The sequence below is a fragment of the Tamandua tetradactyla genome, chromosome 24 (genome assembly GCF_023851605.1).
Source record: "Tamandua tetradactyla isolate mTamTet1 chromosome 24, mTamTet1.pri, whole genome shotgun sequence".
NCBI classification, from domain to species: domain Eukaryota; kingdom Metazoa; phylum Chordata; class Mammalia; order Pilosa; family Myrmecophagidae; genus Tamandua; species Tamandua tetradactyla.
The window spans coordinates 15,659,813-15,803,991 of NC_135350.1; the positions used below are offsets into that span (position 1 = coordinate 15,659,813).

The 144,179-nt window shown below is 37.7% G+C and overlaps 1 non-coding gene and 2 pseudogenes across 1 annotated transcript; all 3 read right to left on the reverse strand.

The window, feature by feature from the left end:
* Window positions 1–22,166: 22,166 nt before the first annotated feature.
* LOC143668588 (KAT8 regulatory NSL complex subunit 3 pseudogene) lies at window positions 22,167–104,715 on the reverse strand (annotated as a pseudogene).
* LOC143668655 (U1 spliceosomal RNA) lies at window positions 45,743–45,905 on the reverse strand. The gene has a single exon (XR_013168520.1). It is a non-coding gene; the product is annotated as a U1 spliceosomal RNA (small nuclear RNA).
* A 14,213-nt stretch (window positions 104,716–118,928) lies between the features above and the next one.
* LOC143668450 (glyceraldehyde-3-phosphate dehydrogenase pseudogene) lies at window positions 118,929–120,165 on the reverse strand (annotated as a pseudogene).
* Between the last annotated feature and the right edge of the window lie 24,014 nt (window positions 120,166–144,179).

Consider the following 144,179-nt stretch of genomic DNA (forward strand, 5'->3'; position numbering starts at 1 on the left):
TCCATGAGCATGTGCCCATTCCTGCACTTCATTTGCTGTGAAGTGTGTTCCTTGATCAGAGGCAATGCTGTGTGGAATACCATGACGATGGATAAAGCATTCTGTAAGTCCACAGATGGTTATTTTGACAGAAACATTGTGCGCAGGGAAAGCAAACACATGTCCAGAGTATGTGTCTATTCCAGTTAGAACAAATCACTGCCCCTTCCATGAAGGGACTGGTCCAATGTAATCAACCTGCACCATATAGCCGGCTGGTCACCTCGGGGAATGGTGCCATATCAGGGGCTGAGTGTGGATCGCTGCTGCTGGCAGATTGGGCACTCAGCAGTGGCTGTAGCTAGGTCAGCCTTGGGGAGTAGAAGTCCATGTCGCTGAGGCCATGCATAACCTCCATCCTTATCACCATGACCACTTTGTTCATGAGCCCATTGGGCAATGACAGGAGTTTCTGGGGCTATAGTCTGACTGGTAACCACAGAATGGGTCATCTTATCTACTTGATTATTAAAGCCTTCCTCTGCTGAAGTCACCCTCTGGTGTGCATTCACATGGGACACAAATATCTTCATGTTTTTAGCCCACTCAGAAAGGTCTATCCACATACCTCTTCCCCAGACCTCTTTGTCACCAATTTTCCAATTATGGTCTTTCCAAGTCCCTGACCATCCAGCCAAACCATTAGCAACAGCCAAAGAGTCAGTATATAAACGCACCTCTGGCCAGTTCTCCTTCCAAGCAAAGTGAACAACCAGGTGCACTACTCAAGATTCTACCCACTGGGAGGATTTCCCCTCACCACTGTCCTTCAAGAACACCCCAGAAAGGGATTGAAGTGCTGCATCTGTCCACTTTCGGGTGGTACCTGCATATCGTGCCATACTATCTGTAAACCAGGCCCAAGTTTTTTCTTCCTCAGTCAATTCACTGTAAGAAACTCCCCAGGAGGCCATAGCTCTGGTCTGGGAAAGAGAAAGTAATGTGGTAGGAGTGGAGACCATGGGCATTTGGGCTACTTCCTCATGTAACTTATTTGTGCCCTCAGGACCTGCTCTGGCCCAATCTTGTATATACCATTTCCATTTTATTATGGAGTGCTGCATATGCCCAGCTTTATGGCTTGGTGGGTCAGACAACACCCAGCTCATGATAGGCAACTCAGGTCTCATGGTAACTTGGTGGCCCATGGTTAAGTGTTCAGTCTCTACTAAGGCCCAGTAGCAGGCCAAAAGCTGTTTCTCAAAAGGAGAGTAGTTACCTGCAGTGGATAGTAAGTCTTTGCTCCAAAAACCTAAGGGTCTGCATTGTGATTCATCTACAAGGATCTGCTAAAGGCTCCAGAAAGCATCTCTATTTGCTACTGACGCTTCCAGAATTGGGTCTGCTGGATCATATTGTCCAAGTGGCAGAGCAGTTTGCACAGCAGCCTGGACCTGTCACAGAGCCTCCTCTTGCTCAGGTCCCCACTCAAAATTAGCAGCTTTCTGGTCACTCGATAAATGGGCCAGAGTAGCACACTCAAATGAGGAATATGTTGTTGCCAAAATCCAAAGAGACCAACTAGGCATTGTGCCTATCTTTTGGTCATAGGAGGAGCCAGATGCCGCAACCTATCCTTCACCTTAGAAGGGATATCTCAACATGCCCCACACCACTGGACACTTAGAAATTTCACTGAAGTGGAAGACTCCTGTATTTTTTTTTGAATTTATTTCCCATCCTCTGACATGCAAATGCCTTAACAATAAGTCTAGAGTAGTCACTACTTCTTGCTCACTAGGTCCAATCAACATGATATCATCAATATAATGGACCAGTGTGATGTCTTGTGGGAGGGAGAAACGATCAAATTCCCTGTGGACAAGATTATGACATAGGGCTGGAAGTTTATATGCCTCTGAGGTAGGACAGTGAAAGTATATTGCTGACCTTGCCAGCTGAAAGCAAACTGTTTCTGGTGGTTCTTACTAACAGCTATTGAGAAAAAAAATGATTTGCCAGATCAATAGGTGCATATCATTTACCAGGGGATGTGTTAATTTGCTCACTCAATGATACCACATCTGGAACAGCAGCTGCAATTGGAGTTACCATCTGGTTGAGCTTACGATAATCCACTATCATCCTCCAAGACCCATCTGTTTTTTGCACAGGCCAAATAGGAGAGTTGAATGGGGATGTGGTGGGACTCACCACCCCTGCATCCTTCAAGTCCTTCAGGAGTGGTAGTAATCTCTGCAATCCCTCCAGGAATCTGATATTGCTTCTGATTTACTATGATGCTAGGTAGGGCCAGTTCTAATGGCTTCCACTTGACCTTTCCCACCATAAGAGCCCTTACTCCACAATTTAGAGAGCCAATGTGGGGATTCTGCCAGTTGCTCAGTATGTCTATCCCTATATGCATTCTAGAACTGGGGAAATAACTACAGAATGGGTCCAGGGCTCCACTCGACCCACTGTGAGATAGACCTGAGCTAAAACTCCTTTGATCACCTGAACTCCATTAGCCCTCACTCTGACTGGTGGACCAGAGTGATGTTTTGGATCTCCTGGAATTAATGTCACTTCTGAACCAGTGTCTAATAATCCCTGAAGTATCTGATTATTTCCTTTTCCCCAGTGCACAGTTACCCTGGTAAAAAGCCATCAGTCTCCTTGGGGAAGGCTTGGAGGAAGAATAACAATATAAATTTTTGGTAGTGTCGCAGGGTCCTGCCCCAAAGGAACCTGGCCTCCCCCTCATTCAAGGGCTCTGGACCTGTAAACTGTCTCAAGTCTGAAAATTGATTAGGGGGTTGTGACTCTCAGTTTTTGTAATTCAAGTTAGACTTCTGTTCACTTGACCTAGAGCTCTTTTGTTTATACAGCTCAAACAATAATTTAGTAGACTGCCCTTCTATTGTACTTCTAGGTGCCCCATGATTTACTAGCCAATGCCACAAGTCTCTGCGAGTCAGATTATTTTGGCTCTTGCTTTGAGTCTCCTGTCTATTTTGATAGCCACGTCCACTTTGTCTTTGCCAGTTAAGTGCTGCTACCTGGCTTCTGCCAACTTGGGATCTGGTCATCCCTATTGTGTTTAAGGATTCCAGCTCAGTGACAGCAGTTCCCACAGTAATATCTGACCTACAGAGAAATGCAACTACAGGGCTTTTCAGGGATGATGGTGCTAGTGTCACAAATTTATTTCTCACTGTTCTGGTAAAAGGTCCATCCTCCGGACATTCCTGGGATGTAAGAACAGGCTTTTCATGATACATTCACTCTAACATTCCAATCTCTCTATGCCTTTGGATCCCCTCACCTACATTATATTGGGGAATTTCTGGCATTTCAACCTCAGGTAATGTCAGCCACCTTTTAATCCATGTTTCAGCCAACCATCCAAACAAACTGTTAATCCCTTTTTTAACCCCTTGCGCTATAACATTGAATGTAGAATCTCTACTTATAGGCCTATATCAATAAATGTAGCCTGATCCAGCCTTATATTCCTCCCACCATTATCCCACACCCTTAAAATCCATTGCCACACATATTCCCTTGATTTCTGTCTATATAAATAGGACAACTCACACAGTTCTTCTGGAGTATAACATACCTCCTCATTTGTGATATTTTGTACCTCACATTTGGGGCCTGTGGGACTTTAGTCTAGTTGTAGGTCTGGAAGAAATGAGGGGTGGTGGTGCTGGGTCATGGAAAGAATGAGAAGTATATTCCAAGCTGTTTGCTTCAGGGCATTCATTTGCAGTTTCATTTGGTGAAAGAGGATTAATCACTCTAGGGCTAATCCCTTCAGGTGGAGGTTTCATGGCCAACTCCTCAGGGCAGGCTGGAAGTGGGATGGCTATGTCCTCAGGGAAGATTCTTACAGGATTATCTAGTGAAAACTCAGTATGACCTAGGGTTTCAACCCCTCTACTGACATCATTATCAATCCATATGTCGCCATCCCATTTTTCAGGGTCTCACTCCTTTCTAATCAATGCCCTCACTTTAATGGCAGACACCATGCAAGATTGAGATTTCAGTTTACATTGTAAAGTTGCTACTATAACAATAAGATTCTGAGTCTGATTTTCAGAGGTCTCAAGTCTATGGCTACAGGAAATAAGTTTTTCCTTCAGGACACTCATAGAAACTTTTATATCTGTCAGATGGTGTGTAAGCTTCTCATTTGAAGCCTTAAGCCCATCCCTTTCACTCATTAATATATCCAGTGTATCTAACAACAACCAGCCAACATCTCTATACCTCCTATTTCCACAAAGCTCCATAAAGGTGTCAGAAACATTGTCTCCCAGAGCCTGGCTTCATACAAGTGAAGCATTAGGAGAATCGAATGATGATATTTTGAGTATCTCTTTTTCCAACTCACTCCATGGATTGGCAGTATCATTCTGATTATGAGAATCAGAATTCTTAGTGTCTTTGAGTCTAGTCAGAGTAGAAAAACAATCATAAAACCCATTTTTGAGAGTCTGTTTCTTAAGAACCACTCCTTCTCGGTACCAAGCTGTACTAGTCAGGGTTCTCTAGAGAAACAGAATCAGCAGGAAATATCTGTAGATATAAAATTTATAAAAGTGTCTCACATAACCGTGGGAACATAGTGTCCAAAATCTGCAGGGCAGGCTGTGAAGCTGATGACTGCGATGGAGGGTCTGGAGGAACTCCACTGGAGAGGCTCACCAGTGGAAGCAGGAAGAGAGCTTGTCTCTTCTGAATCCTCCTTAAAAGGCTTCCAGTGATTAGATTAAGCATCACTCGTTAAAGAAGACACTCCCCTTGGCTGATTACAAATGGAATCAGCTGTGAATGCAGCTGATGTGATCATGATTTAATTCTGTGAAATGTTCTCATAGCAACAGACAGGCCAGCACTTGCCCAACCAGACAAATGGGTATCACCACTTGGCCAAGTTGACACATGAATCTGACCATGACACTCCTTGAGGTCAGAGAGTTTGCTTATTGTTGAATTCCCAGAGCCCAGTTCAATGCTTGCTGTATAGTAGGCAGTTAATAAATATATTTTGAATGAATGAATGGTAGAACTGAGTACAGAGTTCCAATCTAATGTTGTTTTCACATATGATGTTTCATGTGAACTTTTTGAGTTCATTTTGACCTTTTTCCTTTCCCTCCATATAAACACTTTATACCTGCACCAGCATAAATGTACTCACTAATCTCTTCTTGGGATTTCCTTAATAGTGGTTTCCACACTCTGGGGGCATGTTAGAGTCAACTGGGACTCTTTTTTTTTTTTCGGTTAAAGAAGTTGTGGGTTTACAGAAGAGTCATGCATAAAATATAGGGTTCCCATACACCATCCCACCACTAACACCTTGCATTGGTGTGAAACATTTGTTGCAATTGATGATAACACATTTTTATAATTGTACTATTAATTAAAGTCTGTGGCTTAATTTAGGATTCCCTATTTATGTAGTGTAGTTGCATGTATTAAAAAAAAATTATTCTGTTACCATATATACAACCTAACATTTCCCCCTTTTAATCATATTCAGAAATATATTTCAGTGCTGTTAATTGCATTCACAGTGTTGCTACCATCACTACCATCCGTTACCTAAGCATTTTCATCATTCCAGATAGGAATCCTGCACATTTTAAGCCTTAAGTTCCCATTCCTTATCCTCACCCTGTCCCCTAGTAACCCTTATTCTAGATCTGACTCTAAGAGTTTGCTTATTCTAATGCTTTCAAATCCCAACTGGGAATCTTAAAAATGCAGATTTCCAGGTTTCATTCTGATTCTTGATTCAGTAGGTTGGGGTAGAGTCTGAGACAGTACATTTTTAAACCATATGGTAGAAGAGTCTAATACAAGTGGTTGTATAAACACATGTTGTGGTACACCTATGGAACAGTAGACCCCCTCAGGCTTTATCTTAAAGCCTTTTGTCTTAGGTTTTTATCTTGGACCATACTCTAGATGATCTGCAAGTTCTGTGGGATCTGCTTTAGAATCCCTGCAGCATTGCCACTGCCCTGGGCCATAGGCAGAGTGAAACAGAAGAAAAATGATTGGCAGTGGGGTGAGGAGAGAGAGAGAGAGATGGAGAAAATCTGAGCATGTGGGCATATGTATGCCAGTATGTTTGATGCAACATCAGAGGTCAAAACTGAAGGCAGTCTTTCTAAACTTGTAAGGAAAACATCTAATCAAGCCTAGAGTTGTCTCTATCTTTAGCTTTACCTAATGAATGCTGGAGAGTTTTTCATAGATCCATAATCACTTTGGGTCATATTTCTAAGACAGTGATGGTCATTTCAACAGTGAAAAGTAAGAGAGGAAGAGTAGGAGAAGGAATAGAAGGACAATAAGAGAGGCAGTAATAATAAAAACTTCCAGATCCATGACCATTTATCTGGGAAGAGGCAGGTAAATAGGACTTCAGAGTCAGCGGGACAATGATAACTTCTTCATAGTGTTGTTTTGTAGATCACGTGAGACCCTGTGTGTGAAACACTTAACAAAGTGCTCAGAAAGTAATAAACACTTAATAAACATTAGTTATTATTGTTGTTGGTACATGTGGTATGGTTAAACAGGGAATCTCCATGCTTCGTTCCACCTCATAGATATCCCACATTTGTTCAGCCTATGGTGAAGAAACAGTAGATAAACATATGTGAAGCATTTTGAGCTCTTCAGGAAAGAGAGAGAGAAAAAAAAAAAAGCTTACCTAAATGGCAGAGTACTTATTTTCATCACCATTGCCATTCAATAGTTCAGTATACACTTCCAGCCATTTTCCTGAAGACTTTAACGAGCAATGCCCAAAATATATTTGGCCAAATGCTTTTTTCACTTCATTTTTGAAGTTGTGTGTTTAGAAAACAACTTATTCCACCTGCTCCTAATTATTTTACACATAATTAAGCATTTCTAACCAGTTGAAAAGCATTTCCAAGATTTTCTTTTTCCTTTAGAAATTGAAGTTGCCTTTAGTTTACTTTTGGACTGAAACACTAATAATGTCTGCTCTGTTCAGGCAAAATCTTTTTGTTGTTGTTGCTTATCTATGTATTCCCAGTCACTGGCACAGGGCGTGTCAACTGGAGTATTCAGTATATGTTGATGATTGAATGGATAAGTGGCTTAAATCTTGTGAACCTAGTATGCATTTGCATTCAAGGGACCTGACTTGAGTACTTTTCACCTTACTAATCTCTTATTTATGGTGGGTATATTAGAGTTCTATAGGTGCTATAACAAATTCCCACAAACTGGGTGGCTTAAAACAATAGAAATTTGTTCTGTCACAATTCTGTTGGCTGGAAGCATGAAATCAAGATGGAGGCAGAGCCCTGTTCTCCCTGTATACTCAAGAGAAGAATCCTTCCTTGCTTCTTTCAACTTCTTGTGGTTTCAGGCATTCCTTGGCTTGTGACTTTATAAATCCATTCTCTGCCTCTATCTTTCCATCTTCTGCTCCTCTGTGTGTCTTCACCTTTCCTGTCTCTTAGAAGAATACTCATCCTTGGATTTAGGGTCCTACCAGATAATCCAGAATGTTGTCATCTTGAAATTTTTACTTTAATTACATCTGCAAAAATCCCTTTTTCCAAATAAGGTCACATTCACATATTTTGGGGGTGTGGACATATCTTTTTGGGTGAGGGGCATTACTCAACCCACTGTGTTGAAAATTTTCTACGATTATTTTCTACAATTATTTTGGGGTTATCTTTCACCCTGACCAGTCAGCTAACTATAGTGGTGAATACAGATTTTCTGAAATTTTGGTAGCTGAGAAGTTTGAGGACCTGGTTCATGTTTAGGTCTAATTTAGGATAGAAGATGGGGAAAAACAAATCAACATTTCATCTACAGAATGGAAAAATATGATGAATATTGAAAACTGGTGGGAGGAGAGAGGAAGTTAAGTGCTCAAGAAGTAATGTTACACCCAGCCTGCAATATCTGCATGATATATTATGGGTGCGTATATGATGCATGGTGATTTGAGTGATAACAAATGCAAAAGAATAGTGGTTATGATGGTATAAGGGGGACCATTTTGTAATCATCTCAGTGGTTCACCTTGTGAGAGGGAAAGGTAGTTTGTGTAGAGAGTTGATAAGTCAAACAGACAAGGCCAGAGACTCCTGGGATCAACAGTTTGAAATGAAAGTTCATGAAGAATACTGATCAGGAAAGAGACTTGAGCAGATTGTGGTTTCTACATTGAAACCATCTGCATTTGATTTGGCAGTAGTAAAATGCAAGGTCTTATATTGTATAAATATCAAAAGGAATAGTACAGCATCAATAAGTTATCCCAGTATTAAATAAGGAGCTGATGAGAACACATACAGAATTATTGTAATTCTGGCCAGCATTTTATTGAGAGGAAATTATAGAAATTGAAAATGTTCAACAGGTGGTGACAGCGATGATTTTTTTTTTTTGTCAAATGAGGGTAAAAATTTTGCTGAAAAATCCGCCAGTATTGCTTAAATGGAAGGATACTTGGGGAAAATAGAGAAGTTACGGAATGAAAAGCTCCCTGAAAGGGGAAGAACATACTGAACTTGTTAGAAATAGAGCTTGAACATCACAGAAAGACCTTGATGAACAAAACAGCATGCTGGGGAGGAACCTGGTAGCAACTGGAAGAGAGTTCCTTTTGTTCTAAGGCTTAATGGTTGAAATGAGATTTTAACCTAGACCTCTTATGAAAAATGAAATAACTAAAATTTATTTATAACAGCCAGTGGTAGACAAGTCATATGAAAATGTATTTGTAAAAATTGAAAGCACCTGCAGCTTGAAAGTTAAGAAAAACTGAATTTATATTTGGGTTCTCAAGGGAAGGTTGTAAATCTATCTTTTCCTGTCATTGGAAATTTCTTTTGGTAGATTCATTATCACACTCAGGTAGTTGAAGGCAAATAGTAAAGGGTTGAACATAATGGGGATTTATGCAGAAATGAAAGTATATACTTGTCATGTGAATATCCTTGTTCATATACATCTGAAATAGTTCCTTTCACTTATTATTTCCTTTCAAAATGGATATCCTTATAGTGTCAGTTTCTGCTTATGCCATTCATATACATTCCCCTTATTTTTCTTTTTGTCATGTATCACCAGTGTTTGCTTTCCCGTTCCCTATTTCTCCCTCTCTGGTTACATAGAGGTCTACCCAGACTGTTCTCCATTATGACTGTGTCTACATTATCAGTCGAATTGTTGCAAAATTTTTTTAAAGACATGTTTGGAATTTAATATTTAAAAAGAAATGAATTTTATATACATCATATATGTGCATTTATCCATATCGTTTGTATCTATATCGATATAATCTCCCTCTGTTCTATGTGTCTATCTCAGAAAAACATTGTTGATTCCTAAAAATCTAATCATCATATTTACTACATGACTTGTGTGTTTTCATACTTCTAATTAATAGTGTGAAAATGAGCTTCTGATTATGTTTCACTGGAGAGCAAATCAACCCACTCCTCTAATGTCCTTTTTCAATCTCAATGTTTCTGTCACCTATTTTCTGATGTAATAGCTGACCTTGAACATTTATTTATCAATTTTAAAACTCCCAGAGCAGAGGTCCACTAAGAGGGCTGCACAAAGCTTTGGGATAATCTACTTGTGAATGGGCAAAAAGCATTGGAAATTATATTTATATTTATGTTAAAAAATCAATCAATAAATTAAGATTTACTAATCTACTATATAATTTATGGATTGATAACATATGCATATACTTGAAAAATAAATATGCATATAATGTGTATGCATTTTAGAAATATTTTGAAACATGTTCCTCCTTTTATTTTGTAGCGTTAGAGTTTTGAAACTTTAAAATAACTTTTAAAAAGTAAGCAAACATTTAAAAGTCCCTCAGAGCCTTGAACTTAGGTTTTTATCACATATATTTCACTTTCTGAAGTGGTTTCCCTTTCTATCATATATGACAGAAAGTAAGCATAGTACATTCTTGAGTCTCTGAAGCTCTTTGTCATATTGCAGTATCTGGGCAGTAATTAGGAGTGCTTGGGATTTCTTGTAAAGAGACCCCTGCAATATTACTGAATACTAACATGCTGAAACAATAACTGGTTTTTACTTCTACATCTGTTTTGAAGATTTGGTCTATTATATTCCTTTCTCCTCCTTTATGCTTTTTTCCTCTGCTTAATTACTGTCTTAAAACATAGCATTAATTTAAATTTCCTTCTTGAGTACAGTGGTTTTCTGAAATCCAATAACTTGGCAAATCTTATTGTTAGCAGGACGTTACAATTTTGGGTTTTTTTTTTTTTTTTTGGTAGTGTTGAGGCAGATTTCTAGTGCTGAAGGAAGTTAGGTATTATTAAATTAGCTTCAAGATATGAAAGTTCTTTACTCTTGTCATCTCACTGGTATTTCTGCTATCATAGTTAGACTTTCTGCAGCCATTGATGAGTCTCTGCAGATAACATAAAATTTTGGTTTTAGCCCACTTAAAATCAAACACTTACTGGCTATCAAAAGGTAACATTGGTGCCATGGTCATAGTGTAAGAATTTTTTTCTTTTTCTGTGCTTGTAACTTCATGCTTTTTAGTCAAAAGAGGAAACCCTTACTCTAAAGCGTTTGGGTGCTGTTTGCCATCCCTTCATTAAAATAAGAAAAATTCAGAATGTAGTACATTCCAGCACTGTGCTGAGGCATGGAGTGCAAGGCAGTCCTCAGAACAGACCCAGTCATTGCACACAAGGAGTTTATAGTCTACCGGGCCATTCAGACACTAAAAATGTCATTGCATATATAATGAACACTATAAAAGAAGGTGATAAGAAAGTGTTTTCAAAGGCATTCTATAATCATATTTCCAGTGGAATGGGGATAAGAAGGTCTCTGGAACCAATTTCTCCTGTTCTGCTTCAGCTGACATTCTCCTACTTTACAGGTTTACACAGGAAACCAGTGATAAAGGGACCATCAAAAGCACTGATAACTTCCCTGCAGTTCTTTTTTTTAAAAAATATTATTGCAGTTTTATATATACATATATACACACACACACACAAAATTTCCCATCTGAACCATTTTAAGTGTATAATTCACTGGTATTAATTATGTTCATAAGGTTGTTAACTTCACCACCATCCATTGCCAAAACTTTTCTATTACCCTAATAGAGAAACTCTATACCCATGAAGTAATAATCCCCATTCTCTCCTCCCCCTAGTGTCTGGAAACCTTTCATCTGCTTTCTGTCTCTGAATTTATTATTCTAAGAAAGGTATTTCATGTAAGTGGACTCATACAATATTTGTCCTTTTGTATCTGGTTTATTTCATTCAAGACGATGTTCTCAAGATTCACTGATGTTTTAGTATGTATCCGAACTCCATTTCTTCTTATGGCTGATTGATTTTCCATTTTATCTCTATATTACATTTTGCTTATCCATTCATCTGTTGTTGGACACTCGGGTTGTTTCTACCTTTGGCAATTGTGAATAATTTTGCTATGAACATTGGTATACAAGATTCTGTTCAAGTCCCTGCTCTCAGTTTCTTTGGGGTATGAACAAAGAAATGGAATTGCCAGGCCATTTGATAATTCTATGTTTAACTTTTGGAGCCCTGCAGCAGTTATTTTAATTTGAAATGTATTTGGATCTAGAATTGGGATCAATTATTTTAAGCAATTTGTTGGGCAGATATCACACTTGTAGTTAGGTGTTTTCACTTGGAGTATAAACGCTTTTGATTACTTTTCTACACAGTTGTGATTCAAAAGTTTCATTGACCTGGTCTTTTTCTCACTCTCTCTGTTTTTTGTCCAATTGTCTCCTTTCAGTTGGTGATGAATGGAACATGGTTTATATAGATAAATCCTAGATAAGATCTGGGCTTTAGCAAACCAATACAAAGTTAAAACTTGATAGTTTTTGATAGCAAGGTAGTATTTACTATTGCATGTAAAATGAGTCAATGTTTTGCTGTTTCTTTTAGATGTGTAATGAACTTCCTGTAGGCATAGGCCAATTTGCCTGTGTACTCAATGGGGATGATATCAAAGCTTTCAAAAGAGAATCCCTTCATTTTAACTCACTGTACTGCCTGTGTGCTTGTATGTGCGTGCATGTGCATGGCTGTGTATAGGTTTCTGGGTATAAATGTATCCTTGCAGCATCTTGGAACTTTATTACGCTTTATTACATCTGAACAATGGGAATAGTACTAACATCAGAAATACTTGCTTTCAGAATGCACAGATAACCTTACTAGGAACAAGTTCATTTTTATTTATTTGCTTATTTTTTAGATATCCTTATAAATGAAAAAGAATGAATTAGGTAATCCTACTCGTGGACTTGCCTGTTTTGATTTATCCTTCATATGGAATTTTATATTTGCAGTGTGTTTGACAGCCATAATTATAAAATAATCTTACTGGTTATAGATAGCTGCAAAAAGATAGAAAAGTAGAGTCAGAGAAATGTCCAACAAGTTGATAGCAGAACCGGGAGAATTCAGGGTTTCATGTTCTTCAGTTTGTACTCAATTTCTAGGGTGATATTGCTTTTCTGAACTACAGAGGAGCTAGGGAAATGTCACAGATATTTGGCTACAAAAAACTAGGGAAATAATCATTTAAGAAATTTCAATGAGAAAAGTTTTACAAACTTTCTCAATTAGATTGATTTTAGACATCATCGTTCCTATGTTCTGAGGGATCTTTTTTAAAACATTTTTTATTGTGAAATATAACATATATACAGAAAAGTAACAAATTTCTAAGTATAGAGCAAATTTCAAAGTATGGTATGGGTTACAGGTCCACAATTTCTGGTATTTCCTTATGGCTGTTTTACTGTACTAGAAACTAAAAAGAAAGATCTATACAATGATTCAGTAGTCATAATCATTTGTTAAGTCCTAACTTCTCTGTTACAACTCCTCCCTCTCATTTGATCATCTTCTCAATCTTTGGTGATATTTGAGCAATGGCCATTCTAATGTCTTCATGTTAAAAAAGGGTGTTAACATTATGGGGCAGGGGAATGCAACTGGTTACTGTCCTAGGAGATATTAGTACCTCTAAGTTTCAGGTCTTATCTGGCATAGGAACAATCTGGAGGTTTTAAGTTTCTGAAAAATAAACTTAATAAGTAAAACTTTTACATATAGTCTTAGATAGAGCTCTGGGTTTTCTTTAGGGTTTTCAGGAATACTGTTGGTTGGGGTGTGGGGTACTATGGTAATTTGTAATATCTGGTTGAAACTTGCATAACAGTACCCCCCCAATGACCTTTCAACTCTATTTGAAATCTCTTAGCCACTGAAACCTTAGTTTGTTACGTTCCTTTTTCCCCTTTTGACCAAGAAGGTATTCTCAATCCCATGATACCAGGGCCAGGCTTATTCTTGGGAGTCATGTCCCACATTGTTGGGAAGACATACATCCTTGAAAGTTATGTCTCACATAGGGGGAAGGGTAATGAGTTTATTTGCTGAGTTTGGCTTAGAGAGAGAGAGCTGGGGGTTCTTTGTTCTAACAAATTTTGGAGACATTGGCTACATAAAATGAAATAGGTTTCTTTGCTGTAGGACTTTTCAAAGTTTTTATGTGCTCTGTAACTCACTAAAGGAGAAAAATAATATTTTGCATTTTCCCAATTTATTTGACCTAAAGCCATTCTTTTGAGGGTCTATTCATATCTTTTTGGACCATAGTTGAGGAAATATTTACTTAGAATGGTGTTTCTCGTGGTGTGCTTCGGTATTTGATACAACTCTTATACCCCTGAATATTGCTTCAAAATATAAAGACATGAAAGAGTCATATCTACGAGTGAGGATTCTAGCTAACATATCCAGAGAAGAGATTTCCAATTAAATAGATTATTTTTAGTACTCTAAGGCTAAAATATCACCATATTTGTCTGAAATATGGTGCGAAAAGTGCGAAAAGTTACTCTTGCTGAAATAATTTCCAGATGAGATATACTTGATTCCATAAAGGAAGCTGAACATAGACAAAGGGAGGTGCCCTCAGGTGTGAAAGAAATGGAAGTAAGAGGAAGCATGGAGAACCTCACAAGTAAGGCATTATATTTTGATCATGAAATTTTTTCTAACTCTCTTTAATATCAAGTCATTAAATATCAAGAATTAGGTGACAAGGTATTATAGTAGTTTGAGGCTGTATTTACTCCTGAAAAGCATGTTCTTACAGGTAATCATTTCCTGTGGGTGTGGATCCATTGTAATAGGTTCTTTTGGTGAGTATGACCTTAAGCTGAGATGTGACCCATCTTATTCAGGGTGGGTCTTGATCCTTTTACTGGAGTCCTTTATAAAAGGATGAAAGACAGAAAGAACACACAGAAAAAAGCCCCAGAGAAGCTAAGAGATGAAATTCAGCAAACACACATAGAAAAGGTAAAAGAGAGAAAAGTCAGAGAAGCTGAGAGACAAGGACACAGACAGACGCTCAGAGAGGAAGCCACTGAAGCTTTTGATTAACTCTCCCCTTTCCACCCCTCAGAGATTAGAAGCCTCACACTCAGACCCAATCTCATTAATTCCCATTTCTCAAATGTGCCAGTGATTGAGCTGTCTATGCAGCCACAGTGACAGACTCCAGCCTGACCACAGCTGGGCATCTGCTTCTCCTCTCAAAGGCCGTTGGGAGCTACAAAACCGGAAATAAGAAAGTAGTTCTGAAGCTTGTTTCTTTTCTTTCTCTGACACTTAACAACAGATGTGAGAGAGATCCTACAACCACCCATCTTGCAGAAGACTTATCTAGAAAACTTAAACATTATTCTCCAAAGGCAAATAGGGGTGTGTGTGAGGGTGAGTGATTCACTTATGCTAAATTTAAATATGCGACAGTTGTAGATATTTTTAATTTCATGCTTCTAGATTATATTTTATTTAGGGATCATACCAAAGAAACTTGTGGTTTAAAAATATTCATCATCAAAAGCAAAACGTTGGGCATAATAAAATAATTTGGCTTCCAGTTTGATATGGCACATGATTTCTCCAGGCGAACAAGAATGGGCATTTGAATGAGACTCAGAAGAGACCAAAGCCCAGAGAAAGATTGCTTTGACTCTCTCAAACACAGCACAGACCCGTCTTCACATTGAAGATCTAAAACTGCATGAAAGGAAAGACACAGGTGTTGACCAGGCCTGTGAACCAAGCCTGGTTGGTTTGTATTAAAAATAAAGAGCTCTTTTCCTGGGAGGTCGGATTGCAAATGGTTATTATAAGCAGTACTTTGGAAACTAGCAGGTGCTGATCTCTAGGTGATGCTCTTTCCCTTTTGGACACGCAATTGCTGCGTTTCACAAGGTCATTTCACCTGTGGGTCAAAGATATTCTGCCAGTATCTTAACTTTCATACTTAAATCTAGCAAACAAAAACAGCCCAAGAAAAGCAATTCATTGTTCTCCCCTTTTAGTAAATTCCTGTGACAATAATATTTCGGTGTCTCCAACCAATGTGACTTTCGTCTTATAATTTTAGGTTTGCTTTAATTTCTGATTGATATGAAGCCCTCTAGTGAGAATTTAATAATAAAGAAACACACTTACAAGTGTAACCCAGAGGTGTCCTATGATTCTTTTGTAATGTGAGAATCCTTTTATAATGAGAATAATTTTACTCTATATTGATTTTCTATTAAAATATTGGGAAATTTTATTGTTGCTGTGCAAGAGACATTTGTACTTCTGGTAGACAGAAGGAGAGAACACACCATAGTTTCTCACTGCTCAGTCTCTCTTGAGTGAATTTTACTCAATAGTTAGACTGCTTTTCAAGTGACTTAAGGGATTTTGCAAAAATTTTATTTGAATATCATTAACAAACAGAATTTTGACTTAAAAACATTGTAGAAAAACCCAAGGTGTACACTTAATGTGTTATATACCCAATTTTGGCATGTTAGAAATCAGTAACACATTTCTGTGTGGTTTCACTGATACTGATTGACTTTATAATAGCAAAATCATAAAAATTAAGATTAAAATAAAAAATTAACATGTACAAAGAGTATACCTGGGTATTGGAGTGGTATTAATGATATTGAATCCCCAAAAGATTGTAACATGTTGCTTACAATTAGAAAGCAAGCAAAGTGAGAAAACCCCCAAATATTGTGAACATGCTGACCACAAATAGAATGTAAATAAACTGAGAAGGACATGTTGTGAAGTAAGTGACGTTTGTGTGAAGAAATGATAAGGACTGGCATGGAACCAGCAAATGGGCTCTTCGTATGTGAACCCCAGTTTTGATTCCACTTTGGTGAGGGTCGGGTTGAGACACTCAGACTCCCAGCTTCAAAGCCTGTGCTGTGCTGCAAAGAAACCAGCCTGCTGTCAGCTTTGGCTCCTCTGCTAGATGCTCGAAGGACCTGGCTTCTGAGCCTGCTCTAAAGGTGTTCTCTTGCATCCTGGTGGCTCTTGGGCTCCATTTTTAAATGTATTATGCTCCCTGACCTGGTTATTGTGCATTGGTCATATTGGACCCTTGCAATTAAACAAGTAAATAAATTGCATTGAATGTTCGAACTAAGGTCACATGGGACCTACTTTCAAGTAATACATTTACTTTCAATTTTAGTCTGTTTGTTACAAAAACTACATTTACACAAAATCTGCATACTCACAAAATATTGCTGTTCCCTGTATTGAAGTTTATCATAAACTTCTTTTGAAAATTAAGTTGAAAATCATTAACAAAGTTTAAGCTCTGGAAAAAGAAACTTCAAAAATTATTTAAGTAGTACAGTCTCTCTAGGTTTCAGGAATGACTCGCCCTTGCTTATCTCCCTGACCCAACCCTAGACCCAATTTGCTCTACTCTACTGAGAGAAATCAGAAGAACCAAGAATGCCTTGTTTAAGCTCTCTTCTGAAGTTTGTTGCTTTGGGTAACACATCTGATCCCTAAAAGGCTTGTATTGAGAATTGGAATCTGTAATCATATAAACCATCTCTCAAATATTAAACCTGATTTTTGAAAAGATAATGTATATCTGCTTCTTTAAGCTATGTATGACATTCTACAAGATTAAAAATAAGATTACGCCTCACTAAAATTGAAAAACCTCATTTGGTAACTAGGGCTTTTCTGCACAATGTCTTATCTGCAAGAAAAAGGCATGTACAGAAAGTTGAGTAATGACTTTAAAGTTACCAGTCTTCATCTTTGGGAGACATCACTATAGCCCAAATCTTCTTCAGAACTGCCTTGAATCAGAAGGATCCAAATAAAGAGAAACATGATGAAAGCTCACCAGATCGGACCTGATGGCTTCACTTCCTTTTTGCTTTCCTCTGACATCTATGTTACAACAGTGGAAAGTATTTACTTGACATAAAGAAATTAAAAGAAGAGCACTAGACTGCTTTCCCTGCAAGAAATACTCTGAGAAAAAGAGAACATTTGGACCTTGATCAAGCTGCTGCACTGATGGAGCGAAACTGCAGACCAGTGAAAGGTTTACTCTAATGAAAAGATTATCGCCATCTGCTAAATATGCTATTCCATCACGGTGATTTAAGAAACCAAGAATGTTCTTAAAATCTGCTTTGGAAATCTTTTCCATCCCAATCGGCCTAGCAACCGACATTTATTACTGTTCTCACAGTGCAATGCGAATACAGCAAAAACACTCACGAATGCAGGTGAGAGAAAGCGTCAGTACAGTTCAGTACCAGAGACTGAAGTCACTTGAGGCTGGGGAAAGAGAGGGAGAGAGAGAGAAAAAGAAAGGGAGAGAGAGAGAGAGGGAGGGAGGGAGGGAGGGAGGGAGGGGGAGAAAGAGAGAGAGAGAGAGAGAGAGAGAGAGAGAGAGAGAGAGAAGGAGGGAGAGAGAGAGAGAGAGAGAGAGAGAGAGAGAGAGAGAGAGAGAGAGAGAGAGAATGGGGGTGAGGAGAGAGAATTAGAATAATATATAGATTTTCTGTGGAAAGCTAAAGATGCCCCACTGTGCCTCCTGTCGTTCTCACTGAAGTTGTTCAGTGAGATAAAAGGGTGATGGAACTTGATGTTGGTGGGTGTTCAGGATATGAACGCTGTCTCTGACAGGAGTAAGAACCAATGACAAATTGGCTCTCCTACTTACTGTAAAACTCAGCAATACAACACGTACTTGGTTTAATGAATTGAAGAGGCCATGTAATTAATCTTCTTGAACACTTTTCCAAACATTACATGCTCCTTCAGGTAAATCCCCCACTCATTTTTTTTTGTCTTGTTAATCACAAATGAAGGTAGAGGACTTCAGTCTCAGGGGATTTTTCTAGAAGCCAAATTGGGATTTCAACAGGGTCTCAACACATCCTCACCTACAAGAATAAAATTATCTTCCTCATATGCTCAGGTACCTTCTGTAGTACTGGGGAGGCCTTAGCATTGGGGAGAATGGAGCAGGGGTCCCAGAGAGTCAGGCTTCCCATAAATATAGAGGCTACTAAAGTAATGCCATTTTAATTTGGAGATTTCAGTGTGAAGGAAAATGTCAACATGTTAATCCTCATACCATCTTTAAAAAGATAAACAGAATGATCGTTTTCTTTTACATGGAAAGAATAGCCAAAATACTGGGTTTATTGCAAGAAAAGTTCAAGCTTGAAATTTGGGTCCCTAGCAAAGTGAAAAATAAGTTTCCCCTCAATTCTCCAACATCATCCCCATCTTACTCTCCCAATACAATTTAAAAAAGTCTAGCTACCTGTGGTAGTTAGGTTCAGGTGTCAACTTGGCCAGGTGAACATGCCTAGTTCTGTTGCTGTGGACATGAGCCAATAGTATGTGAACCTCATCTGTTGCTGATTTACATCTGTAGTCGGCTAGGAGGCGCACCTGCTGCAATGAATGACGTTTGACTTAATTGGCTGGTGCTTAAATGAGAGAGCTCAATGTAGCATAGCCCAACTAGCTCAGCATACCTCATCTCAGCACTCACAGTTCAGTCCAGGCCTTTGGAGATGCAGAAAGGAATCACCCTGGGGAAAGTTGTTGGAACCCAGAGGCCTGGAGAGAAGGCTGGCAGAGATTGCCTTGTGCCTTCCCACATAAGAAAGAACCTCAGTTGAAAGTTAACTGCCTTTCCTCTGAAGAACTAATGAAATAAATCTCCTTTTATTAAAAGCCAGTCCATCTCTGGTGTGTTGCATTCCAGCAGCTAGCAAACTAGAACACTACCAATCTTCTTATAACTTTGACCTCGTTACTGTTTGGATGTTTAGGTAATGTTGTACTTTCTAATATAGACATCACCTTCGGAGGAGAAAGAAAAGATTGAGACATTTTTAACTGTGGCTATCCCTAGTCTTTGGGAAGGATGAAGAGGCAAATACAAAATGCTGAAGAAAATATAAATGTCACCTGGGTTGGGGACTAGTGATCAGGACCTTGGGGGCTGGAAACAAAGAAAGACTGAAGAGGGAAAAAGCCTTGGTGGAAGATTCCTTTTTCTCCTTTCTAGGATATTTCTAACAAGTGGGCAGATGGAGGGGAGGGGCATGAAGAGACCATTGCAGTCGAGAGGAGTCATGGAGACATTAGGACCAGGGAGAATTTCAGGTGCCTGGGGAGACAGCAGCAGCAGTGGCGGCAGAGATGGTGGAGCAGGAGGTCGAGGCCCAGGAAGGTGAGCAAGTGCAGGTTAAAGGCTTTGCGTAGTGCCAGGCGCACAGCCAGCTCGATTGTCCAGACTATGAGGCAAGCAAAAGTAAATGTCTGGCTTAGGCTGCAGAAATAAGTTCCAGGGTCAAAATTCTCTACTTTCTTGTTTGTACAAGTGGAAGAAAACACATCTCTAACCTATGAGACTGAAAATCTCTTATTGGAACCAAGGAGGGGTGATTGATTAGAGTCACACCCAATTAAGTAAGGAATAATCATTTGCAAACATGCCCCCACCTCCTTGCTCTTTGTTTATGAGATTCAATTACTTACTATTCAAATTCCATTATACAATTAATCATGTATTTCTTCATGTTCTGATTTGATTCTCACATAACCCTCACGACCTAGGTACTACTGTTACCTATACTTTACAAATGAAAAATATGAGATGCAAGAAGTGGAAGTGACTTACCTAAGGTGGCAGTGTCAGACTTAGATTCAGTCCTGCCGGCCACCCTGCTGTATGCCTGAGTCCCCATGACTCTCCCATTAACTTTCATCAACCACCACCGAATCCTCTATTGTTGCCAAAGGGGTAGAACTGTTTTCAGGGCTGCTATGGACACCGGTGCTATGAGCCTTATTCTAAGCTTGGATGACAGAGTGCCAGAGATTTGTTAAATTAGCACTACAGGGCTTTGGATAAAGTCACATTGAAAATTCAACATAAAATATTTTTGCTTAATAAAAGTGCTTGATGACCCCCCCCCACCGCCCCCCTCCCCCAAAGTATATATTGTGGTCATTGAATGCCATGAAGGAATTGGTCTCATTGAAATGTAAGGTGGAGGGGAGTGTAATGGACTTAGTATATATTTTTGGAATATGTTCCAATTCAGATGCTGTTTTTGGAAAAAGCAAGAGACAAGTAAAATAAGAAACAAGAGCAGGTTAAAATAAATACATTATTCCTTGTGAAGTACATTCCCTTAAATCAGTATAGCTTTTTGATTCTCTGTGATTTGGCACTTCTTGCAACTTCAAGTCTCTTGCAGAATATAAAACGGAGGCTCCTTTACATTCATGGTGAGGCAGCAACCCTACACTAACACTCAGTAAAGCACATTCATTTCTGGTCTTTGTGGGTGTTTAATATGCACCAGCCCTCACTTTCTACAATGCTGACTTTTTCTTAGAGCAAAGCAGTTTATCACATGGACTTGAGTCTATTAGAATTTCAGCTTGTCACTCTGGGCACTGGCAACGTCTTGACCATATGTTCAAAAAATAAAAAAAGATCAAAGAGCTAATAAGTAGTGGTCAACACGCCTGTTAGTCAGTACAAAGGAAGAAGCAGAACAGGGCAGCAGTCTTCATTTCAGCAACAGTGCTAGAAAACACCCAAATCACTACCACACCAGGACCTGCGAGTAATGCTGGGAACAGAGTCTGTAAAGCATGCGGTAGGTTTGTTTCAAAAGACAAAAAGGAAAAGAGTTAAATCAAACAAACAAACAAACAAAAACCCACACTAAATAAAATTGTTCTTAGGCACACTAGATAGCAACATCTTATTTATTTTGCAGTTGTTGTACTAAGCTTTTACAGATTGTTTATTTTGAGCTCATGTGTGGAATGGGGCAAATCATTTGGGCTTTAAGGCATGGAAAATCACTGGACTTTGGTCCAGCTTGTTTCCTAGGAACAGAAACAGAGCTGACAATTAAACACAATATTTTATTCTCTGGGTCCCAATCTCTTTATCTATCCGAAGTTGGCCACCTACAAAGAAGTGTACAGCTTCTCCAGGCTCTCTTAATCAGGCCCGTGGGGAGTGATGCAGAAGGCCAAAATACAGACTCTCTGAGACCATGATTTTCTTGGCATCTCTTGTGTTTTTTTTGGGTACAACTGTGAATGGATCACAAAGGAGCACGACAACAATGTAATAAAGACATGCAAAGAACCAGTAATGGAAAGGTTAAATAGGACAGAGTATGATTTGAGCAGAATGCAAACCTGCATTAAATTACTCCAATTTGAAGATTCCTTAGCTGCCCAATCTTGGAGGATCAATGTTCAAAAGTAACAACTAAAAGAATGATTTTGGGTTATTGGAAGAAAGGAGAGAAGGCAAGCATGAGTTCAGATTTTAATGTATAAGTGGACGCTGGAGTCCATCTGGCAGGCAGAAGAGGTGCTGAGAGCCAGAGTTATCTGTTCACTGACTTCTGGGAAGGAAGTCAGGGCGCTCTATGCCTCAGAAATTCCTCAAGTGCCCGTGGTGATAATAAGGCCTGATAAGAATAGTGACTTGTTGCAGATGTGTGCTTCTATCTTATAATCATCCCCAAATTGATATTAGATTTCAGTTTGTATTCTTTTGGGGAAAGAGCTGCATGCGTTTATCAATTTACTCATTCATTCCACTTTTATTGATCACTTAATGAATAAATGAAGGCACTAAATCAGATGTTGGGAGGATAAGCCAGCTAAGACACATTTCTGCTTTTATCGTACTAGTGCAAGCCTCAGACCGCTTGGTCGCAGAGATACTGAGATGCACTCACAGTTCTTTCCCCCAGGTTCAGGCAGCAGTAAACCTTCCCAAGATGCTGTAGCATCTCTGTTTTTCTCTGTTCCTTCAACTTCATCATAGAGTCTTATTTCCTGAAACACTAAAAGTGAGGAAATAGGGACTTAACCGTGCTAGTTCAGCAAAGCCACCATTTCCACAAAACAAATTTAGATCTTCAGAAATGTTCCGAGGATTAGCATGAAGGAATTGGTGAGCGAGTGAGTACCAGTTAGAGGATCTTCTAATTTTGAGATGTAGACACAACTTCTTTTTCCAGAAAGATGGTAGCTTGGGGAATAATTCTGTGCTCTTTTCCCGAGGGTTCTTGATTAAGTTCTTGAAGGAGAACTTTATCTTTGAATTGGAAAGGTCACAAAAGTCCCACAAAAGTAAAAAAATGACAGGTTTTGAGAGGCTCTAAATTCTGTTTTTGAAAAAATTTTTTTAGTGATATGTATTCACATACCATGTAGTCATCCAAAGTGTACAATGGTTCACAACATCATCATATAGTTGTGCATTTATCATTGCAATTGGCTTTTTTCTCTTTTTTTTGTGAAAAATAATATATATACAGAAAAGCAATAAACTTCAAAGCACATCGCAACAATTAATTGTAGAACAGATTTCAGTGTATGGTATGGGTTACAATTCCAAAATTTTAGGTTTTTATTTCTAGCTGCTCTAAGATACTGGAGACTAAAAGAAATATCAATATCAATATTCAGCAATCATACTAATTTGTTAAAATCTATCTTCTCTCTACTACTCCACCATCACCTTTGATCTTTCTCCCATTCTTTAGGGGTATTTGGGCTATGCCCATTATACCTTGTTCATATTAGAAGGGGTTGTTGACAATATGGGATATTGGAGAGGCTGGCCCCTCTGCATTTCAGGACTTAGCTGGTCCAGGGACCCATCTGGAGGTTGTGAGTTTCTGAAAAGTTACCCTAGTGCATGATCCTTTGTAGGATCTTATATAATGCCCTAGGTATTCTTGAGGATTGGCAGGAATGGTTTTTGTTGGGGTTTGGCAAGTTATGGTAGGTAGCAATGTTTAACTGAAGCTTGCATAGGAGTGATTTCCATAAAAGCGTCTCGACTCTATTTGAATTCGCTCAGCCACTGATACCTTATTTGCTACATTTTCTACCCCTTTTTGTCAGGATGTCATTGTTGATCCCATGGTGCCAGGGCCAGGCTCATCATTGGGAGTCATCTCCCAGGCTTCCAGGGAGACTTTCACCCCTGGATGTCATGTCCCATGTAGCAGGGAGGGCAATGATTTCACCTGCAGAGTTGGGCTTAGAGAGAGAGAGATAGGCCACATCTGAGCAACAAAAGAGGTCCTTTGGAAATAACTCTTAGGCATACCTTCTTTAGGTAGGCTAAGCTTCCCTGCCACATAAATAAGCTTCACAAGAGTAAGCCTCAGGATCAAGGGCTTGGCCTATTGATTTGCGTGTTCCCAACATTTGACCCAGTATCAGGGCTTTCCCCAGTGGTAAAGTTTAATAGTTCCATATTTTTTCTTCTTCCCTCAAGGGAATTTGCCAATACTTTTTGATTATCTGCTTAATGTACTCTGGGGTTTATGCACAGGATTAAGCTATACAGGATTTAAGACAATCATTCTTATTCTGGGCTCCCTGTATTTGGATTGTTTAAATGAGCTGTCCAGACAGGTTGAGTAAGATTATGTGCAACAGAAAATTTAGGTTCTGGACAAAATTAAACTTTCTCCCTTCAGTCGCATAAAGTAGATGAGGTTCTAAAATATAGACTATGTTTTCCCTACCCCTGTATGCTAAATTACCTTAATCCCACCCTGATCGGCTTCATTCTTATTTCTAAATACCAAGTTATAAATATATAAAGCAACCTTTCTAAAGCTAGAAATAGCAATTACTGCTCCAGACTAAATGTGACTGCTGTAAGAGTTTATAAGCATCTAGGCCCCTGTTTTCTTATTAATATTTCCTAAATGAGACCATACAATATTTGCTCTTTTGTTTCTGGCTTATTTTGATTCACCAGATGTCCTGCAGGTTTATTCATGATGTTACATGCCTCACAACTTAGTTCTTTTTTGTAGCAGCACTGTATTTGATTCTATGTATACACCATCATTCACCAATCTACTTCTTAGTCTGCATCCTTCAGCCACCTCCAATCACTGGGAATCATATATAATGTCCAACGTCAATAGTCCATCAATATTCTCAATTTTAGATAATTTAATTAGTCCTAAGAGAAAGATAGCCAATAAACATACCCTGACCAAATAGAACATCCAGACTTCTCCTTGACTTTTGCTTCCCTCTTCCCAATTATTTTTCCCGGGTGTTGCTGTGGTACTGATGATGTTCCTGTTAAACATGGCCCATGGCATGCAATAGCAGTTTTCCCTTTGTGCCCCAAACTTATACACTCTTTGTACAAGGTTCATACCTTTGTAGTAGTCCACGCAAGAATGTATATTTGTATTTGTAGTGTTAATCAATGGGACACATGGGTCTATACAAGCCCTTTCAATCATGTTCACCTTCAATATGGTAATATCACTTACAGACCCACTAGTGAACCACCTTCGCTTTTATCTATTCCCTTACATTGGAGTTCAACCTCATTAGCTAACCTTTCACCCATCTCTAGCTTCCGTGTATCTCTAGGTCACCTATATCGTGTATTATAAGCCTCTAGTTCTACCTTGACCAGGGTCATGAAAGTGGAATCATACAGTATCTATCCTTTGTGTTTGGCTTATTTCACTCAGCATTATGTCCTCAAGGCTCATCCATTTTGTCATGTGCTTCAGGATGTCATTTTGTCTTACTACTGCATAATATTTCATCGTATGTATATACCACATTTTATTAATCCACTCCTCTGCTGATGGGCACTTGAATTGTTTCCATCTTTTGGCGATTGTGAAATATGCTGCTTTGAACATTGGTGTGGAAATGTCTGTGTCACTGCTTTCAGCTCTTCTGGGTATATACTGAATAGCTGTGTTGCTGGGTCACATAGCAACTCGATATTTAGTTTGCTAAGGAACCGCTGAACTGTCTTCCATGGTGGCTGCACCATTATACATTCCCACCAGCAGTACATACATGTCCCAATTTCTCCACATCCTCTCCAACATTTATAGTTTCCTGTTTGTTTAATAGCAGCCATTCTTATAGGTGTGATGTGATATCTCATTGTAGTCTTGATCTGCAGTTCCCTTATAACTAATGAGAATGAGCATCTCTTCATGGGCTTTTGAACCATCTGTGTTTGCTCTTCAGAAAAATGCTTATTCACATCTTTTGCCCATTTTGTAATTGGGCTGTTTGTTCTTTTGTTGTTGAGTTGTATGATTTCCTTATGTATTCAGGATATCAAACTTTTGTCTGATGTGTGATTTCCAAATATTTTTCTCCCATTGAGTTGGTTGTCTCTTCACCTTTTGACAATCTTCTGAGACACAAAAGCATTTGATTTTGAGGAGTTCCCAAGTATCTGGTTTTTTTCTTTTGTTGCTTGTGCTTTGGGTGTAAAGTTTAGGAAGCTACCTCTTATTACTAGGTCTTAAAGATGTTTCCCTACATTTTCTTTTAGGAGCTTTATGGTACTGATTCATATATCTAGGTGTTTGACCTAATTTTTGTATAGGGCAGAAGGTAAGACTCCTATTTTATTATTTTGGCTATTGATCCAGTTCTCCCATGCCCATTTATTGAAAAGACTATTTTGTCCCAGTTCAGTGGATTTGGGGGCCTTGTTGAAGATTAGGTAACCATAGATTTGGTGGTCTATTTTTGCACTCTTGATTTGATTCCATCGGTCATACCTCTATCTTTGTGCCAGTACCAGACTGTTTTGACCACTGTGGCTTTATAATAAGCTTTAAAATCGGGAAGTGTTAATCCTCCCACTGTGTTCTTCTTTTATTTTTAGGATGCTTTTAGCCAATCAGGGTCTCCTTCCCTTCCAGATTAATTTGGTAACTAGCTTTTCCAAGTCTTCAAACTAGGTTGTTGGAAGTTTGATTGTTACTGTGTTGTATCAGTTTTAGAATTGACATCTTAACTACATTTAACCTTCCCATGCATGAGCAGGGAAGGTCTTTCCACCTATTTAGATCTTCTTTGATTACTTTTAGCAATGTTATTTAGTTCTTAGTGTACAAGTCCTTTATATCATTGGTTAAGTTCATTCCTACGTACTTGATTCTTTTAGATGCTATTTTGAATGGAATTTTTTGCTTAATTGACTCTTCAGTTAGGTCATTGTTTGTGTATAGAAACATTACTGATTTTTGCACATTTCTGACATCTTGCTGAATTTGTTTATTAGCTCGAGTAAACTTTGTTTTAGATTTCTCAGGATTTTCCAAGTACAGTATCATGTCATCAGAAAATAATGAAAGTTTTACTTCTTCCTTTACAATTTTGATGCCTTTTATTTCTTTGTCCTGCTTGACTGCTCTAGTTAGAACTATTTGTACAATGTTGAATAATAGTGGTGAGAGAGGGCATCCTTGTCTCGTTCCTGATCTTAGGGGTAAATGTTTCAATCTCTTGTCATTGAGTAAAATGCGGGCTATGGGTTTGTCATATATGCCCTTTATTGTCTGGAGGAAAGTAACTTTGATTTCTGCATTTTGAAGTGTTTTTATCAGAAAAGCCGTTGAATTTTGTCAAATGCTTTTTCAGCTTCACCTGAGATGATCATGTGGTTTTTCCCTTTTGATATGTTAATGTGCTATACTACATTAATTGATTTTCCTATGTTGAACCATCCTTACATTCCTGGTTTAAAGCCCACTTGGTCATGGTGTATAATTTTTTTAATATGTTGTTGGATTCTATTTGCTAGTATTGTTGAGAATTTTTGCATCTATATTTATTAAGGAGATTGTCCGTAGTTTTCCTTTCTTGTAGCATCTTTACCCAGTTTTGGTTTTAATGTTATGTAACTTCATAAAATGAGTTAGTTAGTATTCCTTTTTCCTCAATTTTTTGGAAAAATTTGCGCAGTGTTGGTGTTAGTTCTTTTGTTTGATAAAATTGCCCTTTGAAGCCATCTTCCCTGGGCTTTTCTGTGTAGGAAGATTTTCTTTTGACTGATTTAATCTCTTTACTTGTGAATGGTTTGTTGAGATCTCCTGTTGCTTCTTGAGTCAGTGTAGTTGGTCATGTGTTTCTAGAAATTTTGTCCATCTCATCTAAGTTGTCTAGTTTGTTGGTATGTAGTTGCTCATAGTATCCTCTTATGATTAAAAAAAATTTTTTTTAAATAAAAAAAATTCTTTAGCATTTGTGGGAATGATCACCCTGTCATTTCTGATTTTGTTTATTTTTATCCTCTCTCTTTTTTTGTCAGTCTTGCTAATGGTCCATCGATTTTTTTGATTTTCTCAAAGAACGAACTTTTGACTTTATTGATTTTTTCCTATTGCTCTTTGTTTCTCCCATTCATTTAACTCCGCTTTAATTTTGGTTATTTCTCTTCTTCTGTTTGCTTTGGCATTAGTTTGCTGTTCTTTCTCAAGTTCCTCCAGGTGAACACTTAAGTTCTCAATTTGTGCCCTTTCTTCATTTTAAATACAGACATTTACGGCAATATATTTCCCTCTCAGCACAGCCTTTGCAGAATCCCATAAGTTCTGATATGTTGTATTTTCATTTTCATTTGTCTCCAGATAGCTACTGATTTTTCTAATAATTTCTTCCTTGACCCTCTGGTTGTTTAAGAGTGTGTTATTTAATCTCCATATATTTGGAAAAGTTCTCATTCTTTGGTAGTTATTGATTTCCAGATTCATTCCATTGTGATCAGAGAAAGTGCTTTGAATAATTGCAGTGTTTTTAAATTTATAAAGACCTGTTTTGTGCCCAAGCATATGATCTATCCTTGAGATTGTTCCATGAGCACTAGAGAAGAATGTATATCCTGGAGTTTTGGGGTGTAATGACCTGTGTGTATCTGTTAGGGCTAATTCAATTATCAAATTGGTTAAATTCTCTATTTCCTTGTTGATCCTCTGACTGGTTGTTTTATCTATACAGGAGAGTGATGTATTGAAGTTTACTACTATTAATGTTGAAACATCTATTGCTCCCTTCAGTTTTGCCAATGCTTGTCTCATGTACTTCAGAGCTCTTTGATTGGGAGTGTAAACATTTATGTTATTCTTCTTGGTGAGTTGTCCTTTTATTAATATATAGTGTCCTTCTTTGTCTCTTATTATGTCTTTACATTTAATATCTATTGTTTTCTGATATTAGTATAGCTTACTCCTGCTTGCTTTTGGTTACAGTTTGCATGTAACATCTTTTTCCATCCTTTCCCTTTCAATCTATTTTTATCCCTTCTAAGATGAATCTCTTGTAAGCAGCATATAACTGGATTATATTTCTTAATCCATTGTGCCAATTTGTATCTTTTAATTGGTAAGTTTAGCTTGTTAACAGTCAAAGTTATTACTGTAAAGGCATTTCTTGAATCCACCATCTTATATCCATTGGATTTTATTTGCCATATCTTTAGCTTCTTTTCCCTCTTCTTCTTTTTATCTTTTAACTTACCCTTACTGGTACTCTTCAATTCTGTGCCATCCTCCAGACCTCCCTCTCCTGTCTTCTTTTTTCAGCTGGCAGAAATCCCTTTAATATTTCTTGTAGGACCAGTCTCTTGTTGACATTTTTTCTCAGAATTTGTTTGTGTGTGAAAATTTTAATCTCTCCCTCAGTTTTGAAGGATAATTTGGCTGAGTAAAGAATTCTTGGCTGGAAGTCTTTCTCTTTCAGGATCTTAAACATGTCATACCACTGCCTTCTCACCACCATAATGCCAGTTGAGTAGTCTGAATTCAGTTTTATGTAGTTTTCCTTATATGTAGTAGATTATTTTTCTCTTGCCACTTTCAGGATTTTCTTGTTCTTGTCAACATTTGACAGACTAATTAGTATGTGTCTTGGGGAAGGCCTACTTGGATTTATTCTATTTTGAGTTTGTTAGGCTTCTTTGATTTTCATACTTTTGTCTTTTAAGGGTTGGGAAGTTTTCCCCCATTATATCCTCAACTAATCTTCCTACCCCTTTACTCCTCTCTTCTCCTTCTAGGACACTGGTGATTCTTATATTTGCATGCTTTGTTTTGTCCATCATTTCCCTGAGATCCAATTCAAAATTTTCTATCTTTTGTTATCATTTGCTCTTTTGTGTGTTTGAAGCCAGTTGCCCTGTCCTCTCATTTGCTCATTCTTTCTTCTGCCTCTTCAAATCTGCTGTTGCGTTTCTCTAGTATATTTTTGATTTGGTCTACAGCATCTTTAATCTCTATGATATCTATTTTTTCTATTTACTCTTTCAAATTCCTCTTTATGCTCTTCTAGTGTCTTCTTTTTTTTTTTAAAGGATTTTTAAATTGTGAATAAGAGCATATGTACAAAAAAGCAATACATTTCCAAATACATTTTTACAAGTAGTTATAGAACAGATTTTAGAGCTTGATATGGGTTACAATTTCACAATTATTCATTTTTTCTTCTCACTGCTCCAAGACACTGGAGACCAACAGATGTATCAATATAATGATTCAGCCTTCATGATCATTTGTTAAATTCTATCTTTTCTGTTATACTTCTCCTTCTCTCTAAATAACATATATACATAAAAGTGATAAATTTCAAAGTACATTGCAGCAATTAGCTGTAGAACAGATTTCAGAGTTTGGTATGGGTTACAATTCCACAATTTTAGGTTTTTATTTCTAGCTGCACTAAGATACTGGGGCTAAAGAAATATCAGTATAATGATTCAGCATTCATTCTTGTTAAACCTGCCCTTCTCTGAATAACTCCATCACCTTTGTACTAGTGTCTTCTTGATCTCCTTTATGTCATTAGCCATCCCATTGATTTTACTTAGTAGATTTGCATGAACATCTTTGATTAGTTGTTCCAAAGTCTGTGTCTCTTCTGATGTTTTAATTTAGTCATTAGGCTGGGCTATATCTTTCTGCATCTTGACATGCTTGGTGATCTTTTGTTTTCTTTGAGGCAAGCATCTTGATAGGGTTACTTTGGAAGTTGATTTCCTTCAGTAGTCTAAAGCTTTCCATTTGAGAGACAGATGTGGAGCAGGCTATGGCGTGTGGGGAGGGGCACAAAGTGCAGTGATGGGTTGTGGCTCAGGTATACCTGAGCATGGTATGGGTAGAAAATGCTATGCTGGAGCCTGTGAGCATGGGGTGGGCGCAGGGTTCTGGAGGTACTGTGTGGACCTGTGCAGCCAAAGTGCAGCTCAGGCAGACCTTGGAGTGCAGGACCTGTGCACCAGGCCCCATGCATCCACACAGCGGCCCCCATCCACCTCCCACCATGCCCTACCTCTTTGTGCCCCATGCCACATCCTGCTCCTGCACTCCAAGGTGCATGGACCATGGGGGTCATGGGTACTAGGGTGTGGGGTATGGGGCACAGGGAGGGCAGGGCACAGTTGTGTCCTTGCACAGGGAGAGGGTTCAAGGGAGACAGGATGTGGATATGCAAGTGCATAGGAACAGGGCATAGGGTGCAAGTGCAAAGGGTGGGGACAGGACAATTAATTTCAAACACACAAAAGAGCACATGGCAAAAAAGATGGGGGTGATAGGATGTGTGTCAGGGGTAGGTGATGTTGGGTGGGTGGTGCCCTGGTGTGGGTGTGCAGGTAGGGGGGTTGAGGGGGGTTTAAGGCAGTGTCGCATGCCTGTGTAGGGCAGTGGCTATGTAGCACAGATGTGCACGTGAGCACCTGCCAGATGTGGGAGCGAGGCGCTTGTGCTGGGGAGTATGGTAAGGGTGTATGGGGCAGAGCTGTGGATGGGCACAGTGCAGGAGTCAAGAGGTCAATGAATGGATGTGTGGGTATCTGGTGGGGAGGATGTGGCTGTACAGTGCATGGATCTGGGGGTCAGGGCCCTGGTGTGTGCAGGTCTGGGTGTCTGGGCCCTCATATGAGTGGGTTTAGGTCATGGGGCCCTGCTGTGTTCGTGGGTAGAGCTTAGGGGAGGCAGGGTGGGATGGGGTTGTATGACTGTATGGGCTGCAGACTGGTATAGCCCAGGCCTGATAGTGAGAGCCCATAGCCCAAATGCACAAGCAACTACCTGCAGGGGGCAGGGAGGGGGAGGTGGGAGTAGAGGGGCTGGACACTGGTGTGTGGGTTTTGGAAGGGGTGAGGTGAGACTGTGCACTCTTTCCAGAGAGGTGGGTTAGGCTGGGGCAAGTCTGCACGTGCATGTGCAGGGCAGGCGTGTGGGTCAGGGATGCACTGGGGAGTGGGAGTGGGGCACTTAGAGTGCTTTGTGGATGGGGTGACAGGGCTTAGGTGCTTGGGGTGTGTGGAGAGTCGTGAGTCATGGGGGATGACTGCACGCATGAGGGTAGTGCATTCAAAGAACACAGCTTGGCTTACTTCCTAGTCCCTGTCTCCCTGTCCATACACTCCTGAGGGCTCTAGGCTGCTGTTTGGAAAGGGGCTTATCAGGCTGTTTGCACATGCTGGATGGTCTCCAGTTTTCTGCATCTCAATTCTTCAGCCTTTGCAACCAGGGCCTCCCTATGTGGTGTAGAAGACCCTCCCAGGTTATTTACAACCTTCCCATCATTTTCTAGCTATTCCTTGGAGCAGGGGTGAGCTCAACCTATCCTATTCCACCATCTTACCAGAACTCTCTAAATTTTCTTAATGGAATCCTAATTCCCCTGTTTGTAATTGATAGCCACTTCAGGAAAAGATGCATATATACATTCAAGATTATCCAGCAATTTTTATTTTTAAATAATGATTAAGGGTTTTGAAGATACTGGAGAAAGCTTCACTATTCTCAACAGTTTATCCTAATTCTAGCTTCCATCTCTTCCCTCTTGTAATCCCTCTCACAAATGTGCTCTTTCTTCATCTCCCCACGTTGTTCCCACAAAGACAGACAAAGCCCGCATACTCTCTAAGGTTCTTTTAATAGATACCCGTTGCTCTCTCCTTTCTCTAGTGTTTAGAACTATGCAGCATTAACCTATCTGGTTATTGAGCTTTTGAAATATGGTGTGCTTAAATTGCGATATGCTGCATAGTAAGTACACAATGGATTTTGAAGACAGTACAAAAAAGAAGCAAAACATCTCATTAATGTATTTTTATATTAATTGCATGTTGAAATGATGATATGGCTCTGTTGGCTTAAAAATAAAATATATTATTTAATTAATTACATCTGTTTCTTCTTCATTTTGAAAACATGACTACTAGAAAACTTAAAATCACGTATGTGGCTTGCATTATAGTCCTATTGGGTGGTGCTTCCTGGAGCACTTAGTGTCTGAAATAAATAATTCACCATTTAATTATTTTCTGGTTGGGAGTCAGGATTCTTGTGTCGCAAGGAACAGTAACTGCTCACATTTTTGTCGTGCTAAAATAGGAGATTTTTTGTGTGTGAAAATATGGAGCTGTCATAAGAATGTATCATGATCAGGTCTTATAAGAACAGAAGTTAAACTGGGAAACTGGGAAAACATTAAGGATCCAGGCAGCTTCTCTCTCGCAGCCACTTCTCTCTGCACATCTGCTCCATCATCTACCATGAGAACAAGCTTGTCCATGGATTCTTATCCTTCATTGTTCCAGTTTGCATGCTTTTTTTTTTTTTGCCTATGATGTTGCTAACTTTGGTTCTGAGTCTCTGTGATTTCTTACTCAGCTCCCCATAGCTAACTGGCTCAGTCTTATCAGCAAATGAATTCCAAAATTATTGAAGAAGAATTAGACTGACTGAGTTTTGTTTAAGTCCCTCTGTGTCCTTAGGAAACACAGTTATATGGCATATAGGTATATTACATTCTAGAATGATGGATGGAGGCTAGAAGGCATATTTGGACAAAGCTGGTAGATTGACTGAAAGGTCAGACAATTATATATTTCCTTGTTTATTTACCACTTTGACTACCATCCATTTCTCCTGCATCATCAATCTCTCTCTTTCTATTGGATCGTTCCCATCAGCAAATAAGCCTACTTTCTAACTTCTTTCTGCTCTTCCTGATGGGTTAACATCAAGAAGTTACTGCCCTTTCCACTTCATTGACCCGAACTCAGATTTGAACCTTGTCCTTGAATAAGTTTTGTTTGATTTAATTCAATCGACATTTATTACATATCAATTGCTTGTAAGACATTGTGGAGAGTACTGGGGACATCTGAGGATATCAGGGCAAAGCAGGTGAAAAAGTCCTCAGAGGATCCATCAGGAAAGTCTGTCTTCAAGTACAAATGTATACTGCCTCTTTCCTTGCCACAGGTTCTGTAGACTTTCAAACAAGCACATTTCATTTTAACCTGTCTGCAAAAGACGTGCACGCCACATAATATTAAGGAGAAAAATGTGAAAAGAAAAATGAAGCAAATGTGTTTCAAGTGTTTATTATCTGTCAGGACCTGTACTGGGAGTTTTACACAGATTACCTTATTGAAACATCTGAAGTATATGTCCTTGCTATTATTATTTTTCTGCTTACTTGTATGTTTGGTCTAGCTCCCCTCTAAAATTTAAGTTCCACATTAATTGGACTTTGCAATCTTATCACCATAAAATTTCCTTCAATTAGCATAATACTAGGAGTATAGTAAGTATTTAGTAAATAATTATTGAAAAACAATAAAGTGGTAAGATTGTCTCATAAGTGAGAATGTAAGGGAAAAAAGTTGAACCTCTGTTTCATCTCTCACACAGTCTGGGCTCATAGAATACACTCAGTAAGGACTGGTTGAGGGAAGAGTAATTGGTTGTTCCTTTTGCTGCTTGAGCCTATCTCTCCCTTCTTTTGCAGATCTCTGCTTAAATATTTCCTTTGTTAAAGTTAATTCTTAGAAACAGGCAGTATAAATCTAGTAAGATCATTTATAAGAATGCCCCCAAATATTTTGAATTTGGGAAGGAGCATAATTGTGTTTAAAATTTTTACTGTAAAAAGGCAAGACAAAGCTGGTTGAGAATTACAGGAATCCACAGCACATACACACTTCAAGCTTGAGTTTCTCAGTAAATTCCCTTAAAAAAATTATAGTACTTTAGTAATGACGATGACAATTCCCAAGAAACTAGAAAATATTAGAATGCTTGGATATTTTCCCCCCTCTAGTGATTTAAATTATTTCATTAGTGTTTGGCATGGTAAAATAACATGACTTATGCTCACAAGTATAAAAGTCTTTAAGTCTTTGATCAGAGCTTTGGATAGACTGAAACTCTCTTAAAATTTTTATGCTAGGAAAACTGATTTCATATGGAATTCAGATAAGAAAAAAGAAATTTATTGCTTTTTTGTATATACATTTTTTGTATATATTGTTATTTTATTTTGCTTTGAAATTTATTGCTTTTTTGTATATATGTTATTTTTCACAGAAAGAAGTGATCATAAAACATATATTCAAAAAAAGATAAATCAGGTATTTTAGTTTGTTTCTTTAAAAGTATGTGGATTCTGATAAATGTTAAGTTTTTGACTTTCAGTGGGTGAAAACCAGTACCTAAAAGATTTCTATAGATATCTATTGTTCATTCCACATTTGTATTTTTATGTTTAAAATTTTAAACTTGAATATTTTAACAAAATATTAAATTTTATTGCTTTTACTTTCTCTAAAAAACATCTCAATTTAAAAAATGTTGCTGACCATATTTTGAAAAATTTTAAAATCATGTTATGGGTTAAATATATCTCTGTTGAAAGAAACAGTGGTAGGATTTTTCATTGCTTTAATGATACATCTATCCTTTTAGAAATTTTAGTTGCTTTTCAGGGCATTTGCCTATTTAAAAATTGATTGGTCTTTTTTATTACTCCGATGGTGCTTTAGATATTAGGGATTGTTAAGGCTTTGTTATCTGATTTGCCATTATTTCCTTTTAGTCTGTTACTTTTAAGACTTTATATAATTAAATCTGTCTCATTTCCTTTATGACATTTGTTATTTTAGAAAACCCTTCCCTGCTCTAAGAGTACAAAAAGGCAGTTTAATATTTTCTTCTAATTATTTTATTGTTTTTTCATTAAATTCTTTAATCCATCTGGAATCTGTTTTATGTATGGTGTGGTATTAAATTTTTACCCATAGATATCCACTTGTCCCAGCGTAATTTTTTAAAAAGGTTAAAACTTTTGTGTTTGAAATGTCAACATTGAGTAGAAGGAAAGAAATTACAAAGATTACAGTGGATTTAAACGAAATAGAGAATAATAAAACAAAAGAGAGAATCAATGAAACCAAAAATTGTTTCTTTGAAAATATCAATAAAATTAACAAACCTTTAAAATGACTTTATTTAGACTGTCAAATTAAAGAAGAAGATGCAAAAAACTAAAATCAGAAATGGAATGGAATATATTACTACCAACCCCACACAAATGAAAAGGATTATAAGAGGATACTAAGAATAACGGTGTGCCAACAAATTAGATAACCTAGATGAAAAGGAGAAATTTCTCGAAACACACGAACTACCTACACTCACTCAAGAAGAAATTGAGGATCTCTACACACAAGTTACAAATAGAGAGATTGAATCAGTAATCAAAAACCTCCCAAGAAAGAAAAGCCAGGACTAGATAGCTTCCACAGTGAATTCTACCAAACATTCCAAGAAGAGTTACCAGCAATCCTGTTCAAAGTCTTCCAAAAAATTGAAGAGGAGGAGGGGACACTCCCTAATTCATGGTATGAAAATAACATGGCCCTTTTATCAAAACCAGATAAAGGTTCCACAAGAAAACTAGAGAACAATATCTCTTATGAATATTACATGCGTAATCATAGAATTAGAAATTCCCAACAAAATATTAGCAAACTGGAATCCAGTAGCACATCAAAAGAATTATGCATCATGATAAAGTAGCATTTATCTTAGTTATGCAAGGATGGTCCAACCTAAGAAAACCAATTAATGTAATACACTACCTTTTCTTTTTTAATATTATAATTTTTTCTGGCTTTTTTACACTGTTATACAGTCAATATGGAGCTAATATTCAGCGTATTGTGAACATATGTGCCTTAGTTTTTACTTCATTAAGGTGTCTTAGTTTGGGCTACTATGACAAAATAAAAAGTTTATCTGGTAGTGTTTGGAGGCTAGAAGTCCAAAATGAATATTGCCAGGATGCCCTTTCTCCTGGTATCTGTAGCCTCCTGGTGATGACTTTCTGGCAATCCTCTGTCACATGGCAATCTGACTCTTCTAATCTCCTCTTCTCATTCTTTCTTCCATGCCCAATTTCCTTTGGTTATAAGGACTTCAGCCATCTTGAATTAAGTCCCACCCTTATTCAGTTTTCCCACACCTTAATCAATAACATCTTCAAAGGTCTTATTTACAAATGGGTTCATACTTATAGGACTGGGTGTTAAACATGTATTTATGGTGGACATGATTCAATTCCCAATAAAATATTTGCTATAGATTGGTAAATATGCTTTCCGAAGTTAAGAGCTATTCCCTTTTTTACAGTTGTGAATTACATAATTTAATTTTCAATCAATGCTCCCTGTTTTCTTAGATTAAAATAAAAAATGTGTTAGAATTTATTATCCTTTTGAATAACTGCTAGATTTAACTGTCTAATATTGTATCAATCACTTTGCAATCAGATTTGTATATGAGATTTGACTTAATTTTCTTGGGTCTGGCTTTGTTGGGTCTGGTGATATGTATATATATATTGCAAACAAAAAGAGCAGTTTGAACACAAATCTGTGGTAGGTAGCTAAGTGAATATGTATTGGGGAATAGTGTGAGTGCTTGTGTGAGTCTGTCTCTCTTTCTTCCTTTATATTTCTCTCTCTCTCTGGTGGGGTTGATATAGGAGAGAGGGTATACTTTTCTTTCAGAAAATAAGATTATGGAGACAAATTGAAGCTGCATTCTGGAAGAGCTTGAAAAACATGCTTAAGAAATTTAGTCCATGTTCTGTAGGGAAGCCATTAAGTGTTTAAAAAGATAGGAAAGGCTCACTATGTTTTGTGTTTTGAATTTTGGAGATGAGAAAGTGTTGCCTCAAGCAGAGAAATTGAATGTGAAAAGTAAAAAAAAAAAAAAGAGCATTTGAATTTGGAGCTACTGGATATCATGACCTCTAACAGGGCAGTTTAAGGAGAGTGTCATGGCATGAGAATGAATAAAACAGCTACTGAGTCCTTAGGGAATTTTGTAAAGAAGCTTCAAAACATATCTCATGGCATTGCAAAAACAAAAATCAGACTGTTCAAGAAGTATTGCCTTTCTAAGGAGATAATGGCTGAAATTTAGAGAGAAGGGTAAGGAGCATTGAAGTATACCAATAATGGAAGGGCTTTTAAAAAGGGAGTTTATTAAGTTGCAAGTTTATAGTTCTAAGGCCGTGAAAATGTCCAAACTAAGACATCCAGAGAAGGATACTTTAACTCCAAAGAAAGGGCTGATGAAGTTTGAGATTTCTCTCTCAGCTTGGAAAGTACATGGTGATATCTGCTAGCTTTCTCTCCTCGTTTCATAAGACTTTCCTGGGGGTGTTTTCCTTCTGCATCTCCAAAGATCTCTGGCTGTGCAAAGGTCTGTCAGCACTAAAGCTTTATCCAAAATGGTTACCCCGAAAAGGACTCCAGTAAATAACCCCACCTTGAATGGTTGGAGACACACCTCCATGGAAACCACCTGAGCAGAAGTTATCACCCACAATTGGGTGGGTCACATTTCCAGGGAAACAATAAAAAAGCTCCCACCCAGCAATATTGAATGAGGATTAAAGAGCATGGCTTTTCTGGGGTACACTACAATTTCAAACCAGCACTGTTTATTAGGCAGGATTGCACTCAGTTGTACAGAGATGTCATAGGCAATGAACATGAGGGGATAAGTTATTCTCCATTTGATATATAAAATGTTATAAAATGTTATAAAAATGCACCTGTGACTCATCACTGGAGAGTGGCCCAAGAATATAAACCAAACATCATGGATGATAGGTTCATAGTCAGAAGCAGTCTGTTTGGAGTTATCCTTTACAATTGCATTTCCTAAAATCCTTTTTTCTTCATGAAATATAACAGTATAGAAAAGTATACAAAACATAAAGGCATTGCTAAATTAATTATCATAAAGTGTAAACTTATGTAACTCTCACCTTGGACAAAAAATGGAACATTGCTAGCACCTCAGAAGTAACCCCCTCCTCATCCAATTATCCTCTTTCCTCTGAGGAATTTATGACAATCACCTCTTCGTTTTCCTTTATAAATTAGAATGTATCTATAAATAATATAGTATAATTTTCCACTTTTTAACTTTACATAAATAGAATTACACATTATTAATTTATATTTGGCTTCTTTCAGTAAACACTATATTTCTGAGATTACTGCACATTGTTGAGAGTAGTCATGAATTGTACATTTCATTACCATAGTATTCCATTTATAAGCATGTCATTTCTGCAGTTGACAGACATAATGCTGCTATGATCCTGGCACCTGTCTCTTGAATCACATATACATACATTTCTGTTGAGTAGGAGTGAAACTATCGGATCCTGGAGGACACATTTTTGTAGACTATAGTAGACAATAAATAATTTTCCAAGATGGTGGAACCAATTCATACTCTAAAGAGCCACGTAAAAGAGTTCCTGTTGATTTGCATGCTCGCCAAAACTTGGAATTGTCACTCTTCTAAATTGCAGCCATCTGGAGACTGTAGAATAGTTCATTTTCTTTTTAATTTTCATTTCCTTGATTATAATGAAGTTGTGCACTTGTTCACACATTTATTGACCACTTGAATGTCTTCTTTTCTAAATATCTGTTCAATTCTCTTGCCTATTTTTCTAATGGCTTCTGCCTTTGTCTTTTTCTCACTGATTTTCAGAAGTTCTTTATATATTATGTTTATGAGCCCTTTGACTTTGTTTACATAAAAAATTTCTTTTTTCACCCTGTGGTTTGCTTTTGTAGCTCCTAGGGCTCATTTTAATGAACAAATATTCTTAATTTTAATTTCAATCTTCATTTTTATGGTTATAGTACTTTTTTCATCATTAACAATCTTTCCCTACTCTAAGATCATTAAGTTATATTCCTCTTGACTTATAAATGTTTTGTTGTTTTGCTTTTCACACTTAAACTGCAATTCCACTTGAATTCTCTTTTGAGTACAGTTTGTATTGGAGTCAAATTTCATGTTTTGCGCATAAATTTCTCACAATGATACAAACTTTTGAAAAGACTGACTTTTCTCACTGCTCTGCTTTGCCACCTTTGTCATCAACTAAGTGTCCGTCTACAATTCAGTATGTTTGGATCATCAAAATCTTTACTGATATATTTTTGTTTCCTTGATCGATTAATTACTGAGAGAGGTGTGCTAAAATTTCCCACTATGATTTTGGATTTGTCTAGTTCACCTGGTCATTTCATCATTTTTGATTTTGTGTTTGAAGCATGTAAGTAGATGCATACAAATTTAAAATTGTTGTATCTTCCTTAAAAAGTGCAACTTATTATCGTGCAGTGGCCCTCTTTATCTTCAATAACACCTTTTCCCTTGAAGTCTTCTTTTAGTAGCCTTAATAAAATTACCCAGCTCCTTTTGAATGTGATGCAATTTTTCTATCCTTCTACTTTCAAACTGTTTTTCTATTATAATGTTTTAATGTGTGTATCAGATTTTCTCATGTGTTGTTACAAGCCTTCTTAGCCTCAGCTGTTTCTTGCTCCACACGCAGCTTTGGCTGCTTTGGCAATATGCCCTGTTTGGACTCAGACTAATTTGTGCAGGCACAATCCGACAATGTCTTACCTTGCATTCATGTTGGTACATTTCTTATCATCAGCTTGTGCTTCACTGTTGGCAAAAGGGTATGGAACACTGCAGGACTCCATTCAGCACCCATGCATGCATAATATGGCAGTATGGGGTAGCTAATGCCCTGTGGGTTGGACCTTTTACCAATGGAAGATGGGAGTAGATAGATACATTACTTCTCCCTTCTCACCCTAGATGGACTGTCCAGAGACAAAAGTAAATGAGAGTTCTTGGAGTTTGGTCTCCCAAGGACCAAGCAATTATACAGATTGTGCCTCACTCCCTTTGTCTCTCTCTCCTGCTCCCTGAGAATGTACTCCCTAATAAAGTGGTAGCACATAAACTTTGCCCCAGTATTTGCTTTCTGGGGAAACTGGGCTAAAAATGCTGGTATCAGGAGTGGCCCTAAAAATATCTCACATTGGGATTTTGCAGCTGATAAGTACCAACTTCTGATGGCATGAGGGATGATGATAACCACTGGCAGACTGTGGGATTACAATTACCAAGCCCTTCATCTGTGATTAATTGGAATGAGGAACATAAGGCTTTTGGATATGTTGTGGCTATGGCACTTGAATGGTGATTATAAGGATTATGGAATGAACAGGCTTCTGTTAACCACATTTGAAGCCTTGATAAAAGAAAATAATAGGCTGAATGTAGCCAAAAGCTAACTCAAGCTAGCTGTGAAAGTCAAAGGGCTTCTTTGGCAGTACAGGAGGGTCTCATCTTGTATAGCTGCAGGGTAGATTATGCTGAAAATAAGGTCTAGGATCTAATTGAAAGCACGGTGATGGATCTTCTGAGTTAAAGTCAGAGCACTGATTAAAAAATAGTGGGACACTTAGATCTGGCATGATAAATTGGCATAGATGAGAATCCTATACATCCAGATTCATTTGAATGCTTTTCTTGTTTAAACAGCTCCCTCCGCTTGCTAGAGTAGATGATGCTTTTCTCAAAAGCTGCCTCTGATGTTTCTTAGTACTTCCAGGCTGACAATTAAGGTCAGTTCCTAGTCCAGCTTGAGTGGGGGAATAACATCCTTTCTCTTTGAAGAAATAGCTTACATACTGAAGCAATTGCATGGCTTGCCTAATGAATATGAATCACAGGGACGCATGTGGGAATGCATTTTGAAGCTGCTGGTCTATGGTGAGGACAGAATGCAAGACTGGAGAGGGGAGAAATTTTTGACATAGGGGTACTCACCCATGACTCAGATTCAACATTCTGACAAGAAGATCTGGGAATGGACTTTTGGGATGGTTCCTTTTAACTTAGAGCTGTTATAAACTTCTTGGAATAATATTTAGGAAGGCTTGAAAAGGTAAGATGTTATAGTGGATTTGCTATATAAAACCTGAAAACCTACCAACTTGTTATATTCCTTGGCAGTGCCCAGAGGATACTTTATTTACTGAGGCAATAAGGAGTGTTTTGGGAAGAACAACTTCCTTTGAAAAACTCAATGACTGCCATCCTTTGGAGTTTGTGACTTATGGTGGGCGATGCCGTGAAACTTGTCTCCAATTTAAATATGGGATCCAAAGTAACAGAGGTCATATGGTGTCACTTAACTGTAAGAAGCGAGTTACCATCAGATAGTCTTCATTCACAAGAATTATGGTATTCCAGGGGGCGAACTAGGCAGAACTTTACTAGGGTATTGATGAACTTGTATAATAAAATAAAAAGAAGGAGAGAATGGGTGAGTAGAAAGCTGATATCAGCTGTGCAGTAAAATTGAAGCCCTCATGCAGTTTCCAGATCTAAGTCTGCATTAAGTCAGATTAGTTAAGAAGTAGCTACATTTTGAGTGCAATTAGGACATTTGTAAAGTGATTCTCAGAGGCACATATGAATGAGTATGGAGATGAGACAAGAAGGGAAGGAAACCACAGTACAAGATACTTGATGAGTAGATTACTTCTGTGGCAGTGCTTAACTCTGCTATGTGGTATGGAACACACTTTAGACATCCTTGCCCTCATCTCCTAATGGTCTACAATGATCTCTTCTCCCTTCCCTGCTCCCCCCTTTCCTCTCTCAGAAGGGCTACACTGGTTATTTGAATGGGGACATGAGAGGGTGCAAAATCCCTGCATTTTTTCAGACTATTAGGGTTACAGTAACACCTATAATTCCAAACAAGATGTAGTATAGTTTCAATGGCTAACGGGGATAGTATCAGGGACTTTCCTTTATCCAATCCATCCTGCTGACCATTACTCCACAGGCCAGAGAACAATGTGAGGGTTATGGCTGTTGCTAAATATATATATTCTGATTATGCACTCAGGGACTGGGCAAATCACCAAGAGTGAATTCATAGTCTCTTTGAATCAATTATACTCTCACTGTAATAGTTAGGTCCATTGGGCATTTTGCATCCTATGGTATCAGTGTGAGCTCTGATATTATGTCCAATAACTCTCAAAAGATCTGGGTAATCTCTTTTCTCCTGTGTAGTTCTGCTGGGGCATGACTGAATTTGCACTGCAGGATTCTTTCACAAGGGAACCTGGCCTCCTTTCCTATGGTTTTCCAGTGAGGTGGCTACCAATTTTCTGTTCACCGTCTCTTGACATTTTCTATTTACATAAGTTGAACAACACCCTCATTGATTTTCATCTCTTTTGCTCCTAGGAACAGGATTAGTCTGTTAGCCATTGCCAAAATCCCCATGAGTCAATGGCCTTTGATTGTCACTCTGGCCTTGTTGTTCATTATAGTAATCAATACATCTACCTTGTCTCTAACTATTAGGTTGTGTCACCTCACCTTTGCTATTATGAAATCCTATCATCCATATTGACACCTTCTAAGGTAGTCTAGTGCAGTGGGTCTGAAACTTTGATTGTGGGTCAGTTTTTTTTTTTTTAATTGGATTCAGTTCCTTTCATGTGATCATTTCCAAGTTAATTGATAACTAAATAAGATGTTTGGATTCCTTTTATGCATGATTTATTTTTGTCCTTTTAATAATAGAAGCAAGTCCTGTGCTTGCTGAAATATGTTCAATAATTGTTGAAAGACATAAAAAAAGATGGTATTTGTTTCCCTTACCTCCTTTTTTTTTAAATCTCATTATTCCTTCAGGTAAGTTTTTACTTCTATTCCTTCAGTCCCATTTTTTTTTCTTTTCTTCAAGGAAAGATTTTCTTAAATAAATATGCCTTTGAATAAATAGGTTTTCTAGTTTGCTAGCTGCCAGAGTGCAATACACCAGAATGAAACAGCTTTGAAAAAGGGAGAATTTAATAAGTTACTAGTTTACAGTTCTAAGGCCAAAGATGTCCCAATTAAACCAAGTCTATAAAAATGTCCAAATTAAGGCACCAACAAGAGGTTACCTTCTGAAAATGTCCCAATTAAATCAATGAAATTTAAATCTCATTATTCCTTCAGGTAAGTTTTTACTTCTATTCCTTCAGTCCCATTTTTTTTTCTTTTCTTCAAGGAAAGATTTTCTTAAATAAATATGCCTTTGAATAAATAGGTGTTCTAGTTTGCTAGCTGCCAGAGTGCAATACACCAGAATGAAACAGCTTTGAAAAAGGGAGAATTTAATAAGTTACTAGTTTACAGTTCTAAGGCCAAAGATGTCCCAATTAAACCAAGTCTATAAAAATGTCCAAATTAAGGCACCAACAAGAGGTTACCTTCTGAAAATGTCCCAATTAAATCAATGAAATTTAAATCTCATTATTCCTTCAGGTAAGTTTTTACTTCTATTCCTTCAGTCCCATTTTTTTTTCTTTTCTTCAAGGAAAGATTTTCTTAAATAAATATGCCTTTGAATAAATAGGTGTTCTAGTTTGCTAGCTGCCAGAGTGCAATACACCAGAATGAAACAGCTTTGAAAAAGGGAGAATTTAATAAGTTACTAGTTTACAGTTCTAAGGCCAAAGATGTCCCAATTAAACCAAGTCTATAGAAATGTCCAAATTAAGGTACCAACAAGAGGTTACCCTCACTCAAGAAAGGCCGATAAAGTTCCTCGGGTTTCTCTCTGAATTAGAAAGGCACATGGTAAACATGGCAATGTCTGTTAGCTTCCTTTCCAGCTTCTTGTTTCCTCCGGAGGCATTTTCCTTCTTCAACTCCAAGGTCACTGGCTGTGTGGGCTCTCTGCTTCCTGTGACTCTGTCTTCCTGCCTCTTTCCAAAATGCTTCCTCTTTTAAAGGATTCCAGCAGGCTAATGAAGACCTACCTAGATTGGGTGACGTCACATCTCTCCCTAATCCAGGGTTAATACCCACAACTGGGTGAGTCACATCTCCAGTGGAGAGAATCTGATCAAGTTTGCAAGATACAGTAATGAATAGGGTCCCACAAGAAAGATTAAAACATGGCTTTTCTAGGGCACATAATCCTTTCAAACCAGCACACTAGGCAATCATCCTGCATTCTCCACTCAGTAGCACAAGATTTTTCTAAACTAGAATGTTAGAGTCATACCCAAAAGGTGAGATATCAGTGAGGATGATGCAGAGATGAGTGCTGATAGTCCCAATGGCTTCTTGTCTGAAGCAATACTTCTTTGTCCATCCTGGGCAACACGACTCCTGCTTGTGTAGGAAGTGAAATAGGATACAAGAACATCTTAAATGATACAACAACAACAAAAAAATGTGACATATTCTCTTTTCTTTCCAATATGTTAATGCTGATATACTTCTCTTCCGTAGCATGGAAATGTACCACCCAGAGCTCCTGCTGTGGGACACAAGCTGCTGCCCCTTTGGATTCACCTCCACATTCATGCCAAGACCATAATTTCTTCAGACTGCTCACAAACAATGACTGAGCATAGTGAGGGTACTATAGCAGGTCATTCTGGCAATATATGGGACTTGTCCACTAAATGGTTTTGCTAAGGACCACATTGAAGGCTAGGACTCTTCTTCCACCACTCTCTTTCCTTCTGTGTCTCTTCTCATAGGTGTCAGATGTGCATCATAGTCTGAAGACTCTTTTTGCCTTTCCTTGCTACCTTCTCCAATAAATTTCTTGCACGTTGTATTAGTTATCTATTGCTGCATAACAAATTACCCCAAAATTTAGAGTTTTAAAACAACACACATTTATTATCCCACAAATACTGTGGCTCAGGAATATGGGCATGGTTTAGCTGTGTCCTCTGTTTACAGAGTCCCTCACAAGGCACAAATCAAGGCATTGGTCAGTGCTTGATTCTCATCTGAGTCTTGACTGAAGAAGGATCTGCTGGAGTCACTTTCTTATGGGCTGTGAGACTGAGGGCCTCAGTCCCTTGTTGGTTGTTAGCTAGAGGTTGCCCTTAGTTCTTTGCCACATGGACCTTCCCACCATGATGGCTTGCTTCATCAAAATCAGTAAGAGAGTCTTCTAGCAAGTCACAATATTTTGTAGATTAATCACAAATGTAATCCCATTACCTTTGCTGTACTCTATTGGTTAAAAGTGAGTCATTTGGCCAGCCCACACTGAGAACAGATTACACAAGGCATGAATGCCTGGAAACAGGGACCACTGAAGACTATTAGAGCCTACCTAGCATATATATCTAATGTCACCTTGATTTCTTCTTCTTTTTTTTTTTTTTTCGGGAACAGAATAGATCTTTGTTTCAGTACAATACACACCAGGGGAGAGCGTGAACGCAGTCCCCACTATCACGAATTATGCAGTCGAGTTTCCCACATTTGGGGAAATTGGAGGGGTCAGCACACCCCGAGTGCAATGGACAAGCCTCACCCTGGGAAAACTACCTTCGTGATCATGGTATCTCCCCTGTCAGATAAGTATAAGGTTTCTGCTTCTTAAAGGACTTACACTGATGCATCTTCTCTAAAATCAACAAATGCTTGCAAGAGCATTATGATAATGAGGGAATAATCATTCATTAAAAATAAAACATTTTTTTTCCTGTTTAAAATATCTGGAGAATGGGGTTTTAAAATAGATTTTTTTGTATGTGAATATGACATCTTGTCACATTTACTAGCATAATGTTTCATTCCTCAATAACCAGCAACTTATAGTAGACACTTCATTCTACTAACATTGAAAAAGAAAGATTACTTACACATTTTCAGTTAATAGATTTCTTTTATCCATAACTGACTACAATGATGTGGAACTCAAACTGAAACCGCTATAGGAAGGAGTATCATTTCTTTGATTCAGGTAGGTCAGTAACACGTTTTTAAGTACTATGTTTTTTTCTTTCTGTGAATAAGATGATTTGTTTCACATTGATAGTTGAAAAAAATATTTCAGAGCAATTTCTGCCATTGATAAAACTCTTCAAAATGGTCCATGGGAATGTAGGGTAGCGGAGCTAAAAGACTATGTGAAAATATGCTGCTAACTGTACTATGTACTCCATTTGTTATGAAATGTGTAATACTTTGCTACAAGCAAGAAATTAATTTGAATTCCTCCCAAACTAGATTTATAGGGACCATTTTAATTTGAGGGAAAACCCAGTGCTACAGGAGGCAGGTAGAAGCCTCTGAAGTATTATGTTAGATTTTATGGCTAGGAAAACCAAGACGTATAGCACCAAAATAATTTCTTTCCTCTTATTAAATATGCGAACTAATAGAACAGGGACCAGGTTTTATGCTCCGGCATCCTGACCAATCAACTATTCTTTGTATTACAATGCATCTATTTTGGATTTCAGAATACCTAAGAGAATTTGACAAGTTGCCAGAGTTTCAGAGAAAGGTGACCAATGTATCAAAGGGACAAGAGCTCTCTGGAAAGGTAAGAGCTACATAAGAAAATATAGATATAATTCTGCAGGGGTATGGAGATATTTTTAAAGCTTTGCATGAAATAGGTATGGGGAGGAATGAAAAAACTGAAATTGGGAAAAAATAAATTCAGACTGACTATCCATGGTGGTGCGGAAGAGGGGGGCTAGTGAAAGCGGAGGAAAGGGTTATTAAAGGAAATAGTGAAAGTTCATTATATGAGACAATGAAAACTTAGACCAGCTGCAGGGTTCCAGAATGCACCCTAAGTAATCCTACTCAGGCCCCAGGGAACAGCCTGACCTGGGTAGTAATTTCCAGTCTAACCTAGAATTTCTATTATTGCGTGTGTTTTGTGGGTTGGCTCCAGGCATAAAATAGTTTACAGTGGTGACTGTCTATTATTTCCTGTAGTTGAATCCATATTTCTGTCGGCTGCCTTGTGTTAAGGGCTGCTAAAATTTTCTACCTGCCTCATGGCTCTGGGGAATCTAATAGAAGTTTTCACGCTGCAGTACGGACAGCTTGCGAAATAAAAAGCTTGCAATGGGATATGTAGTATTCATGTCAAGGAAATTCATCACTCATTGTTACCTGTGGGCTCAGCCTGATCCAAGAATGTCCTTATTCAGAAACTCTTCCATGTGACCAAAAAATCTCATATAGGATATAGCCTGTTTTATGAGGCAGAAGATTTAGTGCTACAGTGATAAGGAAACAGTTCGAGTTTGAATGAAAGTTTTGGTTAGCAGCATATATAAATGACAGATGAGAGGTGAGATGACTTTACTTTCATGAAAGTTTAAGCGGCTAGTTTTTTGTTTTTTGTTTTTTTTTTAATTATTATCCAGAAATTTCCCTTTGTTTTCTTGGATTTTGAATTCAAGCCTCTGTTGTTTAAAGCTTTATTTCTCTCTACTCCAGAATGTACAAATTGGAATGAATGGGGTACAGGTGTGTGAGATATTGTTGGTCTGAGCCTTCAAGGTGGGATCTGGGACAGCTGGAGCCTCTGGGGTAGTTGCCTTGGACGTGTGGTGACTTGTCATTTACCTCAGTGCTGGCCAAACAACCATTATCATGTATGTGTACTTTACCACACGCGACTTTAGGAAGCGCTGCTCTTTCCTTGATATAATGCTTCTCAATCACGTTGAGATCCTGAGATATAGAAAGAGGGATTTTAGTGGCTTGGAGCTATAGGTTCCTTAGAAAAACATGTCCTTATACTTAATCCATTCCTGTGGGTGTGGGCCCATTGTAAATAGGACCTTTTGATGAGGTTATTTCAGTGCAGGTGTGGTCCAGAATGGGGTCCCGCTAATGGAGTCCTTTATAAGCAGAATGAAATTGAGACAGAGAGAAAGCCACAAAAGCAAAAAACTTAAATTCAACAGAACTTGGAAGAGAAGGGAAAAGCCAGGTGAGGCTGCCATGGGCATTGACATGTGACAGAGGAGCCCAGGACAAGGGATCACTGACGGCCAGCTCCAGAATGCCAGTCTTTGGGAAGAAAGCATTTTGGGAAGAAAGCTTTGATGATGCCTTGATTTGGACTGTCTTTTGGCCTCAAAACCTTGAGCTAATAAATTCCTAGAGTTTAAGCCAACCCATTGTATGGTATTTGCTCACACAGCCAAGAAAACTAAAACAGAGATGAAGGGTCACATATGTTGTGCTTCCCACAAATGTGTGACTCTTTCCCACATTTCCCAATCTGCTTTTTAGCAGACATTGCCTTGCCTCTGTCCCACTGTACGTAAAAATACACGCTTACTTCTGAGTTCTGAACATTTCTAATGATAATAAAACTCTAAGTTGACTGTATTTCAAAGCTTTTCTTTAGCCCAAATGACTTACATACTTTATTTTAATGCAGTTTTATTGCGATATATTATAAATTCACAAATCATATATTCATCTAAATTGTACAATCAGTGGTTCATAGTATCATCATATAGCTGTGCACTCATCATCACAATCAATTTTTGAAAATTTTCATTACTCCGAAAAATAAAAATAAGAATAAAAGTAAAAATGAAAGTGAAAAAGATTACCTAAAGCATCCCATACCTCAAGTTCCCCCTATAATTTATTTATTTGTTTATCTTTTATTTTTTCTTACTCATCTATCTACACACTGGATAAAGGGTGTGTCAGTCTTAAGGTTTTCACAATCATATGGTCATACCTTAAAAGCTCTATGGTTCTCCAGTCATCTGCAGGAATCAAGGCTACAGGATTACAGTTCAACAATTTTAGATATTTCCCTCTAGCTACTCCAATACAACAAAAACTGGAAGGGGATACCTATATACTGCCTAAGAATAACTTCCAGAATGACCTCTTATGTTGATTTAAAATCTCTTAGCCACTGAAAGTTTACTTTGCTTCATTTATCTTCCCCCTTTTGGTCAAGAAGACATTCTCACTCCCATGATGCCGCAGTCAGGCTCCTGTCTAGAGTCCCATCCCACACTGCCAGGGAGATTTACACCCTGGGTGTCATGCCCCATGTAGGGCAGGGGGCAGGGAAGGCAGCGAGTTCACCTGCCGAATTGGCCTAGAGAGAGAGGTCACATCTGAGCAACAAAAGAGATTCTCTGGGGCTAACTCTTAGGCATAATCATAAGTAGGCTTAGCTTCTCCTTTGCAGGAATTAGTTTCATAAGGGCAAGCCCCGAGATCGAGGGCCTGGCCCATCAAATTAGCAGTCCCGAATGATTGTGAGAATATCAATAATTCTCCAGGTGGGGAAGTTTAATATTTTCCCAGTCCCTCAAGGGGACTTTGAAAATACTTCTTAATCTTTTCTGCTCATAATACTCTGGGATGCATCCCACCAACCCATAGAAACCAACAAGATCTCACTTCCTATTCAAAGTTCCATGTAATTATGGTGTTTGAATAAACTGACTGTGAAAGTTATATTAGAATAGTGCGCTACTGAAAGTATATATTTTGCGCCAAATAAACATCTCTTCCTTTGGTCTCACACAGAAGTTGAAGTTTGACAATACAGTCAATCCTTTACCCTTTAGTCTGCTTTATCTTAGTCCTAACTAGACTTCATTCATAGCTGTAATTGAAGTCTGATCACTTTTTCAGTGGGGTAAACTGACTTTCATTGCAGCAGAACTCTACCTCTGAGTCTCAGGTGTCACACAAATACCTGAAATTCCAGGGAACGACAAGGTTATATACTATACTTGCATACTTTATTTTTTAGGATGCAGTATGAAAATAAAAATGCCAGGTGGGAAATTTTGAGTCTATCTAGACTTCTTACTGCTGCAGAAATCACATAGCATCTCCTACCTTCATCTGTATTGAAAAGGTTGCTGATCTCCAATATCCTGTCAAGCATTATGAATCTATTAAAATGTCCTATTTGTTCATATTGCTATTTGGTTATTACTGTTACTGTAAGTGATTAATGATCATACAACATTAGAAAACACTAGTAATAGTAAAATAAATATTTTTTTTTTTTTTTAAAGGAAAGACAGAGAGAAGGAAGGAAGGATAGAAGGAAGGAAGGAAGGAAGAAAGGGAAACATTTTTAAACATTTTCTTGTTTTATTGTATTCTGTTTCTCCGTTTTTGTTACATGGGCTGGGGCCGGGAATCGAACCGAGGTCCTCCGGCATAGCAGGCAAGCACCCTGCCCGCTGAGCCACCGCGGCCCGCCCTTTTAATTGCAGATAATATATGTTCCTATATTCAATACTCGAGTAAATACCTCATGCTGTGCACTGTTGGTGCTGGGGATGCACAACTAAAACACAGCCCTTGCTCCTCAAAAATTCACCTTCCAGTGTGACAAATAATAAACAAATTATTCTGTATGATGCCTTTGATGACAGAGATGACGTCTACATTGAAGTTGCCTTGCCAGAGGAGGAGTAGATGCAAATTTTCAGTAGGTCTTGTGAAGGTTTGGAGGCTTTATGGAGAAAAGCATGCTTTTAAAGTTAATCCATTCCCATAGGTATGGAGCCATTTTAAGTAGGATCTTTTGGTGAGTTGGATCTTAACTTGAGACATGACTCACCTCATTCAGGGTGGATCTTAATCTTCTTATTGGAATCCATTATAGGAGGATAAAATTCTGAAGAAAGACACAGAGGCTCAGAAAAAAGGCCCAGAATCTGAGAGAAAAAGCCACAGAAATGGGAAGAAGCAACTGAAGCCAGAAGTTGGAAGCAAGGAAACCCAGAAGAGAAGGGAGAGACCATCAGACACCACCATGTACCCTGCCATCTGACAGAGAAGTCCAAAATCACCTGCAGCCTGTTTTCAAGAAGAGGGTTTAGTCTTCACGATGCCTTGGTTTGGACGATTTCACTGCCTCAGAACTGTAAGCTTGGAAACTAATAAATTTCCATTGTTAAAAGCCAACCCATTTCTGGCATATTGCATTTTGGCAGCCTAGCAGACTAAAACAGGCCTTTAGGTTGACAAAGATTTGTGAGGAAGACATAAAGATCTAGGAAGTGTTTGTCCTCAAGTTTTCTGGGTTCCCATGCACATCTTCCTGCCATAGCTGATGTCTAGCTTTTTTGATGGAGCTGCAGCCACTGTCACTTAGTACCTTGGTGCCGTCTTTTAGCAGGTAGTTTGGAAAGATCCATTTCTAGGTATGCAGGTGGGTTAAGGTTTCCATTTTTAAGTACAAAACCATATACTGTATAAAACATGAATGCACAGAAGTCATAGGCTGCCTATACTTACATCTTTAGTTTGGCTTTCAGAATGTTGATAAAGTTATATTTGATTTTTTACTTATTTAAAGCAAGTGTTAACAATTCAGGAAAAACGATTGCTACAGGAATTAATGGTGCATAGGATGGAAAACTTTTAACAACTTTAAAGGATAAAACGTTGAATTAGAGAATTTTTTTTTAATGGAGGTTTGTTATTTCCAAGGAAATGGAGCATCTGTTACCACGAGGATATGTCTGTTAAGAGTTTAGCCTCTTAACCCAGTACTCTTCCTGAGCTGCAATCTGGGTTTTACCATTTACTGTTTGAGTTTTGCCAATTTATTTAACCTTTTAACCTCCTTATCCCTCAGTTTTTCATCTGTGAAATGCAGATTTGTATTAGTATATATGTAATGGAGCATTAAATGAACTATCAATTTAAAATGCTTTGACAAGTACTTGGCTTGAGAATACATTCAATGAATATCAGCTTTGAGGTTACATTTGAGAAGCCCTTGACTCAATGCACTTTCATATCAATTATCTTATTTGATTTATAATGTTCACCATAAAGTGTTGTTAGGTAGCTTTTGCTAATAAAGAACCAATAAGGTTAAGTGGTCTGTCTATGGTGAAAGAACTGATTAAATATAAAGCCAGTGTTCTTTCCTTTATGCTCTAGCAACGTCACAATAAAGGCACTAAAAATGATGGTTTGCTGTTTCTTTTAAGTCTATCCAAAACTTTGCTTTTCCTGTCAAGTGTTAGAGAGATTTTCTCATTCACTCTTCATGGATGCCAGTTACTGTTAGACTAGTGGAGCTCAGCTAGGACTCAATCCCAGTCAGCTGGACTCCAAAGTCTGTGATCTTGACTACAGTCAAATATATTCTGTTACTATACATATGTACTTGATAGATGACAGACTAATGCCAGATTAAAGCGAAAATTATGTTGGTTCATATGAAATTTTCCTATGCAAGAAGAGTCAGAAAAATGGAAACAGAATTGTAACCTTCAGTAGAAAAGGAAAATCCCTCAACTTGGCTGCTGCATAGACAATAACCCTTCCGCCTCTATTTTTTTTGTAAATTAAAAACGAGCACTTATACCCTGGAGTCCATCCTCAGAGATGAGGCAACCTTGGTCTTGCAGGGCTCTGAGCTTAACAATTACATGTTTCAGTGCCCACAAGCCAGCTTCCCCACTCTTACTGTTTTTATGCATTTTTAATATCCTTAAGGCCGCCTGCTTCCATGCTGAGCACATATAAGTTATTCGTGTTTATTGCTATTTGTTATTTTTGTTAGTTATCTCACAAGGTAACTGTATTAGTCAGGGCTCTCTAGAGAAACAGAGCTGACAGGAAATATACATATATATTAACAGATTTATTACAGGAATTGGCTCATACGATTGTGGGGATTGGCAAGTCTGAATTCCCTAGGACAGATTGCAAGCTGGAAACTTCAAAAAAGGTGATTCTGAAATCTGGCACATTAAAATTCTGTGGGGCAGGCCACAAGTTGGGAACTCTGATGAAGCTGTATTCCTCAGGAGAAGCTGGCTGGCTGATAAAGAGGCAGAAATGCCTTCTCACTGCTGAGCTCCTCAGTTCGAAGACCTCTAACTGATTGGATGAGGTGACTCCTCTCATGGCTGTAAGCAATCTCCTTTGTTGATTCTATATACAACCAGCTGCAGATGCAATCAACTGACTATAGCTGCTAATCCATCTTTGAAATACCCTCACGATAACAATAAGGCTAGTGCTTGCCTGGCCAAACAATTGGACACGATAAACTAGCCAAGGGGTGCATGAAATCAATCATCAGAGTAACAATGATTAGTTTAGTTGGTCTTCTATTCACAAACGTAGATTTTGAATGGTCAGTTGCAACCCTATTTCCCCCCAGAATTCTATTAATTTTAGTGAGCAGTTTTTCAGGATGCAAGATTTCTCAGGCATGCATTCAGGTGCTATAGAAGAAAAGCCTGTAGAATCACTCCCAATTTCCAATACAGTACTATCATCACTTGCCTGAAACCAGTGCGGCCAGGTACATTATGAAATTTACTATATATTTTCTTAGATTTTAGAAAGGCAATAAGGTGCATCTAATGTACATTATCCAGAGCCAGTACAATACCATTAAATGCATCACAGTAAGTGAATAAATTAAAAATGTAAATAAGCATTATGTCGGTTTAGGGCAAATGTTGCCATCAAATGAGTTATAAAAATCACTTTTGGTTTTCAGAGCTTCTTTGGAATTTGGAATTGGCTGCCTGGGTATCTGAAGGCCATTTCCATTCTGCTGCTCAGATTCCATTGTAACGTGGTGCCCTGTGAGTGCTGGGCTTCTCAGACAGGCGATGGGCTCCCTAGGCTGCCTCTGGGGAAGCAAAGAACAGGCTGGTCACCTCTGGTTTTCTAACAGGTGTGTTTGGGTGTTTCGAATACATTTTTCCATGAGGTTCAGCTCTAGTTGGGAAAGGGCAAACAAGGTCACCGTGTTTGACTTTCTTTTCCATTGCCATTCTAAAAGGCTGTTTCATGCCCAGTGGAGACTGTGATCTGAGTTGATTGAGTCTGGTTCTTACTATGTTAAAAGTAAGATTTTTGGAAAAATGAAAGTGCTAATTATGATTTGAAGGAAGATAACTTCTTTGAGGTTGAGTTCCATTCCCCCATTGATAAGCACAGAGTCATGAAGGAGTCTTCCCAGGACAGTGAGTCAAAGCTTAACAGATTTACTGAGGTGAGTTAGCAGGGAGAAGGTAGGTGGGAGAGAAAAAGAGAGAAAGCAGATGGGACCCTGTATATGGCTCCAGCTTGGGGAGGCAGTAAAGAGAAAGAAAAAAATGGCTCCTGATCTTTTTTCTGGGAGCTGTGTGTTAAAGGTGCAGTGACGTTGGGAGGGGAGGGTGCCTACTAGGTGCTGTGTCATCCCTTGATTGGATGGGGGCCTGTTAACTTAGGATTTGATTGGTTGCTGGGGTTCTAACACACTACTCTGTCATTGAGACACTGCTCTGTCTTGAAACATCAGGCTCTGCAAAAGAAGCTGAGGCACCCCTGGTTCATGGAGTCCATTTTAAAAGTTCTTTTTCTGAGACCTGATACCCATGAAATAGAGACTATCAGTAATGGAAATATTTTAGTTTAATATTTTAAAATATTATACTCGTTTCATCAGCATTATAATGTTGAAAGTAAATCACAAGTCCATGTGCATATTTTACATACGAATGTATGTAAGTGTGTTTGTGTGTGTGTGTGTGTGTATATATATATATATATATAGTAATGTGTATTTAGATCACAACATAGAAAGCTTTGGATAGAAGTTTGTGACGGAATAGAGCCTTCTATAACTACCTTATAGCATGAGTCATTTTATCTATTGTGCCAGTTTGAAAGGATTTTGTACCCTAGAAAAGCCATGTTTTAATCCTGATCCATCTGTGGTGACAGCCTTTTCTTTTAATCCCTATTCAGCACTGTAATTTGGAAATTTGATTAGATTATCTCTACAGAAATGTGACACACCCAATTGTGGGTATTGACCTTTGATTAGAGGGAGATGCAATTCTACCCATTCCAGGTGGGTCTTGATTCATTTACTGGAACCCTTTAAAAGAGGAAACATTTTGGAGAAAGCTTGAGAGCCATGAGAGCCACAGGAACCACAAAAGCCCACGCAGTCAGAGAAGTTGGAGATGAAGAAGGAAAACACCTTTGGGGGCTCATCATGAAACAAGAAGCCTAGAGATGAAGCTAGCAGACATCACCATGTTTGCCATCTGCCTTTCCAGTTGAGAGGGAAACCCTGAAGTCATCAACCTTCTTGAACCAAGGTATCTTTCCCTGGATGCCTTAGATGGGACATTTCTAAAACCTTGCTTTAATTTGGACATTTTTACGGCTTTAGAACTGTAAACTTGCAACTTATTAAATTCTCCCTTTTAAAAACCGTTCAGTTTGCAGTACATCACATTCTGGCAGCTAGCAAGCTAGGATGTCTATTAACTGTATAAAAACTTTTATGAGGGGTGCACGGGTGGTTCCATGGTAGAATGCTCACTTTCTATGAGGGAGACCTGGGTTTGATTCCCAGACCATGCACCACCCCTCCCCCACCCCCCAAAAAACTTTTATGAGCATTCCAGTTTCAGTAGTATTCTAGATGCAAAAGTGGCATTTTTAAGACTTATAAGGTACAACAGAAGTAGTGAATTGCAAGTATTTTATTTAGCAGTGAGATAGTGCTTGCTAACTATGTCCTCAACTTGCTGTCTCTTTGGTTCTATTATTTATTGGATTCCAGAAGTAGCCTAAGGGGTGGGAGATGAGTTGAGAGGGGCTTGTTCAAATACTTCAAAAATTAGTCCTAATTATTACACACACACAAACACATCAGCAAACTAAAAATGGACAGCTCAACAATCTTTTGAGAGGGTTGGTGGTTGGGTAGTTCATTTTAGAGATAAAACACTGGTCTCAGATTTGGGGAGGGTGCTGAGGAAGCTGCAAAGCTAAAACACTAAGGCAATATGAGGCCATCAGGAACAAATCCCTGTAGTAACTGCAGGACAGTTTGAGTAAGGAGGAAGCAATGTCTACTCATCGGTAATATCTAAAGTTCAATACACATTATCTGTGAATGATAAAAGGAACTCATGGCCAACATTTACATGATAAAATATGTGGCCTGATAACCACAGGGAGAAGAACTATTTCTCCAGGTTTTCTCCTCTAGCCATAATATTACAGGGATCAGAGATTTTGAGCCCTGTTTCCTGTTAATATGAAGGGAGGATATGATGAGTTCTGACAAATAAACCCACATGCTCTGGAGCTTTGGACTAGGGACATCCTAATACTATTTCATTGCTTTAAGAATGAAAAGCAGGGACCTGGAAAAAGGAGGATACTTAAATTTATTCATTTGCCACTGTGCTGGTGGTAGATTTATAGTCTGTTTTCAAAATATGCTGGAGATTCTTTGTTGTACTCTCTTTCTTCAAAGCAAATCAGCATGAAGTAGGCCTATTTTTACCCTATTTAAAAAGAATTATTTAGTGAATTCCCATTCGAATCTTACCATAAAGCCATTTCAAGAGAAGTTACTACCAAAGCATAGACATTAGAGTTTGCATCATACACTATTTCTCCTAATTGTTAGAAGTTGTTATTTTCATGTGTACTTTAAGCATGAACTGATAGATGCTGATATGTAATCTAGTGCAACTTCCCCTAACCTAATCTTTGAATACACTCTTTCGTTTGTGCCCACCATTTTTGCCAGTTCTGTCTTTCTTCTTCTTTATTGCCATAGCTTCAATGACTTCAAAGAGAATATGAAAGAATGTGAAAAAATAACAGAGGAAGAAATGGAAAGAGGATTCACTGCCTGTGGTGTTACTAAGTAGACAGTTTTCTGCCTTGCATAAGGTGTGGTGTTCAGAGAGTAAGGCTGTGAAGGCTGAGTACCTGTGTTCAAATCCCAGTGCCACCGCTCAGCAGTATATGAACTTGAGCAAATTGCTTAACCTTTTGTGCTGCCATTCTTTGTGTGTAAAGTGAAGATAATAATATGCTAGCATTGTAATGTGTGTGGATTAAATCATTTAATCCTCTTCAAACACTTAGGACAGTGCTAGAACAGTGTTCTGTACATAGTAGGCACTAAAAATTTCCTGTTACTACTTTCCATAAGTATGTGTTTAGAATGGTCTATTTGTGCCATTGTTTCTTCTATTTTTTAAAGCTTTGCAGTTTTAGTTTCTGCCCCATCTTTTTCCTGTGTTTTGGCTTTGTAACTGGGTCTAGCAGGTGGTGAAGAGTGAGCTTGATGGAGTTCCAGGTTTGGGAATTCAGCAGCGATTGAGACTGGCTGGTCCCATCTGTATGGAGCCTGCATTCTAAGGGGAACACAGATAACATAAATGAGTAATTCATAGAGTGTCAAGTACATGGTTGGAAACAAAACAGTGTTGTGATGGCGATTCACTAGGGTGAGATGAATGCGGTTACTTTACATGAGGTGGTCAAAGAATTTGTCTTTGAGGAGGTGACATTTGATTAGAAATCTGACATTGAGAAGGAGGCGGACCTGTGAAGGTTTCAGGAGAATAGCATTCCAGGGAAAGGAAACAAGGGATTAGCAAGTTAAAGAGTCCTGAGGCACAGACTGGCTTGGTCTGTTCAAGGAATACAAAGTGTGCCAGCATGGTTGGAGCATAAAAAGCCATGGAGAGAGTGGTTAGAGGCCAGGTTAAAGACAGAAGGCCCAGAGTCAATGAGCTTGGAAATCAGGGTTAAAAGGGATTTGGATTTAGAGCAAAGTTTCTCAACAGCAGCACTATTAATATTTTACACAAGATAGTTTTTGTTGCCAAGGGCTGTCCTGTGCGTTGTAAGATGTTTAGCAGCATCCTTAGCATCCATTCATTAATTGCCAGGTGCACATCCAAGACCCCAGTCATGATGATTAAAAATGTCTCCAGACTTGGCTAGATGTCCTCTGAAGACCAAAATTGTCTACATTTGAGAACCATTGGGCTAGAATATTTTCAACAGGGAATAATATGATTTGATTCATATTGACAAAAATATAATTTTGGTCAATTTGTAGAGAGTGGAGTATAAAGAGTGCAAGTGAAAATAGGGAGATTAGTTTCGGGAATGAGATAATAACAGTTTGAAGTTGGATGGTATCAGTGGAGATCTTTATTAATAATAGTAACTTGCATTCCTTGGATAGCAAGGTAATATGGGTAAAAACTTTGTAAATATTTGCAAATTTTAAAGCAATAGCACAATGCCTGGCATAGAGTAAGCACTCAATAAACGTATGTTAAATGAGAAAATGAATGTATGCATTATGGTTTTCCCAATGTGATAACTGCTGCCATGATCAATTCTAGGACAAAAAGTCATGGTAGCTTTGCTATAATGGTAGTTTTGGCTTCTTCTTTTTTTTAGTATGCTGTTATGATGGGGTCACATTTCATTATTCTTCCATGTGAGCATCCTGTTATTGCTGCACCATTTATTGGTTTTTTGTTTGTTTTGCTTGTTTGTTTTTTGGGAAGTGCATGGACCAGGAATCAAACCTGGGTCTCCCGCATGGCAGGCAAGAATTCTACCACTGAACTACCCTTGCACCTACTTTGGCTTCATTTTTTTTTTTTTTTTTTTTTTTTTTTTTGGCATGGGCAGGCTCTGGGAATTGAACCTGGGTCTCCAGCATGACAGGCTAGTGGCTTCATTTTGACTAATGATCTGGAGGTAGATTTGTTCAGTAGTTGGAGGCTGATTCTGTCAATAGTGCAAGACTCTATTGATTACAGGCATTACAAAGGTAATCAATATTCTATTTTTCATTAGAGGGAAGCGATTAAACTGGTAAAAGTTTAATTTTGTGTCCCTTCAACTTTTGATGGCTAAGTCTCATCCTAAACTTGGTTGCTGGAAAACATGAGTACAAGGTACTTGAACCATAGTTAAGGGCAGCAGCTATTATTTCCAGCAATGGATAAAAGCCATCAATTTATTGTGTCTTGCATTCTAAAACATACTCTGCCTGAGTTTAAAAACCTTTTAACCTGAGTCAATAAAACTGGCTTGGTCCTATATTGAAATTTTTTTATCCATTTTTTAAAAATGATTCATGTGTAATATCCATCTTCCCATTAAAAGTCAAATGTGTAGAAAAGTGACAGAGAACACAGTACCAGAGTGATGAATGAATGGCAAAGTTTCAGAGGCTCCAATTTAAATGTTTTTCCAGGTTTTTTGGAGGATGCAAAACTATGCTGGAAATCTCATAAGAATAGATTTTCCTGTGATGTGTCTTTACTTCCTTCTGCCAACCAGACTGGAAATATCATAAATGAAAATGTTTGTTGTGGCATTTGCACTTATGCTATTCTAGTTCCAGGAAAAACAATATATATGAAATATGTATAACCACAAGTGACTCCATCTGCAAACTGATCAATCTTCAGTGATGTTAGATTCATTTCAGGATGAAAGAAAAAGTCAACATCTTTTAATTCTTCTGTTAAATCTGAATTGCAAACCGCTGTCATAGGTTTGCCAAAGGATTACTGTACCAAGGATGTCTTCCTGGTTCATGACATATGGGTTCTTTGGTGAATCCTACAAATCTTGCAGAAAGTGGCTTTTTGAATTATTTTATGGAGTTGATTAGTGTTAGGGCTTTGATGGGCAAAATACTGTGGGAAAGAGGCAAAAAACTGTAAATGTGATCAGCTCCTTAAACTGAAATTTGTAACCTCAAATGGAATTTCAGAGAAATGTGAGAAAGAGTAGTGCTCTTTATTGGAGACTGGGGGGACAATCTAGAGGGAAATGATAAAAGCCATTGGTAATGCCCAGTGGATTGAACAGCTATTAAAATAATGTGCCTCCATATTTTTTGTCATTTAAAATTATAGAGATATAATTTTCTGCATATCTACTTTATTCCAATTTTAAATATGACAATAAAATATCATTGAGTTAAGGATCACAAATCCTCCATGGTATTAGAAAGAAAATAAATTTTACTGTTAATGTTCCTACTTAGGCAATAACAGAGGCATTTAGGAAGAAGCCACCTGTATTTTCTACCTCTTTCTCACATGCTTATTAAGATGAACAAACAAATATTGAATGTGCCGGATTGAAGTAATCCCAAATAAGTCATCGTTATTTGAGTTCCTATTCCAAGTCCAGAAAATATTTGCAATGTTTATATTTTTTATCACTTTTATTTCTTTCACTGACAGGAACCTAAAATTCTTCGTCCATTCTGGAGCCCAAGAAATTATCAAAGTTCTTTTCCCAGTTTAATAAAATGTGTATTTACATTGGGAAACGCCAACCAAATTAACTGCCTTGGAACATAAAATGTGATAGGTATGACCTCCTTCACTAAGGCAATCTGTTTTTTTTTTGTTTTATGCTCTTTATTGTGGGTGGGCAGAGAAAAGTTCACATGTGAGAGGAAAAGAAGGATCTTTGGCATTGGATTATCATGATCGCCTCAGGGAAAAAGGTCTAAATCGTGTCAGGGAGTTGGAGACTCCATATGATGGAGAGATGGTGAGAAGAGTGTGGGTGGGAAATGAGTTGTGCCCGACCACAGGTAGAAGAAGGCAGTTTAACGATTCAATCAAAACCCTACTTGATAAATTAGCCCCTGTGACACAAATGATAAAGATTGACCTGCTTGATATTTTTGGTTAAAATATATGGCCAGTGGTGAGATGTGCTGGTGAAATTAAGAGAATAGTTGTTTCTTTTTCCACGGTCATGATTTCTGAATAAGTATTTTCATTATGCATCCAAAATATTTCCCAGATCAGAGAATGCAATTTTAATAGTTCCTTTGCCAGTATATCACAAATCACTGGAGAATGTGCTCTGTTCCTCCTCATGCCTTTTTATCTGGCATATTATTACATCCTCAGGGAAACCCACTCTATCTCCCCACCCCAACCCCACCCCACTGCATCAGGTTCTCCATTGTATCTTTTCACAGTTCCCTGCACTTTTCTTTAAGTTGTCTCAGTTGTATTTACATATTTACTTTGTGGTTGTTCATTAATATCTATCTTCCTTAATACGTTCTATCAGTGCTAGAAACCATTATTGTTATATTTGTCACAAATGTCTCCATTTCTTAGTTCAATGATTGGCACAGATGACTCTCAAAAGGTTTCCATGTATAAAAAAATAACATACTCCTTACGCCACCACATTTGAAACTGTCCAAACAGGTAATCTACCAGAATGTTTGTATTCTTTTTCTCACGCTAAAAGAAAAAAAAAGCTTTTTTTGTATTTTGGATCATGAGCTATGTTGTTCTCTGCTCCTCATGGTTTTACCTCCCATCTTAATTCATTTTAAAAAAGTTTTTAATTAATTAATGAATTAATTTTATTTTTAATTTCATTCTTGATTTTGAAAATTTTTCAGTTTTGAGCCAAAGTTCAAAGTATACACTTGGACTTTAGACATTGAGAACAGCTACAAGATTTAGTTCACAATGTAGTGAAATGCGTAAGACTGTACTTTTTCTTAGTGCATTTGCAAGCCTATGGAAGAACAGTGCACATTTGCCTGTCAATTTCAGGCTAAACAAAAATGATCAAAAAACTTTATTTCACAACCAGCTAATTACCAAAATGAGGTTTGAAATTTCACTGTTTCATGTAGCTTTATCTAGAAGAGAGATGGACTGCTGGGCATAGATGGGACGTGACTCACAACAAGTTCCAATAAGAAGGTCACGTGACCACTAAGCACAGAATCTATGTTAAAGCCAATAAATCTCAACACAAAATTAGCCCAAATCTGGGTCTACCACTCAATTAACAAAGTGAGGGGGAAATTAAAAAAAAAAATCACTCCATTTTGGAACTCAGGAATGGGGAGGAGGATATGTGCATATATATATATGTATATATATATATATATATTTTTTTTTACATGGGCAGGCAGCGGGAATTGAACCCCAGTCCTCTGGCACGGCAGGCGAGCATTCTTGCCTGCTGAGCCACCGTGGCCCTATGTGCATATATTTAACAGCCTTTATTCCATTGCTGTTCTGGACTCATTTTTGGCCTCCTAAAAGAAAACCAAAGAATAATTCTATGACCTAGTATTGACTTTGTGTAATGCACATTTTACTGATAAGGTATAAATAGTTTATGATGATTTAAAATTAAAACCAGAAGTTAAATTTGAAACATGGAAGAGATAAATAAGTTAATGCTTAAAAATGCAGTGTCTTAAACTGCCCTATCATATATCAAATAAAGAAACTCTTCAGGGATTCTCTCTGGCCGTGATCAGAGCTATTCTTAGCAGAGTTTGTGTCTTCTCTGGTAGCTGGAATCTATGAGCTTTTGCTTTGGTATATTTTACAGTCATTGAGGCTGTTCATATTGAAATGTCCACTCTGGTTCTCACATTAATAATTGTTAATGATGTGATAGTTAAAAGTGGCTGCTTAAGTCCCAGTGCATTTTGAGACCTTTCAAAAGATTAAAACAGTCCAAAGCATAGGTAATTGAATACTAGGGCTGTTTGTAATGATCACAGGGGATAAATAATTACATCTAAAGGACTGCAGATAAAAGTAAATGTGCTAATGACTGATGGATGAATGAGGCTTTTAGATGAGAAGGGGTATTAAAATCCAAGTCCCATAAATCTAAAATATGGGCTTCTCTGCACCTTTCAGAGACACTGTGGCATTTAAAAAATAGCAGGAGCTTTGGAGAAACACAGACCTCAATTCAAAACAAGATTCTGCCATTTTACTTGGCTGTGAGGTCTTTGGCATATAACTGAGCAACTTAATCTCAATGGCCACAGCTATAGAATGGGGTTATAAAAATATACTTTGTGGGGGCAGTGTTAAAAGATACAATAGAGTAAATGACTGGCACATAGTATTTGCTGAATATTATTATTTCAGAGGAGTTATAATAGAGTGTGTGGTAGATTGAATCATGTCACCCAGAAACACATGTTCAAATCTCAGTCCCCTATCTTACATGTCTGAACCCATTTCTAAATAGAACCTTTGAAAATGTTATTAGTTAAGATGTGGACAAACTGAATGGGGTTGGGCCTTAATCCAATATGACTGAAGTCCTTATGAGTAAAGGACTTTGAACATAGAAGTAGGACGTGGAGGTGGAGACAGGGTGACCCAAATCTCCAAGTGATAGAAAATTGCTGGAGGGCCATCACCAAAATGTTACAGACTTTGGAGAAAATATGCCCTTTCTAACACCTTAGTTTTGGCCTTCTAACTTAAAACTGTGAGCCAATAAATTCCCGTTGTCCAAACTAGCCAGTGTGTGGTATTTGTCACAGCAGTCCTGGCAAACTAAGGCACAGTAGTTCTATGTCCTTGTTTTTTTATTTACTAGCTTTGTGTTTAAAGAATTAGTTTCTAAAATTTTTTTCTTCTTCTGTAAAATGGGAGTAATAACATCAGGTTCACAGTCCTGTGTGAGGAATAAAACAAGATAATGTAGATAACATTCTTAGCATAATACCTGGTGCATTGTTAACTCCAAATAATTTGCAGAGTTAATTATAATTATTAACATAATCACCATAATATCATTCCACATTGGTTTGCCTCAGATTCTTATCTCTAGAATTAAATTTCTCTAGAGCAAAAGTCCTCTTTTTGTCTGGTGGCAATATTATAAATAAAATTTTAGTCATTTGTACTTGGCAGAAAAAGAGGAACTAAGAGTTTGAAAACTGGAAACACCTTCCAGTGAGAATTTGACTGTAATGTTTTATATAGATGGGTAATAAATGGGGATACTAAACATTACTCTCTTCAAAGAAGCATTACATTGTTTCTTGTTTATAAAGTGCTTTCAGGTAAAGAAAGCTAAATTTCAGGCTTTTTTAAAAAAGTTTTTTATTGTTTCATTCATTCTGTCTTTTCTATCACATGTTCAGTGTTTCCAGGAAGATATTTTAGTCTTCATTTAATGTATCTGCACACTGGGCTTGGTAATAGCTCTACCAATCATTATTCCAGAAATGATCTGTACCAGTTAACTACCATTTGTGCTGGTTTGAAACTATTATGTACCCCAGAAAATCCACGCTCTTTTAATCCATTTTTGGGGGGGCACAGACTTATTGTGGGCGGAATCTTTTGATTAGGCTCTTTCCATGGAGTTATGACCCACCCAGTTGTGGGTGGGACCTCTTGACTAGGAGTTTTTCATAGAGATGTGCTCCACCCATTCCACGTGTGTCTTAATTAGTTTTCTGGAGTCCTTAAAAGAGCTCACGGGTTGAGAAAGAGCCCACTGAGAGAGAAAGAGCCCAGAGCTGATACAGAGAGCAGACGCCTAAACACAGAATTTTGGAGATGCAGATGGAAACTGTACCTGAAATGCCAGAAGGCCCCCCGGAGCTGAGAGAGCTGTTTGAAACCAGGAACTGGGAGCAAGGACCCAAAACACCAGCCATGTGCCCTCCCAGCTGACAGGGGTGTCGCTCATGCTGGCTGTCTTCTCTCTGAGAAGGTGTCCTCTTGTTGGTGTCTTAATTTGGACATTTTCATGGTCTTAGAATAGCAACTTGCAACTTAATAAATCCCCTTCATAACAATCAACCTATTTCTGGTATATTGCATTCAGGCAGCTTTTGCAAATTGAAACACCATTCTAATTTTCAGTGATTAGTTTTCAGCGATATAAAACAGGACATGGTAGAGAATGTAAGTAGCATTAAGAAATTATTAAACTAGCCCTACATCCTTCCATGCATCCAAGTAAATATTTTCAAAATTACCTGCAGAGTTGAGGCTTCGAGGTAAACATTTCATTAAGGGATATAAACTTTTCTATTCATGTCTTTGCATTTTTATATTCATTTGAATCTACTTAGTAAATTACATATGCTAATATATCTGTAAAGAAAATTTTTATCAATGTATATTTCTACAGCTCTCCAAATGCGACAGAACAGATAGCTAATTTTAGAATTGTTGCATTGTATAGTTTAAAGTAACCATTACAACCTGCCTATATTGAGCACCAAAGAAGAGAAAAAGTTTCAGGGGAAGGTGGGGAGGAACAAGCAGCAAAAATGATTGGAGGTAGTGTTTCTACTTCTCAGATATTCTGAGTGTCACTTACTATTCTGAATTTTAAGTGGGCAACGATGAATAATTTATCTTCCAGGTGGGAGAATGAAGTGGCTTTGGAAATTGTGAACTCTGTCCAGGATTTAGATATCTGTTTAACACCATATGCCTTTGGCAGTGGGACAAGTTGGCAACTTTTAGTCAGAGATTGCACAAGGCAGATAATTTCCACAGACTGACCTGGTGTTACTGTCAATGTGGGAATGAATGGTATGGAAGTGGGATGCCAGGAGGTTCACAAACTTCTGAACTGTCCTTGTTTCCCTATTTTATGTTGTTGTAGGTAAAAATATTTCATTATCAGCAACCCCATATGGTCTGCCTAGGAGTTTGTGAACCATCAATATGTCAGCTATTGTTTTACTACACAGAAGCTCTCTGAACAAAAATGTGACATACTGAAAGTAAAACAATGAGTGTCACTTTCTTAACCAATTGAAAGAATATTGAATTACCTTGTTCACTGGTCTCTTATTCCAACTGAGTGCTGAAGGTCTTGAACATAGAAATTAGTTTATCCTTCAGGTTTCAGCTGAGCTCAAATTTAGCTTACACAGAGAAGGATTCTCTGATTTATCTCCCCCATCTATATTGTCTCTTAAAGCAACGCATTCTTTTCTTTCATAGTCTTCATTACAAATTGTTAATTGTATAGGATGTAATTTATTGGTGTGGTTGTAGTAACCTTAACAAATGTCTCCCCGCCTCCCTCAGGCTTCCAAAAAGAATTCGTATTTTTATAGACTTCTCAAACTTGCACTATCTCTTAGACTTTGAAAGCAAAATCAGAGAGGAGGTGGTGAATTTTGCTGGATGATAAAGCAAACTACACAGTAAGGAAGTGTGAGAGAGAGTTAGGGATGGAGTTGTAAAAGCCAAAAGTAATGAGAATACAGAAATTTTCTGTAAAGTGAATCTACTGATAATTGCCACTGAATATATAGATTTATTACTGTTATTTATTAAAGAAATGTCCAATGTTTAGGAAATATATTTTATTTCCAGAAAAGAAATCAGTAAAAGCTCAACCTTTATAAAATTGATTTAATATTATGACTCAAATTTTGTTTCATAAAATATCCTAATGGACTAGATATCTGTTTGATTGAAAAGAATTGGAAAAATTTTCACATTTCCTTTTTATTACAAGACATTTTGCTTCTGTGGTACATTTAGCTATAAATAATAGACCATTAGAGAACTTTTCAGTACTGGCAGGCTATTAAAAAAAAAACTGATACTTCCCTTCTTTTCAGAAAATAATTTGTGAGCAAACTGCAGCTATTCCAGCTATGAATATTATAAGCATAAAATATGTGCAGAAAATTACATATCTAATCCTAAACTTTTCACAGTGAAACAGTTAGTGAATACAGAAGAAAGCATTTTGAAGAGATAGAGTACTATAGAGAAGTAGTAGCCCCACCCTGAGCAAGATAGTGGAGTGAGATGCTCTAGTGCTCCATTACCCCAGAGAAGCTTTGAACAACCAGCAGGAACTGGTAGAGCCATCTTTCTGAAAGCTCCAGAAGACAGTTAAAGGATTGCAATAGCAGGGAATGTGCTGGATCAAAGAAAAGGCAACTAAAAATGGTAAGATTGGAGAAGTGGGACAAGATGGCAGCTTCGTGAGGTGTGGAATTTAGTTCATCCTCCAGAGCAGCTAGTAAATAGCCAGGAAGAGTACAATACAACTCCTGGGGCCACATCAGTGACCAGACACATAGTGTACACCTGTCTGGACCAAGTAAAACAGCTTAGACCTCACACAGACCTCCAAGCTGTGGAGGCTAGTGTCCCTCCCCCACAGGCACAGCAGGCTGGTTCTTCATGGTGAAAGAAATCAGATTTTGCTAGAAGCAAGGGCTTAGCTTAAACAAGCTCCAATTGTGGAATTATTTAACAAATTCTGAGTACTGAAGATAGGCCCCAAGCACAGAAAAACCTGGAATAAGCACAAAAGGTACTGGGAGTTTTTGCACTGGCAGAGAGGTATGGACTGACAGAAAAAAAAAAAAAGAACAACAGATTTTTGAGTCAGACAGCACAAAATACTGGAAAAGGACTGGACCCAAAGAAAAGGGGGTACATAGAGACTGGAGGTACATAGAGCCACTTACCAACTTAAGCTCTTGACTAACAAACCCAAGGAGCAGGGGTCCAGCTCTGAAAAGGGTTTCTTTTTTTGCTTTTTTTCTACTTCTAAACAGTGTATCACATAGAACTGGGAGCCCTCTCAGGCTCCAGCACTGCCCCAGGCAAGGGAGGAATTAAACTTGTCTGAGAGGCAAAATAAAGGAGTTAATTTCCTAAAGGTTGTACCTTCCCCAAGATGAGTGTGGGACATAGCTCAATTGGAATCCCTCCTTCAAGGAATTCAGGCTCCAGGGACTGGAAAACTGAAGCAATTAAAGCCAACCTACATCTCATCTCTGTCTCAACTGTGTTCCCAGCAGGGAAGGTCTGCTGGAATTAAAGGCACCACATCACTTTAAGCTGATTGGAAGCCATGGGCAGACAGACACCACATGCTGGGCAGGATAGGAAAAGCACAGAGTCTAGAGGCTTCATAGGAAAGTTTGACAACATGCTGGGTCTCATCTTCAGGGAAAACTGATGCTGACAACTCTTTCATCCTGAGATGTGGACTTCTCTGGTCTGGGAAAATCTGACTGCTGTCTAAATTTCTGAGGAAACCCTCCTCCTCCTCAAAAAAAGGCTCTATATAAGCAGGATAAGAAACCAAAAAACAAGAACTGAAAAATTCTGTTCAGTTAACAGAACCTGTGTAGAAGTCTAAAATAAGTTGAACTAAATGTCAAAGAACAGGTAGAGAATAAGCTATCAAGCAAGAAAACCCTAGGTAAAAGAGTGAAAGCAATCTCCAGAATAAATCAATTAAGGAAATCAAATGCCTAAACACCAGCAAAAATAACGAGTCATACTAGGAAAATTGTAGATATGGCCCAGTCAAAGGAACAAAACAACAACCCAAATGAGATACAGGAGTTGAAACAACTAAGTCAGGATGTCCAAATAGACATGGAAAATCTTATAAAAATTAAATCAGTGTGTTGAAGAAGGATATAAAGAAGACAATGGGTGAACAAAAAGAACTTGAAAGTTTGAAAAAAAATCACAGAAATTATGGGAATGAAAGGCACAATAGAAGAGATGATAAAAATCAGTGGAAACCTAAAACAGTAATTTTGAAAACACAGAAGAAAGGATTGGTTATCTAGAGGACTTGACATCTGAAATCTAACATACAAAAGAAAATATAGGGAAAAGAATGGAAAAAAAACCAGGGACTTAGGGAATTGAATGACAACATGAAGCACATGTTGCTTCATGAATGTGTATGCACATGAATACACATGTTGTGGGTGTCCCAGAAGGAGAAGAGAAGGGAAAAGGAGGAGAAAGACAACTGGAGAAAGTAATGACTGAAAATTCCCCATGCCTTATGAAAGACATAAAATTACAGTTCCAAGAAGTGCAGCATAACCCAAACAGAATAGATACAAATAGACATACTCCAAGACACTTTTTAATTGGATTGTCAGATTTCAAGGGGAAAGAATTTTGAAAACATCAAGAGAAAAGCTATGCATCACGTACAAGGGAAGCCCAATAAGACCATGTGTGGATTTCTCAGCAGAAACCGTGGAGGTGAGACGGTAGTGGATGATTTATTTAAGATTGCTAAAGAGAAAAACTGCCAACCAAGAATTCTATATCCAGCAAAATTGTCTTTCAAATATGAGGGGGAGATTAAAATATTTTCAGACAAACTCTGTGACTAATAGTCTGGCTCTGCAAAAAAATGCTAAAGGGAGCACTACAAGCAGATAGAAAAAGACAAGACAGAGAAGTCTGGAGAAAAGTGTAGGAATGAAAACTATCAGTAAAGGTAAAAAGAGAAAAAAATTAGATATAACATAAAAAATCCAAAAGACAAAGTGAGAAAAGAAAGTACTACCTCTACAGTAATAACATTAAATTTTAATGGATTAAATTCCCCAATCAAAAGACATAGATGGTGGAATGGATTAAAAAACAGGACCCATCTATGTGCTGTTTACAGGAGACTTATTTTAGACCGAAGGACAAAAATCAGTTAAAAGTGAAAGCTTGGGAAAAGATACTTAATGCAAACAACAATCAGAAAAGAGCAGGGGTAGCTATACTAGTATCCAACAAATTAGACTTCAAATATAAAACAATTAAAAGAGACAAAGGGACCGTGGTTGTTGCTCAGACGTGGCCTCAGTCTCTCTAAGCCCAACTCAGCAAGTGAAATCATTGATCTCCCTCCTACGTGGGACATGACATCCAGGGATGAAAATCTCCCTGGCAACGTGGGAGAGGACTTCCAGGGATGGATCCAGACCTGGCACCATGGGATCAACAATTGCATCCTGACCAAATGGGGGAAAAGAAGTGTAATTAATAGAGTATCAGTGGCAGAGAGAGTTCAAATAGAGTCAAGAGGCTACTCTGGAGGTTGCTCTTACACAAACTTCAGGTAGAACTTGCTGCCTATCATGACCTGCCAACCCCCAACCAATACCATTCCAGCCAATCTTAATGAACACCTAGGGCAATATATAAGATTTCACAAGGGTTCCAGGCACTAGAGTAACTTACCAGAAACGTGCAAACGCCAGATAGGTTCTTGGTCCAGATAAGTCCTGAAACCTAGCCCTGCCTCTCTGGAACATCAGATAGTATCATCTCCCTATACCATATTAGTGACAGACCCTTCCAATATCAAAAACTTAGAATTCCCTTAACCCAAACAACCCCAATGAAAGGTACTGGAAAATTAAAGGTGATGGTGGAATTATATATAGAAGATAGGACTTTACAAATGAATATGAATGCTGAATCATTAAATTGATACTTCTTTTAGTCTCCAGTATTTTAGAGAAGTTAGAAGTAAAAACCTAAAATTGTGACATTGTAACCCATGTCAAAGTCTGAAATATGTTCTGCAACTAATTGTGGTGCTGTGTTTTGAAATTTAAAGCTTTTTTGTATGTATGTTATTGTTCACAAAAAAAGAAGGAAAAAAAAGTCGATTGTGATGATAAAATAGTGTTTAAGTCCTCTAGCCTCCTATATTTTGGAGCAGCTATAATAAATATATGAGAGGATCATATGGTAGCTCATGACAAACTCTGGGATCTATCCTGTAACCACTTTTTTGAAGAATGATTTGAAAACTATTGCTTTTTCATTTCTTTGCTTTGTATATATGTTATAATATACAATTTTTAAAAAGTTAAACAAGAGAGACAGAGAAGGACACTGTGTATTAATAAAAGGAAAAATTCAACAGGAAGACATAGTAATCATAAATATTTATGCACCAAGCCAGGGTTGCTTCAAAGTACATGAGGCAAACACTGACAGCACTGAAGGGAGAAATGGACACTTCTACCATAATAGTTGGAGACTTCAATTCGCTGCACTCATCAATGAATAGAACTTCTAGACAGAGGACCAACAAAGAAAGAGAGAATTTGAATAATACAATAAATGAACTAGACTTAACAGACATTTACAGAGCATTACTCCCCACAACATTTCTCAAGTGATCATGGACCATTCTCAAGGATAGACCATATGCTGGGTCACAAAGCAAGTTGCAATAAATTTTAAAGATTGAAATCATATAAAACACTTTCTTGGCATACAGTGGAATGAAGTTGGAAATCAATAACAGGCAGAGGGCCAGAAAATTTACAAAGAGATGGAGGCTATACAACACACTCTTAACCAACGCGTGTGTCAAGGAAGAAATTGTAGGAGAAATCAGGAAATATCTTGAGGCAAATGAAAATGAAAATGCAGCATCAAAATTTATGGAATGCAACAAAAGTAGTGCTAATAGGGAAATGTATTGCCTTAAATGCCTATATTAAAGAAGAAGAAAGAGCAAAAATTGAGGAGTTAATTGTTCAATTGGGAGAACAAGAGAAAGAACAGCAAACTAATCCCAAAGCAAACAAAAGGAAAGAAATAATGAAGACTACAGCAGAAATAAATGAAATTGAGAACATGAACAATTGAGAAGAATCAACAAAACTGGAAGTTAGTTCTTAGAGAAAATCAGTAAAATTGATGGACTCTTCGCTAAGCTGACACACACAAAAAAGAGAGGATGCAAATAAATAAAATCAGAAATGGAAGAGAAGACATAACCACTGCCCTGCAGAAATAAGAGAGGTAATGAGAGAATACTATGAGCAACTATATGCTAATAAATTAGATAATGTAGATGAAATGGACAACTTCCTAGAAAGGTATGAACAAGCAACATTGACTTGAGAAGAAATAGATGACCTCAACAAATCAATCACAAGTAAAGAGATTGAATCAGTTATCAAGAAGCTCCTGAAAAAGAAAAGTCCAGGACCAGATGGCTTCATATATGAATTCTACCAAGCATTCAAGAAAGAATTAATACCAATCCTGTTCAAACTCTTCAAAAAATTTTAAGAGGAGAGAAAGCTACCTAACTCATTCTATGAAGCCAATATTACCCTAATACCAAAGCCAGACAAAGATACTACAAGAAATGAAAATTACAGACCAATCTCTCTAATGAATACAGATGCAAAAATCCTCAACAAAATACTGGCAAATCAAATCCAGCAGCACATTAAAAGAGTTATACATGATGCCAAGAAAGATTTATTCCAGATATGCAAGGATGGTTCAGTACAAGACAATCAATTAATGTAATTCACTATATCAATGACTCAAAGCAGAGAAACCACATGATCATCTCAACTGATGCAGAAAAAGCATTTGACAAAATTTGTCATCCTTTCTTGATGAAAACACTTCAAAGGATAGGAATATAAGGGAACTTCCTCAATATGATAAGGGGAATATATGAAAAAATGCAGCTTACATCATCCTCAATGGGGAAAGACTGAAAGCTTTCCCTCTAAGATTAGGAAGAAGGCAACAATGCCCATGTCACCACTGTTATCCCACACTGTGCTGGAAGCTTTAGCCAGAACAATTAGAAAAAGAAATAAAAGGTATCCAAATTGGAAAGAAAGAAAGAAAACTCTCACTATTTGCAGATGATATGATACCATCTGTTGAAAATCCTGAAAAAGCCATGACAAACCTACTAGACTAATAAATGAGTACAACAAAGTGGCAGGATGCAAGATCGAAACCCCCAAATCAGTAATGTTTCTATACACTAGTAATGAGCTATGTGAGGAGGAAATCCAGAAGAAAATTCCATTTACAATAGCAACCAAAGAATAAAATATTTAGGAATAAATTTAACTAAGGATACAAAAGACCTATGCACAGAAAACTACAAGAAATTGCTAAAAAAAAATCTTAGAAGACCTAAATAAATGGAAGGGCATGCCATGTTCATGGATTGGAAGTCTAAATGTAGTTAAGACATCAATTCTACCTAAATTGATTTATAAATTCGTTGCAGTACCAATCCAAATCCCAAAAACGTACTTTGCAGAAATAGGAAAACCAATAACCAAATCTATTTGGAAGGGAAGTATGCCCTGAATAGCTAAAGATATCTTGAGAAAGAAAAATGAAGTAAGAGGTCTCACATTACCTGACTTTAAAGCATATTGTGAAGCTGCAGTGTTCAAAACAGATTGTGTTCTAGTTTGTTAGCTGCCAGAATGCAATACACCAGAAATGGAATGACTTTTAAAAGAGGGGAATTTATTGAGTTGAAAATTTACAGTTCTAAGGTCATGAAAATGTCCCAATTAAAGCAGGTCTATAAAAATGTCCAAATTAAGGCAGCAAGAAGAGGTTACTTTCACTCAAGAAGGACTGATGAAGTTCAGGGTTTCTCTCTCAATTGGAAAGGCACATGGCAAACATGGTGATGTCTGCTAGCTTTCTCTTCAGGCTTCTTGTTTCATGAATCTTCCCGGGGACATATTCCTTCTTCATTTCCAAAGGTCTCTGGCAGTGTGAGCTCTCTGCTTCATGGCTCTGCTCTCTCAGAATCTCCAAAATGCTTCCTCTTTTAAAGGATTCCAGTAAACTAATCAATTAATGGTTTGGTAATGGATGGAGTTGTTGGTAGCATGATATTTTGAATGCAATTAACAGCACTGAAATAAATATATCTGAATATGATCAAAAGGGAAATGTTAGATTTTGTATATGGTAACATTAAGAGTTTTAACAAAACCCATGGATTGACACAACACAGTTAACCCTAAACTAAACTATGGACTTAAATTCACAGTGCAGTTATAAAAATGTGCCATCATCAATTGTAACAAATGTTTCCCACCAACACAAGGTATTGGTGTTGTGCTGGTATTTGGGAATCCTGTATTTTACACATGATGTTTCTGTACACACAAAACTTCTCCTATATAGAAAAAAAACCTTATAAAATTAATGATAAATTGTTTTGGACACAATAATGTATAAATATATAATTTGTGATAGACCAACATGAAAATGGAACAGGGCAATATAAGAGCATAGTTTGTGTATGGTATTTAAGTTAGTGCTAAAGCACACAAGATATATATTTAAAATGTTAAATTTAAGCTCCATGGTATTGACACATAAAACACTGTAGAATATACAAAGTCATAAAGAAACAAATTAGAGTGCAAGTTATTGGGGGTGGGCAGGTGGAATGAGGAGTTAATGCATAATGTGTATGTAGTTTTTTGGGGGGTGATGGGAAATTTCTGAGAATGGATGGTGGTGGGGCATTGCAATATTGTGATTATGAGTAAATCCCACTGAATGATATGCTTGGGAGGCATTGAGATGAGAAAATTCGTACTGTGTATGTATTTCAACAATTAGGAAGTAAGAGAAACTAAAAGAGATAATGACAATTAAATTCAGTATGTGATCCAGGAGAAGATTCGATAGCAGAGGAGAAAAGACTTTGAAGGATGTAATTGGGATGTATGAAAAAATTTTAATATAGACTGTAAACTTTATATCCGTGTTAAATTTCTTGACCTTGTTAACTATACTTAGTGTGATTATAAAAGTGAATATCCTTCTTCTTAAGAAATACACATGGAAGTATTATGTGTTCAATGAGCATGATGTTAACAACCTCAGTCAAATGTACAGAAAATAGATTGATAAAAATATAGACAGGTAGATGGATGATTGATAGATAGACAGATGGATTGATACTTTGATTGATAGATTGATAGGACAAATGTGGCAAAATGTTAAAATTGGTTGATTTCGGTATATGGGGGGCAAGGGTATATTAGGGGTTCTCTATGGGATTTGTATTATTTTTGCAGTTTTTCTGTAGGTTTGAAATTATTTGAAAATAAAGTTAAACTTACAAATAAAATATAGAAATAAAATATAAACTTAACTGTAAAAAATTGTACTTGAAAAGTTTGTATTCTTTCTTTTAACTTTTATTTTAGTAACATATATAAATTTTCCCCTTTTCCCCCATTCAGATATATAGCTCACAGGTGTTAATTACATTCACAGTGTTGTGTGAGTATCATCATTATCCATAACACACCTTTCTTTCACCCCAATAGATATTGTGCACCAATTATACTTTATTTTCTCTTTCCCTAGCCCACTCAGCCCCTGGTAGCCTGTATTCTACTTTCTGACTCTATGAATTTGCTTATACTAAGTTTCATGTCAATGAGATAATATGATATTTATCCTTTTGTGTCTGGTTTATTTCATGCAGCATGAGGTCATCAAGGTTTATGCATTTTGTCTTGTGCACCAGAATCGCAGTCATTTTCACAGCTGAATAATATTCCATTGAGTGTATATACCATATTTTGCTTATTAATTCGTCTGTTGATGGATATTAGGATTACTTCCATTTTTGGCAATTGTATATAATGCTGCTATGAACATTGGTTTGCAGATATTTGTTCTAGTACCTGCTTTCAGTTCCTATGAGTCTATACCCATTAGAGGGAGTGTCAGTCATATGGCAGTTCTCTGTACTTAACTTTTTGAGGAACTGCCAAACTATCTTCCACAGTGGCCACACCATTTTACATTCACACCAACAATGGGTGAGTGTTCCTATTCATCCATATCCTTTCCAACACTTGTAAATATATATATAAATGTGTGTGTGTGTGTATTAGCTATTCTAGTGTGTTTTAAATGGTATGCCATTGCGATTTTGATTTCCATTTCCCTAATAGTTAATGATATTGAACATTTTAAATGTGTTTTTGACCTATTTGTAAATTATCTTTGGAGAAATGCTTATTCAGATTTTTGGACTTTGTTGGTAGAGTTGTTTGTTTGTTGTTGGGTTGTAGGATTGCTTTATAGATTCTGGAAATTAAACTCTTATCAGATATGTGGTTTCCGAATATTGTCTCCCATTCTGCATGCTGTCTTTTACTGTCTTGATTAAGTCTTTTGATGCATCTTTCAGTTTGCTAATACTGCCGGAAATGGGTTGGCTTTTTATAAAGGGGACTTATTAAGTTACAATTTTACATGTTTACATTTGAAAGTTTACATTTTAAGAGCAAGAAAATGGCCAAATTAAGGTATCCAGAGAAAGATACCTTGATTCAAAAAAGGCCAATGGTGTCCAGAACACCTCTATCAGCTGTAAGGCTGGAGTCTGCTGGTCCTTTGACTTCTGGTTTCAAACAACTACTTCCCTGGGGCATTTTCTATCTGCATCTCCAAACATCTCTGTCTGTGTGAGCTCTGAACTTTTTCCAAAATGGCTCAGGTCGTTTAAGATGAAGACCAAACTTCAATGGGTGAAATGATGCGTCCCCATGGAACCCACCTAACCAAGAAGTACCACCCACAATTAGGTGGTCATGTCTCCAAGGAAAAAAATTTTTTTTGTATACTCTTTGGCATGGTCACATTTCATTCTTTTTCATGCGAGTATCTCATTATTGCAGCACCATTTGTTGAATTTTTGTTTATTTTTGGTTTGTTTTGCTTATTTGTTTGTTTTTTCGGAAATGCATAGACTGGGAATTGAATCCAGGTCTCCCATATGGCAGGCAAGACTTCTACCACTTCTACCACTGGCCTATCCTTGCACCCCCTTCCAAGGAAAACTTTTAATGAAAAAGGTCCTACTCACAATTGGGTGGGTCACATTTCCATGGAAACAATCTAATCAAAAGTCCCACTATAAACGATAGGTCTGCTACATAAGATTGGATTAGGAAAAAGAACATGATTTTTCTGGGGTACATATCAGTTTCAAGCCAACACAAGCCATACAAATTTGCTCTAAATTTTAAGATTGCCTTTTTATGTGAATTGTTTCACTTCCAAGAAAAGGTTGCCTTTCCTCTGTTCTTTTTCTGAGAGTCTTGACATATTCTTTCTGGTTTTATGCAGAATTCTCTCCACAGCTCCTATAATTGGCTCAACTGCTTTTCCTCCCTAGGTGCCCCCTTTTCTATACACTTTTCAGTCCTGGGGCCTGTCCTACCTTAGAGCAGTTCAGTGTTTCCTTTTATTCTGTGAGGGTTTTCTGCTTCTAGTAACTTCCACCTTAGATTCTCTAAAGCTTTAGAGAGGGCACAATTGTTACAATGAAATGTAGACATTACAGTGCTAGTTTAAATAATACTTCGTATTCTCTCTATATTCTCAAATATTTCTTCAGAAAGAGTTTGGGAGTGAGTGCTCAATGCTAAAAGTAGCTATGAGAAGTAATAGTGCTTACTGATTTTTGAGGGGAAATAATGTGTAAAACCAATAACTTTTTAAAATTCTAGTGTTATGGCAGTGTAAGTCTTGTTGTTTGGTCTTTTGAACAGTTCATTAATCTATACTATGATCTTAACTTGCTAATTTTGTAAGGGCTATTATTCATAAAGAAAGTCTGCTATTTCAGACTTCAGAAATGTTCTAAAATAATTTCTCTGAAAGCTGTATAGAGGCATAAATTGTTTCACGTGGTTATGTATTTATTATACAAAGCAAAGAGACTTTTGGCCAGCAAATCTAAGTCAGACTGCAAGTAGTGGCAAACATATTATTTTGAAGGGAGAAATGGTTGGACAAGTTGTTCAAGATATGAACACCACTCAGCATGAGTATTTATTAGGAAGTGAAGTTTCTTCCTCATTCATAATGCTAATGAAAGGAAAGTCCAATGACTTGGTTTATGTAGGTTAATGCTCTGTTATATTTTAAAGCTGTTGACAGATTGTTTTGGCACTTCAAGAAGTAGTATAGCACTCATGCACAGTAAATTATGAGCAATTAGTGATCATTCAATTTAGAAGGAGCTAATGGTGTGGTTGTGTTGGGAGAAGAACATAATTTATACAAATATGTTCCCAGAACTAAGTAAAAATGCCAGCTTGGAAAACTATGAAGTAGTCATACAAGAATGCAGGGGGTAAACATGGTACTACTCAGAGCATAAAAACATGGATTACCTTTCATTTTTTAATTTGCATTAGTGCATTTGAGGTCTGAGAGCAGAAGCTATTCTCACCATCTGCAAGACAAGTCCATTTGTTTTATTTTGCTTGTGGGTTTAATTTTTTTAGGACATAACAAAGTTGTAAAGCATGAGGACCTGCCCAACAGCTGGACCACAGTCTTTGCTGGATTAAGCATCTTCCTCATATTTGTGAAGATGGACGTCAAATTCTAATGTTTTGTGACTTTAGACATTTGAATAAGTTATAGAGTAAGAGTAGGATCATTCTTTGAAAATAGACTGTATGAAGGCCATTTTTCAATTCCAAACACTGTCACACTGGATCTGGCTTTCTCTTCCAAGAAAATGGTATTCAAAAACTGTTCAATGGCTCTAATTCTGTAAGACCAAGTCCTTTATGTATTATAGGATAGATGACATAAGGATCTTTTATCTCTGTTCTTTGGTTGTCTAGCACCAATCCCTTTATTGGCCCACCTTTCTTGTTCCCTTTAGGGGTTCATTTTGTGCAGCAATGGCATCAGATCGGATAATTTGTTTATCACCTTTTTATTCAACAATATTTATTCAGAATCACCTATGTACTACATATTACTCTATGTCTGTACTTTCCAAGTGAAAACCACTTGCTGCAGGTAGTTGGTTATTGGCTCTTGGAATGTAGCTAGTCTGAATTGAGATTTTGAGACATACTATAAGTGTAAAATATGTGCCTAGTTTTTCAGACTTAGCACATGTTCTTTATAAAAGAATGTTAAAAATTGTATTAATATTTTATATTGGTTACATGATAAATACTAGTTTGGATATATTGGATTAAATAAAAATATTATTAAAATTAATTTCACTTGTTTCTTTTGAGTGTTTTTAATATGGCAACTAGAATATTTAGAATGATATCTGTGGCTCTGGTTATATTTCTATAGGACAGTGCTGCTGTAGGTGCTTGGGTTTTATCAGAATAAAACACATAACAATTCCTTTCCTGATACAGTTTATTTTTTAGCAGAAGAAAATACACAAAACAAATAAATGCATAAAATATCATAGATGCAATGGATAAAAGGAAAAAGAAGAACAAGTGAGGGGGTTTTGATATGGAATACAGATTGTAGTATTAAAACAGGTGATCAAAGGTTGGGGCCAAGATGGCAGCTTAGTAAGGTACGTGCGTCTTAGTTCCTCCTCCAGAGCAACTACTAGGTGACGAGAAACGGTGCAGAACAGCTCCCAGGGCCACGGGAGGGACCGGACACACAGCGTACCCCAGTCTGGACTGGCTGGACCAGCTGCGAGACGCCGCTGTGGTGAGCTCCCCAAGTGGCATGCGCTTCCCTGGGCTGCGGCGGCTAGCGGCCAGCGCCCCTCCCTCCCTCCTTCCCAGACCAGCTGAGAGTCTGGGAGAGGCAAGTTTCCCAAGCAGTGGCAGCCGGCGGCCGGCACCCCTCTCACATGGGCAGCTTCCCGGACCGGCTAGGAGTCTCGGATCAGTGACTTCCCCAAGCTGCGGCGGCCAGCACTGGCACCCCTCCCCCACAGGCGGCTGCCCAGAGGGAGAAGAGGGAGTTTCCGACAGTGGCAGGGACTGGGTCCAACCAAACACCAATAGTGGCATTAATAAAGGAGCCACAACATCTTTTGCTGGTGGGACCTGCAGACAGACAAGTGCCACATACTGGGCAAGATAAGAAAAACAAAGCCCAGAGACTTCACAGGAAAATCTTTCACCCTGCTGGGTCTCACACTCAGGGAAATCTTTTTAAATGTCCAGACGCCAGCAAAAAATAACAAATCACACCAGGAAAATTGAAGATATGGCCCAGTCAAAGGAACAAACCAATAGTTCAAATGAGATACAGGAGCTGAGACAACTAATTCTGAATATATGAACAGAAATGGAAAACCTCTTCAAAAACCAAATCAATAAATTGAGGGAGGACATGAAGAAGGCAAGGGATGAACAAAAAGAAGAAATGGAAAGTCTGAAAAAACAAATCACAGAACTTATGGGAATGAAAGATACAGTAGAAGAGATTAAGAAAACAATGGAAAACTACAATGGTAGATTTCAAGAGACAGAGGTTAGAATTAGTGAACTGGAGGATGGAACATCTGAAATCCAAAAAGAAACAGAAACTATAGGGAAAAGAATGGAAAAATTTGAGCAGGGGCTCAAGGAATTGAATGATAATATGAAGCGCACAAATATACGTGTTGTGGGTGTCCCAGAAGAAGTAGAGAAGGGAAAAGGAGGAGAAAAACTAATGGAAGAAATTATCACTGAAAATTTCCCAACTCTTATGAAAGACCTAAAATTACAGATCCAAGAAGTGCAGCGCACCCCAAAGAGAATAGATCCAAATAGGCGTTCTCCAAGACATTTACTAGTTAGAATGTCAGAGGTCAAAGAAAAAGAGAGGATCTTGAAAGCAGCAAGAGAAAAAACAATCCATCACATACAAGGGAAACCCAATAAGACTATGTGTAGATTGCTCAGCAGAAACCATGGAGGCGAGAAGACAGTGGGATGATACATTTAAATTAATAAAAGAGAAAAACTGCCAACCAGGACTTCTATATCCAGAAAAATTGTCCTTCAAAAATGAGAGAGAAATTAAAACATTTTCAGACAAAAAGTCACTGAGAGAATTTGTGACCAAGCGACCAGCTCTGCAAGAAATACTAAAGGGAGCACTAGAGACAGATATGAAAAGACAGAAGAGAGAGATGTGGAGAAGAGTGTAGGAAGAAGGAAAATTAGATATGATATATATAATACAAAAGGCAAAATGTTAGAGGAAAATATTATCCAAACAGTAATAACACTAAATGTTAATGGACTGAATTCCCCAATCAAAAGACATAGACTGGCAGAATGGATTAAAAAACAGGATCCTTCTATATGCTGTCTACAGGAAACACATCTTAGACCCAAACATAAACATAGGTTGAAAGTGAAAAGTTGGGAAAAGATATTTCATGCAAATAACAACCAGAAAAGAGCAGGAGTAGCTATACTAATATCCAACAAATTAGACTTCAAATGTAAAACAGTTACAAGAGACAAAGAAGGATACTATCTACTAATAAAAGGAACAATTCAACAAGAAGACATAACAATCATAAATATTTATGCACTGAATCAGAATGCCCCAAAATACATGAGGAATACACTACAAATACTGAAAAGGGAATAGACACATCTACCATAAGAGTTGGAGACTTCAATTCCCCACTCTCATCAATAGACAGAACATCTAGACAGAGGATGAATAAAGAAAGAGAGAATTTGAATATTATTATAAATGAGCTAGACTTAACAGACATTTATAGGACATTACACCCCACAACAGCAGGATACACCTTTTTCTCAAGTGCTCATGGATCATTCTCAAAGATAGACCATAAGCTGGGCCACAAAGCAAGTCTCAACAAATTTTAAAAGATTGAAATCATACACAACACTTTCTCGGATCATAAAGGAATGAAGTTGGAAATCAATAATAGGCAGAGTGCCAGAAAATTCACAAATACGTGGAGGCTAAACAACACACTCTTAAACAACCAGTGGGTCAAGGAAGAAATTACAAGAGAAATCAGTAAATATTTCGAGGCAAATGAAAATGAAAACACAACATATCAAAACCTATGGGACACAGCAAAGGCAGTGCTAAGAGGGAAATTTATTGCCCTAAATGCCTATATCAAAAAAGAAGAAAAGGCAAAAATTCAGGAATTAACTGTCCACTTGGAAGAACTGGAGAAAGAATAGCAAACTAACCCCAAAGCAAGCAAAAGGAAAGAAATAACAAAGATTAGAGCAGAAATAAATGAAATTGAAAACATGAAAACAATAGAGAAAATCAATAAGACCAGAAGTTGGTTCTATGAGAAAGTCAACAAGATTGATGGGCCCTTAGCAAATTGATAAAAACAAGAAGAGAGAGGACGCAAATAAATAGGATCAGAAATGGAAGAGAAGACATAACCACTGACCTCACAGAAATAAAGGAGGTAATAACAGGATACTATGAACAACTTTATGCTAATAAGCACAAAATGTAGATGAAATGGACAAGTTCCTAGAAAGGCATGAACAACCAACTTTGACTCAAGAAGAAATAGACAACCTCAACAAACCAATCACAAGTAAAGAAATTGAATCAGTCATTCAAAAGCTTCCCAAACAGAAAAGTCCAGGACCAGACGGCTTCACATGTGAATTCTACCAAACATTCCAGAAAGAATTAGTACCCACTCTGCTCAAACTCTTCAAAAAAATTGAAGTGGAGGGAACGCTACCTAATTCATTCTATGAAGCCAACATCACCCTCATACCAAAACCAGGCAAAGATATTACAAAAAAAGAAAACTACAGACCAAGCACTCTAATGAATATAGATGCAAAAATCCTCAACAAAATTCTAGCAAATCAAATCCAGCAACACATTAAAAGAATTATACATCATGACCAAGTAGGATTCATCCCAGGTATGCAAGGATGGCTCAACATAAGAAAATCAATTAATGTAATACACCATATCAACAAATCAAAGTAGAAAAATCACATGATCATCTCAATTGATGCAGAGAAGGCATTTGACAAGATTCAACATCCTTTCCTGTTGAAAACACTTCAAAGGATAGGAATACAAGGGAACCTCCTTAAAATGATAAAGAGAATATATGAAAAACCCACAGCTAATATCATCCTCAATGGAGAAAAATTGAAAACTTTCCCCCTAAGATCAGGAACAAGACAAGAATGTCCATTATCACCACTGTTATTCAACATCATGGTGTAGGTTCTAGCCAGAGCAATTAGACAAGAAAAAGAAATACAAGGCATCAAAATTGGAAAGGAAGAAGTAAAACTATAACTGTTTGCAGATGATATGATACTATACGTCAAAAACCCAGAAAAATCCACAACAAAACTACTAGAGCTAATAAATATGTACAGCAAAGTGGCAGGTTACAAGATCAACATTCAAAAATCTGTAGTGTTTCTGTACACTAGCAATGAACAAGCTGAGGGGGAAATCAAGAAACAAATTCCATTTACAATTGCAACTAAAAGAATAAAATACTTAGGAATAAATTTAACTAAAGAGACAAAAGACCTATACAGAGAAAACTACAAAAAAACTGTTAAAAGAAATCACAGAAGACCTAAATAGATGGAAAGGCATACCGTGTTCATGGATTGGAAGACTAAACATAGTTAAGATGTCAATTCTACCTAAATTGATTTACGGATTCAATGCAATACCAATCAAAATCCCAACAACTTACTTTTCAGAAATAGAAAAACCAATAAGCAAATTTATCTGGAAGGGCAGGGTGCCCCAAATTGCTAAAAGTATCTTGAGGAAAAAAAACGAAGCTGGAGGTCTCACGCTGCCTGACTTTAAGGCATATTATGAAGCCACAGTGGTCAAAACAGCATGGTACTGGCATAAAGATAGATATATTGACAAATGGAATCGAATAGAGTGCTCAGATATAGACCCTCTCATCTATGGACATTTGATTTTTGATAAGGCAGTCAAGCCAACTCACCTGGGACAGAACAGTCTCTTCAATAAATGGTGCCTAGAGAACTGGATATCCATATGCAAAAGAATGAAAGAGGACCCGTATCTCACACCCTATACAAAAGTTAACTCAAAATGGATCAAAGATGTAAACATTAGGTCTAAGTCCATAAAACAGTTAGAGGAAAATGTAGGGAGATATCTTATGAAACTTACATTTGGAGGCGGTTTTATGGACCTTAAACCTAAAGCAAGAGCAATGAAGAAAGAAAGAAATAAATGGGAGCTCCTCAAAATTAAACACTTTTGTGCATCAAAGAACTTCATCAAGAAAGTAGAAAGACAGCCTACACAATGGGAGACAATATTTGGAAATGACATATCAGATAAAGGTCTAGTATCCAGAATTTATAAAGAGATTGTTCAACTCAACAACAAAAAGACAGCCAATCCAATTACAAAATGGGAAAAAGACTTGAACAGACACTTCTCAGAAGAGGAAATACAAATGGCCAAAAGGCACATGAAGAGATGCTCAATGTCCCTGGCCATTAGAGAAATGCAAATGAAAACCACAATGAGATATCATCTCACACCCGCCAGAATGGCCATTATCAACAAAACAGAAAATGACAAGTGCTGGAGAGGATGTGGAGAAAGAGGCACACTTATCCACTGTTGGTGGGAATGTCAAAGGGTGCAACCACTGTGGAAGGCAGTTTGGCGGTTCCTCAAAAAGCTGAATATAGAATTGTCATATGACCCAGCAATACCATTGCTAGGTATCTACTCAGAGCACTTAAGGGCAAAGACACAAACAGACATTTGCACACCAATGTTTATAGCAGCATTATTTACAATTGCAAAGAGATGGAAACAGCCAAAATGTCCATCAACAGACGAGTGGCTAAACAAACTGTGGTATATACATACAATGGAATATTATGCAGCTTTAAGACAGAATAAACTTATGAAGCATGTAATAACATGGATGGACCTAGAGAACGTTATGCTGAGTGAGACTAGCCAAAAACTAAAGGACAAATACTGTATGGTCCCACTGATGTGAACCGACATTAGAGAATAAACTTGGAATATGTCATTGGTAATAGAGACCATCAGGAGATAGAAATAGGGTAAGATAATGGATAATTGGAGCTGAAGGGATACAGACTGTGAAACAAGACTAGATACAAAAACTCAGAAATGGACAGCACAATACTACCTAATTGTAATGTAAATATGTTAAAACACCAAATGCAGCTGCATCTGAAGTATGTTTTTTTTTCTTTTTTTTTCTCTCTATTATCGTTTTATTTCTTTTTCTGTTGTCTTTCTATTTCTTTTTCTAAATCGATGCAAATGTACTAAGAAATGATGAATATGCATCTATGTGATGATATTAAGAATTACTGATTGTATATGTAGAATGGAATGATTTCTAAATGTTGTGTTAGTTAATTTTTTTAATTAATAAAAAAAGTTTAAAAAATTAGAAAGATTTATTCCTTACATTTTTGTTATATAATTTTCCCACAAAATCATCTACATCTGATTTTCATCATGGGAAGATTTTGTGATTCTAAAATATTTTTTCCCTTGAATCAATGTTGCAATTCTTACCTTTGTTGAAATTTATCCACTTTACCTGTTTAACAAAATCTCAGCTTAAAACTATTCAACATATTACCTTATCTTTTTCATCTCTCTTTCATCTATACTTCTGCTTTTTTAAAAAATATATTGTTCTTTTTGTCTTATTTCTTTATTTCTTGGTTAGTTTTGCCAGAGGTTTATCAACCACTTGGTCTTTTTTTCAAAGAACCAGTTTTGTGGTTTTTTTGGGAAATCTTTTCTACACTATTGTGGTAGTTAGATTCAGTTGTCAACTTGGCTAGGCGAAGGCACCTAGTTCTGTTGCTCTGGCCATGAGCCAATGGCATGTGAACCTCATCTGTAGCTGATGACATCTGCAGTCGGCTAGGAGGAGTGCCTGCTGCAGTGAATGACGTTTGACTTAATTGGCTGGTGCTTAAATGAGAGCACTCAAAGTAGCACAGCCCAAGCAGCTCAGCATACCTCATCTTGGCACTTGCAGTTCAGCCCAGGCCTTTGGCGATGCAGCAAGAAATCACCAGGGGGAAAGTTACTGGAACCCAGGGGCCTGGAGAGAATGCCAGCAGAGATCACCCTGTGCCTTCCAACGTAAGAAAGAGCCTCAGTTGAAAGTTATCTGCCTTTCCTCTGAAGAACTAATGAAATAAATCCCCTTTTATTAAAAGCAAAAAAAAAAAAAAAAACAGGTGATCAAAGAAGGTGTCTTTGAGAAGGTGAGATTTAAGCAGATATCTGATAAGAGTATTCAAGGTAGGGGGCACAAATCATGCAGTGACCCTGAGGCGGGGATGTGTCTGGTATATTTGAACAACAGCAAAGACACTGGAGTGCAATAAATAGGGGTGGGGGTGGGGAGTGACAAAGGAGGAGATGATCCAGAGAGGTACCAGGTTGACTAGTTCAAGTTGCGTCTTGTAGGCCATAGGAAGTCATTGGCTTCTACTCTGAGTGAAACGGTAGTCATCGTGGGTTGGGGTAAAGATGACAAGGTCTAACATATATTAAAAGAAGCACTCTGTTTTGAAAATCTGCTCTTGAGGTGATGGCATTGGGGTGAAAAGTAAGCAGAGGGAACAGTTAGACATTTAATGGCAGTATTTCTGAAGAAAGGGGATGGTGGTTCACATGTTAATAATAGCAGTGGAGGGTGTGAGAAGTGGTGAGATTCTGGTTACATGTTGAAGGTAAAGCTGAAAATATTTTCTGTGGAATTGGATGTGGTATGGGAGAAAGAGAGAAGTTAAGTATGGTCCTAAGGAGGGGCTGAACACTGGAAGAATGGAGTTGACACTATTGAAATGGGGGAGAGAAAGGGAGCAAAAAGCTAGAAGGAAAGAGCAAAAGTTCAGTTTCAGTCATGTTGGATTTGAGGCACCTGTTACACATTTAAGTAATAATGTTGAATAAGAAGTTGCATTTAAGACTTTTAAGTTCAGGGGAGAAATTATCGACACAATTCAGATAACAAACACTTATTTTATTAATAATATTGACCATAATCAAGGTCATTAGGTGATACAACTGGTTTGCAATATATAACATTCCTCCTTCTATAGAACCCAGAACTTGAGAGATAGAAGCAGGCAATCAAAATATCACCTTCAATATAAAAAAGGCAATGTATTTGTGGCCAAGTGGACTTCCTAACTTCTTTACCTCTGAGCTGGAGAGACTGTCACACCCAGTCACTGGAACACTGACCACCACTGGCAGCCTCAAGGGCCAGGCTCCTTCATATCATACTGTAGAAAGCTGATTGGAATGCATCTCCTTTGTAGGAACAGAATTCAAGACAAGAAGGGACTGATATCAGCTGTTCTTACTCATTTTTCTAGATTCATCAATCTAAAAGAGTTATATCAGTTTAGCTGAAGTTCATTCAGATATAAACACAAGGAGTGGGATATTTATTTCCTCTCTAAAATGGGTATATTTTTAATTAAGCCCATAGCCAGGTGTGATTACATCCCTTGAGGAAAAGACAGGAGCTTCTTGGGTAGGCCTGAACCTAATAGCAACCTCTGCTTTCTTTAGATAATTTTCTGGGTCCACTAATTAAGTCCGGGTCCACTCCATGACTTATAATTCACTCCTTGCTTTATCTTGGTCCCTAATTTTATCTAGATATGTAGTTCATCAAATTCTCAATTTTTGTTAAAATTTCATCAATTTTCAATAAAATTTAAAAAAAATTTAGAGAAATTTAAACAATAAAATGAAACAACATGCAGATATCCCAAATTTCATTATAAATTTTATTCCATTATGACTTCCAAGGGAGAAATTCAAGTGCTCTAATTTCCTTAAACTTCTCAGTTATATTCCTTAGAAATTAAAGTCCAAAATCAAATTCCCTTGCACTTATGAGAAAAAGGGCCAAAATGTAATATCCAAAATTCTTAGGCTAAAATTCCAAAACTTTTATTTTCCATTTTCTAGTTCTCTGCTTCAGTAGTGGGGATCGAGTCGGGAGGCGTGGGTAGAGATGGGGTTCTTCGAGCACTGCAGCCTGGCTGTCTTCCAGGGGATTGAGAATGGTTCCTTTGGGACCTCAACATTTCAGTTAATTTCTCATGTGTTCCAATTAGGAAGAGTTTGACATTGTAACTAAGAAATTAGGTTTTAAGGGATGGTTGTGGTTGCTGAATCATTACAAAATCTTTTTGCTTTCTGGCATATTGTAGTAGGAAAATACCTGAAATAATGATTGTATAGCCTTTATCTTGTGCCCTTGAGATTGTGGAAAACTTTGACAGACCTTCACTTGAACTCCTTTTATCCAATTTTTCAACTTTGGAGTCTTATGATCACTAACGACAGTCTCTCATGTTTATTAATGAAGGGTCTTGGCTTAGTCCAGAAATAACACACCCTAATTTAAAAGTTATCTTGATAACCTAAGTTGTATCTAACCAGAATGGGCCCTCCAGACACGTGCAGTAGTTTAGACTTAAACCTATAAGTGACTTATACCTCATTATGGTACTAAAAATCATACCCATCATCATATTAAAGTCACCATTTTCTTACATACATTCTGTGACTAAGCATGTAATCAATCTGTGCATGCTCAATAATTAGATCACATCTAATTATGAATCTGGTGCCATTGTGCTCATTATCCTAAAACCTGCCCATCTTTTGATGGGGAAACAGGTTTTTGGGCCAATAGGCTATCTGCTCTCCTGCTTCACACCTAGAAATAACCTCTTTCTCTCTTTGGAACCCTGGCATCTCAGGAATTAGTCATTGAGTGCATAAGGCAAAGAATCCACCACCTTTGTCTGGTAACAACATCAAATACCAAAGCAACCCATACCCACAAAATTTTAAAAACAAGCCTATCCTGAGCTTTTAGAGGTACTATTCCAACAAAATCAGTTCTCTTGTTACTGTTACCAAAGATCATTGTACCTCCGTCATGTCTGAGGGAAAAAATATCGACAGAAAAGAGACATCCTTTTTGGTTTCAGTGTCACTAGGATTCCACTCAGACTATGCCTAGTGACTGAAATCTATGAATTTACACCAAACTGGGAGAAATCTTCCTTCAAGAAGTTAATTATATGTGATTATGGGAAGATGGCAGGGTAAGGAGCTGCAGAGAACAATCCCTCTACCAAAACATCTGTTGGATTGGCAGAAAATGTCTGAATCAAACACTGAAGCTTCAGTGTCTAGGAAGAAGCAAGAGGAAGAGGCTAATAAAATGTGATAAAGACTAGTGAGTTTCACCATCTGTCCCTGGAGTGCCTACCATATTCCTTCCCCCAACCTCACAGCAGGTGGGAGAGGGGAAGGGCGGAGAGGGAGGTTCCTGGAGCTTGAGTTCCTGGTTTAGCTTGCTGGTATCAGGTTGGGATATAAAGAATTAGTGAGTCCTTAATCTCCAAGGATGTGTGGTCTGATCCCAAATATCTACATTTGATCAACTACTTCACATAACTGGGGGCTGCTCTGAGCAGGGACATTGTTCCAATCCTCCTGGGGCAAAGGCAGCAGAGGAATCTTATAGACACAAACCTTCCTCTTACTACCAAAAACAAGTAAAGGGCTGCATTAATTGACTAAGTATTGAATTAAGAAAATGCAGCTTCAAAAGTCTTAAGACAGAAAAAAAAAAGCCTTAAGAAAGGCTTTGGTTGATTGTTGGCCACTCCGCAACCACCTTCTTGGTAAAAACACTAGAAAAATAGGAATAGAAGTAAACTTCTCTTTTACCTATTTTCATAGGGTTTTCCTATGAAAAACCCGCAGCTAACATCCTAGTCAATGGTGAAAGACTAAAAGCTTTCCCTCTAAGACCAGGAATAAGACAAGGATGCCAACTGTCACCAGTTATTCACATTCTACTGGAAGTTTTTGCTGGAGCAATTATGGAAAAAAGAGAAATAAAAGGCGTCTAAGTTGGAACAGAAGGGGTAAATCTTTTGTTCTTTGCAGATGACATGATCCTATATACACAAAATTCTGAGAAATCTACAGCAAAGCTACTGGAACTAATGAATTCAGCAAAGTAGCAGGGTACAAGGTCAGCATGCAAAAATCAGTAGTGTTTCTATACACTAGTAATGAACAATTGGAAGAAAAAACCAAGAAAAAATTCCATTTACAATAGCAACTAAAAAAATGAAATTTTTAGGAATAAATATAACCAAGAATGTGAAGGAATTGTACACAGAAAACTACAAGACACTGCTAAAATAAATCAAAGAAGACATAAATAAGTACAGGGATTTTCCATGCTCAAGACTAAATATTGTCAAGATGTCAAATCTACCTAAAATGATTTCAGATTCACTCCAGTCTGCAATCCCAATAAAAATTCCAACAGCCTCTTCATAGAAATGGGAAAAGCCAATAATCATATTTATATGAAAGGGTAAGGGGCCCTGAATAGTCAAAGACATCTTGAAAAAGAAAAATGAAGCTGGAGGATTCATACATCCTGATCTTAACACCCATTAAAGGGCCACAGTATTAAAAAATAAATGGTAATGGCACAAGAACAGGCATGTAAACCAATGGAATTGAATTGAGAGTTCAGAAATCTACCCTCACATTTATAGCCAACTGATTTTTCATAATGTGCCAAGTTCACTTAGTGGGGAAAGCAGTCTCTTCAAGAAATGGTATTGGGAAAGCTGGATATCCATGTGCAAAAGAATGGAGATGGGCTGCTACTCCACAGCACAAAAATCAACTCAAAATGGATAATGAACATAAATATAAGAGCTAGAACTACGAAATTTCTAAAAGAATATGTAGGGAAGCATCTTAAGAACCCTGAGGTAGGTGATGGTTTCTTTGACTTTACATCCAAAGTACAGGCAGCAAAAGGAAAAAAATAGATAAATAGGACTTAATCAAAATTAAAAGTTTTTATGCATCAAAGGACTTTATCATGAAATTTAAAAGATAACCTACTTCATGGTAGAAAATATTTGGAATTCTCATATTAGAAAAAGGCTTAACACCCAGAATATATAATGAAAATCTATAACTCAACAATAAAAATATAAACAACCCATTTTTAAAAAATGGGTAAAAGACCTAAAAAGACATTTCTCCAAAGAAGATTTAAAAAATGATTTAAAAGCACATGAAAATATCCTCAACATCATTAGCTATTAGGGAAATGAAAATTAAAACTACCACGAAAAACCATTAAACAATCACTAGAAAGGCTACTATTAAACAGGGAAATTATGAGTGTTGGAGAGGATCCAATGATATAGAAACACTCATTCTTTGTAGTGGGAATGGAAAATGGCAGGGCAACTGTAGACAGTTTTCTGGCTCGTCAGAAAATTAAGTGTATCATTACCATACAACTTATGGTAAGTGGGCAGTCTCACTTCTAGGTATATACCCAAAAGTTTTGAAAGCAGGGACTCGAGCAGATATTTACACACCAAAGTACATAATGGCACTGTTCATAATTACCAAATGATGCAATCCATGTGCCCATCAACCAATGAATGGATAGACAAAATGAGGTACATACAATGGACTATTATTCAGCCATAAAAAATAATGAACTTCTGATACATGTGACAACACAGATGAGCCTTGAAAACATGCTTTTGAGGGAAATAAGCCAGACACAAAAGGATAAATAGTATATGTCCTCACTGATATGAAATAATTAGTAAAAGCATACTCACAGGATCAGAATTTAGACCACAGGTTACTAGGGGCCGTGGTGAGGGTAGTAAATGGGGATTTAATGGTTACATTGTACAAAGTTTCCATTTGGGTTCATTGTAAAATTTTGATAATGTGTGGTGGTGATGGTATTACAGTGTTGTGATACTAACAGCACTGAATTATATATTTAATGTGATATAAAGGGGAAATTAAGGTTGTATATACATTACCAGAATAAAAATTTTTTTTACATCCATAGTATTGTACAACACAAACAGAAGACCCTGTAGTAAATAATGGATAGTTAATAATACAACTTATAAATATGTCCATCCATCAATTGTAACAAATGCATCAGTCATGCAAGGTTTTAATAATAGGGTGATATATTTGTCCTCTATTTTATACATGATTTTTCTCTAAACCTAAAACTTTTCTAATAAAAAGAAATAAATTATAAAAAGGAGGTTAATTATTACACTTTTTATAAACCTATCTGAGAGAAATCAGCTCATACATATAGACTTCTCTCATTAAGGGTTTCATTTAAGACATTGTTACATTTTTGCAAAGCTTAGAAATTTGCAATAGTGTCATTCCCATTTGACATAACTTTCTGATCCAAAAGTGTCAAGAAGTTTTGATCTCCGATTTTCCTTATGTTCTGTGTTCCTGATACCTTGATCTGGTGATAAAAATTCCAACATCTTTTGTAATCATTTTGTTTTGGTTTATAGTGGCTATTCTCCCATCTCTTTCTATGGCATTTCTTAGGTCCATGAAATCTGCCTCATAAGGACATTTCCCAAATTTCCTTCGTATTTGTCTCAGCTGTTGGTTCCTGAACTGAAGTTGCAGTTGAGACCTGCATTCCTAGAGATCTAAGGCTGACTATCTCTGCCATATTTTCTTCCCAAAGCCTAGCTTTCCCTCAGCTTTTCAGTTTTCTAAGCAGTGAGTAAGTTGTGTTATTTCAAAAGCAATGGAAATATTTTCTCTTTTTCTGTTGTTGGGATATATGGTTCTAGCATTAAATTTCCCTCTAATTTTTTAACAGTTGAACTGATTCTCAATTGTTTCTTGAATTTACTTCTTTTCTTTAATATACCCACAAAAGACATTGTTTGCTAGATTGAAATGCCTGTGTACCTTTTATTTCTTTTTATTGTCTGGTCCAAACATTTACTTTCCTAACTTTGAGGCAGGGACTGTTAATTGAGTCCCAATATCCATTCTCTCTTTTTGCTTTAATAACACAGACCAAAGTTTTAGCAGAACACCTTACCATACCACTAAAATACTCTATGTGTCAGTCTTTCTTGCAGCAAGGTGTGTCCAGGCTATGGCCAATGAGGTGGAAGTGGAAGTTTTGTGTGGGACTTATGTTGAATCTCTTAAAAATGGTTCTGTGTGCCTTTCATCTTCCATTTCTCCATCCTATTTTGAATGTAGATGCAATGTTAAGCATTCCAGAAGATTCAGACCATGAGAACAAGCAGCATATTTTAGGGTTGGTAGAATTCTGAATGGGAAGCAATAGAGGTTCCTAATGGTTGGAGAGTGGCGCCATTATATCAGCCCTCTGGATTTCTTCTATGTGAGAGGGATATACTTTCTATTTTATTTAAACAGTTCTATTGGAGCATATTTTTATATATAATTGAACCCAAAATATCCACTGTTCATACAAATCTTGCATATATGAATGAATATCTTATATCAGGTGCTAATCTGTTATTTCTTTCCTGCACCTTTTGCCTATACCTTCACCTTTAATCTTGTTTCCATGCATTTTTAGAGCACAGAAAGCATAGGGATTCTCCACTGGCAGTGTTGAGATTGTGCTTCTCCAGGGTTCCCCAAATTCTGAAATTTAGGAATTCCTGTTTCTTCCTAGGAGATTTTCCAGTCTGCTTTCTGAGATCTGAGTTCTTTTCCTCTGTAACTTGGTTGGGCTCTAGTCATCATTTTTTATACAGTAACAACCAAAAGACTTCCCCCTTTTCCGCCTTTCCTAATACCACTTTGCAAAAAAAAAAAACAAAAAACAAAAAACCTTTAGGAAATTATTGAACATATATGACTATAGTTAGCATTAGACAATAAACCACTTTGTGTCCATTATTCGGCCTCAAAAATTATTGATCTTAAAAAAAATTATTGATCTTGTTCAATCTCCTCCACATTTATTTGCAGAATTATTAAAAATAAATCTCAGAAATATAATTTCATTTTTATCCATAGATAACCCTTTTATCCATTTTTATGTCTGGCCTTCCCTTTCTTATTTGTCTAGAGACATGTGCTGTTTATCCAGTTTCCTCACTTATGAAAATGTCCTATAACAATGCCATCCAATATGGTAGCCATAAGCCTCATTTTTATTTGAACCCTTAAAATGTAGCGGGTGTTTTAGACAAATTCAGGCTTTACATTTCATTCAATTTTTATTAATCAAAATTTAAATGCCACATGAGACTAGTGGCTACCATGCTGGAGAGCTCAGGTTCAAAGGGCTCCTGTGTGAATGTCAACCATAGTCCTGAGGAAGTCCATCTTTTCTTCCAGCTTGGCAGCCTATGTTCTTTTAGGTTATTTTTATTCCCCCACTCATTCTCTTATGTTAGTTAGTCCACAGAATTTTTTTTTTTAAATGGCTCCAGGTTTTCCTGGAAGAAAATTTGAGCAAAACTTATTTCCAAGGCCAAAATATTTCAGACACAGAACTTTTTAGTCTTTTGAATTGCAAATAATCCTTTGAATTGTTTATCTGCCCTGACCAAAAAAAGATGCTATCTTTATAATAAAAGCCTCCTATTCTTATTTTTCTTTCTATGTATTAGTGAAATCTACTACTTCTCTGTGGGTGAAGAGAAATTCAGATCCATGAAGTATAAAAACAAGATCATAACTAATGTAAACATCAAATCTAGACCCAACTTGAAACCACATGGTGGTGGGGGAGTTAGTGGTTACTCTTGAGCCTTGGGGTATACCGCAAGGATCCAAAAGTTTTATTTTCTTCACAGTTCTCTCCTTTGGCCGTGAATGCTGATCAAATAACAATAAATTGGAGGAGAATTTCCAATAGTCAGTCTATTGTTGCCTACATTTTTCTAGGTGCCTTATAACTCACACGAGCCTTGGCCATTCTTACAGTTTAAAGTTCACTCTGCAAACCTGTGAAAAATAAGTGTAAATATTGTTCTACCTGGAAAGTCAGTCTCTCATTGGCACAAGGAAATAGCCACATGTCTCCATATAGCCCCAAAATACTTTATCTAGAGGCAAGGATCCTGAGAGATGCTGCCCTCAAAGTGCCCACTGTAGTGGTTTGAATGATGACCTCTAAAAAGACATGTCCATGTTCAAATCTCTGGAACCTGCACCTGTGACCTTATTTGGAGAAAGGATCTTTGCAGATATAATTAAGTTAAATATCTTGATATGAGGTCTCCTGGATTGTATGAGTGGGCCTGAAATCAGTAACAAATGTCTTTATAAGAGATAGAAGAGAAGACACACAGAGAAGAAGGCCATATGAAAAAGGAAGCAGAGATTGGAGCTATGCCTCCACAGCCAAGGAACACTTAGAGCCATCAGAAACTGGAAGAAGCCAGGCATGATTTTTCCAGAGAGCATTTGGAGTTGTGTGCGGTTCTGCCAACATCTTGATATCATACTTAAGGCCTTTAGTACTGTAAGGGAATGATTTTTCTTTTTTGCTTTTGTTTTAAGTCATCAAAGTTGTGGTAATTGTATGGCAGCTCTAGGCAACTAATATACCCACTCTTCCTTTCTAAAACTCACTGATTAAGTAAGTATTCACCTGGAGAAAGATCATAAGAATGAGATAATTTAAGATCTTTCACATGGAACAAAGATATCTCCTTTGTAAGAGGAAGGTCTCTTTGACCTTGACCCTACAGTTCACAACCACATAGGTTTAGTTTAACCCTTTCACTCACATTATTTGACTCATGGTGTTATCCTTAGTCCATGACAAACCTCTTCCAACCTCTTCTCAAACCCTGCTCCAAAGTGGAACTAACTACTCCACATGTTGTACTGGATCTTATTACTATTTATTTCATTAATTCAAATATTTTTGAGCTCCATATGTATATATGACAATATATTGTGATGCTTTTCTAGGGATGCATCATGAACAAAACCAAGATCCTTACTCTCCTGGATCTTAATCTCTAGTAGGGGCAGAGAGTTAATAAACAAAAGTGATAGTAAATTATATAATATGTTAGAGATTAATAAATGTTTTGGAGAACAGAAAAAGAAGAGCAAGGTAAATGGAGTCAGAAGTGCTGGTGATAGGTGGGGTGTTTGCAGTATTAAAAAGATGGTCAGGGTGGGCCTCATTGAGAAGGTGATATTTGAGCAGTCTTGAAGGAAATGGGATATGAATCAAACAGATATCTGTGGGCAGGGGGATCGAGGTAGAGAGAGCAATGAAAGCAAAGGCCCCAAGGCAGGAACATCCCTGGTGTGTGTGAGGAAAGGAAACCAATGTGCTGGGAATAGAGAGAGCAAGGGGGAAAGGGGTAGGAGAAGAGGACAGAGAGGACTTTGTAAGGATTTGGCATTTCTTTTGGGTGAAGCAGGAAGCACCTGGAGGGTGGTGAGCAGAGGATAGACTTGCTCTGACATGTTTTAAAATCATTCAGGCTAGTGTGCTGAGGAATTGGCTGTGGAAATGGTAGGAATGGGTGCAAGAATAGAAGCAGACAGACCTATTAAGAGGATGTTGCAGTTGAGAAGTAAAGTTGGCTCAGACTTAGATGTTAGCAGTGGAGCTGGTGAGAAGAAGTGGGATTATGGATTTAATTTGAAGGTATATCCAGGAGGAACTGTGATATATTAGATGTGGGACGTGAGAGATTGAGAGGAATCAATGCTGACTCCATGAGTTTTGACCGGAACATCAGAAAGGATGGAGATTCTTTAAATGAAATGGAAAAGGCTACAAGGAGAACAAATTGGAGAGGACAGATTATTCATTTGCAAATGGGTTTTCTCCCTATGATAGAATTATCTCAAGGTAGTGACTCTATCAACAAGGAAGTTAGGAGTGAAGCATGCATGGTTTGGTCTTGGTGGACTTTGGGGTGTTTTGGCTTACCCTATATGACAATGGCAAAGATCCAAACTTTCTGTAGTTTACTTCTTATTAGTCTCCCTCTCTAGGAGATTCTTGTGATCCACATACGGTCGCTGAAATGACTGATTTCACACTTCCAATTTCTTCTAACAAACCTTCATTCCTTTCCTTTTCCACTGTGATAGATTCTGTTTTTACTTAATAATAGTTGCCTCTCATAATTTTCTGATTAGCACCTTAATTTTCTTCCAAGGAATCCTGTTTTCCTATTATTGATCTTCATCTTGGCAAAAGTTAGAATCTGATTCTTCAGCTTTCCATTCATTTTTTGAGTCTATGATATCCTTCCAAGAAATTCTGCTTTCCTTAAGATAGAGATGTTTTATTTTTAAATAAGTGCAATGAAGAACCCTGGAAGAAAGTTAAATGTTTAAGCAAATGACAGAAAAGTTAAAATTTACTTTTTTAATGTTATATTTCCGCATTGCAATGGTTATATGCTTACTCCAGAAGGGTGATTTATTTCTTTTATGCAGTTTCACGTGAAATGAACCTCAATCACCTTAATCCTATGACATTGTCAATAGATATTATCAAGGAATTCAAGTGATGGAGCTTGGTGAACTCCCTAAACTGAGTTTTCTTTCTTCAGGCTACTTAATCTCAGTTGGGTTCATGAGCTTAGTTGTCTTCATAAACACAGGACTGAAGGAGGTTTTGCATGAAATCATAACTCACTCACCCTTGGCATATATTTAGTCATTTCATGTCCTTCAGCTTTGACTCTAAACTGATAATTTATTCTTCTTTTTGTCTTAACTTGGGTTTATATTTAGTACTTTCCTCAGTCTTATATCAAATTGTTCAATACCATGGATACAACAGTATGATCAGTCTCAAGGAGAAAATGTTTTCTATTTCATTCTTTCAAATTCTTAATCCAGAGTACAATTATTTATAATGTGGGTCCAAATGAACCCATTTTATTTAAAAAATTTTTAAGTGTTTTAACAAGTAAATTATAGAAGCAGGAATAAAGGGATATGAAAGAACAGCTATATTAGAAGTTTTAATAATAATTTAAACAACATTTGTACTGACAAAATGAAATACACTTGAAAATTTCATGGCTCATAATTTAGTCAAAGAAAGAATGGCTATCTTCTCCATAGTAGTAAAACATTTGTAGTTTTATATTTATAGGCACCAATTAGAAAGATTATTTCAATGAAATTTTCATTTACATATTATATGTTACCTTCTAATCATCTTTGTGTACACAGATGTCTGCAGCATTTTTCAACTTATGAATGTATCAAGGAAGTTCTGTTGTACAAATCTCATAAAAGATAAAGAATAATCATCCTTTCAGGAAAGCAGGATGGTCCAGGTTCTTGTGAAATATTGCAAGATGAAGTCCATCCTATTAAATGACTGGCTGAGTGAGAATACTGTATTTCTTATTGTTTACTGATTGATTCTTGAGTTTGAGAAAATCCTTCCAGAATATTGTCATCTGGAGACGGAGACTTCATTTATGTGGTCATTTTCATTAATATTATTAGGGACTGGAGTGCTGTGTCCTTGCATTCATCTTCTGATATGTCCAATATATGAAGTACCATCCTCTGTCAATTTTCTTATTTTTGCCATTATGGATGGAAAATGAAAAATTTTGAATTTTGAACTGTGTTCAATGAAAGGGGAAAAACCCCACAATGATGATGTCTCCTTTCTTTTTTATACCTCCTTGAAAGATGACATGGTTCTCCAGGCAATAAAATAAGAAAAGGCACAGATAATAAAAATAATTTATTTCAGTCTTATCCTTCTAGATGATTTCATAATTCTTCAGTTTCCCTATTCTTTGAAATTTTTTAACCTAATTAGGAAAAATTGATGACTAATGATGAAATAATTCCTAGAATGATGAAACAGCAATTGTTTCAAGACAGTTAAAAATATGATCACAGGGACCCCACCTGTATGTTAGATTTAGAAAGGGGTCCAGTGGACACACATGGTAATTACAAGACAGAAATTTGTTTTGTTTTGATTAAAAAATAAGTACATTTTTCTTCATTCTTTGGAAAGCCTTCAAGAAAGGATAAAAGTCATGAAGTATAAATCATAACTACAGTGCTCAAAAAAGAAACTCAAGAAGTAATATGGAGTCTAATGGACCCAGAGAGCATACTGAGAGTTGATATTGGTAGAGCAAACCACCATTTCTCAATCATTCACATGTCAGGATGCAAGTAGAAAATAATATTTGCAGCACACTTGGGTAAAGAGAGGAGCCCGTGTGTGGACTAAGACAATGCACCGAAGGAATCAAATATGTAGGTGCGGATACACCTTTAAACCATCTGCAGTGCATTGGTTGGGAAGTTCTGGCCTAGACAGTCTTTTTTTTTTAAGGATTTCCTTCCATTTTTAAAAATATAATTGTACTGAGATATATTCATACACCATATAATCCATCAAAGTATGCAATCGGTGGTTCATAGTATCATTGCATAGTTGTGCATTCATCACCATGATCAATCTTAGAACATCTGCATCACTCCAGAAAGAGATATAAAAAGAAAAAAGAAAACTCCAAATATCCTAGACCCCCGTTCCCCCTTTTATTGATACCTAATACTGCATTCTACCCAATTTTAAGACTTACAAGAAAGATAAGTTAATTAAGACAGTGTAGTATTCTCAGAGATAGCTATGTAGATCAATGGAGTAAAATAAATCACCCATCCCCTACATATGCTCTCTCACACACACACACACTTCAGGTCCCTTGAGCTGCACATTAAGAAAAAAAAGGAAGAAGGTAGTAACTTATAATCATGTTTGAGACTGAAGTTTTAAATTCCACTGGGCTCAAAAACCAAAGGTGACCAAAAAGGACTGAAATTTGTCCAAGCTATCATTAAGAGAAAAGAAAAAGGAAAGTTTAATAGCAAGTGACTAGAAGAAATAAAACACTTAGTATTTTCCTCCAAAATTTCATTTGGCTGTGGCTAATGGTTGCATTCAAGAAAAGATGAATTCTTGGACTGATAGAATGGATATAGTTCATTCCTAAGGAGTTTGCAGTATTAAAAATTATTTTGATATTAAAAAATGCTGTAAAAATTTTGGTTTCCATTTGGGTACTCTGATTCTACATCATATCTTCCAAAAAGTTCTTCTTTTACATTGACCAATACCACGTTAGTAACAGCAACAACAACAAAAGCTACTACAACTAAACAGCAATAGTTACTATTTATTGAGCACTTATTACTTATTACTTGTGACTAAGCACTTTGTATGTATTAACACATTTAATCATTCACTATTCTTAGAAACTGCATGGAGTAGGAATAAGTAGTATCCATTTCTATGAAAGAAGAAAGCAAGTTACATAGAAGATTAGCATTCAAACTCAACTTGCATGAAAAAAATTCATTTTTTCCTTAAAAGATGTTTCTCCAAATATATTCTCAGTGCTTGTAAATGGCAATAGAATCCACTCATTTCCTAAATGAAAAGCCTAGAAGTCTCCATAGTCACTTCCCTTTTTCTTAGCTCCTAGCCGTAACTGCCACAAAAATTTACCAGTTGATTTTGTTTCTTCTTTATTTTCTCATTTCAGGTTGTCTTAAATTTATGTCTATATTACTCCAGTTACTTCTTGTGCTAAATTATAAAGGTAATGGTATAATTTATACTTATATAAATGCACCTGATTTAGTTTTTAGTTTTGTTGCTTGTGATCTGAGAATATCATCTGTACTATTCCTGATTTTTGAAATTTATTTCAGTTTTCTTTGTGGCTTAATGTAGTTAATTTTTGACATGCTACTAGCATTGAAAAAAAGTGCATTTTCTGGTTTTAGGGTATAGAGTTGGATATTTACCAATTAAATTTACTTTAGGAAGTATGTTAGAAAGGCCATTTGTATCTATATTTATTTTTTGTCTGCTTGATTTTCTATGGACAGAGAGAGGTGAAATAAAATTTCTGACTACTAATAATTTGTCCTTATATTGTTTGTATTTTTGCTTATGAGTATCAGTGCTCATTCAAAGTTCCTTGTGATTCAAGTCAGTTCTGTGATTTCTTTCTGTTTTTTTCTTCTCTTCAGCCAACAGGGATCAGCTCTGACAAGACTTGTTGCCATGTGGAATCCATTAATCAATTCTACTTCACCAACAGACCGTACACTCTTGGGAGTGTAGAGTGTCTGTGCGATTTCCCCTTCCTTCTGACTTTGTCGGGTCTGGGAAAAGTCCTTCTGACCATCTATGCACCCACATCCCATAGCTGCAAGCAGGGTCTTGTTGGTATTCCCCTCAGGGAGCTCCACCTATTTGGGCTAATATCACATGGTTGCCTTGCCTGAGGTGCTGCTGCAGCCATCTGCCTGATATGTCTCCTCTCCTTGACTTCCACTGCATCTTGGAGCCTTTGTCATCTACTATGGTGCAAAGTTATAGAAAGTTTTGTTGATGATGTTATTTGTGCATCTGCTTTTCATTTTACTTGTGGTATGGTGTAATTATTGAAAGGAGAAAGACGTAACATCATCTTTATTTCACTTTTATATCATTGTGACCCAACTGTCTTCCCTATCTGCAGACTTGTTCTCCAATTCAACCTCAACATTGCTTTCAGAGTAAGCTTTTTTGATGAAAGATTGGATCAGGTCACTTGCTTGCTTAAAGCTGCTCAATGATGCAGAGTTATCTGCAAGTTATAGTTCAAACACTTTAGCAAGGCGGAGAATATTCCTTATGATATAACTCTTGTCAAAACCTTTAGCCCAATTTCCTACCTCCCTTCTCCACATCACAAACATCATTCTGAACTTTTTGCAGTTTCCCAATTGTCCCCAATCCTCATTGCTTCTGTGCCTCTGTATATTCTATTTACTTAGCCAGAAATGGGAGCTTGTATTCAAACCCAGCTGAAGCATTGCATTAGGTGGGAAGATTTCCTTGGCCTCTTCTCATTGTGAGGTAGGGTCCTTGCTGGTGTGCTCTGATGCCACTCATGCCCAGTTCTGCCATTTGACTCCTTTATTTATTCATTCAATCAACAATTAACAGGTCCTTACAAGTCCTTGGTTACAATGCAGTGAACAAAATGGCAAAAGTCCTTTTGCTTTCAAGGATTTATATGACAATAATATATTGTGAATCTTTGTTTATCATCTTCTTTGATCAAATGCTGCAGGGAATGTATTTTAAGAGTTCATGTCCATAGTGTATGGGATATAGTAGATCCTCAATAAATGTGCACCAAATGAGTGAATAACTAGGAGGGAGCCCAAGGAGGAAGCTATTGAAATAATGTAGGTGAGAGAATATTGGTTCCTGATGCATGCACGAAAGAGGTAGGCAAGTTTTTGACATCTGAAGTAGAAATGATAAGTTTTGGAGTTAGTGGAAAAGTTTTGGTGTAACTGAATTTTCCAAATTGGATTAGTAATAGAAGGAACATGGTGGAGTGAATGAGTAGGGAGTTGAGTTTAGTTTTGAACTCTATTGCACATTAAAGTAGGCTACCCACCCTGAAGATAACCAGCAGGGGGGCAAAAGTAGCCATCTTAAAGAGGTCTTCAGAGCAGCAGACAGCTCAGCAGGACAGACATGTGCCTAGGGCTCACTGTGAAGTGGTCATTAGTGACCTGATAAAGAAGGACACATCACCCAGTGTCATGGTCAAGTTCATGTGTCAACTTGGCCAGGTGGTGGCACCCAATTGTCTGTTTGGGCAAACACTGGCATGTCTGTTGCTATGAGGACATTTCATGGATTTAAATCATGATTACATTAGCTGTATCCACAGCTAATGGCATTTGTAATCAGCTAAGGGGAGTGTCTTCTGTAATGAGTGATGCTTAATCTAATCACTAGAAGGCTTTTAAGGAGAATTCAGAAGAGACGGTCACTCTTCCTGCTTCAGTCAGTGAACTCCACTCTCCTGTGGAGTTCATCCAGACCCTTCAATGGAATTACCAGCTAGCTACCTTCCCCACAGACCTTGGACTCTGTATTCCCACGGTCACATGAGACACTTTTATAGCACCCCGAATTGGCACAGGGGGTAGGCAACTTCACATTGCTGACTTCTGATGCTGACCCTGGGGAGGGAGTTGCTGTGAGGCCAGAGGTCTTGCTGTCAACATCCTACAAACTGAAGCTGAGGCCCTGGAAGAGGCTTTTGGCTGTTGTGGCCCTGGGATGGGAGTGCCAGGGGAGGTGGCCACCAAGCAGCTCTGGAAAATATGCAAGGCACTAGGCATGGCACTGCCAGAGTCCTTGGTGGAGACTGGGCTGACTGAGCAGCCCCTTTCAGAAGGGACACTTGGCTTGGCTGTGAAGCAAAGCCCTGTGAGCTCCTTGGTTCTGGCTGAAGCTTATCCCAGTGTGATGGTGATGGGTTTTTCTCCTTTTGAAACTCCTCCTTGGAAAGAAGCACATGGCCCTGCAACTGTGTCCCTTTGGGAGATAAGGGATACTTTGATCTTTGGGCTCCTGGAGGCCTTACTGTCAGTAAGAGGACTGGAGGAATGGTGTCGCTTCAAGTGGACCCTAAGATACTCTTTTTTGGCTTCCCCTGATTATTCTGATGAAATGGGAACCTGGGCTTTTTTGTGGGTCAGTACAGCTTCTCTCCACTGAACTTGTCTCTTCAGCATCAGTGAGCTCCCTATCTGGCTGGACTTCTGTGGTCCCTTTGGTCTTGGTACTTGAGATGGGGCTGTTGGGCACACTCTGAAGGTGAGTCCAGTGGCTTGGTGGCTGGGGACGCAGGCCTACTGCCCTGTTCAGGGACTTTGAAGGGAAGATTTCTACAGGTCGTGTCATGAGGTTTCTTTTTCTCTTTAGCATCCTGATTGTGACTGTGAACCCAAGTGGCCCCCAGCCTGAATGAGCATGCCTGTCAGAAAGTCCACAATCTCATCCTGAACATACCTGTCCACCATACTCTGTCAGCCTTTCTGATTTCTTTCTTGCTTTGCCTATTCTGAGATTGTCATCAGTTATCCCCAACGTCACCAAGGTGTTCTCAGCCTGAACAGATGGAAGTCCTCTGAGGTGGCATTGCAGGGAGTTCTGGCAAGTGACAAAGAGAACTGGAGCCTTTATACCCAAGAAGGGGGGGTCCACATCCCTTCTGTGGCCATCCACACTAAGCAGAGGAAACCCAAGGCAGACAACTGCAGTGACATACTGCATCAGCGAAACATGATAAGCCACCAGATCTCCAGTGTTTCAGCCAATTAGGAAAAAAGATTTGTGTGGAAATGGCTGTGAATCTCCAGCACTCTGCTACCTGTTGCCCCAATTATGCCTGTGCCCATGACACTGTAGAACCCCCCCACACACACACTTCCACTGTTCAGCAGATTGGTGGCTACCAGGAGAACCCTGACTAGGCAGAATAGCTGAGACTGCCAGAAGCGGTGGCAGTGGAAGGTTGGCAGCACAGAGCTGGAGGGGCCAGAGGAGGCAATGAGAATCTGGAAGAGAGTAGGGACCTTGCTTGGTTTGTTATGAGAAAGCGGTGGCCCAGGGCTGCTTCAGCAGGACAAACAAGGCCACAGCTCCTGCCCTGCATCTTCGTGTTGGATGACAGAAGCATCCCTCAGTCAAGCATCTGGAGAGCATCCAAGTAGGCAGCCAGCATGGGCAGGCTCAAGGTCTTCACCAGATTGGTGTGCAGCCACTGGGTCAGCCTGGTGTCCCAGCTCATGCTCACCAGGGCTTGCTGCACTCTTCACACACGTCCACGGCCACATGGCACTGCACTGGCTCTTTGCAAGCCCCTTAACTGGTCGAGCGGCAAGTTGGTCAGACTACAAGGCTTTGAGGATCTTGTTGGGTGGCTCCTCTGGACCAGAGTCCAGCCAGACCCATTGACTTGCTCTTCCCAGTCCTGGGTTGGGGAAAGGTCGACACTTGTTCATCACCTTCCTGCTTTTTGAGTGTCACAGGGGTTGAAGTTTCCACATTTACTGGGACGTCTGATTCAATGGCACTTTCGTGCTGCCGCATGAGGAAAAACATGCACTTGGGCTGAATGCTGCCGGCACCCAAGTGGCACCAGCTGGGCACTCCGGGGCTTGGCGTAGCTGTGATCCGGAAAACCAGGGCCAGCTCATGTTTGTGCGCAGACAGCTGACTGAGTAGCGACTTGCTCATGCGCTGTGCCCAAGGTGTCCCTCTCCCCACAATGAGGAGCCTTTCTGGGAGGGGCTGCAGTTCGGAGCGTGGGGATATCCAGGCAGCTAGTGGGAGGGCACCTCTGACTAAGGCGCTGCTGGGAGTCAGAGGGGGCGATTTTGAGCAAGGCCACACGGAGTTCCAGGAGGAGGGGTTGGGGTAGGAAGGGGGACTCTGGCTCCTACTGGTCTCCGGCCTGGCAGGTGAGAACTCTGCCACTGTGCCACCGTCGCACTGCCCATACGCTGGTAAGTTTTAAGACGACTTGTTACACAGCTGTTTATAGCATGAAGAGATGTTAATTTTAAACTGCTTGAATTAACATGCTTAACCAGTTGGTTATCAATGATTTTCCTCATAGTAGTGGTGTATTATCGAATGTTTTATTATTTTCATTGAAATTAGTTTTCTTGTCAAATCAACAGGAAATTAATAAATTTACTAATAAGGTAATAGTAACAAATACAGATGTGATGAGGAAGGCCATTTCAGACTAAGGTAAGAACATAAGCACAGAACAATTTAGCAAGATGAGGAGATGAATTTAAACAGAGTACAGTGGAAACACCACACTGTAAGTGTAAGACTGGAAAGGGTCTTGAATCCTGGTAAAGTGGAGGGGAAATGTGTCAAATGATTGCATGTGACTGAAAAAAAATGATCAAACACTGGTGAATGGTTGAGGACAGACTAGGTAAAGAATCAGGGGCTGACGATGGATCATTAAACAGTAAAAAGGTAGTATAATGTTTTGTTAAGAATATTGGCATTAGAGTCAAAAGAACCTTATTTTGAATCCTATCTTGACCATGTACTTGTCAGGATTTTTGTTAGCAATTATTTATGTATTAAAGTGATTGCCAGCCACACAATTATCTTTCTGAACTGTAAGTATATATATTCCCAACACAGTTTCTCCTTAGCTGTCCCCTCAGAATGCCATAGTCATGCCAAATGCCACCTAATATGAGGAGTGTAAGAGTGAGGAACTCAGGGTGGATAGAGACAGGAGTCTTAGTTAATTGAGGTTAGATAAATTTCTTTTTCAAATCTAACAAAATACATAATCATGGGAGCACATTATACGGTTCCTTCCAGGATGTTGGAAAGGTCCTGTGTAAGTGAAGGACATTAAAGCTTAAACTTCATTAGCTTTATGGTGAAACTCCCTCTGCTAATGGAGATGTGTGTTTTGAGAATTAGATGGTGTCACAATTAAAAAAGCGGTTGAGTGGTATGAGGATTGAAAATCAGTCATTGGTTTTAGCAATTAAGAGTCCATTGTTGAACTATGAGATCAGTTTCTAAAATGATTTGATGGGGGCGTAGGGGTGGAAATCATATTAGCGAAGCTTCAGGAGTGAAGAGTTTAGTTGGATGAAATCCAGAAAATATCCCTCTGGACCTGGGATTTTGTTTTTTTCCCTGGCTCAATGCATATAATGAAATTCTCTTTAGACAGTAACCAGTGAATATATATGATCACTGTATATTAGTGCGGCTTCTAGATCTAATATTGTAAACAATTTTATTATTATTATGATTATATAAGTGCCCTTTTAAATTTTGAATAAAGGAGAGAACCAGCTGGGGACATCAGGTGGCAAGAAATAGCAACCACAGTTAAGTCTTATTGGAAGGAAAGTGCTGTGACACTTCAGAAGCTTGATGCTGTCAGAACCCTCACTGCTGCTGCAATGGCTGGACCCTCTGATAGAAGGGCCTGCCTTTTTCTGAACAGAAAAAGATGACCCAAGGTCCCAGGGAACTTTCAGAAAGCCTAGATGACTTTGCACATTCAGGAAATTTGATTATGAGGCAGAAGAGAGGGAAAAAGCTTTAGATAGATAAGGAAGTAAGGACAAGGAAAAGTTTAATTTAGGATCAGAAAGTCTTGAGCCTATTTTTGCCTAAAGGGGAAGGAACCAGAGGTGAACTAGCAGTTGAAGAAGTGGGAGTGGGAGTGGATAATTTGTGAGGCAAGATGCATGACAGAAGAGGATAGACTAAATGACAGGTTGAAATTGAAAATAGAAGTAACTCGTATCTCTGTTGGTTTTCTGTATTTTCTATTGACTGTTGCGTCTTCTAGATGAATTGGCTCCTTAATCTTTATGAAATGCTTTTTTAAAAAAATCCCTGGTAATATTCCTTGTTGAAAAGCTTATTTGTCCAATATTAATATAGACAATAAAGCCTTCTTTTGAGTAGTGTTTGTGCTATATATCTTTTTCCATTCTTTTACTTTCAGATCAGATGTATCTTCATATTTAAAGTGGATTTCTTGTAGACAACATGGAGTTGAGTCTTGCTTTTTCACCTGGTTTGACAAATCTATCTTTTCATTGATCTAGGGTTTATAATATGCATCTCTAACATACCACAGTCTACCTTTAAAAATATTAAATCACTTAACATATGTACAAGATGCTTATAAAAGTATACGTATGGAAGACTAAATATAGTTAAGATGTCAATCCTACCTAAATTGATTTATAGATTCAACGCAATACCAATCAAAATACCAACAACTTATTTTTCAGGAATAGAAAAACCAACAAGCAAATTTATCTGGAAGGGCAGGGTGCCCCGAATTGCTAAAAGTATCTTGAGGGAAAAAAATGAAGCTGGAGGTCACACGCTGCCTGACTTTAAGGCATATTATGAAGCCACAGTGGTCAAAACAGCATGGTACTGGCATGAAGATAGATATATCGACCAATGGAATCGAATAGAGTGCTCAAATATAGACCCTCTCATCTATGGACATTTGATCTTTGATAAGGCAGTCAAGCCAACTCACCTGGGACAGAACAGTCTCTTCAATAAATGGTGCCTAAAGAACTGGATATCCATATGCAAAAGAATGAAAGAGGACCCGTATCTCACACCCTATACAAAAGTTAACACAAAATGGATCAAAGATCTAAACATTAGGTCTAAGACCATAAAACAGTTAGAGGAAAATGTAGGGAGATATCCTGTGAATCTTGTAACTGGAGGCAGTTTTATGGACCTTACACCTAAAGCACTGAAGAAAGAAAGAAATAAATGGGAGCTCCTCAAAATTAAACACTTTTGTGCATCAAAGAACTTCATCAAGAAAGTAAAAAGCCTACACAATGGGAGACAATATTTGGAAACGACATATCAGATAAAGGTCTAGTATCCAGAATTTATAAAGAGATTGTCCAACTCAACAACAAAAAGACAGCCAACCCAATTACAAAATGGGAAAAAGACTTGAACAGACACTTCTCAGAAGAGGAAATACAAATGTCCAAAAGGCACATGAAGAGATGCTCAATGTCCCTGGCCATTAGAGAAATGCAAATCAAAACCACAATGAGATATCATCTCACACCCACCAGAATGGCCATTATCAACAAAACAGAAAATGACAAGTGCTGGAGAGGATGTGGAGAAAGAGGCACACTTATCCACTGTTGGTGGGAATGTCAAATGGTGTAACCACTGTGGAAGGCAGTTTGGCAGTTCCTCAAAAAGCTGAATATAGAATTGACATATGACCCAGCAATACCATTGCTAGGTATCTACTCAGAGGACTTAAGGGCAAAGACACAAACAGACATTTGCACACCAATGTTTATAGCAGCATTATTTACAATTGCAAGGAGATGGAAACAGTCAAAATGTCCATCAACAGACGAGTGGCTAAACAAACTGTGGTATATACATACGATGGAATATTATGCAACTCTAAGACAGAATAAACTTATGAAGCATGTAATAACATGGATGGGCCTAGAGAACATTATGCTGAGTGAGACTAGCCAAAAACTAAAGGACAAATACTGTATGGTCTCACTGATATGAACCAACATTAGTGAATAAACTTGGAATATGTCATTGGTAACAGAGACCATCAGGAGATAGAAATAAGGTAAGATAGTGGGTAATTGGAGCTGAAGGGATATGGACTGTGCGACAGGACTGGATACAAAAACTCAGAAATGGACAGCACAATACTACCTAACTGTAATGTAATTATGTTAAAACACTGAATGAAGCTGCATGTGAGAATGATAGAGGGAGGAGGGCTGGGGACATAAATGTAATCAGAAAGAAAGATAGATGTTAAAGACCGAGATGGTATAATCTAGGAATGCCTAGAGTGTATAATAATAGTGAAATGTACAATGCACAAATTTTAAAAATGTTTTTGCATGAGGAAGAACAAAGGATTGTCATTATTGCAGGGTGCTGAAAATAGATGATATCTAATACTTTAAAATGTCACATTATGTGTGAGACTAAAGCAAAAAATGTTTATTTGTTACAAAATTTAGATTTTGACTAGAGCATTTCCTAATATAACTCATGTAGATAGTTTGATTGAATGTCATAAGTACTTGGAATCTCAGGTAGGACATGAGTTTTTGTTGGTTTGTCCAGAGTGATCCCCCCATGAATCCCAGAATGATTTGATCAGTGACTGGAAAAGTATTTGCAAGTCCCCTTCAGGGAATGTGAGAGTGGGGCGAAATTCAACCTCCCCAAGTTGAATTCTTGATATTCTCACAAGCAGTGTGAACAACCAAAGCTATAGGCTGAGCCCCCAGTCTTGGGGTTTGTTCACATGAAACTTAAACCCACAAAAGATAGGTCAAGTCTACTTAAAATTTAGGCCTAAGAGTCACCCCCAAGAGAGCCTCTTTTGTTGCCCAGATGTGGCCTCTCTCTCCAGCCAATGTGATGAGCATTCTCATCACCCTCCCCCTCTCTGCGTGGGACGTGACTCCCAGGGGTGTGGACCTTCCTGGCAACATGGGACGGAGATCCTGGAATGAGCTGAGACTCAACATCAAAGGACGGAGAAAAACCCTAGAATGAGCTGAGAATTAACATCAAGAGACTGAGAGAACCTTCTCGACCAAAAGGGGGAAGAGTAAAATGAGGCAAATTGTCAATGGCTGAGAGATTCCAAACAGAGTCAAGAGGTTATCCTGGAGGTTATTCTTATGCATTAAGTAGATATCACCTTGTTGGTCAAGATGTAGTGGAGAGGCTGGAGGGAATTGCCTGAAAATGTGCTGTGTTCCAGTAGCCATGTTTCCTGATGATGATTGAACAATGATATAGCTTTCACAATGAGACTCTGTGAATGTGAAAACCTATGTCTGATGCTCCTTTTAGCTACTATATCAACAGAAGAGTAGAACATATGGAATAAAAATAAATGACAGGGGGAACAGATGTTAAAATGAATTCAGTTTGAAATAGTGGTAGGTGAAGGAGAGGGGTAAGGGGTATGGTACGTATAGTTTTTTTTTCTCTCTCTCTATTATCATTTTATTTCTATTTCTGTTGTCTTTTTATTTCTTTTTCTGAATCGATGCAAATGTACTAAGAAATGATGAATATGCAACTATGTGATGATATTAAGAATTACTGATTGTATATGTAGATTGGAATGATTTCTAAATGTATTGTTAGTTAATTTTTTTAATTAATAAAAAAAGGTATATGTATTCCCCCTTTCATCCTTTGTGATACTGTTTTCATTATTTTACTTCTATATATTACAAACACCACAATGCATCGTTATTTGTTTCTCATGAGTAAGCTATCTTTTAAAGAAAATTTTGTTAAAATAAGAAAAATATCTTTTAGTATTTGCCTACATATTTCTCACTTCTGGCATCCTTTATTAATTTGTGTAGATACAAGTTTCCATCTGGTATCATTTTCCTTCTGCCTAAAGAACTTCCATTAATCATTTTTTGCAGCATAGTTTTTTAGTAACAAATTATCTCATTGCCTCTTTGCTGAGTATAGAATTCCAGAATACAAAGTATAGAATTGATTTTTTTCCCCCTGGCTCTTTAAAGATGTCCTTTTATTGTCTTTTAACTGGCATAATTTCTGTCAAGAAGTCTGGCTTTCATTGTTTTTCAGCAATTTCTTATGTGCCATAGAGTGGTTTTCTTTGTATTTATCTTGTCTAGATGCCATTGAGCTTCTTGAATTTGTGCATTTGTAAGTTTCATCAAATTTGGAAAACTGTTAGTCCTTTTTTCAATTGCTTTTCTTTCCCTCTTATGCTTTCTGGTCTCAAACTATATATAGGTTAAAACACTTGATATTGTCCCTCAGGAAATTGTGCCTCTACCCTTTTTTTTTTTGGAGTTCTTTTCTCTCTGTATTTCATTTGGAGAACTTCTATTGATATGCCTTCGAGTTCACAATTTCTTTGGTCTTTTGGTCTGCTGTGTCTAATTTGCTTTTAATACCATCCAGAGAATTTTAAATTTAGATACTATATATTTTATAAATCTAGAAATTCTATTTGCATATTTCTGTGTTTTCCATTTCTCCTTTCATTTATGATTTCTTTAAAATCTTTGAACATGTTAAGCACATTGACAGTACCTATTCTAATTCCCTTGTCTGCTAATTCAATCATCTCTTTCATTTATGGTTCTGCTTCTATTGATTGGTTTATCTCTTTTTTTATGTCATATTTTTGTTTCTTTTCATGTACAGAAATTTTGTGGATTCCAGGCGTTGTGTGTCTTTCATTGCTGACTGTTGGGTCTGTAGTGCTCTTTAAAGATTGTTGGTCTTTGCTCTGGCAGGCAGTTGTTACTTTGTGAATGAGGTTGATTATTTTAAGACTTTTAAAAAAGGTCTTTAGGGCAGATAAAGAGTAACCTTTGTTCTATGGCTAGTTAAACCCTTCTGCTAAGTCCCTAGTCAATTCCCTGTGTGTATAATGAGACCTCTCTACTGTGAATTGGGGGACTTAAACTATTATCAACCCCGTGTGTTCTGAGAATTGTTTAATTTTCCTGGCAATTATTGTCTTCCCAGCATCATGTTGTATCATATTATACATGCAAACTTATTATTCAAAGTTGCAGGGCATCCCTAAACAGATTTCTAAAACTTTTGTCCTCTTTGATACTCTGCCCCACAAATTCTACTTATTTGCCACCCCCCACCCTCCCCTGAAACTCTGATCTCTTTCTTTAACTAACCAAGACTTCCAGGCTTTGTTTGCAGTCAGTCTCCCTCCTCTTTGGTCTGGAAATTGTTTCCAGGCAAAATCTAAGGTAATTGTAGGCTATTTCATTTGTTTCCTTTTCTGAGGGATCACAGTCCTGCATTATTGTCCATAGCTGAAAACAGTTGTTTCACCATTTTGTTTAGTTTTTTAGTTATTTAAAGTGAGAGGAAAATTCTGTGCCCTGATACTCCCTGAAATGGAAGAAGACACAGTGATACTATGAATGATTAAAAGTGTTGGGAATTTTTGGAAGTAAACTTAAATATGGGATTAATTATGAGAATGCATGTATAATTATATGCATCGAATGGCCTAGTCTTATAAGTTTATGTCCAGTGTATAGAATAGAATTATTCATAATTCTATTATGAATATGATATTATTTTAGAAGATGGTATTATTTCAAGTTCCTCATAATAAGTTCAGAATCTTATAAATAGTATCTATTATAGCACATATATGCAATTTTTTTCTAATAGTGCTGAATTGTCCAGTAAGTAATTGAACAAAACAAGGACACTAAGCATGAATGTTATAAATAGGAAAACCAGAATTTGTGAAACACCCTCATATTTAGTAATGTGTATGTATGTGTCTGTTAAATTTATAGATTTTTCTGTTTCTCTTAACTATAATTAGAAAATATTGGAAGATAAGTTCAACTGTAGATTCACTTCCAAACATCTTTTTCTTGATAGTCTCATGATTAGTTTGAGTAGTAAAGGTAGAAATTATTCATGTTTCTGGTGTTCTTACAGATCATTGCTTTGGCATTCTTTACTGATTTCTTCATATATTTACAATATCACTTAACATTGTATAGCAGTTCAAGTTGCTTGGAATCCAGTATTTCTATTTGTACTTTCTTTCTTCTGCATATATTAGCTTCTAGGTCAAAAGTTCTGTACTTTCGGTTTGTAGGTCTGATCTGGCCTGTAGACTTAATTTTTCAGCCTACAGATGGTTTGACCATATATTGTTTATTTTATCTTTGGCAGTCCTGTCTCACAACATTTTTCAGAGCTGCCAACTTCAGATGGGGTTCGATTTCTACAGGTTGTCATTCTTGTAATAGCTTTCCATTCTAGACATTAACATTCATTTAATTCATTCAATATGCATTTATTGTGCCTTTAAACATGGCCTCTTCATTCCTTTATGGTACCTTCTTGACGCCTGGTCTATGGTAAAAGAGAAACCTAAAAGAAGTAAGGAGAGGGAGACAATTCCAAAGGACTGAAAATTAGTCCTTATGTAGGTTTACACATGTTTTTGTTGATTTAATTTAAGGTAATGGATTTAAAAAGCTTAAAGTTTTTAAGAAAGAAGGACCAAGTGGTTGTATTCATCTCAATTCAGTGCTCATTTCTCCAAATGATTGAAAGTCAATAAGGGGACAGATAAACTTGCATTCCTCCACTGCAAATTGTGGGAGACTGGATCAGGAAGGAGTGTGGAAGAGGCAAATTTCTATGGAATGTGAAACTAGGAGGTGGAGTACATCTATTTCCTTTTATTTCTCCACCAATTAGCTGCCAAAAAAAAAAAGCTTTTTGCTCCCTTAACTTAAACCTTTGCCATGGCAAAGCATTTATTAAGAGGAAATCCTGCTGGGACCATGAATGTGATTCAACACAGATAAAAATAAGTAGAAAGAAAACAGCTTCCTTTTTGGGGTATTTAAATGGGAAATACATAAAAGGAAAGTATATGAAAATCTATAAGGCTGTTTTATTTTACATTTGCCTTGGAAAAAGAGGAAGTCAGAAAACGTTTTGCTCTCACATCGCTCATTTCTCCCTCTTTTCCTTCGAACAGCATAGATCCACTGCATTGTGGAACATAACTGTGTTTGGAGAAGCAGTGCTACAGATTGGCCCATCTGGTGGGGGAAAGCTTGTTTCCTTTTTTTTTTTTTTAAAGTTGCCTGTGTGTTATGACATCATTCCTTATAAAGGTAGAGATAGATTATTGTGCACATATAACATAATGAATTTATATGAGATATAGTGACTATCCCATGAGCGAGGGAACAAGACGTAATTTGGAGTTGGAGCCTAGAGTGATTTATGAAGGTCATTGTCTTACAAGTTCAGATGCTTTCCATATGGCGTTGGAGAAACCCCTTTCTGTACTGTATGTATAAAACATATGTAGCAAATTAGTTTCACTTACTTTTTTTCTAAATATGTTTTGGTTTAAAAATGACAGTGTCTTTTGTTTATCTGGTCTGTAAAATACTGCGCTTTTTTTCTAAGGGGGAGGTATCTGTTAATGAGGACTGAGAGTTATTAAATGAAATAGAGAGAATGGAGTGTGAGCCCCTTTGACACTGGGTCTTCCTGTTCCTTGGGTGCCAGAGTCTTCCAGCTCATTGGATTTATGGCTTAACTTCTGTATCACACTTAACTTGAGTGTGCTCAGCAGTGTGACCTTGTCTAGGAAGAGGAAAAATGGATTGTTCATTTTCCAGCTGCACTGTATTATGTTTCTATCTAATTGCATTTTCAAATAGATGTGAAGATGCAACCACTTTTACTTAAAAGGAAATTGCTCTACTTAAAGAAAAATGGACATTGAATTAGGAATAATATTCGAAATTGAAAGTATTTCATACCTAAAATAATAATCTTTTGTTTGGCTTAAGCTAAAATCCCATTGAGAGGATTTTTCTTTGTATTATTGTTTTAGTTATGAAGCCTTAAAGTATATATGACCTTCAAACTCTCACCCAGTATTTATAACACTTTAGGAATTGTTTGATTTCACGAAACTTTCCCCCATCAGTATCTACAGCATACATATTTCATTTTAATATTAAAAAGCATGTGTGGCTTTCCAAATTTTATTTCAGACTTGAACATTTTGTAGCATACTTTAAAATGTGGAAACTCACTGGGATGCCACAAAAACAAGACTGGAAAATCATTGGAGATATAACTGCCTACACAAAATATAACCTAAACATTTTCGTTGTAGAAAAGTTTCCTGCATTACTAAGTACATTCCTGGCTGGGTATATGCAGTTGATTTTTACCTCATTTATAGAATCTTTAAATAATAAAATATTCAGCTAAATATTATACAATTTTCACAGTTATACGGTCTCTAAGTCACACATCGCAATAGTGTAACAATTGTTCTTCCTTGGTTTGGTAACTCTCTAATTTTGAAAAATGTTCTTTAAAGAGAAACGTAAAAACTAGAGAATTAAATGGGTTTCTTTTTAGTTGGGTCAGGGCAACGCAACTGAAAAAAATCTAAAAATCTAAAAAATCATTAACTAGATAGAGTTAGGGGAATATTTGGATTTGAACAAAAGAACCATTTGGTTTTCAGTCTCTAAATTTGATATATGTACATGTATATAAATGTATATGAATATATGTATGTGTATGCATGCAAATGTGTATGCATATGGATACCATATGCATATATATACACAAACATTCCAATTTAGCAATAATTTGAAATCCTCGTTAGGTGATTGACTTATGGCAGCCCATCTTCGTAAGGTGTTTGAAGGTGCCAATCCAGTACCGCCAAACACCATATTGTTCTTTAATTCCTAGTAGCTAGAGACGTTCGGGGTCTGTGCACCAGGATGTGTGAGCTACCTTCTTATTCCTGGATAAGTAAAGAAGAATTGTTCCAGGGAAGTTTTAACAATTGTTTTGACAACCAGTTTTCTAGTTTGTGCTTTTCCTGTGGATAAAGAAGAGATGATGGTCTTTGGAACTGTCAGTTTATATTTTTCAAAATCACTATGATTCAATTGCCATAATGACATTTCCCCTTCGTATAAGCAAGCACATTTTGATCTTGGTATAAATCTTCCTTTTCATTTTTCTCCTAGCATACAGCTCATAGCTGGGCACATTGTCTACATAGCAAGTCAACTGCTGCTACAGCAGTGTGATTTGGGGTGTGAAGAAGTAGTCCAGTAGCAGATTGCCTGGATGTCTTTCTCCTTATTCTCTGTGTTCTGATTGTGTGTGCCACATTGCTTAATAATTTCCATGGGATTCTGATGGGCCTTGGAGTCTGAAGAAGAAGTTAAATGACTCTGTGAAGTCTGCACATCTGCTAGAATCATGAGTGGCTTTGGGGATGAGCTCATCAGCAGGTAGGTCAACTAACTACTCAGTCCAGCTATCATCAGCCAGATTCACTACCGTTGCCCCACTGAGAATTACTAATGTGTCTCCCTGGACATGAGCTTGGGTAGTCAGCCAAAGAGCTATTTTCCTCCATCCTGAGGCAGGAGTGAGGATGGGATAGAAGGGGAAATGTGAAAAGCTGTTTCTGGAGCTGTTTGAGTTGCTCACATCAGGGTGTGTAAAATAGAGCAAAACAAAACAAAACAAAACAAAACAAAATATAACAAAACACAAACAGAGATCAGGATGCCATAACTAATTTCCCCAGAGGCAGGACTCACTAGATCTTGGGGGAAGATCCAAAGATTCTGTGTGTATCTTTGTACCAGTCATTCTAAAACTGTATTCATAGAGACTGCTGGTGTTCACTCAACATTTTTTAGCACTAACATTTAACAAAGGTACTATTTTGTCTGATTCGCAAACAAATAATACAAGAGAAATATATGAAACAAACTAATGTTATGACTAGCACTCAGCATTATTTTTTTCCCCCATAAATTTTTCTTAAGCATTTCAAACTCGGTTCATGTTTATTAAACACTGCCAGATAGAATACTAAGGTATAGATATATAAATAAATCATTCACAACTCCTGCCCTTGTTGATCTCCCAATTCAGTGGGGCAGAGAGACACATAGACACTTTCATTATATTGGGAAACAGTAGCAGATGGCCTACAGCAAATGACTAAGAATTAAAAAAAAATTATAAATTCGATTTTCTCAAACACTTTTGGAGGTGACATGATTTACATTCATATAGCATATTCATGTTTCCATTAACCAATATTTTCATAGTTTTGTGATGGCATTAAATGACAGAATGGGGGAAATGTACCAACTTTAGAATTATGCTTAGATCTCTACTCATAAGCAGAGTGAATTTCTGAGTTTTGATTTCTTTATCTGCATAATGGGGGTAATAGCACTTTCTGTGCAGGATTGTTGAGAGAAAGAATATGTGGACAGTGCCAGCACCTATCTGTTGATGTCTGAGTTCTCTTTGCCACTAGGTGGGGGTAGAACATATTTTTGGGTACTACTGATTCTTTAAAAATTGTTATGGACTGACACATAATGTGGGGCTATGGCATTGCAGGGAACTGGGAAGTGCCAGCTGTTTAACACTAATTTATCCTTCTATTTACTTCTTCTGTGTGTATTTTCCTGTCATATTATAGAATGAGCTATAAGGTACCATGGGTGTGTCCTCTAGTGTTGCCTCCTCCATTTTACAATTGAGAAGTAGAGACCATAGTCTTCCTGTTAATTAGTGAAAGACCTGGGAGAAGAACTCAGATGTGTTGAGTTGAGATATGTTTTCACCATCTCATCAGGTCCCTCACCTGTGCTTGCTTCTGGTGTGCTACCAGTTGTCTGTGTAGCCTACTTTTTAGTGTGCACACTGTACCTTACACATCAGGCTTCCAGGTGGTAGTGATAATTATTATTCTTATGGTTGGATATTCTCTTCATATTTTCTATTGCAGGAACTTACTTTCTTCATTGCTCAGATTGAAAATATGCATGGTTTTTGAGGCTATGATTGAAAATAAAACTGTGTTAATTTCTTTTTCAGTAGACTCATTTTTTCCATCAACAGCTGGCTTTATTTCTTCTAAGCTCTCAACTTTTAAAAGCATGTCCCTTTTCACTTGTATGTTAATGTTTTTCAGAAATGTTCATTAAATGGATCAATTTTTCCACCCCTTTCAACATTAGAAAACAAAACAAGTTGAATCATATCAAAAGCAAGTAGTCCACAGGGATAATACAAGTATAGTGCTTTTTCTGCATATAATTTAAATTTTTGAGGGGTGTATCATCTTATGAATTCTGTAGGGTCTGGTTAAGTACCACTAAGGAAACAAAGTTTATTATATAGAAATCCAAATACATTTTTTTATAGCTTTGAGTCCCTCAACTACGAAGAATGTATTATGAAAGTAACCCATTGATCCATAGGCTGGAATTTTTATACAAGTTTATCATCTATGAATCAAATAATATGTAGCATAATATTACAAATTTATGTTAAGATTTACTGCCTTTAAAATATGTAATGAACTTATTTCCATACATGCTATGAATTCTCTCACAACATATGTTATTGCTAAGTAGTTAATTAAATGTACTTGAGTTTGTGGGAAGTTTGCACTCTCAGCATTTCAATGCTCATTGCTGAGATAGAGCCACTGATTAAGTATTTCTTGAAGGGCCAAAAACTGGCCTAGGATCCTCAGAGGTCACCTCAGAGGGAACAACACTGGACTAGAAATTGCCTTTGGAAGTGGCCACTGTAATCTATGGTAAAGACTCTGCTGATTCAATGAATGGTATTTGCTGTCTGTTTTCTGATATTTCCTTTATGAATTTTTGTATATAATATTCAGAATATAGAAATTTACTAGGCATATTCATTTGCTGTGGAGCCATTATTGTAATTTTTGACTCATTACTCATATAGTACTTTCTGTCTGAGAAAGATGTAAAAGACAATGGAGAAAACACAAGAACAGGAGACATAATACTTGAGACTCAGAGATAGAATTCTGCAGTTTTGAAAGTCAGCATTACCCCATGCAGCAACTGTTAAAAAAGCTGAAAAAGAGATCAGACTTCAACTAGAGATATGAATGAAGCAGGTCTGGTTAGGACTAAGTAACTCAGACTACTGGGTAAAGGATGATGCCCATAATTTCAAACTTCAACCTCTATGCAAGACCAAGGGGAGAGATGTTTATTTGGCGCAAAATTTTATATTTTCTGTAGCACATTATATAATTTCACTTGTATGGTCAGTTTATTCATAACCCCATAATTACATAGAATCTTGAATACGGCAAGAGTTCTTGTTGGTTTGTACAGGTTGGTGTAATGCCCTGATACATCCCAGAGTAATTTGAGCAGAGAATAAAAGGGTGTTTGCAGAGTCCCCTTAGGGGACTGAGAGAAAGGAGGAAATGTTAAATTCCCCATGTGGGGAATTCCTGATATTCTTGCAAGCAGTGGGGACAACCTGTTTGAAGGCTGAGCTCTCCATTTTGAGGTTTGCCCTATGAAATTTATTTCTGCAAAGGAGAAGATAAGCCTACTTATAATTATGCTTAAAAGTTACCCCCAGAAAACCTCTTTTGCTGCTCAGTGTGTCCTCTTTCTCCAATCCAACTCTGCAGGTAAATTCACTGCCTTCCCCATGGGACATGACTCCGGGGATGTACATCTCTCTGGCAATATAGGACATGACTCTCAGAGTGAGCCTGATCCTGGCATCATGAGATTGAGAAAGACTTCTTGACCAAAAGGAGGAAGAGAAATAAAACTAAATAAAGTTTCAGTGGCCAAGAAATTTCAAATAGAGTCGAGAAATCATTCTGGAGGTTATTTTTATGTATTGTATAGTTATCCCTTTTCAGTTTTTGGCTGGGTGTATTTTACTGATGGTACATGACAAGGTAGGGTCTCAGCCCCTGCCGTTCTTCGGGTGTTCTGGGATGGAAGCTGTGGAGGATGTGGGTGATTCTCAATACTGGGGAACCGAGCTGGGGCCAGGACTCTCCAGAAGCTGACTCCCTCTGTTTCTCTCATGGGGCTGGGGTTGGTGGTCCAGAGGATCTTTCTCCTGGGATGCTGTGTAGACCATAAAGTCTACCACCCTGTTGCTGTAGCCTAATTCATTGTTATACCAGGAAATGAGCTTAATGAAGTGGTCATTTAGGGCAATGCCAGCCACAGCATCAAAAGTGGGAGAGTGGGTGTCGCTGTTGAAGTTGCAGGAGACAACCTTGTCCTCAGTATAGTCCGGAATGCCCTTTAGGGGGCCCCTTGATACCTGCTTCATTCACACCTTCTTGATGTCATTGTACTTGGCCACCTTCTCCAGCTGGCAGGTCAGATCCATAATGGACACATTGGCGGAGGGGACGTGGAAGGCCAAGCCAGTGAGCTTCCCATTCAGCTCCAGGATGACTTTACCCACCCCCTTGGCAGTGTTGGAAGATGCAGGGATGATGTTCTCTGTAGCCCCAGGGCTGTCACACCGCATTTTCCCAGAGGAACCATCCACAGTGTTCTGGGTGGCAGTGATGGCGTGGAGATGGTCATATGTCCTTCTATGATGCCATAGTTGTCATGGATGATCTTGGCCAGGAGGGTCAGGCTGTCGGTGGTGCAGGAAGCATTGCTGACGATCTTGAAGGAGTTGTCATACTTCTCATGGTTCACGCCCATCACAAACATGGCGGCATTGGCTGAAGGGGCAGGAATGATGATTCTTTTGGCACCACCCTTCAAGTGAGCACCAGCCTTCTCCATGGCTGTGAAACAGAGACTCCACAATATATTCAGCACCAGCGTCACCGCATTTAATGTTGGTGGGATCTCACTCCTGGAAGATAATAATGGGATTCCCATTGATGATAAGCTTCCTGTTCTCAACTGTGATGGTGCCTTTGAACTTGCCATGGGTGGAATCATGCTGGAACATGTAGACTATGTAGTTGAGATCAGTGAAGTGGTCATTGACGGCAACAACTTGCAACCTTTGCCAGAGTTTACAACAGTCCTGGAAATCAGCTGCCCAATATGGCCAAATCCGTTTCTTTTGACCTTCACCATCATGCCTCAGAGATGCACCTGGCACTACATGAAAAGATGAGGCTGTCTGTTGAGCAGGAAGGAGCAGAGAACTTCCTTTTTAGTTTTAGTATAATAGAATAACTAGAGGGAAGTACCTGAAACAGTAGCCTTGATTCTTGAAGAGGACTGTATAACTGTATAGCTTTTACAGTGTGACTGTGTGATTGTGAAAACCTGTGACTGACATTCCTTTTAACCAGTGTATGGATGGATGAGTAAAAAAATAAGGACAAAAAATTAAATAAATAATCGAGAGGGGAAATAAGATGTGTGGGATGTTTTGAACATTCTTTTTCATTTTAACTTTTATTCTTATATGTATTTTTTTGAGTTATGAAGATGTTCAAAAATTGATTGTGATGATGAATACACAACTATATGATGATATTGTGAATCCTTGATTGTATACTTTGGATGATTATGGGGGTATGTGAAGATATCTTAATGTTACATTAAAAAGAAGTGAGTAGAATTAACTGATGTTGATAATTTGCATATTTCTATTGCCAATTCATAAATGGCTATCAGTGCCATGTTGATCATTGGAAAAACAGTCATTAGTGCTTTTTTTTTTTTTTTTTTATTAACGGAAAGAAAAAAAAAAGAAATTAACACAACATTTAGAAATCATACCATTCTACATATGCACTCAGTAATTCTTAACATCATCACATAGATGCATGATCATTGTTTCTTAGTACATTTGCATCGGTTTAGAGGAACTAGCAACACAACAGAAAAAGATATAAAATGTTAATATAAAGAAAAGAAATAAAAGTAGTAATAATAGTAAAAAACAACAACAACAAACAAACCAACAAGCAAACAAAAACAAAAAAAACCCTATAGCTCAGATGCAGCTTCATTCAGTGTTTTAACATGATTACTTTACAATTAGGTATTATTGTGCTGTCCATTTTTGAGTTTTTGTATCTAGTCCTGTTGCACAGTCTGTATCCCTTCAGCTTCAATTACCCATTGTCTTACCCTGTTTCTAACTCCTGCTGAACTCTGTTACCAATGACATATTTCAAGTTTATTCTTGAATGTCCGTTCACATCAGTGGGACCATACAGTATTTGTCCTTTAGTTTTTGGCTGGATTCACTCAGCATAATATTCTCTAGGTCCATCCATGTTATTACATGGTTCATAAGTTTATCTTGTCTTAAAGCTGCATAATATTCCATCGTATGTATATACCACAGTTTGTTTAGCCACTCTTCTGTTGATGGAGATTTTGGCTGTTTCCATCTCTTTGCAATTGTAAATAATGCTGCTATAAACATTGGTGTGCAAATGTCCGTTTGTGTCTTTGCCCTTAAGTCCTTTGAGTAGATACCTAGCAATGGTATTGCTGGGTCGTATGGCAATTCTATATTCAGCTTTTTGAGGAACCGCCAAACTGCCTTCCACAGTGGTTGCACCCTTTGACATTCCCACCAACAGTGGATAAGTGTGCCTCTTTCTCCGCATCCTCTCCAGCACTTGTCATTTTCTGTTCAAAGATCTAAACATTAGGTCTAAGACCATAAAACAGTTAGAGGAAAATGTGGGGAGATATCTTACGAATCTTACAACTGGAGGCGGTTTTATGGACCTTAAACCTAAAGCAAGAGCACTGAAGAAAGAAATAAATAAATGGGAGCTTCTCAAAATTAAACACTTCTGTGCATCAAAGAACTTCATCAAGAAAGTAGAAAGACAGCCTACACAATGGGAGACAATATTTGGAAGCGACATATCAGATAAAGGTCTAGTATCCAGAATTTATAAAGAGATTGTTCAACTCAACAACAAAAAGACAGCCAACCGAATTACAAAATGGGAAAAAGACTTGAACAGACACCTACCAGAAGAAGAAATACGGATGGCCAAGAGGCACATGAAGAGATGCTCAATGTCCCTGGCCATTAGAGAAATGCAAATCAAAACCACAATGAAATATCATCTCACACCCACCAGAATGGCCATTATCAGCAAAACAGAAAGTGCTTTTTAATATAGAGAATTTATTCCCAAAACCCAGAACTTAGTCCACAATCTCATCATCAAGATTCTGTTTCTCAGGACTTCTGCTGAGGATGGCGGAGTTGGGAGCTCCAGGACTCAGTCCTTTCACCATGATTAAACAGGCAGAAATTGTCTGGAATAACTATATTGAAACTCCAGAGGTTAGAAAAACAATGTAAGCAGCCAGGGAAGAGTGGAAAGAAGCAGCTGACTAACATGGTAAAGAACAGTAAATTGCTGTCTCCTGCAGTGACCACCGGCACCCATCCTCCGCTCTTGTGGCAGCCCACCACGGGATCCAGTCCATGGCTAAATTGCTGGTACTGGAAGGGGATGGAAAAATTCTCTCCCCAGGAACAGGAATCAGAGATCTCTGCTTTTTAATTAGTAAATTCACATCACTAGGTCCTGGCTCTGAGAGCAGCTATTGCTTCAATCTGCCCTGGATAAAGGCAGCAACAAACAATGGTTCAACCTTCCCTGAAGAGGGGTGGAGGTGGTGGAAATTTAGAGATGGAGTGTATGCTCAGCTCTGTGGGGGACAATAAACTGACGAGCAGTATTTACTGGGCAAGCCAGGAAAATGCAGCTTTAAGGCAACCATAGGAGAAACTCTTGGTACCCTGTTGATACCCTACCCAGGACTCTGTGGAGGGGATCTTCTCCCTCTTCGTAGGTCCCTGCCCTTTTATGGTTGGGAAAGACTGAGATGAGATAGTTCTTTCTGGGGTGACCTTCATCCCACATTTGCACTCTAGCTAAAAGCAGCTTGAGACAAAGGAATATAAGAAACTATAGAGACAACACTAAGAGTAATTTAGATTTCTTTCGCCAACAGTAACTGGTGGACCACACCAATATTAGAGGTCGGTAACAGGGGGAGATAAGAGATAAGGGGAGTTTTGGGTTTCCTTTTTGTGTATCTATCTGATAATTTTCTTTTTTGGAGCAGTGAAAATGGTCTAAAATTGAATGCGATGATGATTGCACAACTAAGTCATGAGACTGTGAGATATTGATTATATATTTTGGATGGAATATATGATAAGTGAATATATCTGAATAAAATTTACAAAAAAAAACTAAAAAAATAAAAAAGAACAGAAACGCAGCTGTCAGCAGCTGTTTAAAGAAATTCTCTGCGGCTATTTCCCAAGTTTCCAGAGAATTTCAAGCAATTCATAAAAGACTTAGGTGGATGAGGTTGCAAAATAGTTTTTGAAATTGAAATTACAGTTTCTAAGTTTCAAATTTGTGCTACTAAAATTACATAGAGGGCAGTGCGATGGTGGCTCAGTGGCAAAATTCTCACCTGGCATGCTGGAGATTTGGTTTCAATTCCCAGGGCCTGCCCATGCCAAAAAAAAAAAAAAAAAAAAAAATTACATGGAAGTCCTTTTCGTATTTGTTGAGGTCATAGACTTCCTAAAGTCAGGTGTGTAAGGTTCAACAGCTCTGATTCTACAAGGCATGTCTGTTCTTGAATCACAGAAATCTACAACACTACCTGGGATCCCCATGCAGATGAATGGAAGGCTGCCGTTCATTGTGTTGTCTCCAGTGTGTTCTTAAACAATTTTCCATGTGTTCCATAAATTTCCCTGTGTTTTGGGAGTGGTTTTTGTAGGATTTGATTAGATCGTGTGATTTAATGGGAGGTATAAGGGACTAGTATCAGAGGATCTGCATTCTATCCTGAGTTGTGTGGCCTTGGCAGACTAACCTAACCTTCTTGAATCTTGATTCCCATCTGTAAGATGAGGATAATACCTTCTTAGCCTTCCCCACAGGGATGCTTAAGGATCATGAGAGATAACATATGTTCTTTTTAGAGTCTGACCTACAGAAATTTAAGTAATATAGAACTGACAGACTTGGTTTCTTCCTTTGGTCTACTGGTATTTTTAGCTTACCTTAGCATTGAGCTTGATGTCTCTACAACTGTGGCAGTGATCGAAAGAACTGAGTTTTGTGCATATTTCAGGCCTCTTTCTTGGGTTGCTCTTTCTCTTAGTTAGCATTGGTGTAACCTTTCTTTCATGTGAATTGAGGTCATCTTTGAAATAGTTACTTAGCCTCTCAGTTGGTAAGTCTTCCCAAGGGACCACTTGTTAAGCCAATTAAAAAGAGCTTAGAGTTATGATTATAGCTTTACAATGGTGCCTATATTTACATGAAAAGAAGCCCAGAACTCCCTGCTGAGACCTACAAGGTCATGCATAATCTCCCTGGCCTCTGGCAGCTGCTCTGATCATTTTATACCACTTTTTCTTTTGTTCACTATGCTTTAGCCATACGGCTTTCTCGGCTTTCTATTTTTCCAAAACGCCTAATGGTTTCTTGCCCACTGCCTTTCACCAGCTGTTCCCTCTACTTGGAAAGCTTTCTCTTCTTCCTCCCTACTCCCCCACTCCCCCACCACAAGATTTTCTCATGGCTGCTTGCTTGTTATTCTAGTTTCAGCTCAAGTGACTCTATTGTCCACCAGCCATCCGATCTCAAGTAGGCCACTCACCCCACTCTTTCTCTTTCACACGACACTGTTTTACTTTCACTAATTAAAACTATTTTGTTCACTTATTTATCTTCTGCTTTGCCCACCCCGCACAGGAACGCAAGCTTCATCATGAGGGCAAATATGCAATAATTTTTTGTAATTTGGATAGATTAATGAATGTAAGTACTTCTAGTAAAAAAGAAAGCAATAGTAAAGTTGATACCAGCAATCAAGTAAATGTCTTTTAATGCAACCATGTCTATTCCTCTTTCTGTGAATACACTTTATTTTAAACTCAGTCTTTATATCAGAACTAGTCTTCATTATCTATTCCTTTGCTATGGACCGCCCCAAATCATAGTGGTATAAAATAACGTATTATTTCTCATCAGTCTGTGAGTTGGCTGCGGTTCAGCTGATGATTCTTCTCTTGTTGGCTTGTTTGAGAAGGGGGTGAGGAGGGGCGCTAGAATATTCAAGATGGTTTCAACCTTCCCTTCGTGTCGTCTCCCTTTCTCTTGTCAGGGAAACTGGACTTATAATGTAAAAGCCTGGCTTCCCAGAGAAAGCATTCAAAACACACAAAAAAGCATAAACCTCGGATTTCTAAAAAAGAATGGCATCACTTTTGCCACATCCTATTGGTCAAAGCAATTACATAGCCAAGCTAAGATTTAAGAGGAAGAGAAATAGCTGGATGGGATGAGTGAAAAGAATTTATGGCCCTCTTAATCACATGAATGGTCTTTTCCTGAGGGAGAAGAAAAATTAACCTTTTACTGCATATTCACTGCCTCTAGGACAGTATGCTAAACACTGGGAATGGAAGAAATCCACAGTCATATTTGGGAAGGTGTTGTATGTAACTCAGGGTTTATAGTAAACAGGCTTCTTCTCTGATGGTGAGTGTGTTTTGAGGATCCACACATCCTACATTTATCTCCCACCTTGCGTTTGTGGCTGAAAGAAATGGTAACCGGGTTGCCTCAACCTATAGGGACCATGATGTGTGTGATGAAATTGGACAATAATCCATTCTTCCTTTCTGGGGAATTTGGGATTTGGATCTCTTTTAAGGATTTTAGGGCATCTTTTCTATTTATTTTCATACAATCAAGTCTCAATTATCCATGTAAACATAATTAAACCCTTAAATTAATTCCCATGCATAATTTTAATCAAAAGTTTCAGCTTTTTCTCTAATCCAATCGTTTATCAGAGCTGCTGAGTGTTCCCAAAGGAACTGGTTCAGTTTTCCTCCTCTCTCTGCATATTATGTGGTAGGGACGCTAAGGCACAGCCTGAGGAGGAAGGCAGAGAGCAGAGGGAGAATGGAGAGAAGGGACCTAGGGGAAGTTGCAACGAAAAGCATCAAAATCACAGCTAATATTTATTGTCCCAGAAAAGTTTCATTTACTTCCTTGATACCAGCTTTTATTTACCTTTTTAAATATCTTTTATCTCGTCTCCCAGAAAGGTCTCCTCCTTTTCTTGGATTCAGCCACACTGATGACTCGCAGATCTTTTGCCCTGACCACATCTACTTTTTGAGCTCTAAATGCTCATTTCCAACTGTCTAATAGATACCTTCCATGAGATGCCGTATAGTTACCTTAATCTCTTCCAATATTTGCCCCATTGAAACCTGTTTTTCTCCAATATTTCATACTCTTATTAATGCCACCATCATCCGCCCAGACATCAAAACTAGTAGCCCTTGAGTCTTCCTTGATTCTGCCATCTCTTTTACTACTCATATTTAGTTTTTGTTATGTCGTAAGTGTCTTTCCTTTTCTCTATTCTTACCACCACTGATTTAGTTCTGGGACTTATCTTCTCTTGCTCATAGATCAGTAATAAAATGGTATCCTTGCATGCAGATTCATCTTCCCTAATACATTCTTTATACTATTGGCAGAATTATCTTTAGGAATGCCACTTTTCTGCTTAAAATCCCTGAATGACTCTCTACTGCCAACTGATTAAAGAACAAACTTCTTAGTGTTTGTTAGCTAAAGTAATTTGTAATCTTACAATCTTTTACTTTTTGGTCTCCATCTCTGGCTTCTTCTATCCACAATCACAAACTTTTATGCTTATAGTTCCAGAAACTTTCAGACTTTTCTGTAGTCTACCCCTCAATATTGGCTATTGTTTGTACTGCATAGGATCTCTTTCTCTACCTTGAGTGGACTCAACCCATCCTATAAAACTCATCTTAAACATTGTCTTTTCTTAAGTTATTTTAGAGCTCTATCACCATATTCTGAATTAAAAGGCATTTTCTCATTTATATTCCATTAGTACTTTTATTGTCATTTCAAGGCTTAATGTTTGATCTCCTATCATTCCTCTTCTGCCAGAGTGTTCTGCATGATTTGAGTTGGGCAGTTTTATTAAAATGTCTACATTTAAATGAAGTTAAATGATCTTATTAATGAAAATATCAGTAACCAGAATAGTGCTTTGCACTCGCTATGCCTTTTCCTCGTTATGACTGATATTCTCTCCGCCAAAAAGTTGTTATAGATTCAAATCCACAGGAATCAAAGTCAGGCTGCTCCTAGACAACTCATATAGTCCCACATCATTTCTATTAACAAGTGCTAATTTCATGAATTGTGTTCCAATCCTGTTTGAATCTGGTTAGCCAGCCGTATAGAAGACATAACAAAGCTATCTTCCATTCTGAGACTTCTTTCTCCCACTCCTCCCTTCTCTCTATTTTACTTATACATCAAGGATTAATTAGGTCACCCTTTGCCATGCCTCTGACTGATTAAACCAAATCAGCATTGCTTATCAGAGTCATAATAAGTAGCTTTTAAAATTAATAATTTATTCATATAATAGGATACAGAAGCTTTCTATAACTCTTGTCATAACACATTTGTAGTAAACGATGGCTGCTCAGTAGTGACCCCAACTGCTGTATAAGATTTGTAGTGCAGATTTACATCAGCAAATTTCCAATTTCTAATTCCAATTAGGTCAAATGGGTAATCTGTATCATTATGAAGAACTGGAGATTACATGGGTTAAAATAAGATTATAACAGCTTGCATAAGCATACATATACAAATGAAATTTCTGAAGGACATTAGTAAACTAAATCCAATATTTAATTATATATGCCTGTCAATTTAAACATTCCTCAGTATTCTCTAGTTTTGTTACTTCTCTAATTAATTTTTTTAATAATATTCCAGCCACTCAACCATGACGATGATCTCGGTTTCTCTTATGAGACGAGTCTTTTATTTGTACATCCTACCCATATCTTATTTTCCAAACTTTAGAGTATTGAATGAAAGATTAAAAGTTCAGATGTGAGATATTCGTTTCTTTTAGCTTACGTGAAGAACTCTGAATTATAAACTGATGACAAGCAAAGTGAGAATAAAAATAATAATACAAGTATTACTAGTTATACTCACTTCAATCCTCATGTGTTATTGGTTATAGATTTAATTACATGAATTGCAATTTGTGATATAACTTCTTATGAAACTACTCTTGCATATTCACCTTCTTTTCACTGATGTTCCTACATTCTTTACAAACCATCTGGTTACCAATGACTCCATGATACAGATGATTAATGAGGTCCCGACTAAAGAAGTTTCCAGAGCACTGAAGAGAATTCGACTCAGTTCTCGCACACCATGTTGTCGCATTTCCTCATTGTTGGCCCATGTAGCACTCAGTGAGGTCTGTTGTGGGTGCAGCTTCCTGATTCAAGAGTGGAGCTGAACAAACAACTGCTGCAGCCGTAAAGGTATGTTTTGAACCTTTGCATTCATTTTTTCCTTAAGCTCCATTCATCCAGTGTATATTCATCTGCAATGAGTACTGAGAAGCATGCTTTCCTTGAGGGCTCTTCAATCTTTAAAGCTGCTTTGTACTCATGATAATGTAAGGGTCCAATGTTATATTGTCTTGATCACTCAAAGACACATTCTAAATGTGTAGGGTTTTTTGACAATCAATTCCATCAATAGTCAGTGGACTAATATCTTTGCTTCAATCAGTTTCATATTTTATGCACCAGTAACCACATCCAAATTATTTCCTAGACACATAAGAAGTGGTATTTAAAGAGACTTAGAAGAAAAAGTCCAAATAAAGTTTCTTTATTGGATGAAGTGACTCAAGCAAAAAATATCAAATTGAAGGCATGGAACTCCCATTCAAGCCGGTTTACTTCAAAATAGCCAACACAAGAGAGAGGCAGGACCATGAGAAAATAAAGCTTCTCTGAATTCAGGTGTGAAATGAAGAGTCTGAAGAGGAGAATTAAGGTAACAGGTTCCACCCTGATTTCTGATTCCACTTACATTGGTGAATTCTCTAGAACAGGCGGCCCCAAAGCTTTAGTCTTTGATTTCTTCCCTTTTCCATATTGACTATTTGATACACTGGAATAATCCTCTTCAAATAGATTTCCAAACATTGTGAAACTAAATGATATCTGCCTAAAGCCCAGACCCCCACCCTGGGAAATACTGGAAGGAAACTAACTCACCCCAGCTGAGGGCCACTGTGTTGGTGAGGGTGGGTCTAATAAGTCACTTTTTTATTGGCATTTAAAAAAATTCAGTCCATTTAAGGAACTCATAGAAGATTAAACAATTAGTTGTTACTTTCTAATATACAAAATTTTCCCTTTATTCAATATTGTGAGGCAAGGCAAGGCAAGACAGTTTTTTCTTTTTTCTTTTTAACATTCCTCACTTTTCAATTTTCAAAAATTGCAAGATTTGGTTAAATATGAATTACTATGATTTTTATTTTTTTGCTAATTCTGATATTTTCATTAATAGGGCCATTTTATTTACTTTAAATGGAGAAATTTAACAATACTGCCCAACTCAAATTGTGTAGAAACTGGGTGAATGGTAAATACTGGGATGTCAAGATTGAATGGTTTCCTGAAAGTATGACATATTGCTGATGCCATACCCTCTTCCCATTCCTTCTGTGAGTATGGATGCTGTGCTTAGAGATGTGACAAACAACTTTCAACCATGACATAATAAAACAGAAACTAAAAGGGATGCTATCTTTGACTTATTTGAATAGTTCAAACTAAGAATAGCAGCTGCACATTTTATAACTTTTGCCATGCGAGAACAAAACTAATGGTTGTATGTTCAGTGGGTGTTAAGGAGAATGATATTCCCACAAAACAAGTCCAAAGAAAGGAAAGGAGGTCATTTTCAGTGAAAGAGTATTTGCTAAAGCAATGTGAGTTAATTAGATCTCATGTTGGTCCTGTTTATTTACTTTCTGATCTCCATGCCTCTGTCTTGTGTTGGCTATTTTGAAGTAAACCAGCTTGAATGGGAGTTCCATGCCTTCAATTTGATCTTTTTGCTTGAGTCACTTCATTCAATAAAGAAACTTTATTTGGACTTTTTCTTCTAAGTCTCTTTAAATGCCGCTTCTTATGTGTTTAGGAAATAATTTGGATGTAGTTACTGGTGCATAAAATATGAAACTGATTGAAGCAAAGATATTAGTCCACTGACTATTGATGGAATTGATTGTCAAAAAACCCTACACATTTAGAATGTGTCTTTGAGTGATCAAGACAATATAACATTGGACCCTTACATTGTCATGAGTACAAAGCAGCTTTAAAGATTGGAGATTATGTTAGTTTTTTAAAAAAATAAACATAGTACATTCTGAAATTAAAAAAAAAAAGATTGGAGAGCCCTCAAGGAAAGCATGCTTCTCAGTACTCATTGCAGATGAATATACACCCAGAGGGAAGAGTCAAGGATCAAGGAGACCAGTGGAAAAGGGAGTTCTTCCCCCATGTGGTAGTTAGGTTCAGGTGTCAACTTGGCCAGGTGAAGGTGCCTAGTTCTGTTGCTGTGGACATGAACCAATGGCATGTGAACTTCATCTGTTGCTCATTACATTTACAGTCAGTTAGGAGGCATGCCTGCTGCAATAAATGCTGTTTGGTTTAATTGGCTAGTGTTTAAATGAGAGAGCTCAACATAGCACAGCCCAAGCAGCTTAGCATACCTTATCTCAGTATTCACAGCTCAGCCCAGGCCTTTGGAGATGCAGAAAGAAATCACCCCAGGGAAAGTTGTTGGAACCCAGAGGCCAGGAGAGAAGGCCAGCAGAGATCACCATGCGCCTTCCCACATAAGAATAACCTCAGTTGAAAGTTATGTGCCTTTCCTCTGAAGAACTGTATGTTAACTAAATAAATCCTCCTTTATTGAAAGGCAATCTGTCTCTGGTGTGTTGCATTCTAGCAGCTAGCAAACTAGAACACCCTAGAAAACAGAATCAGTGTTAAATCAAGAAACCCCCTTACTCCCCAGAGGATGTGGCCAGCAGTGTTTGTCCAGTGATGACTATATTTTCCCCATTTTTTGTCTCCTAAACAAGGTGTTTATTGAAGTTATCCTGCCTCTGCTCTATCATTTTACATGTTGAGCATGTGTAGGGAAAAGAGGAACAGACATGCATCATTTTAATTCATTCAGAGTCATATACAGATGTCATCTAGAAGACTGAGCATAACATGCGATCCTGGGTATTATGACTTTAGAGGATTTGGGCCCATCCTTGGGAGAGGGTGAATGTAGTCTACGTGTGGGAGGGATTGCAAAATGGATGCATGATAATTAGAAAGGTGGACTGTGGCAGAGACTGACAGGATGCTAATTTGCTCTCATCTTTTTGAACACACAAGAAAATTAGATTTCCCAGCTTCCCTTGTAATTAGAAGTTGGGGCCATACGACTGGGTTCTGGACTGTGGTGTATGGGTGGAAATAATTTATACCATTTCTAGAATTGGCTTCTCAAAATCTCTCATGAAATCTGCCATACCATCTTATTGCTTATTAGATGGTGGGAACCTGAAGGGACTCTTGGGGATGATCGAGCCATACAGTGGATGGAATCTGAATTCCTGTGTCCTCCATCTCTTGGAAGAGAGTTGACAAGAGAGCTGTTTTTCCACGTTGAACTTTGACTCTTTAGAGGAATAAACCTCTACTGTGTTAAGCTTCTGGGATTTTCAGGGTGTTTGTTACAGCAGCCGGTATTCAATACTCTAATCAATACATGTGGGGTCCACAGGACTATAGGGCTGTATTCTTAGCAGATGCATTGAAAATGACTCAGCCAGAGTCTATTTTGTGTTGAAAAAAATTCATTTGTTTCATGCAATAGAGTGATTTACTACATGGCCAGACAGTTTTGAAACAAAAAGCCTAGAATAGGCAAACTGTGACAGCGATGCAGCATGCACTCTTGGGGTTCTGTAGATGTTGTTTTACAAATTCTGTCAAGTGATTTCACCAAATACCTATCTGCAAATCAGCAAGGATTTTCTAGTAAATATTTCTTTTATGTATTTCTTATAGTATGACTTTCTGTCAAGGAATGAATATGTATTCTGTAATGATATTCATAGGTTCTATTATGGTCATTTAAACTCAATTGTAATTTAAGGGACCCATTTATTCCCCACTCTTACTTTTGCTTTTAGGAACTTTTCCTTCAGCTATGGGGGATGTGTGCTTTTTCGCTGAAGTGAGTAGAGGAGGGCTGAGGGAAAGATCCTGTCTGAGAACAGGGCAAGGAAAATAGAGCTGAGAAACACAGAGAAAGAAACTGAGTAATGGTGACATGACTTGGCCACTGATTAAGCCATGCCTCAAGGAAGCCCTATTCCTGGAATTTTTAGTTACAAAAAAATCCCTGCCCTTAAAAGTCCTTTTGGATTTGGGTTTCTTGTCTCTTTGCCACATAAAACAGTTCTAACTGATAAAATTTTTATTTTTGGAAAGAATTCATAAATAAGATGCATTTGATGTTTTTCGGTCACTAAGTGTCTATGATTTTGTATAGCATTCATTTTCCCCCATTTTTCAGATAAAAAAGGTTTTTCCCCACTGATAAAAGTTAAAAATCAATGCTTTACCACAGTCTTAACTTATTCATATTAAATAAAATGTTTTCAAATATGTATATATTTAAAACTCATTTGTTCTTATCTTTTCTTATGACAAATTACAAATCAAATCTCATATAATAAAACATCTTTCTTTGATTATTGTGTTTGTTTGAAGTCAAGTTATCTAAAAGTCTGGAAATATCTTTAACTCAAAGGGGTCAGGTCTCAGGCACTCTGGCTTCTACTTCATGTGGCTAAAGTAGAAAACCCAAGTTATATTATTTTAGGCTATTTATGAGAAATGGAAGACAGGCAGATAACATCTTGGCTGGGGCCCTGTTTTTAGAGATGATGTGTCCATATTATGATCATCCTTTGGGTAGGAAGAGTCATTATATGTCTTGGAAAATCTAAACCACCAGAAATGGCATCCCAGGAGGCACCAAGGTCTTGTGTCTACTATATTTAAAGCTTTGTATTAGGAGCTTTGGTGAATACATAAATATATAGTAGAGTGTTCAAGGCAAATTTCTTGTTGTCTTGGAAGTCCAGAGCTGAGAGCAATATTTGCCAGTTACCTGCACATTTAGAAAGAGGTTCTAAACCATAGCCTTATGACTGTGTTAAGAAGTGGCCAAAAACGTACCTGCAAACTTTCATTGATCATCCATCTTCATCTTGTATAAAAGGCTAGAAATTGTTCTGAGATAAAGGAAGGAAAGGGAGAAATTAAAATGAGTTTTCCCTTCTTTTCCTAATGAGGAATAGAGGGAATATATATCTCTCTCCAACCAAGTGGTAGAGGCCTCAAAATAACCCCTCTAAGATGTTGACGATGTTTGTCAGAGAGAAAGCTGCATTTTGCTTTCTGGATACTTGCTGAACTTTTTAACTCTTTAGGCCTATCCTACGCTGCTACCAGTCCAAAGGCTGAGAAAATTTCTGGAGGAACTTGAAGTGTCTCCTAGATATAGAGAGATTTGTTTTTGTCCCTCAACCCTGAGAAGTCCAAGGCAAGAGATTGGGTGGAACATCCTATCAATGGCCAAGCAAAAATAGGGACCTTAATTAGCACAAGCTGTACTTCCACAGTTTGCAGGACAAGAGTATGTATTTGCTGTAGGCTTTGTGTGTACAACAGATGGATTCAGGTGGGATCATTTGAAGGCATCCAAGGATTCATTCTGCTAGAGCAACTGAATCACCATGAGAACCTCCAAAGAATAGTGGCTGAAAGAGGATTATTGAGGTCAGTTGGAGACTATATGTTGTTAGTTGAGCAATTGTACAGTGTTAAGGTGATTATATAATTTATTTTTCAAGCCAGGAACTTTTAAAGGGTGAACGGGAGTACTATTAACAATTATGCTGGGACAATAGGCGTACACCAGGACTTGCAGGGCAAATCTGGATGCATGAGTACCTTATGCAGTGTAGACACTTCTAGTGTGCACTGGGCCAGTCTAAAGCATCCTTACAAAAGAACCCAACAAATGGAAGAGGCAGCAGTTGAACGTCTACCATCATGGAGGGCATTTGGCAGCCAAGAGAGAACTCCAAACTGTACCAGCTAAGAAAAATAGATTCTTCCCTGTGCTGGTTTGAAAGGATATATGTCCCCTAGAAAAGCCATGTCTTAATTTAAATCCCATTTCATAAAGGCAGAATAATCCCTATTCAATAGTGTATGCTTGAAATGGTAATCAGATCATCTCCCTGGAGATGTGATTAAATCGAGTGGTTGTTAAACTGGATTAGATGATGACATGTCTCCACCCATTTGGGTAGGTCTTGATAAGTTTCTGGAGTCCTATAAAAGAGGAAACATTCTGGAGAATGAAAGAGATTCGGAGAGAGCAGAGAATGCTGCAGCACCACGAAGCAGAGAGTCCACAAGCCGGTGACTTTTGGAGATGAAAAAGGGAAATGCCTCCTAGGGAGCTTCATAAAATAGGAAGCCAGGAAAAGAAGCTGGCCGATGATGCCATGTTCACCGTGAGTCCTTCTAGATGAGAGAGGAACTCTGACTGTGTTCACCATGTGCCTTTACAGATGAGAGAGAAACCCTGAACAACAATCGGCCTTCTTGAACCAAGGTATCTTTCCCTGGATGCCTTAGATTGGACATTTCTATAGACTTGGTTTGACTGGGACATTTTATCAGCCTTAGAACTGTAAACTAGCAACCTATTAAATCCCCCTTTTTAAAAGCCATTCTGTTTCTGGTATATTGCATTCTGGCAGTTAGCAAACTAGAACATTCCTCTTTACCTCTAATTCCTCCTCCTTACCTTAACCTTGCATGATTTAGAAGCAAAATACTGAGCAGTGGAATGATATTAAAGACAAAGTTGGAAACATATTACTAATAATAGACCTTGTCCTTTTTCCCTATTGCTGGTTTGCAGAAGCACAGATCAGACCTGTACTACAGAAAAAAATGAACTGTAAATTGGATGAGAGACTGGAGAATTTACTGAATGTTTCAAAATCTAGAACGAGGTTTGTATTCCCCATCTGAAAATAACTGGAAAAGTTATAATATCTACTTGAAATAACAGTAATAGTAGCTAATACTTGTACTTTTATGCTACATTTCAAGTAGTGTTCATATAAAACACATATAATATAACCATACCCATACATACGCACATACATATATATAATTTTAGTTTCATAACTATCCTGAGATAAGTTTGCTATCATTATCCCTTAGTTTAAAGATTAGGAAACTGAGGCACAGGAAGCTAGGTAATATACCAAAGAGTGCAAGGCTATTAATTTTGGGAGTTGGAACACTGGAAGTCTGGTTCTCTTAGGTCTGAGGCTTTCACTGCTACAGTATGGTGCTTCCTTAGACTGAACTGTGTTTACACAGGGCACGGTTCTACATTGAGTCCATCCCATTTAATTAAACTGTTAGAAGCACATCAGAATGTGGTGTCAGTTTCCAAAGATCAGTGATAACTTTAAAACTGGAGAGAAAATCGTGGTGCCAGAAATGCAGATCTGGCGTAATACCTAAAAGCTGTGAAAACTAAGAGAACAAATGAATTTCCTAAGGAGTGGATACAAGGTATCCAAGTCTGAGTCTGGCAAGATATTTTGTGTTAATTAGTCTGGATCTCTATGGAATGGGGAGAAGGGGTGGCAATGGGGATATTGTGAGAATGAAGACATTAGAGAAGAGAAATGAGGGAAGCTGAAGAGCTCTGTCCCGGGAGCCAAGACTTACTAGAAGAGCCATCAATGTTATTAAAAAAGAGAGAGAGAGAGAAAAAAAAGGGAGCTAGTGTAAATAGTTAGGAATAGAACTTTTTGCTGGTTCTTTTTGTTCATGTTTTAAAAGGAAACAAATTTCACCGTGTTAAAATCAATTTCCTGCCTATGGAATTTGAGTTTCTCTAACTTCATGTGCAAAATAAGAAAGTATAGTTCAAATGGAATATCCTTTCCTTTTAGGTTATAACTAGATGAGGCTGAACGTTTGGCTGGACCTTAGCTGGACCACATCCAGTAATGTTAAATAACCCTGATAGAATTGGTGCTGCCTTGTTTTATCACACATAATTTGCCTGTATTTTGTGATTCATAATTTTGGGTTGCAAAGAAGCAACAGGGTATCTGAGGCTTTTTTTTTCTTTTTCCTGATAAGGTTGCACATAATTGAAAACAAATCAAGACCTTTTTATTCCAATGAAATAAATTCAGTGTCACGAGTCTGGGTCAGAAACTAGGTTTATGACAGAGCGTCCCGGATGTCTCTGCAACTTCCTCTTTGCATCTGACGCCAGCATTCACTTGACTTGGTCCAGATGGTTGCCAATCTCTGCAGCTGCTCCTCCCACGGCTCCCCTTGGGCAGCCACCCATTGGGTGGCACTGCAGCTTTATGAGGTCTCCAGGTCTCGGCTATATTTGCAAACCTGATATTAAACTGATGGAATAAATTTACTGCTTTGTTGGGAGCATGAAATCACAAACTAGAGCAGATGAGCACGGAACAAGTACATTTCCCATATCTTTTCTTTGTGCTTACTGCCTGTCAGTCTTTGTTTACTTCACTCACTTTAAGGGAGTTGATTTCCTTTCTGTGTGTGGTTGAGTACAATCACCTTTGAGTTCTTTATTTTTATTTCTTTGTTTTTTTTTTTTTTAATTACAGATGTAGTCAGCAGGGATTCACTTTACTGCCTTGTCGTTCTCCATTTGGAACAAGGAATTTTTCTTTCACATCTTCTGTAAGTATTTAATTATAAATATGCAGAATCAGTATGAACCTATCCCTTTTCCTCTTTTCTGTAATCCAATACCATGGTTGAGACCAGAGAAGAAGGCAATGGCAGAAAGTGATCTGTATCCATTTCTAATTAACTTAGGACTCCTGAGTTAGGGCACTGAGTCGGCATCCACAAACTTGATTTAGCATACGCTATCAGCTTCACTTACTTTCTACACCTTAGAACCTCCAGTTGACCAAATCATTTATGACAGGTTAACTATCATTTAATAAATGCCTGTCATTTACCATATTACAGGATATTATCGTTACCAGACAAAGGTGGTGAGCTCTCTGCTGACCAAGTCCTGAGACCCTGGAGTTTCAAAATAGAAAGAATTTATTACTTGGTGCAAAACAGGAGATCAGATGGCCTATTCTCTCATAAGTCTGTGTCCCTGAACTGCAATAATTCTGATAGTTTTTTAATTATTTAAAGATGGGCAGTTTTAGGATAATGAGCATAATGGCACCAGATGATGTAATTAGAGGTGAGCTAATTATAGAGCATGCCAGATTGATTACATGCTTAGTCACAGAAGTATGTAAGAAAATGGTGGCCTGTGAGCCCTCAATCTTGGGGCTTGTTCATATGAAACTTATTCCCACAAAGGGTAGGCTAAGCCTACTTAAAATTAGGCCTAAGAGTCACCCCCAGAGAACCTCTTTTGTTACTCAGATGTGGCCTCTCTCTCAGCCAACATGACAAGCAAACTCACTGTCCTCCCCTTCTCTACATGGGACATGACTCCCAGGGGTGTAGACCTTCCTGCCAACGTGGGACAGAAATCCTAGAATGAGCTGGGACTCAGCATCAGGGTATTGAGAAAACCTTCACGACCAAAAGGGGTAAGAGAGAAATGAGACAAAATAAAGTGTCAATGGCTGAGAGATTTGAGACAGAGTCTAGAGGTTATCCTGGACGTTACTCTTATGCATTATATAGAGAGCGCCTTTTTAGTTAAGGTATATTGGAGAGGCTGGAGGCAACAGTCTGAGAATGTCGATCTGCATTCCAGTACCCATGTTTCTTGAAGATGATTGTATAATGACATGTATAATGATACAACTTTCACAATGTGACTGTGAAAACCTTGTGTCTGATGCTCCTCTTATCTATGGTGTGTACAGATGAGGAAAACATATGGATTAAAAATAAATAAATTAATAAGGGAACAAATGTTAAAATAAGTTTGGTAGATTGAAATGCTAGTGATCAATGAAAGGGAGTGGTAAGAGGTATATAAAAAATAGAAACAAAGGCTAAAATATATTGGGTAAATGGAAATACTAGTAGTCAATGAGAGGGAGGGGTAAGGGGTATGATATGTACGATTTTTTTTCTTCTTGTTTCTTTCTCTGAATTGATGCGAATGTTCTAAGAAATGATCATGGCGATGACATTGTGAGTTTTTATTATATACCAAGAATGGAATGATCATATGGTAAGAATGTTCATGTTTGTGTGTTGTTATGTTTAAAAAAAAAGAAAAGAAAATGGTGGCCTTAATATGATTATGAGCATGATTTTTTAGTATTATAATGAGGCATAAGTCATTTATGGGTTAGAGTCTAAGCTACTGCACATGTCAGGGTGGCCCATATTAGTAAGATCCAGCTTAGGTTATCAAGATAACTTTTGAATTGGGTTGGGTTATTTCTGGGCTGACCCAAGGCCCTTCATGAATAAACATTAGGGCCTGTTTTTAGTGATCATAAGACTGTACAGTTGAAAAACTGGATAAATGGGTACAAGCAAATGTTAGTCACTTGTTTTTACAATCGCAAGGGCACAAGATAAAGTCTTATACACTCGTTATCAGGAATCAAGGCAGTTGGGTTACAGTTCATAATCTATCTATCTATATATATTATGATTATACATATATTAAATATATACATATATGTATATAATACATATATTATAATATGTATGTATGTATTATATATGTGAGTATGTATAACATGATTCAGTAATCATAATCATCACTTAGCTTCTCAGTTACATCATCAGAGGAAATAATGGCCCTAATTCTGCTAGTGTTTGAGTTTTGTACCTATTTTCTACCTTTCCTGAAATATCCTCAAGAAAGTTTCAGTTTACAAGTGTTATTTTAGGCATCTTATTTGAGTAGTCTGAAAAGACACCTGAAGGAAAGTCCAAGTTAATCGAATCTAATTATAAAGATCTAAAGGATATTTTCAGGAAATAGGTCAATTTAGTAAATTTACTATAAGAGTCCTACTCATTCTCTCATTCCTAAGTAATTAGACAAATGCATATTTTCTCCATGTGGAAACAGAATCTATACAGAGATTATAAATCCTGAGTTTGATTAATTATCCAAGATTTTGTCTCTCTTTTGTCTTCTTCAGAATGCTACATTCTTAGAAATAATCCTGAAGGAGGATCATGAGGAAGACACAAAGGATACCTTCAATATCCTTTTTGGAAAATTTAACATTTTATAATGATTTAAGTGTTAGCAAATCAGAGACACATGGATTACATTTCCCTTGAAAGACACATGGCTTTGAAAAATTAAGGGAAAAAAGGCCTGGCACATTGTGGTCGGGTAATATTGAATGCAAAACATTTGGGGAATGTATTTCTCTTTTCGACAAGCACCAAAAATGACCAAGTTAATTCATCTGCTTTCCCTCTCCTTTGCTTCTGGGACTGGCCTAAAATCCAGAAGCTTTTGAGGTGAGAGGATACATGGGTTTCTGCATTTCATTGACAGGAAATGAACCTTTCCCTACCTCTCTATTCCCTTCTCTTCTTTACAATATTTCCCATCACATTGTGATGGATAAGTAACTCCTCACCTTAAAAAATGTTGTAGTTTTGGATGGTGTATTTCAGAAATGTATAAATTCATATGGTGTTGAACTCTGAGAAGCCCAAAGAAGGAGGTTAATAAATTCTTACTGGGTTCAATAGACTAAACAGCTTAAAGAATTCATATGCTTTATAGTTGTTATTGTGTTATGGTTTGCTGCATTAATGTCTTACTGCAAATGCTCCTTCCTTCCTCTCACTCCCCTCCCTCCCTTCATCTCACAAATATTTATTGAGCACTTACTATGTATAAAGCATAGTGCTAAATGTGGCCAGAGGTTGGAAATTTGGTCTTTAGGTGTTACTAGGTCATGAGTCAAGCCTAATGTAAACATGTAGTAGTAGACATTAGGTCGGATATTTTGAGGTTTCATTTCTCGTCTAGGCATTTGCCGGTAATTATGAATAATCCATTATTTGCTCTCCTGCTATTCATCAAATCTTTTATGTATTGTTCCTGGTAGATATACCTCTTTGATACAGAGTCTATAATGGAAGGAACAAACGCAATTCACTCATAAATAGGTGGTGTGAGCATACATACATCAGTGGTATTCTAAACTTGAGTCTAAAGCAGCAAACCATCTCAGGATGATGTTACAAAAGACAAGATATGAACCTTGCCCTAACATCTCCTTGGATTTTTGCTTTTTGAGCTCTTTATTTATTTATTTATTTATTTATTTCTGTGGGTCCTTTAACTTTGGAAAACTCTCACTGTGGGGGATGAGCTCTTTATTTTATAGTCCCCCATCCCTTATTATCAAGTTCATTGGAATTATCTCTTTAAAAAACTAATGAGCAAAAGTAAGTTAAAGAAATAAGAAATGATAGGTAGCTTATCCTAAACAAGATGACTATAGGCAGTGTGTTCTCTCAAATTAAGATAAGGGAGGCACCTCATCGCAAAAACAGTTGAGTCTGCTTTTCTGCCCTCAACTGAACTGAATACAAGAGGCCTAGAACCAAAGGCCAAACTTAGAACTGCAAAAATTAATTTTTTAAGGTTTGAGGGGAGAGAATCTTATAATTTATAGGTTTATTAAGCTGTAGAAATAGAATTCAGGCAGGATTAAAACCTGAACCCACTAGAATATGAAAACCTGAAAATCAATCCTTGATTACTTAGTCTTACAGTAAGTACTATTAGAGTGGGCTAGGGTTTTATCTGTTACTTTCAGGGGGCATATAGACATGTAGTGAGACTTTCCAGAACACGAGAATATCAAGCCCCTGTGGGAATGTCAAAGAGAACTTCTCAAAGGACCCATGAGTCCTACCATTTATAGCCACGTCTCCATCCTTGCTTATTTTCTTCTCTTTACAACAAATGGTCCTTATTGAACACATATCTCTTCGCTTAATGGTTCAGTCAAATTTTGCAATATGTGAAAGGTGCTGCCAAACATCTTCATGAAGAATTAGAATCTTGAAAAATCATTTGTTTCTCTTTCCCTGCTTCAGAAGAACTTTTTTCTATGACTGTCTGAGATTTTTGAACATGGCCAAGCTATTTTGCTTGCTTTTGATTTGTTAAAAAGTATCAGATTAGATTTGTGATCTTTAGCTATCATATGCTTCTCAAACTTCTAGTTAAGGCAAGGTAATCTTATTTTTTAGAGCTATTTTAAGGTTTTACACATTAGTTTCAAAACTTACTAGAAAATTTTATCCTTAGTAAACTTGTACCAAAAATTGCTAGATGTATAGTATAATATAGTATAAGATATATAGGTATGTATAAGGTATGTAAGGTATATAGTATACCGTGGCAATATTTTATATAGTCATCAGCCTTTTAATCTCATTGTTCTACATGGCATCAGTAGATAAATCCTTTAATGGCAAAAAAATTAAATTAAATTAAATTAAAAAAAGAGTCCATTTATATTCCTATATTCTTTGGGAAAATGGCAGCCTTGAAAAAAACTACAAAAATGATGAATTTTTCCAATAGTGATCAAATTAGAGTTTTTAAAAAAACCCATATGTGGTGTCTTGTGTATCCCAGAAAAACATGTTTTTACGTTTAATCCATTCCTGTGGGTGTCAATTCTTGTAAATAGAACCTTTTGATGAGGCACTGCAGTTAAGGTGTGGCCCAGCTGGAGCAGAATAGGTTTTCATCCTGTTCCTGAAGATTCCTTATAGGGAAGACAAAGGGGAGACACAGGGTGCAACCAGAAGTTGGAAGTCAAGGCAACTTAGAGAAGCCAGAAGAGGCTGCCATGTGCATTGCCATGTGACAGAAAAGCCACAAGGATGAAAGATTGCTGGAAGTCACCCCCAGAATGCCACAGTCTTCTGGGAGAAAGCATCACCTTGATGATACCTTGATTTTGGACCCCTACTGGCCTCAAAACTGTGAGCCAATGAATTCCTGTTGTTTAAGCCAACCCATTGCATGGCATTTGTTTTAACAGCCATGAAACTAAAACAGTGTCTATTTATTCCTCTCAACCATCTGTTTTTTAAGTCATTAATCTTTTACAAATTGTGTTTCTTTATTCTTTTCTTCATTGTTCCCAAGCAAGAATGGCTCATGTCTAATTCTTTTACTCTCATTTCAAAGGCCTCCAGGTTTTTCTAATGCAGGTGGAGCATGAAAGCCTGACCTTTAAATAACTACTTTCATTAGGTTACCAGTAATACTTTATGCCTTATAGTTTTGTAGGTTTGGAAGGGGCATTAGAAGTAGTTTAATTCTCTCATTCTACAGATTTAAAATATTGGTCAGAAATCAGTACTAGAATTCAGGTCTCTGCATTTTCTTCTATACAACCTGCCGGGATTGGAATCATTAGATGTTGCCCTAAGAAGACTGAACTCAGTTCACTTCAGTTACAATTAAGTTCCTATCTTGTTTAATGCATGAAAAGATAAAGCATTTTTGTTCTATAAGAGTTTGTAATCTTATTTAGGAGATAGAAGCATAACTAATAACTTCCATATGGTGTACTAAGGGCCATGATACCTTAATATTTAGAGCTGTGTCATAGGTACTCAGATAAGGACACCCTAACCTACCTTGGTAGTGGGCAAGGAGTAGTGGTGGGGGCAAAGGCAGAGGGTGGTGTCAGGGAAGGATTTGAGTACTAGATAGACTGGAGCTGAGACTTGAAGAATTAGCAAGGATTATTCAGGTGGAGAAGAGTTTGAGTGATTGAAGGGCATTTAGGTAGATGGAACATATGATGAAAGATAGGAAGACACCAACAGCCTGTTGTATATGGGAAACCAAGTTAATTCCATATTTATGGGCTTCAGAGAAGAAATGTTAGAATCATTCAAGTTCAATGACTTAAGATTGTAGTATAACAATTAGGACAGTTAGTCCTTGTAATTATCTTGTCCTGATTTGGAGACTTTTCTTTGTCAGTGAATTATTCAGTCACCAAATATGTTTTGCAACCCTGTTATATGTTAAGCACTGCTCAAAGAACTGGGAATACAGCAGTGAATAAAAAATATAAAGTCCTTGCCTTCCATAAAGCTTACATAATAAATGAGAAATTATAGACTAAGGAAAGATTATAAGAGAAGATGACTAGAAAATAGCAGATAGGAAGCTCCAGGAATCAGTTTCTCCATCAACACAACTATTGAACTGCCAGGAGCTGTCTGAATCAATTATTTTGAAACTCTGCAGTCTAGTAGTACACTATGCAGCATTCAAGAAGAAGCAGGAAGAAGAGGTTGGTAAATTGCGATAAGTATCAGTGAGTTTCACCCTTCCAGTGGAAGCTGCTGTCTCCTTATCCAGCCTCATAATAGGTAGCAGTGGAGACTGAAGTTTGGGCTCCTGGCTCATCCTGTTGGTGCCTGGATAGGGCATATAGATCTAGCCCTACAAACTCTTGGTGGATGTGGTATAATTGCCGATTTTTTTCTTTTGATCAGTTATTTCAGATTTCTGGGTGCCAGCTGTGAGGGTAGCCATTGTCCCACCTATTTCAGGCAAAGGTGGCAGAGGAATCTTACAGACAGAAACCTCCCTCAAAATTATGGAAAATAGTAAAGGGCTTCATTAACTGGGCAAGTGCAGAATGAGGAAAAAACAGTTCAAAAGCCATACAAGAAGCACCTGGCACCCTTGCTGGCCACTTTCCCACACCCTCCACAATGCAGAATGAAACCAGTTTGCACTCCCATTATAGGTCCCTGGCCTGATTCCAGAGGGAGCATAGTGGCCCCTGTGTGCATACTGGGGTGCATGTATGTCAGTGCCAACTTATTGGATGGAGGACTGAAAGACTGAGTTGGTGAATATGTCTTATGCGTACCCTCACAGAGTTTGTCCTGACAGAAGCATAGTGGCCTGCAGACAGCTGGGGCACTGTGAGAAATAATTAAGTTGAAGTGTTCTGAGACAAAGACTCTCTAGATTAAGTCATTCAAGAGAGCACTCAGGAGAAGGTCTTTTTCAAAGGGA